Source organism: Magnolia sinica, chromosome 9 (genome assembly GCF_029962835.1).
Source record: "Magnolia sinica isolate HGM2019 chromosome 9, MsV1, whole genome shotgun sequence".
NCBI lineage: Eukaryota > Viridiplantae > Streptophyta > Magnoliopsida > Magnoliales > Magnoliaceae > Magnolia > Magnolia sinica.
The window spans coordinates 12,522,060-12,642,159 of NC_080581.1; the positions used below are offsets into that span (position 1 = coordinate 12,522,060).

General features: G+C 39.3%; 2 protein-coding genes across 2 annotated transcripts; both read left to right on the forward strand.

Annotated features, from left to right (window-relative positions):
* Positions 1 to 2,805: 2,805 nt before the first annotated feature.
* On the forward strand, positions 2,806 to 3,949 carry LOC131256136 (protein STICHEL-like 1). The gene is made up of 2 exons (XM_058257185.1): positions 2,806 to 3,424; positions 3,505 to 3,949. Exons 1-2 carry the CDS (start codon positions 3,097 to 3,099, stop codon positions 3,549 to 3,551), a joined length of 375 nt encoding a protein of 124 aa, XP_058113168.1. The 5' UTR covers positions 2,806 to 3,096; the 3' UTR covers positions 3,552 to 3,949.
* A 34,556-nt stretch (positions 3,950 to 38,505) lies between these two features.
* LOC131256919 (pre-mRNA-processing protein 40A) lies at positions 38,506 to 101,933 on the forward strand. Its single transcript, XM_058258021.1, is given in 28 exon segments — positions 38,506 to 38,748; positions 51,805 to 51,879; positions 51,984 to 52,052; positions 52,160 to 52,492; positions 52,581 to 52,781; positions 52,873 to 52,949; positions 53,164 to 53,233; positions 66,199 to 66,251; positions 66,379 to 66,436; positions 66,545 to 67,096; positions 72,213 to 72,311; positions 72,397 to 72,465; positions 72,551 to 72,628; positions 72,751 to 72,837; positions 72,918 to 72,952; positions 73,509 to 73,614; positions 80,289 to 80,369; positions 81,623 to 81,715; positions 81,785 to 81,838; positions 81,934 to 82,050; positions 82,168 to 82,266; positions 83,100 to 83,147; positions 83,224 to 83,316; positions 100,431 to 100,538; positions 100,667 to 100,731; positions 100,825 to 100,927; positions 101,181 to 101,486; positions 101,623 to 101,933. Coding segments are annotated over 27 exon segments (3,222 nt in total). The 5' UTR covers positions 38,506 to 38,748; positions 51,805 to 51,846; the 3' UTR covers positions 101,758 to 101,933.
* Positions 101,934 to 120,100: the final 18,167 nt, after the last annotated feature.

Below are 120,100 nucleotides of genomic sequence, written 5' to 3' on the forward strand. Positions count from 1 at the left end.
GGTACGGACCGGAATCTTCTAGAGGCTCTTGCACCAAAGTTCTATGGGGCCCACCATGTTATATATATTTTGAATCCACCACGTCCATCAGGTGAGAAGCACTATTTGAGCCGTACTTACAAAAGATAACCCCTATTAAGAACTCATTGGGCCACGAAAATGGGAACAAGTAAAATTTCTCCTAGAAGGCTAAGTTCACCTGGCGTGGCCCGCCTGAGTATTTTTTTCAAGCTGATTATATATATATAAGGTCGAGTGCTGGTGGCACGTTATTCTTCGGATGGTAAAATTTTTATTTCTCGCATATTTTCTGCAAAAGTCTTACACCCACTGTTGAAACCTTACTAAGGCCCACTATATGTTTACCTGAGATCTAACCAATTCATATGTTAAGACATACATGAAAGAAAGGGAAAACAAAAATTTCAGCTTGATCGAAAATTTTTGTGGCCCTTAGAAATTTTTAATGGTGGGTCACTCTATCCATTGTTTTCTATGGTGGGTACATTCCAGCTTTGGATTTAGCTCATTCTTTGTCTCATGCCTTAAATTGATATCTCCAACTGAATGGACAGTATGGATATAACACAGTATGGATATAACACATACATTTATGTTGGGTCCTAGATAACTTGGTGAGGTAACCAGTCCATAGAATCTGCGTCTAGCGAGTTCATTACGACTTTTAATAGTACACATTTTGTGTCCTACCCCCGCACAGACAATAATCCATCCGGGCAGGACTTTGTGGGGCCCACCATGATGTAAGTGTTTTATCCACGCTGTTAAAAGATTTTCTCAGATCGTTTTAAGTTATTATCCTAAAGATGAGGCAAGTCCACAGCTCTAGTGGACCACGACAAAGGAGGCTGCACTGATAATGACACTCACTGTTGAAACCTTTCTAAGTCCTAGCGTTATGTTTCTTTACCATCCAACATATTCATAAGGTCGTGTAGATGTGAGTGAAGTGAAAACACAAATATCAACTTGATCCGAAACTTCTCTGGCTCGCAAGAAGATTTTAACGGTAGATGTTCAATCCCCACCTTATGGTCCACTTAAGCCTTGGACCTGCCTATTTTTTGGTACATATGTTAAAATGATCTGAGAAAATCGTTGAACGGCATGGATAAAACACTTACATCACGTTGGCCCCACAGAGCCATTAATCTGTCCAGGCGGGGTAGGATGCAATCCGCGTTCAAGTGGATGTACGCTAATCCTGACAGGTTGAGTAGCGAGTCGGCTACTGAAGTTGCGTCACCAAGTTCTGCGGGCCCCACTATAATGTATGTGTTGTATCCACACCGTCCATCTATTTTGAGATATTATTTTAGGGCACGAGTCAAAGAATGAGGCAGATAAAAATCTGTAGTGAGCCCCACTACAGAAAATAGTGGGGAGAGTGATTTCCACTGTTGAAACTATCCCAACGCCCGCTATAATGTTTATTTGCAATCCAACCTGCTCAAAAGTTTAAAAAGACATGAAATAAGACAAAATACATATATCAGCTTGATCTAAAACTTTTGTGGCCTTTAGAAGTTTTTAATGGTAGGTGTCACTATCCTCACTGCTTTCTGTGTTGGCCCACTAGATCTTTGGATTTAACTCATTCTTTGCATATTGCCCTAAAATGATATCTCCAAATGCATGGAAGGTGTGGATATAAAACATAAATCATGGTGGGACCCATGGAACTTCCGTAGCCAGTCTAGCTACTCAACCTGTCGGTATTTAATCCGCGCACGAAGTGGATAGAAACGACCTGAATTGAACTTCCATCATTAAGAAATTCTAGGGGTGGCATAGTGTCTGGTAAAGGCCAACCTTAGTGTTTGTGAGAAATCTACCCCGTCCATCAGTTTTTAGAGATCATTTTAGGACATAGGGCCAAAAATGAGTTGGATCCAAGACTCAAGTGGGCAGCACTAAAGGAAAAGGTGGGCAGGGAAATTCTTACCATTGAAACCTCTCTGGGTTGAAACTAATGTTTCAATTGCATTCATACTATTCATAGCAATATTCCTACTAGGATGAACTTAAAACACAAATATTATCCTAATTTAAAACTTCTATCGCCCCACAAATATTTCAACTGTGGATGTTCAATCCTCGTATTTTCGGCCCATTTGAATCTTGGATCGGGCTCATTTTTTGCTTCTTGTCCTAAAATGATATGAAAAAATACAAGGACGGGGTGGATTTCACAAAAAAAAAAAAATCACAGTAGGCCTCACCTAAGTTTCTAGCACAAGGCTTTTTACATAAAATAAGCATGAGAGAGATAGAGTTGGAGGGGTATTTTAATAACAGGTTGCTTCTTCAATTTCCCTATACAATCTCCCATCCGACGAATAACGTGCCGCCAGCAGTCAACCTTATGGAAGGTATAATACGGTCGAGCGTATGGTACCTTTTCCCTATGTGTGTGTGCGCGTGTGCACGCGCTCGTGTGTGTGTGTGTGTGTGTGTGTGTGTGTGTAGTCATGCTCACTTGCGCACCTAGGCACGTGGCACCTTTTCACAAGTGTCATGGGCGTCTAATTCGAACGGTCCATGTGATGCGGAATCCCATGAAATCACAAGCATTACAAGAAAAGGGGGCTTTAGCCTCAATTTTTTAGCCTCGGTTGAAAAAATGGACGCTAAATGTATTTTTTAGGAGGATTTTTCCTTTGGGAGTCCCATTACTTGCTGCCCAAAACATCTACACTGAACACTTGACATGCCATCAACTCCCATGAAGCAAAATGTATTTTTTCTATCTGCATTTTTTGTTTTGAGAATTGATGATTTATTTTTAATTATTGTTTTATTTTTTTTCTGTTAAATATGATTTTCGAAAGCTAAGACAAAGATTTGTATATCTTTCATTTTCAAGTTTGAATTGGCCAAGTTTATGGAAAACTAATGAACTTTACAAAAGAATGGTTGGACCCATGAATTTAGATCTCTCTCTCTCTCTCTCTCTCTCTCTCTCTCTCTCTCTCTCTCTCTCTCTCTCTCCATATATTTCTCTATATTATACATAGACACATATATAATGGTGTATGTTCAAATGAGATTGGTATTCTACTGCATGCAGGTGTCATGACTGCATATATAGCATTTGGGAATAAAGATATTAAATCCAGAGCTAAGAGATTTTTGAGTAGTATCACAAATTCAATTGAGACAGTTCTGAGGCGCAATGTGGAAGTCAGAATGGGACTTATTGCAGATGGGGAAAATTCTATAAACAGGATAAAAGCAGTCAAGACACTAGATTCTATGGCAGTGGCACAGAAGCAAATGGAAATGATTAGGATGATGGGCAGGCACCGAAATGCAGATAATAGCAGATTAAGTACTTCATCATATCAGGGCCCATGTAAAGAACAACTCAATCTGACCAGAAAAAGCTTTAATGTTTATGAGTGTATGCTGCGAAGAACCCCATATTCGTGAGATTTGTTTATTTTAGAAAATTGAGATTGGGTTCTGATTGAGCATGTGCAGGTTTGGGGGCTCCCTTGTGCCCACAATTTCCATGTGGAATGCATTGACGAGTGGCTCCGGCTGAATGTGAAGTGCCACCTTTGCCGCTACTCCGTCTTCCGTAACCTCAACCTCAGCGCCCTCTCTAACCTTCAAGCTGACTCTGGGTGCCCTCTGCTAGTGTTTTGACGGCCACACGCTACGTGCACACGCAGCTAGCAGGCCAGAGCTACCTGTTGAGGTTGCAGGGCCTACTACGCACAATCCGAATGGAGAATGCTGGTGGAGGCAATGATGATGCTGGCCTAGAAGTAGCAGAAGATGGACGGGTAGTGTTATGTCAGGGTCTGCCAAGCACGATGGCACCGGTGATGACGGGTGCGACCATGACTTTGTATTATTTGTGGAACCTAATGTTATGTAACAGTTTGATTGAGTTAAACTTTAAATAGACTATTGTTAACTGCTTTATTGGTACTATGGCTTTCATGATTGATTATTTCATGAGTGGATTGAATGAATGGATTTGTAGTTTAAATAAATATTTTAAAAATAAAAAACATTTTCAGCCTCAATTTGTAATTGAGGCTTGAATTTAGCCTCGGTTGTTGAAAACCAAGGCTGAAATTTCGTGGCTAAAGGCTTTAGCCTCGGTTGTTGAGAACCGAGGTTAAAAATAGATTTAGCTTTAATTGAAGGCAACTGAGGCTAAAATTTGGATTTAGTCTCAATTGGAAACAATGGAGGCTAAAATTTTAATTTAGCCTCATTTCGAAAAAACTGAAGCTAAAAAGGTTCTTTTAGCTTCATTTCTTACAATCGAAGCTATAAAAGTCATTTTAGCCTCTATTGCTAAAACTAAGGCTAAAGCCTTTAGCCACGGGGGTTTCAACCTCAATTTGAATAACTGAGGCAAGACTGAGGCTAAAGGTTTTAGCCTCACTTTTTAACCTTTTTAGCCTCAATTTTGAACCGAGGTTAAAGCCCCCTTTTCTTGTAGTGAAGGGATAAATTTTTACCCTGATTTAAAATTCTGGTGAGCCGTTGCAAAGAGAATTGCAAATTAAGGGAGGAAAATATTTTCATTTTTCATCAAGAGTATTTGATGGCTTAATTTTATATACATTCTATAACGTATGCCTAATTGATCAACCGTTTAGATCTACTTAAATGTTGGATATTGTGATGGGGGCATACCGATAGGCCCCACTAGAGTTGATATCAATCTCAAATTTATGTAACGGTGGTGCGCTTAGACTGTAATACATGAACAATATCTTGAATGGACTTAGAATCCCAGCCTTTGAGGTAGGCTTCAAACTACTCTATTTTAAAACTATAAAAACAGGGTTGAGTCTCCTGTGAAGTTCACCCTCCCATTTAATTCTTCTCTAAGAGTATAACGTGCGGAAGACTCCAAAAATCCCACTCAACAATGACTTCTAAAGGGGATATGATTTAAATTTCAGTAGTTAAAGTCTCTATACTCGATATATAGCACGATCCTTTTTAATTGCTTAAATTACAATTTATAAATTTCTCTTCCCTATGTATTATCCTCTAAATAACTCGACAACTTTTGTAGGAAGCTAAAGTAACTCTCATTTCTTGCATCTAGTCTCTAAACTAAAGGATTTTATGTCGATTTCTAACATTTCATCACATGAAAACCTGCATGTATGATTCATGTTGTCTAGCTGAAGTGCCATGAAATGTCCATTCCTCCTCTGAAATTTTTAGTTGGAACATAGACATGAGATAGACATGGATTGAATTAACTTCCAATAAGACCCTGATAGGTACAGTCGTCCATAGGCGGTGGGAAACGGGTTGGCTACTCCCCTGCTACCAGCCAATGGCTGATGGTCGGTGTTCTGTGGGACCCACCAAGATGTATGTGTTTCATCTATGCCGTCCATCTATTTTTTCAGATCATTTTATGGTTTGTGACCAAAAGTTATATTCGAATCTCAAGTGGACTACGTTACAGGAAACAGTCTTGAATGATCGTCGACCATTAAAAACCTTTTGAGGGCCATAAAAGTTTCAGATCAACCTGATCTTTGTTTTTTCCCCTTCATCTGGGCCTGAATGACCTAATCAATACATGAGGAGTTTCTTAGTGGATATCCAATCACTATTGGTTTCCTATGGTGTGGTCCACCTGAGATTTATATCCCTCTCGGTTTTTTGATTAAGCCCTAAAATGATATGTGAAAATAGATAAATGAATGAATGAAACACATACATCATGGTGGGGCCACAAAGCACCGACCACCAGCCACCAGGGTAGTGGCAGGGGGAGTAGCCAATCCGTTTCCTAAGCGGTGGCACCTAAGTACACTTTAATAGTCACAGAGGAATATTAGAAAGTGGTGGAAAAGCCACCTAATCTTGATTCCTCTTTCCATGCCACCCAAAGATCTCAATCGTGACCGTTGATATGGTTCATGAACATGTAGCCTTAAATGTAAAGTAGTGAAAAAAAAAAAAAAAAAATACAGTACCTGAAAAGAAAGGACCACAAAGGTGTGAAAGGTCCCATTTCATGTAGGTTCCTTCCGGCTTCCACCACTCATGTGATTCACAAAAGGGCATGTGGGAACCACTTATTTGTGCATTAACAGAAGTTTAAAAGCATGAGATGCTGTATTATTTACGGTCATGGCGTGATCTGGTAACATGGGGCCCTTTAAATGGAAGCGGATTGGCTGGGGTACCGGACACCAGCTATATAGCTAGTGTACTTGTGGGTCTTATCACGAGGTATGTTATACCCAAACCGTCCACCCATTTTTTGAGCTCATCTTATGAGACGAAAAATAAAACATATCTAATCGATCAATTGGACCACGCCTAAAAAAAAATAGTGGGGGATTGAACGTCTGCTATTGAAACCCTTTTGGGGTTCACAGAAGTTTTGGATCAATATGGAATTTGTTTTTCCTCTTCATTCAGATCTTTGTGACGTTATGAACAGATTAGATGGAAAATACAAGTTATGGTGGACTCTACGAAATTTTTATAGGTGAAAATCATTATCTCGGCTGCTATTTGTGGTGTAGTCCAGTTGAACTTTGGATATGATTCATTTTTTATGGTGCTCTAAAATGATCTCAAAAAATGGATGAACAGTGTGGATATAATAAATACATCATTATGGGTCCATGTAACTTTTATCTCCTTTGAGCCGTTCCTACAACTAGGGGCTCGAGGTGCGTCAGTCCTCGCCTTCGCACAACACGTGCCTACAGCAGCTATACAGTTGGTGTGTGGTACACCAGCCAATCCGCTTCCGCTTTAAATGGATGGTCGTGATGTATGTACTGGATATCCACTTGTAGGTGTGATAAGGACAGATCACCTTCAGGCAAGGTACCGCAACTTGTGGTAGTGTACTGTCATTTATTTCGACATATCACTTGGCTGAGCATCGTTACCATGAAATAGGTGGACCCCACCATGAAGATCACCCAGCCAGAAACAAAGGATGCGAATATGGAGTCTGATTTGGTAGTCACCCCTCTAAAACGGAGTTTGGTACTGGTCAAAGGTCTGTGGGCACATCATGATGTATGTTTTTTATCCGTACCATCCATCCATTTTTTTCATTTTATTTTAGGGCATGAGCCCTAAATTGAGATAGATCCAAAGTTCAAGTGGACCACACCAGAGGAAACACTTGGGATTTAACACCCACCATTGAAACTTCTTATCAGCCGCAGAAATTTTGAATCAAGCTGATTGGATGGAAAATAAACATTACAGCCGGCATTAGGAAGGTTTCAACGGCAGACTTTCAATCTACACTACTTCTTATAGTGTGGTCAACTTGAGATTTGGATCTATCTCATTTTTGAACTCATACCCTAAAATGAGACAGCAAAATAAATGGATGGTGCAGATAAAATACATACATCATGGTAGAGCCTAACAGAGCTTTTCCAATACTAACCACTACGGAGCAAGGTTCATTGCCAAATCCAAGTCCTGCCGATATTGCTTGTAACTACTGATTACTGAATCCCTTGTAAGAATTAAGATCAGACTTCTCCAAAATGCGCATATGACCTTTTTTCATTAGACTTGAGATTTATAACTCAAATTAAAAAATTAACAAAGCCCGCTTATCTAATAAGAACTTGATGTTGTGGTCTTTCAATAGTAAAAGCATTTTTTTTTAAGTACTCTCTCTCTCTCTCTCTCGTACTAGGCTGAGAGGGAGGGGATTAGGTGTTCTTGAGGGAACATCGAACTCTATATGACCCTGACATGGTATCATTTCATTGACATACAAACACTTGTCGGATAGGGCCCACCAACTTTCAAAAGATTATAAGGTTGAGTACCTACTCAACCCTTCTCCAATAGGGAGCAGATTAGGTGAGATCCTGGACTCACCAAGAAGGTGCGGCCCTTACCACGGGGCCCACCTTGATGTATGTATATTGTATCCATGTTATTTGTACTTTTTTTTCAAATCATTTTAAGGTATATTATCCCAAAAAATGAAGCAAATTGAATTATTAAGTGGACCATACTACATGAAACAATGGTGACTGAACACGCTACTATCAAAAACTTCTTAGGGTGCTCCTTAATGTTTTGCTATTGTTAACTCGCCATTCAATTATGTCAATAAAGGTCGCATAAGCCTAGATGAAGGGAAATAACAAATATCAGCTTGATCCAAAACTTTCGTGTCCCATGAATGGTCAAGCACTATTGTTTCCTATAGCATAGTCCACCTGATAATTGGATCTGCTTCGATTTTTGGGATAATGCCTTAAAATGATTTTTTTTTTTTAAATGGATGGATGACATGGATGCATAATACATCAAGGTGGGCCCCACGACAAGGGCTGAACCTGTCTTGGGTGAGTCCGGGGCCTAACCTAATCCACTCCCTACCTTACAATTCTCTATGGACCACTGAAATAGCTCCACATAAGATCTCATAGAGTCCATTATTTCCTCCCTTTGGGTGATGTGTAAAGGCCATCCAACTCTTCCACCAAAAATGGGCAACCTCCTATTACTGCCAGGTGCCTAAAATCATCTGGATCCAACACTCAAGTGAATGACAGTACCGGAAACAACGTAACATGGGACACGCACCTTTTATTTGCAGGTGGCCCACCTGAATTTTGAAACAGCCTAATTTCCAGCCTTACTTTTCATCTATACCAGATGAAGGGTCCAAATTGTCTGAATTTTAAAGTATGGTGGAAGTTCAGCCCCTAACTTGTTCACTGTTGTGTGGCCCAACTAATGCATATAAGCCTGATTTTTATGGCCCTAAGGCCACATGTGTTGAATCATATGATGGACGGATTTGATTTTTTGCATGTATGAAATGGCCCCACATCTATGCAGTACCATCGTAGCTTACGGTGGCACCAGGACCATTGTAGTGAGAGTGAAGGTTTTTGACTAACGTTCCAAATATTCTTGATATTAATATTCCACTATAACTGTTGCTACAACCAATCCACGTGCATGTGCTGACGTGTCAAGTGTGCATGAATTTGAGCCATGGTGGGCCCCACCATTAAGATTGCCAAGTGCAACAATCGGGTGGGTCCAGTCATGGGGGCTTCAACCAGACCCATGATTTTAAGACCTTGCAACTCAGTCCAACTCATTCATTCCTGAGTCGACTCGGCCTAGTGTAATGACCCTGAAAATTTTGTGCTGATCTTTCCTTTTCAGCCTTTTGAGGTAATTAGTGCTATACTCGATTGCTTGTGAAATTTGTATCAATCACTTTAAATTGTATCTACATGACTCAAAACCTGTAGATTAGTTAGCGCTATGTTACTCTGAAATCTGGGATTCATCGCTAAAGCCAGTTGCTCTTGGGATTTTTTTGAAGTTCTGGATCGGACCTGGACCGCGCGTCGAAAGTCCGATAGCGATGATCTTAGGCTGTTGCGGTCACCATGTTGGGCTTGAACATCACCTCGAAAATCAAGTCCATGTGATGTTCTGGGTCGATTTGTTTGAGTTCGGAGTGAAGAGTATGAGAACGGTTGGAAACTTAATTAAGATTTTATGAAATCTGAGTCGTGTCGCTTGCGCGACGATTTTAAGCAACTGACCGTTGGATTCTAACCCAATTTCACCCTCTGATCAGGAAAGATGGCCCAGGCATGTCCTTGTGCTTGTGGACCTGATCGAGATTCGGTGACCGTTGAATTGAGTGTGGTCTGCCACGACTGATCTGAAGATCCGGTCGGTACGAAAACTCAGCTTGACCTAGATCCATGGTCAGTGAGCTTAAGTCCGACCTTTCGTGGTAATAGGCCCACCGGAAGTGCTTCGTTGGATCGTGAGAGGCCGGTTTTGGTTATACCTTAAGTATACCTTGGCCCTGGGGTTATTTTCATCAATATTAGGCCTATTTATAGACCTTAAAACCCTAGCTCTCTTTTCCATACAAATTTCCTAACCCTCGCTAAGAAAGAGAAAGGAAAAGAGAGAGAAGTTGGTGAATCATCTTAGATTCTTTCCTGTTCTTCTTCATCCTTAAACCTTCACTTTTGAATCGTTATTCCGGCGATTCTGAGTTCATCTTTGGGTAAGTTAACCTAACCCTAATCTGTGTTAGAGGTTAGAATAGTCTTTGGGTGTTGTAGCTCATTTCTATTCTTGCTTTAGGTTATCTTGTCGTCGTTGACGAAGACATATCGTCTGAAATCAGTTCGGTGTTCTTTTCTGGCTTAAGGTGCGGACTTAAAGTGTATAGGTTATAGTTTTCAAGGCTTTCAATGCTAGTTAATGGTTTATTCTTGCTATGGATAAGATTTCACATGCCAAATATTATGTTTATTTTGCGTTCTTGATATGCATGTGTTATATTGAGATTTGTGTATTCTATGTGTATGTATAAAGTACTGTATGCGTATAAAATATGAACCTGTGTTTGCCATGATTATTTGTCGTGTACTTATGCTAATTGTATGTGCGACAACTCCTTGGTAAAAGGAATTGTCCAAATGTGTGTATTTCAACATACGTCATGTATGTTATATTATGTATTCTAAGTGTTTGTAGAAATGTCTGAATGATCTAAAGTGTGATGTACCAACCTAGTATGGGCGTTGAGAAGCGATTCCCAACTCTCCCACTAGTGTGTATGATTTCCTTCATGTAAGTTACATTCCTTGTTGTTTAAATTCAAGTATTACTTATGCTTACATTCATGTTAAGTTGATATTCTTCAAATGCTTGTGTACCACATGATTTGAGTTGTTGTTCCTTTACTGTTCTACATTCAATACAAATATCTGTGGTAGTGTAATATGTGTGGGACTATGCATTAGTCCAGGAAATCGGTAATTGGCCTTAAGATCGTGGCCGAGGTTGCTTTCGCCACGTAGGACGTGATTAAACGAACCCGAGACGTATTAGAGTTGTCAGCAGTGGTTTGGCCACGCGGAGTGTTTGCGCACTCTATGTCGTTCAACCCAACGTGCGCTCGTGCTAGTCGAGTTCGTCAAGTAACCCGATTGTCCGATGTATGTTCACCATGTATGAACGCTAATGTTTGAATCTAGGGTACCCAACTTACCAATGAAATTCTATAAACCATGGTACCTTGATCCGCTAAGACTCATGAGCCGGACATGGTAGTATGGGACACCGTAGTCGAGCTGTCAGTCTACGCTGGGGTGACGAGCCTCCCCGTAGTGACCAGTGAGCAACCAAACTCGTGAGCCGATTATGGTGGTATGGGACACTATATTCGTGCTGTCGACCTACATTGATTGGTGACGAGCCCTTTGTAGTGACCTCGAGCATACCTGGATACCGCATTGAGGTGACGAGCCTTAATGTAGTAACGAATGTATGATGGGCGTGCATTGATTGGTGACGAGCCCTTTGCAACGACCTAAAACCATATGATCGTATGAGATGTCTAGGACTGACAACCCTATAATGGATCACTGTTTGGATGGTGATATGAGGAAGGTACCGTAGCTTCCCAATCCTGCTGTATGAAAAGGACTAATAACCACTTGGTAATCATGTTCATGCACCGCATTTGCATGTGCTTTGTAGACGCGGCGCACTTTGAGGCGATGTCATGCGTAACGTAAGATGAAGACGCTGAGGGTGTACGCGTGAGGGCACGCATCATTTTTCATACATCCTTGCGTTAACAAGAATACTTAGGACATGTTTAATTGTTCTGCTTTATCATTACTGCTTGATTGAACTGATAACATGTTAACCTGTGCTTTATTGTTCCACTGAGTTGATCACTCACTCCCACGTTCTGGGGCGGTGTTAAATACCCACCAGACTGTCTTAGTTGCTGATGCTGCAGATGTTGATGCGACTTCTAAGGCAGAGCGGGAGATCGATGATGATGAGGTTGCTTTCTCTTTTATGCAGTTTTCAGATGGGTTCTAGTGAGCCTTGTTTTGATGCGCGGGATGCTGGGATTTCTTTTGGGAATTAAATGATGTAATTTGATACTTATAATTTTGATAGCAACACTTACATTACGACCTGATATGTGTATGTATTTCGAGGATTCGCACATGTACACACATATAGTTCTTTAAGTCTTCCGCTTGCTTTCTTCACTTATCCCTGAATTATATCTGTACTTTGGCTTAATCTATTCCATGTTTTATGCACTAATACAGTCAACATACATCCATCATTAAATATGTTGCATAAGTGATGTTTTGGAACTCGAGAGCTGAGTTATGCTCGACCCCCGAATTTTAGGGCGTTACACCTAGTCAGGGGGGACTCATCTCTGTTGAGCCTATTTTGGCTACAGACTCACGGGGCTGAACCATATTGGAGTCAACCAGGTCTAAGTCTACTCAAACATGACCAAGTCTGAGTGGACTTGACGGACTCATGACCAGGCCTGTGGGGCCCACAGGGTTGTCTGTGACAAATCCACACCATCCATCTGTTTTTACAAGACCACAATAGGACAGGAACCTAAACATAAGATACATCCAAAACTCACTAGGCCATACCACATGAAACAGTGTGGATTGAATGCTGGGAATGGCAGAAGTTTTGTATCAGGATGATATGTGTGCCTACAGTTTATCTAAGTGTTAATAACCCTATGAACGGTATGGATGGCATATAAACATCATGATCAGCTCCAAGAAGGTTTCAATGGAAGGCCTTTCCATTCCCACTGTATTGTTGGATGTGGTCCACCTTAGTTTTGGATCTTACTGATTTTTAGACTCATGCTTTATTTTAGTCTTTAAAAACAGGTAGACAGAGGAGATTTGCCAGGGATGAGTCCGGATACTCTGCTTGACACAAATAAGAAATATAGGGTAGGGTGTGATTGGGCCACACCCTGCCTCATACAGCAGTGCTCTTTTTTTCTTTTTTCTTTTTCCTTTTTTTTTGTTAGCTTGTTGGTACACCCACTGTCAGATCAGACTTCACTGTTAGCCACCCTCACTAGGGAATCGATGCCAAGACCTCTGTGTTGAAACGAGGTATCTTTCACTCAGTTTACCACTTGAGCCATGGATCTGGGTGTTACAACAGTACTTACAAAGTCACTGAATATGAATCACACTGTAAAAAAATAAAAACTTCATGTTTGTGGCGAGCAGAGGATCCTAACACATCAGATATGTCTGTAGGCCTCACATAGCTCGAGAAGTAGGTACATCTATATGCCTGATCAAATTGATAATGCGTTATATATCAATGTCATCCAACCGTTTTTCTTAATGAAATGAGCTGAGAATACGGACGGATAACTAACCATGGACTCACTCATACAAATGGAAGACCTGAATGGAAGAGGTGGCAATGGGTTGGCTTCAGGTCGGGTTAACTGGTCCACTCCATTAGCAGCCTTATTTTAGACTCATGTTTTATTTTAGCCTTTAAAAACATGCAGACAGGGGATTTTTCAAAGATGAGTATGGATACTCTACTTGTCAGAAACAAGAAATATATGCCACATCATCACATACTTCATTGAATACAGCAGTGCTTACAAAGTCACCAAACACGAATGACACTGTAAAAAAAAAAAAAAATTTCATGTTTGTGGCAAGTAAAGGATCCTGACTCATTGGATTTGTCTGTAGGCCCCGCACAGCTGGATGAGTAGGTATATCTATATGCCTAGGTCAGGTGCAATTAATAGCTTAGTGGGTGTTACACTTATGACTTACCTTAGGACCCACCTTGATAATGTGTTATATATCAATGTCATCCATCCGTTTTCCAGCCCAGCCCATTTTATGATAAAGACCTAAAATTTAAGTAGATCCAAATCTCACGTTTTCCATCCAACTGTTCATAAGGTCATGAGGACCAGGTTAAAGCCCACTATATATATATATATATATATATATATATATATATATATATATATATATATATATATATATATATATATATATATATATATGAGAAAAGGTACTATGCGCTCGATCTTACGAGTCCCTCCCATGAGGTCAAGCTGTGTGGGCCCCACCGTGATGCGTTTCGAACATCTAACCCATCAGTCAGATGCACCATTCCATCGTGGGCCTAGGTCTCAAAAATCAAGTCAATTCGTGACTTTTGTGGACCACACCACATACAGAAGTGCGGAAGGGCCGTGCACCATTAAAACATTCATAATCAGTTTTTTGGGTCCACTGAGATGTGGTTTGCAAATCCAGCCCATCCATTATGTGTGTCCCACTTGCACGAGGGTTCAAACCAAGTTTCAGCAGCATTCAAAACTCAGGTGGGCCCCACCAAGTGCTTTTATATGTTTTAACGGTGTTTCACATGATTTTAGATGGTATGGCCCACCTTTGTTCCGTATACGGCTGATTTTGGGATATCCCATAATTTAGAGGGTACCCATCAAATGCACAGTGTTGATGGTCGACACGCATCATGGTGGGGCCCACACAGCTCGACCTCACGGGAGCTAATAGTGAGGTCGAGCGCATAGTACCTTTTCCCATATATATATATATATATATATATATATATATATATATATATATATATATATATATATATATATATATATATATATATATATATATATATATATATATATATCTGTAATTTTTATTTGCCATCCAACTTGTTGATAAGGTCAAATAGACAAATATAAGCTTGATCCAAAATTTCTGAGGCCTACAAAAAACTTTTATTAATTATTTATCACATTTTACACTGGTGTGGTCCATAGAGATTCAAATATGCTTAAGTTTTGGGATAACTTAATGAAATGAGTTGAGAAAACGGATGGATATGGTGGATATACAAGATATTCATCAAGGTGAGCCTCATGCTAACAGCCACTAAGGCGTTAACCTCCCCTCATTCCCTCCTTTTGTCATATGTGATAAGCATGGGGGATAGGTTGTAGGTTAGGCTAACCTACAACCAGTTGGAGGTGATCATTCCCCATTTTGTCTCTTACCCACATTCCAAAAACATCTATATATTGTGAAGCACATGCATGCTACGCATATATGATAAAAAATGAACAGAGGGTCCACATTCTCTCATTCATTATCTCTTTATTTCATGTCATTGCTTGTTAACATACACTCTTTTCTTAACAAGCATTTCACCCTTGAATTTTTAAGAAAAGATTGTTGCATTGTAATCAACATCAATCAAATTGCATATCATTTTCATGACTGAATTTTCAAAATGAGATTTGATAAATTGGGCCATGTAAACGGATTTTAAGTTCCAACCGTTGATATGGGGTCACTAGATGGATGGGTCATAACATAATAATCACAGTGATTTTAAGTTCCAACCGTTGATATGGAGTCACTAGATGGATGGGTCATAATATAATAATCACAGTGATTTTAAGTTCCAATCATTGATATGGGGTCACTAGATGGCTGGGTCATAACATAATAATCACAGTGATTGAACGATTCAAGATCTAAAATTGATCGAGATTTCTCTCATTGAGTGTAGAACATTGTGTTGGTTCTAAAATACAGAGATATATTTAAAAATCCAGAATAATAAACCAAAAATATGAATAGAAAATTTTGGAGAACTAAGGCACGTTACCGTTTCTGTCTTAATGACATATTTGGCCCCACAAGAAGACGATCCCTAATGCACTAGGTCTCAACAAGTCAACCCCCAGGATACAATAGCTCTCCTCCAAGATGAATGATGTAGATCTGGTGCACTCTCGATCAGAGCGACACTAACTCAATAAAGCTTAAATTGACTTGTCCAGAGAAATTTGATAAAGAACATAGATATTTTGAATTCATTTTCAAATGAGAGGAGATGCCTTTATAAATGAAAAGTAGGTGACTTTTGGAACTCGAGGCGTAATGAATGCATGTTAGCGCATGTCTGCTCATTAATTATTTGGTAGGTATGCAACAACTCTTTGTATTCTCATACACGAGCAAGACAAAACATATACAGAGAGAATCAAAAGTGTTTGATCAAAGACAGCTACACCATACCCCACCACAATGTAACGCGCCGCTGATCAAACTCAAGGATTGATAATCCCAAGTGCAGGGCTGCAATACAGTAATAACTTGGTAAGACTGAGGTCAAATCCTCAAGAAAAATAGAAACACAGCCAGAACTAATCTAAAGATAACGGTTGTCTGGGTTTTTATCCAGTGAAGTAAAAAATGATTTTAAAAACAAAAAATAAAGACCAAGAATTCAGAAATCTACTTATACCAATCACAATATCTCATTCACTGATTCAACTTATGATTGAATCGAAATTGCAGTCCTATCTTAACCAATTGAAAAATAAATTTATTAAATCAATCATAAACACAAACAAAAATATGGTTTCAATTGAACAATTCTCTTATTAAGCACTCGGACATCCATCGCAGGCAATCAAGAGCGTCTAAAGTATTCATAGGCTACAATAAATCAATCAATTATACAGATTAATTCCTTCTATAATTCAGACTAATCAATTGCTAAATCAAAGCATTCATTGTAACCATAGTTCACAACAAATCTAAAAATCAACAACTCAAAGACTTTCAAGTAAAATTTGAATCAATTTCAATATAATATTATTATCCAAACTATTGTTATTGAATCAAATAAACTAAATATTGTAATTAATTACAAGCTTCATCTCTTAGCCCCAGCTAAGAGAATAGCTTTGTATAAATAATATCCTAAAATTAAAAAAAATAAAAATAAAAATAAATAAAAAGATAAACTAGAATTGAGGGATTGAAGAGGAAGGACGAATCTGTGGAAGCTCCGCTACCACTAGGTCTTAAAACAAAAACAACTTTTCAATGTATGACTAAACCAAATACAATTAAGGTAAGTTATTTAACAAAGATAAAAAATATTTTTTAAAAGTTTTTTCAAATATATTTTTAAAAATCTTTTTAATCCACCACATTGCACTAATGCAATGGGACACTTTAGCATACTATTACAATGGGCAATATAGACAATCCATAAATTTTGTGTCACGAGAGTAGATGCCATGACCTGCTAGATGAACAATTGTGGTTGCCTTGCACATTTAGTCTTTGTGAAAGGGTAATGCTAAAGTTGGATTCGTTGATGTTAGAGTACAAGACGCTTAAAATAGATAGATGGATGGATTCATGTGTACGTAGATATCCATGTATCCACCGAGGTGGGTGGGATCCTTGACTGTGGGGCCTACCGTGATGTACGTGACTACATCCACGCCGTTCATCCGTATTGAAAGCTCAGGGCATGATTTAAAAAAAAAAGGAAGTGGATCCAAATCTCAGAGAGACCATAGTTAATGAAACAATGGTAATTAATCATTAAAAACTTCTTATGAGCCACAAAAAGCTTTGGATCAAGGTGATATTTTTGTAGTCTCTTCATCTAGGATTTGTGATTTTATCATCAGGTTGGATGGCAAATAAGCATTTGGAATCCATGAAGTTTCTAATGGTGGGGATTCAATCATGACTATTTCTTGTGGTGTGGTCCACCTAAGATTTGGGTCAGCTTCATTTTTGAAATCATGCCCTAAAATGTATTGTCAAAATGGTTGGACATTGCGGATTTAAGGCACATACATCCCTGTGAGCCCCATAATCAGGGGTGCCTAGCTATTTATAGTACACATTTTATAGTTCAAAAGCCTGTTTGGCATCTCTTACCTAATCTATTGAGAGCTAGTCTAATAAAAGCTACAAATTAAGGGCGCTTGTTTTGTAAAAGGCTTGTTTGGTAAAACTATTTTTTCAGAACTAAAAAAAGCTCTTATCTAAAATAAGAAAATTATACAAGGAACCACCTAACTAATATAGAATTTGCATTCTAGTCCCTTTTCCAAAAAGTTGTTCCAACTGCCTCATTCACGGTGTTTGGGTGGGCGTGTCAGCAAATGGATCAGTTTCTTGTATGGGTCGTACATGATGTTTATGTAAAATCCATCCCGACTACTAGGTGCGTCACCTCATGTTAAGTTAAGGGCCCAAAAATCACTTACATTTGTGATTCAAGTGGACCACATTATTAGAAATAGTGTGTAGCACAATGATTACCCTCCAAACTATTTCCTTGGTATGGCCCATCTGAATTACGGATGGGCATGACTTGTAAGCCCAAGAAGCCCCAGGCTAGAAAAAAAAAATTGTGACATCTAATGATTGGAATGGATTTCATATAATCTCTCCCAATAATTTTCTTTGGTGTAGCCACCTAAATCACAAGTCATCCAATGTTTTCTTTGGTGCACCATAATGTTTGTACGTAACACAAACTTTTATTTGGGAAAAAAAAAAAACTTGTACCTAACACAACTTTTATTTTTAATAGGGCCCACCATAATGTTTACATAAGATCCGCTCCATCCATTAGATATTTAGTACCATACAAGGCATAGATGTTAAGGAAATGGTTGTGATAATTATGCGAAAACCACTCCATTCATCATATTCCACATAAACATTTAAGCATGTGTCTCAAAAACCATACCTACCTGTGATTCACACAGGACACATTAATGGTAGCAATGTGAGGCAAGGTTGCCCTGTACACCGTTTCCAATCATGTGGTCCACCTAAATCACTGATGGGGTAGGATTTTGAGCTATTGGCCTAACTTGGAATGACACCTGGTGGACGATAAGATTTTACATTGACACCATGGTGGATTCGCTTTCATTAGAGAATAAGATGCTTAATTAAAATAGATAGATGGATGGATTCATATGTATGTAGATATACATGAATTCATATAAATAACCATATATGGTAAGTATTTTATAGTTTAAGGGCTCGTTTGGCATCTCTTATTTAATTTAATAAGAGCTACTTTTACTCTCTTTTTTTATCTGAGCATTTGTTTTGTAGTAAGCTTGTTTGGTAAAACTGCATTTTTCTAAAAGGAAAAAAAAAAAGTTCTTTTTAAAATGTCGAACATTGGGTGTGGATAGTCTATTGTGTGGTGCCCACCTTTGATGTGGACCATCCATCGTGTGGGTCAAACCTTTGATGCATACCATCCATCATGCAAGGCCTGACTTGGATGTGGACCATTTATCATTAGGGGCCAACCTTTGATGTGGACCATCCATCATGTGGGGCCACCATCAATGTTACTTGTCATTCACCTAAGGCCCTTCAATGTCCACTGCCCATCACATGGAGCCCACATTTAATGCCTCTATCATGTGAGCCCCACCTTCGAAGTGGGTTGAAGTGGGTTGTCCATCATGTGGAGCCCGCCTTTGATGTCGGCCATTCATCACTAGGGGCTAACATTTGATGTGCGTTGTCCACTATGTGGAGTGTACCTTGATGTGGATCATCCATTATGTGGGGCCTAATTGACGTGGGTCATTCATCATGCGGGACCATACTTTAATGTGGATCATTCATCATGTGGAGCCCACCTTTGATGTGTGCCATCCATCATGCAAGGCCCACTTTTAATGTTCGTCATCCATCTTTTGGAGTGCACTTTCTATGTAGATCATCCATCATGTTGGGCCACTTTGCATATGTGCATCATGTAAGGCCCACTTTTAATGTCCACAATCCATCATCTGGGTCACACTTTCTATGTGGATCATCCATCTTGTTGTGCCACTTTGGATATGTGTTGTCCATCATGTGAGACCTTGAACGTGGACGTCCATTAGGCGGGGGCCACTTTATCTAAACCGTCCATCATACACGGTCACGCTTTGATGTGGGTCATCCATCATGTGAGGCCCACTTTGTCCATTATATACACCTATCTTGATGTGGACCATTTATCATATGGGGCCAACCTTTAATATAGCCCGTTTATCATGCGGGCCCACTTGATGTTGATAGTCCATCGTGTGAAGCTATACTTTGATGTGGATCATTCTTCATGCGGGGCATTCATCATGTGCACTCACCTTTGAGAGAGAAAGAGAGATTGTCAGATATTTTTCTTTTTTAAGACAGGCACACACCCCACCACACACTCATGTAGTGGGATTTCACCATCTATGGATGCTCGAGCCTTTGATCGGGTGTTGCAACTCCTGAGAGTCTACCACCATAGCAAGAGTATACTCTACTTAAATTATAAACAATTAAAAGTTAAATCTTTTCTTCAGAAATTCCGTAGATCATATAAAATTAAATTATTGCCAAACAATTTCTATTTGAAAAATAATATAAATAAGTAAATAAGCTCTTATTAGTAGAGATGTCAAATAGTCATCTATAACCCATGCATTTTAAGCTTATTATAATGTCCGCCAAATATTTGTAGAAGACGACAAATTATCTATTATAAACATCATATACTTTAATAACTTTAATAACTCATGCTTTTAAGCCTATCTAGAATATAGGCCAAATATTAAAGGAAGATCACCCAAAGTCCAAACATTGGAAGTGAAATATAATTCATATACTCATTTTCTTATTGATTATGACTAAAGAAACATCCATGAAACTCAATGTTGAGAGTCGCTGTCGTAGTCAACCTAATCAAACCATCTACACAGCTGTTTGATGTGCACCAAACAAACCCTAAAAAATTCCAATACCAAGTTGAAATATAAATTCTTAAAAAAGGGTAGTGGGCGTTAGCCGTGCCTTGACCATTTCAAGTGCATGAAGACACGGTCTGGGAAGAATGGGAAAAAAATTGTCATTTTCTTCCTTTTGCGTCCACAATTGGTACATTGCATGATTTTTTGGTTGGAGAAAAGGCTTTGATACTCTCGCCGAAGGCGTGCATGACTCATGGGCACATTAAAATAAAAAAAACTTTATTTGTTGCATGAAGGTAACTCAAATTAAATCATATAAATTTTGGACCTTAGATGGACAACTATCCGAATTGCCCATGTGCCCCGCATATAAGAAGTTATGTTATATGGGGCCTGCTGCAATATTCATGTGACATAAACTCGGTCCATCTGTTTTACCGGTTCATGTTACAACTTGACCATAGATGAGTTACATTCAAAACTCAAGTAAACCACACCATTGGAAAAAGTAGGAATGGAAGTGGCTACCATTCAAACCATTGGTGGGCCCATCGTAATCCATATCCAAAACTCTTGTCTATAAAAATACCAACCCACAAGATATATGTGGCATCCATACTATCCATTTATTTTTTTTTTGCCACTTATGGTAGAACATGAACCAAAATGAGGCATATCGAAAACTAAAGTGGGCCACACTACAAGAAATAATGGGGATGAAAATTGTAAGTGTTATGGCTGAAAGCCCCTTTATGTTGTCAAATTTATGGTGCTAAAAACACTGTTTGTACTTTGTGAAATTACATAAATGCAAATGTTCGAGACACGGTATGGATGAAGCATGTATGGATGAAGCGAGTCTCAGTGTATGGATGTTGACTACATTAGTGAAGCATAATGCTCAACTCAAGATATGTCAAGCCACAACAATGTCTCGCAAGATCGACTTCGAAAGACAAAATATGTTTACAAGTCAAGATTCGAGAATGTTCAACTGAATTTATAAGTTACAAGTTAAGATTCAAGATTGCGTAATTGAAGCTTTTAAAGAAAAGTTATATCAAGATTTCAAGCTTCACTTTCTTTAAAGGTTACATATCTTAAGGGTTCAATGTCCTTACTTCACTATTAAGGTATGTTTGACCTTAGGTTGACCTTTAGAGTAGGTCATTTCGGATACATAATGCAAATGTTTTATATTTGGGAATCTGATTTGCTCTAAGATTAGTCTTGGATCTTTCTCGACTAGTCTTAGCACTGCTTCGACCTGTCTAAGATTTTTCTGGACCAGTCGTAAGTTTGTTGCAAAAATTCAAAATTTTTTGTTAAGCTTCGACCAGTCCTGGGGTCTGTTCGACCAGTCGTATGAACAGTGTCGACTGTTCCTTCGACCAGTCGTGAACCTACGACTCAAACTACAGCGATATATTTTGCTTGGCTTCGACTAGTCGTGATCAACCTAAGACTGGTCGAATGACACCTTCAAATAGTCGTAGATTACCTACGACCAGTCGTGAAACTGCCTTATCTTATCGCGCTCAAATTTTCAAATATCCGTTAGTTCTAAGACTAGTCGTAGCAATCTCTGGACCAGTCAAAGATGCGATTTGCCCACCTATAAATAGAGCATGAATCTCTGAATATTGAGGACATCTGAAGTAATTGTAATCTGGCCTTCTAAGAGATAAGTATGTGCTTCATTTTAAGCTAAGTGTGCATATTTAATATTCTTTTTCTTTAGCTTTTTAAATTGATTTTGTTTCTTGTATTCCAATCTGATCTGAAAAGAGGAAGTGTTATTTTCCTTTTTCTGGAATCAAAATCAATTAAAGCTAGTCCATTTTGGTTTAATTTAAAATCTATTAGAACCTAGAACCATTATAAAGTGAGTATTGGATATTGAACTTTGACATTCGAACCTCTACTTTGACTTGGTTCTTCCGGACTGTTACAAAGGAGAAATCTAGGTATTTTACATTATTGTAATTTACATTCTGTTTTTGATTTCTTTTGAGATTAAGCAGAAAAATCTCATTGTGTTTGATTATCTGAGGAGAGCTAGAAAACTCAGAAAGTGTGGGTTTTTGGATTGTGTAAGCCGAAGTTAAAAAGACACAACTGTGAAGGTTTTAGGTGAACCTGTGAAACCTATTTTGATAGTGAACGCTAATATCCCCTGTGTGAGGATATTAGGAGTGGAGTAGCATTCTGTGTAGCTGTTGTTTAAAAGTTGGTGAACACACAAGCGAACCACTACAACTCCTTATGTATTGTAGTTTGAATGTTTACTTAATTTCTTATCTTTATCATTTAAGTTGTAGAATGTATATATGGATGTAAATGTTGTAATATGTACATTTCAAACATAGTGAGGAAAATTGTAATAATTTAGATTTAAATTCTTGCAAATTTTCAATTCTTTACTATTTATTTATTCCTTTTTAGTTTGAGTTTTTTATATAAAGAACGTTCTAGAAATAAGGTTGTCCTACCATAAACCCTTAGTTTTTATGGTGTAAGGTTGTCCTTAGAACTGCATTTGTTTCAATCTCTCAATACTTGATTATTGAGGCTGCTTTTCATTTTAAGCATTGTAAATTGATTTATTTTATTTGATTATCATTTTTCCGCTGTTATAGTATAAATTTGGCATAAATTTAGTTGAAGTGCAATTTCTAACTACATGTGTGTCAAGTATTAATACTCTGGCAATGTCTCAAATAACTTCCTTTTGACGTTCTAATAAGATAATAAATTCAAAATTCACAAAATTTTCTTTTCCCAGCCTAGTTAAAGTAGGTTGGCAATGGGTTAGGTCCAGGTTCTTTTGAGGTTAGCTTGAACCCGACCTATAAACGAGTCAAGAATTCTGAACTGAAATGAACCATTGACTCATTATCTACCGGCCCACCTCACTTAAAACTCAAACGTTAACCTGACCCAACTCATCATGGTCCACCTCAGGCTTAATCACAGCCTTAAGTTATGGACTCGAGGAATTTCCAGCCTGACTTAATTAGCAAATACAAACATAACCATATGTGTGCATGTATACTTTTTCGCTTCATAGGTTCGGTTGGGTCATTTGGCTGAGTCCATTGGCTAACCCACATGCATGAGCCAAGTTGACAACCCATATACTTAAATGGGCCACATTTCTAGCCTGTGCCTGAGCCAAACCTAGATAGACCCACTACCCATTTAGCATGGGTCTGCCGAGTTGACCCATGGGCCCACGGAACCCCACTGCTACCCCTGACTAAAGGCTAGCTGTACATGTGGTTAAATGACTCGGTGACTCAGTTCAACTCATTGCCTGAGCCCACCTTAATTTATGTTTTCTATATCCACATGCCAATCCAGATTATTATAGGGCATGAGCCAAAAAATGAAGAAGATCCAAATCTCAGGTAAACTATAGTATAGGAAACAGTGCTGATTGAATACCCTATTAATAAAAACTTCCTAGGGCCCACCTTAATACTTCCCGTAATGATTATTTCCCATCCAATCTATTGATAAGGTCATGTAAAATTGGATGAAGGAAAAAAAATATCAGCTTGATCCAAAACTTATATAGTTTATTAATGATAAATCACTGTTATTTTTCATGGTACGGTATACTTCAGCATTAAATCTCTTTTTTTTTCCTTTTTTTTTTTTTTAATTTACACACGCACACACCCCCACACACTCATGCCGTAGTGGGATTTCACCCCCTATGGATGCTCGTACCCTTGACCGGGTGTTAAATCTGCTTGATTCTTAGGCTCATGTTATAAAATGATCTTTAAAAAAACGAATGAACGACGCTGATATATAATACATACGTAAAGGTGGGCCCAACGCTCTTGGGTGAGGCAGGGGTCGCATCGTAATCGTATCCGCTTTTTACTTTTCACAGAGTGGATCTTCCCTTTTACCAAAAGTAGAATAAAAGAGGTGCATTTCTAAAAAATTATTGCAGGCGTTGATATCACTTTCCTAGCTTTCGCTGCCAGATTGTAAACTGTATTCGTTGCCTGAGGAGCGGATTAGGTGAGACCCCGGACCAACCGAGGTGGGTGGGACCCATGACTGTGGGGCTCATTGTGATGTATGTGACTGCATCCACGCCGTCCATCCTTATTAAAAGCTCATTTTAGGGGATGATTTAAAAAAGAAGCAATTCCAAATCTAAGATGGACCGTAGTACAGGAAACAGTGGTGACTGACCATTAAAAACTTCTTATATGCCACAAAAGCTTTGGATAAAGATGATAATTGCGTGGTCTCTTCATCTATGTGTTTGTGACGTTATCAACGGGTTGGATGGCAAATAAACATTCCGGTGGAATCCATGAAGTTTTCAACGGTGATGTGGTCCACGTAAGATTTGAGTCAGCTTCATTTTTGGGATCATGCCTTAAAATGAGCTTTCAAAATGGTTGGACGGTGTGGATTTAAGGCACATATATCACTATGAGCCCAGAGTCAGGGGTCCCACCCACCTCGGTGGATCCGGGGTCTCACCTAATCCGCTCCTCTTCCCCTGGCCCGTAGATTTGCTAAAAACGTGCCAACGCAGAACACGTGTGTGAGATCCAAACCATTCTGTTCCAGGCTGCATTGCCTACAGCGCGACCCACCAGCTGAACGCCCCAGATCGCCCACAAACGCATCCCACATCAGCATGTGGGGCCCGCCCAGTCGTCCATCTCACACGAGCGGATCCACTTAGCAATCCTCAATCTCCCTATGACATCTACAGGTGGGGCCCACCCATCTTATTGAAGAAAAAGGAGTGCATAAAAGTGCAGACAAAGATATTAAAAGGTGGGGCCCAGCTGGATTGACGGATAGCTTTGAATCAGTGGCTAAGGAAGGTTGGGTTGTATTCTATTGTTTGAAAAGGCAGTACGTGTTTACACTGTGGCCGTGACTGATGTTTGGCCGTAGCTTCCAACCATAGACTAATCAGCCTCTTGTCCTTTTCTTCTATTCTAATGTAGACAACTGACAACATGTGCAACATGCGGACCCATCTCTGTCAGTGGGCCCCACTTAAGTAGTCAGCATATCATCATTGGATTGTGATCTAATAACATGCCTGGTGCTATAAATAGGCCGGTTGGGCTTTTTTCTTTGGGTGGGCCCCACCCGAATTTTATTTACGGGTCCGATTTTGTTTGTAACGGCTTAATAATCGGGTCGGGGTTGGGTCTACCATTTCAAACCCGAATTGTAGTGCAGTTTGAGTTGAGTCCGTTGTCTAATTAAATGAGTTGGTAGAGACAATGTAGTGTATGCGAGTGATTCAGGTGTTATTCTTAGTAAGAGTATCTTTTCAAAATAAAATTAAAAAAGAGTCGTATGTATAAAACTCAATTTTTAGATGTGGGGCTCATCGCATGTCTAATCATCACACTCATTAATCTAACAACCATTGTCATAGGTGGATCATTTCTATGAAAAAAAAATTCTCCTAAATGTAGACAACTGACAACATGTGCAACAAGCGGCCCCATATCTGTCAGTGGGCCCCACTTAAGTAGTCAGCGTATCATCATTGGATTGTGATCTAATAAGATGCCTGGTGCTGTAAATGGGCCCGTTGGGCTTTTTTCTTTGGGTGGGCCCCACCTGAATTTTATTTATGGGTCCTTTTTTTTTTCGTAATGGCTTACCAATCGGGTCGGGTCAGGCTTGGGTCTACCATTTCGAACCCAAATTAGGGTTCGGGTCTACCATTTCGAACCCGAATTATAATGCAGTTTGAGTTGAGTCCATTGCCTTATTAAATGAGTTGGTAGAGACAATGTAGTGTATGCGAGTGATTCATGATATTATTTCTAATAATATTATCTTTGCAAAAATAACATTAAAAATATCCCACACGAGAGCCCTCTAAATGGAACTCAATTTTTAGATGTGGGGTTCATTGCATGATTAATCGTCCTACTCATTAATCTTACAACCATTGTCATAGGTGGATCATTTCTTTAAAAAATCTCCTAAATCAGAATACCCTAGCCATTTAATCTTTAATCCTTTCAATGACCCAATGCGACTTTATCATGTATTTCTTTTTAATATTGTATTTGCATACTATTAATAAATAACTTATTGAAATGAAATTCTGAATTAATTATTAGATAGTGGTTGATAGTTATTAACTTATATAAAATCTGTTATATTTTGCTTGTGGGAGTTTTATATTTTTATTATCAGTCCCAAATCTTTTTAAAGGAGGACTGTATTATGTTGGTAGCCAACTGCAAACTTATGATTATGACTTCTTGTGTGAGTTAAACCAATGAAATATTCTAAACTCATGCCCATGCATGCCATCAAGAGGAAGGTTAGAGGTGACGATTGAGGGGTTGTTTAGGAATGGCCAACTCATGGGTGTTTGTGTGTGAGGATGGCTAGTTAGTTATATGGGCAACTAGTTGGTGTGTGGGGCCACCATAGTGTTTGCATGACATCTTGCCAATCTAGTAGGTTTGTCCAAAAAAAAGGGATGCCCAAAAAACTCAAGTTGATCCAACCATTAGGCGAGGCACATTGTAGAGAGCAATACACAACCACTCAAAAAAAAAAATCTATGTTCAAATGAAGCATGCACATCTAATGGTTTGATCAACCTTATTCTTGAAGTCATCCCATTTTCATGATGAGACAGTTGGGATGTCATATAAACACTACAGTGGCCCCACAAACCAATTAGTTGGACACATAACTATCGTGTCTGCATTTCTCCCTCCCTACACATAGGGGTGTACACGAACCAAGCTAGCTTGGTTAGCACGCTGGACTCGACTCGAAAAAGCTCGATTCGACTCGGTTCAAAGCTGAGTTCGAGCCAAGTCGAGCTGATTGTTTGAGCTCGAAAATGAGTTCGAGCAGGCCCCAGCTCGACTTGACTCGGATCGAACCCAACTCGATTCGAACTCGGATCGAACCAGTTCGGTGACTTGGTTACTTTGCCATTGATATTGCTCACCAAATGTTTAATAAAATGACTCAACAAAGTTGAAAATTCGATCCTGAAGCACATCATACCAGAAAACCAAGATAACTATAATAGTTGAAGATGGTAATAGTTCCAGCAATATATAGGAAGTATGATGTGAAAGAGATCTGGTATTTTGGAGATCTTAGATAAGATCTCTAGATCTAAGGTTTTAGATTGTTACAGCAGAAAACCTTTAAACCATTCGTAAGCCTAGATAACAAAATGTCAGCTTACACTGAAGCTTGAGAAGTAGGCAGCCTCCAGAAAATTCAGTACCATCAGATCCATCAATCTCTCCATCTATGGCCGCAATTAGGAATTGCAGCAGACAAAGAACAAAGTCATACCTTCCTCACCCCTGGCAACTGCCTGCATTGCCACCACAACATACATACAACATTAGAGCCATGGAAATTTATTAAAAGAAAAAAGGCAGGCAAGCAAATACGAGAGATCAACCAACATATCAGAATTACAAGAACCAGAATGTTGAGGGGACAAACAACTCAATAGCATAGTTAACAAACTGCTCAAGAACCCCACCACACGATACAACATTAAGATAGGAACTTCTAACCACTTCATCGAGGTTGCTAGTACAAAGCACCTTTATATACATAGCAATTTTAAGGTGCAATACAGTTGTTTGTGGAAATGACTCAATGGCGAACTCGGATCGGTCTTGGCTTGAACTCGGCCTGAACTAGCCGGAGCTGCTGACCAAACCGAGCCAAGCTGGCCAGTTAGGATCAAGGACTGAGCCAAGCTGAGTTCGAGCTAAGGTCAGCTAGTGGCCAAGCCGAGCTGAGCTAAGGCTAGCTCGACTCGGTTCGACTCGATGTACTGCACATACATATATATGTGTGTACACAAAAATATTCTCATGGAACTAGTTCTCATTAGAACTTTGTGAGAACTAGATGTGTCACCTTATAAAATCTCCTGAGCTAACCTTTTGGCTTGATCAAAAAATCTAGTGTGCCATAACCAGGCGAGAGGCAAATCAAGGGTTTAAAGTTTTCCGCTTTGGTATGGCCCACTAAATTTGTAGATCAGACAAAAAAGTTAGTCTGGACTACTTTCAAATGTGACTCATCTAATAGATTGTGTAGATTTTGTGTCCACATCATGTGCCAAAAGTTCTCATGAGAACCGGTTCTCATGAGAGCACCTCTCTTTTTATATATATGTGTGTGTATATATGTACACATATGAAAGCTCACATGTGCACCAGTTTTTGTGAGAACTCGTGAGAACATGTTCAGAACTCAGCATAATGATGTGGGCGCAAAATCTGAATGTTCCATGTAATATTGCACTCCATTATCCTTATCACTTTGGTCGGTCAGGGCAAAAGAGAGAGATATATCAAGGAAGAAAATTGTTTCCTTATTCTATGGCCAACCAAATTCTTGCATTAGAGTGAAAGTCGAGCATTGGAAGTTTCATGGGGTGCTACATCACATGAATAGTTCAAATTTTGGGCCCACATCATGTGTGATGAGTTTTAAAAAAGTTCTCACGAGTTCATAGGTAAGGTTTCACACACACACACTGTTGTACTATGAGGTCGACCTCATGGGAACTTCCCATGAGGTCGAGCTGTGTGGGCCCCACCGTGATGTGTGTCGAAAATCAACAACATGTATTTGATGGGTCCCCTTTAGGGTATGAGATATCCAAAAAAATAACCATATACAGAACTCAGGTTGGCCATACCATCTAAAACTATGTGAAGACATGACTAGAACATATAAAAACACTTGGTGGGGCCCACCTAAGTTTTGGATGCGGCTGAAACTTGGTCCAACCCCTCATCCAAGTGGGACACACAATGGATGGGCTGGATTTGTGAACCACATCTCAGTGGGCTCAATAAATGATTATGAATGTTTTAGTGGGAGGGTACCGATCTCAACTGTTGTATGTGGTGTGGCCCACTCGAGTCATGGATTAACTTGATTTTTAAGCCCGTGGCCCACCATGAAATAGTGCATCTGGCTGATGGGGTAGATGTTCAACACACATTACGGTGGGGCCCACACAGCTCAACCTCATGGGAAGTTCCCATAAAGTTGACCTCATAGTACCATTTCCATATATGTGTGTGTGTGTCCGTGCATGCTTGCGTGCGTAGAATAATGCTCACCTGCATGCTAGTTCTCACGAGAATTCATGAAAAGTTATGGAGAGCTCATCTCATGTGATATGAGCCAAAAATCTAAATCATTCATGTGATTTACCACCCTCTGAAACCCTCGAGGCCCAACTTTTATCATAATTTAAAACTTTGATATGCCATGAAAAAAGAGAGGCAAATCAAGGGAGGAAACTGTTTCATTTTGCCATGACCCCCCGAAGTTTTGAATCAAAGTAAAAGTTGGGCTCTAAGGGTTTCATAGGGTACTACATCATATGGACAGTTCAGATTTTTCACTCATATCACCAGTGAAGAGTTCTCAAAAAGTTCTCACGACACGATAACTCGTGAGAACTTTTCGAAAACTCATCTTATGATATGACCCTAAAATCTGAATGATCCATATGATGTAATACCTTAAGAAACCTCCGGAGCCCAACTTTTACCCTAATCCAAAACTTTAGTAGGTCATTGAAAAATAAAATAGTTTCTCCCTTGATTTACCTCTCTCTTTGCTATGTCTCACCAAAGTTTTGAATCAAGTTGAAAGTTCGAGTAGTGCATCACATGGACCATTGTATATTTGGTCCCATGACACATATACAAAGGTGCGTAAGTGAGGATGACTCTCTCTATATATATAAAGGCATACTCACTTGTGCCTGTGTGTACCATTAAACTATTATGGGCCTAAAATATGAACAATCCATGTGATGCAGCACCTCATGAACCCTCAAGGACTAATTTTCACCCTCATACAAAACTCTAATGAGGCATAACAAAGAGAGATGCAAATCAAGGGAGGAAAATGTTCTCTTTTTCTATTGCTCACAAAAGTTTTGAATCAAAGTAAAAGTTAAACCTTGAGGTTTGAGGAGGCACCGTTGCATCACATGGACCTTCTAAATTTTGGGCTGACATCATATGTGATGAGTTCTCAAAAAGCTATCACCAAAACTCATTAGAACTTAGAAGTGGGATATATATATATACATGCTCAGCAGTCCTCTTCTCAGGGAACTAGTAAGAACTTTTTTGAGAACGCATCTGACGTGATATGACTCCAAAATCTGAACGGTCCACATGAAGCAGCACATCATGAAACCTCCCAAGCCCAATTTTACTTCCATCCAGAACTTTGGTGGGCCAGGAAAAATGAAAATAGTTTCATCCCTTGAATTGCATTTTTCTTTGCTATGGCCCACCAAATTTTTAGATAATGGTGAAATTTGTTCCTTTGGGATATCATGGGATTCCGCATCACATGAACCTGTTCAGATTAGACGCCCATGACAAGTGTGCAAAGGTGCGCATGTGCCTAGGTGTGCACATGAATCAATGCTCTTGGGAGAATCTGAGCAGTGTTTATTTGAGAAAATCCATGCTTGGTTAGGGTTTCACATTGTTAGATGAGACTGACCATACAAGATCCAAATTCCATCGTATCAGGTTGGGTCCTCCAGGACTTGAACCCAACCAGAGCCGTTGTGGCCCAACCTTGGACTTGAATTATAGGCCCATGGGTTAGCCCAGTATAAATTGTCCAGGCTGATTAATTCATGGACCATAGGTCTTACACCAGTCTAGAGTGGGATGGCAATGGGTCTTACGCCAGTCTAGCTGTACAAGCTCGATACCAAGCCCAAGCCAAAGCCATTTATTAAATGGTCCAAGAATTCCAGTCACCTACTCAAAATTCATCAAACCCAAGTCTGTCCTGACCAGACCCGTTACATTTTAATTGGGTCGGGCTGTACTGAGCCGAACTGATGCATGTTTAAGATATTGGATTTCGGTCTGGGTTGGGTCTTGTCCGGTGGGGTTCTGTTCAACCCAAAGCCTAGCCGGTCTAAGTAAATGGGTACATTCTCCAACCTGATCCGAACCCCCTATCCATTTCGCTTGGCCCGAACCCGTCTCAGAAGTGGGTTAGGCCAGTCATTCAATAGGCCGACCCGAACATTGCCAAACCTAGACCCGCGATTCATCCGGGCCGTGCTGGATCACTATTGTTAAGTTGGTGTCCCTGCACTAATAAATTTCAGGTGGTGGTCCCCACGTTGGACGACCATCAGATTTTGATGGGCTCTCCACCGCATATTCCGCCAGGCAAGATCTAGAACGCACATTTGATGGGCCTCACCATATTGATTGCCTGGCCTGGATTTTATGTACCTTTTCTCATCTAGTCCACACAAAAGTATGTACAAATCTGGATCGTTTTCCGGGCATGACCAGTTTGTATGTGTGGCCCACCAGATGGTGAACTGGCTGACGGCTGGTCCACTACAGAGCTATGTAGGTTAAGCTTAATGTGCGATTGGATGTGTGGAGCCCACCATGATGTGTGCATGACATTCAATCCGGCCATTGGGTGTAGGCCTGAAAGTCAGGCAGGTTCAACCCGACTAACCCATGACTAACCCGACATTTAGTTGGGATCCGCAGGATGTATCGGGTTCAATCTCAGGCTTGGGCTATACAAACACCAACCCCGATAAAACTTGGGTCGGGTCGGGTTCTCGATCCAATCCGAGCTCGATCGATATACAAATTACTTATAAATTATAATTAAGTGTTAATCATCTATGCTGAAGAGACAAGAAATTCTAGTGCCGTTGGGTTTCATTAGCCTACGTTGTTTCCGATAACTCAACCAAACAAGATATGATGGGTTTTCTCTCCCTAATTGATCGGTGCTACACAATAGGGCTTTTAAAAGAGTAATTGTCTAATATTTTAGGTTGTTTGTTTATTTTATTTTTTTAAAATGAAGTTCTTTATAATAAATAACTACATATATATTTAATAAAATCATAAGTACAGTAAAAAATAAGACATGTATGAAAAATATAATAGACTAATATAATAACGATAATATTAGCATGTATCAATCTAGTTGAACTCGGCCAATCCGACTGAGCCTGGTTGAGTTGGGCTTGGGTTGAGAATTCTCAACTTGAGGTTGGGTTGGGTTAGGATTGAGGTACAGGTTCTTTGGGTTGAGCTTGAGTTGTGCACCAACCCAACCTAACTCAACCTGCCCAACTTTCAGCACTAATTAGCAAGACATGAGCCTAAAAATGAGATAGGTCTGTACCTCAAGTGGTCCACACCATTGGGAAATAGTGAGAGTTTAATATTCAAATATTTATAAGCTTATAAAATTTTTAAATCTGGCTAACGTGTTTTGTGTTTTCTATTCTTCCAATGAGAATGACCTTATGAACAGTTTAAATTGCATATAAATATCATGGTGGACCCAAAAAAAGTTTCAACGGTAGGCATTTCTCTCCCCACTTTATCCCATCATTTGGCCTACTTAAGTTTCGTATCTGCCTTATTTTTTTGGCTGATTTCCTAACATAAGCTGGCAAAATAGACGGATGGGGTGGATTTCTCACAAACCTCACTGTGGGCCCCATCTATTTTCCGACCGCAGGAACCAGGTGCGGCGGAGGTCACAGGTGGATGATGGGGACATCCATCATTGAAAACTTCCAAGATCGTGAGGCCACCATGTTTTGTATATGCCATCCAATCCACTTGGAAGATTTACCCCATCAAGATGATTGGAAATCCAAAAAAATCAGGCCATTTCAAGATATTGTGGGCCACACCACTTGATTTTAGAGGTTTTAGACATGGTGCTATATGGTGTGGCCCACCTGAGTTTTATATCAGCCTATTTGCGGGAGATGGGTAGAACGTGATGGATTTCACACATGATGGACAAATTGGATATCATGCATACATCGCTATGGGGCCCACACATGAGTTTTGTAGTGGATCTGGCCTCATGTTGCAATTGGACTGTGTTGGGCTGGAGTGAAGTGTGTCCAGGCCCACCTCATATCGTAAGCTGAGAAACCTAATTCGAACCAGGCAATACGTAGAGACATCTATCAACTGAACCTGGTGATCGAGGCCGTTCATATAGTGGGCCCTATCCTGGATGGCTTCTATTCCGAAAATAACACCTATTAGATAATCCTTACCATCACTTTCCTTCAAAATTCCACCTCCAATGATCAAATGGCTAGGATCATCCAATACATGTTTACTGTGAATCATTTTTCATCCATGGTAGTGGAAACCAGATCGACGGTTCAACGTGATCGGACGGTACAACTAACGTCCTCTGCCACGCTTTGTAGACCATCGTCTACGGATGATTAGCTTACCCTACAGATATTGCAAGTGTGGACACCGTCTATGTATTGAATCCAAACCGTCCATCACGAGGGGTCCTCCATAAATGTGAGATTCTCCAAAAATCAGGCTGATCCAACCACCATGTGGTCCACTGCCTGAATTTAGAGGTTTTTAAGTTATCAATGTCGTGGCCCACCTAGATAGACCTGATTTTTGGGGTATCGTTCACTTAATATGTGTGGACAGCCATAACAATGGATGACGGGCCATCGAATGGATGATTGAAAGTTAAAATTAGTGAGGGATCCAAATTCGGAGGGAAAATTAGATGGTTAGTGATATCTTCTTCGCATGAATTTACACTTGTGATCCATCAACAGTTGGGTCCGAAATTTGCACGGTCTAGATTGCTGGATAACCATGCTACGTGTGAGGTTCAAGTGCCACCGCTGTTTATTAAACGATGCTAAACTAACACTAGAGTTTTAGTCAGAGAAGAAGATGACTGAAACCGGATGTGTTTGATGTTGATTGGTTAGCGGTCACATCAGAGCTTTCATGGACCGAGCACAACTTTGCTGCGACACCGGAATTCATCAATGTCGGTTGGACCCTGACCGTAGGGCCAACCTTGTATTCATTTTATATCCACACACGTCCATCTGTTTTGATGCTTATTTTAAGGATATGAACCATAAAATAAAGCATATACAAATTTCAGGTAGACCACACCACATGAAAGAACGGTCATTGATAGCTCACCATTAAAATTTTCCTATCGTTTATCAACCCAATATTAAGGTAACATACCTTTATTAAAGGATATCAGCTTGATCCAAAGCTTTGATGGCCATTTACAAAGTTTTTAATGGCTAATAACAATTATTATTTCTTTTTGTGTGGTCCACTTAAAATTTATATCAATGTTATAGTTGAGAATATTTCTTACATTAAGCTGAAAATGATTGATAATGAGAATGAATATACAACACGTGTTAAGGTGGCTCCCGGACGTCATAATCTCACTCACATAGTTCTGTAATTGCAATCAAATAATATAAATAATTAGAGGCCTTTATTATGATGTTAGTTGAGCAGAAAAGCTCCTTCTGTGATTATTATTATGCTCGCGTGATATTCATTGCTTTGGAAACCTGTTGTACTTAAGATGTTATTTAAGGAAAGTAAATTCGATTTCAAGCCAAGTCACGTCACACCTCAACTCAAATATATAAGTTTTTTATCTTTAAAGTTTTTAATTTTTTTGTTTCCGAATTTTTAATAATTTATTTAATTCAACTAAATATTTTAACAAATTTTAATTTTATAAGGTTTACATAAAATTCAAGTCCAACTTAACAGAAGAGTTGTAACATTCATATAACATCAAACCTACTCATAAGGTGATTTCAATGGGATGTAGGCAAAAAATATATAAGGCTGATCTAAGATTTCTCAAGCATGAAGTGTTTTGGTATTCTCTTGTATTCTTGATGTGGCCCACCTGGGTTTTTTTATTTGCCTTATTTTTTAATAATACCCTAGCATTAGTTAGAGAAATTAATATAATAGATGTCATAGTAAGTCCCTTAGAAATTTATGTTGGAGAGGCTATATATGGTTCATCACTTCATGGTTCAATGGTCCTGTACGCCGGTCAGTGCAATATGATAATTCTGTGAAATACCTGTGATGGTTTCAACCGAGTGGAGAACATTATCTCTTGACCATTGGATCATAAAGGGCAAACATGATCTCATTTGTGATTAAGGCCTCGAATTAGAATTGTTCTTTTCGGGTTAGCTTGTTAGTACACACACTCCATGTTAACCACCCCGCAAGGGATCGATACCAAGGCCTCAAGTGTTGAAACGAGTATCTCCACTCATTCTACCAGTTGAGCTATGGATCTGGGTATAATTAGAATTGCTTCAACATTGGATTCTCTGTGATGAGTAGAGTGATTTAGTGTCATTTAAATAGCATAACGGTTCTAAGACTGTTGATTTTGGTAACCGCATGCACTAACAATCAACGGTGGCTTTATTTTTCCCATTTTGTTTTCTTTGCTTGAAGGAATTCCCTTGTACAAATAGAAAGTTGACGAGCCGTTCTTAGTCCATACATACATAACTAGATGATTGCACATGCTCGCAACTGCTGGACCCCACATGTGACTTGATTCAAAGTGGCCCCAATGCATGGCAATCACTGGATCATGTGGATGCCTGCTAAATGGGACACGATTTGGCTAGTGACCCAAATACCAGCTCAATTGTTGGTGTCAAATTTCTATGGGGCCCACCACATTGTCTGCATTTTTTTCATGCTGTCCATTCACTCTTTCCAACTCTTTTTATGGCATGAACCCAAAAATGAGGTAGATTCATATTTTAAATGGATCACACTATAAGAAATAGTGAAAATTGAATACTCAATGTTGAAAATTTTTTTAGGCCATGAAAGTTTTGGATTTAACTGATATTTGTTTTTCCACTTCATATAGGTTTATGTGTCCTTAACAGGAAGTTTGATGGCAAAGGTTTGCGTTCAGTATCTTTTTTTCTGGTGGCGCAAGTCCATAGAGATTCAGATTTGTCTTATTTTTAGGATCAGGCGCTGGAATAAGATGGCAAGATGGATAAACAATGTAGATAAAATGCATATATCATGGCCTAACCGACAGAGCTTTGACTCCCATCTGGCGTTCAAGTCACTAGCTAAGCTAGTGCTTTCCTATATTGAATGACCTATCACTAGCTAAGCTAGTGCTTCCCAATAATGAATGACACAACATGTATATCAAGTGGGCCCATCATACAAAGAGAATGGGTAGTTTAAAGAGGAAGCGGATTTGTTGGTGTACCTCACACCAGTTGTATAGTTGGTGTATTGATGTCAGCAAGTTCTGTAAGTCTGATCATAAGGTATATGTAATATCCAAATTGTTTATCCATTTGGCGAGCTCTTCTTAAGGCTTGAGAAGAAAAATAAGATGGATCTAACCATCAAGTGGACCACACTGCAAAAGGTAATGGGGGATTGAACATCTCCCATTGAGATACTTTTTGGGGTCATAGAAGTTTTGGATCAATATTGAAAATTTTTTTCCTCTTCACTAAGGTCTTTGTAGCCTTATGAACAAATTGGATGGAAAATAAAAGTTATGGTGGGCCTTATGAATTTTTTAACTGTGAAAATCATTATCTTTGCTGCTATTTGTGGTGTGGTCCATATGATATTTGGATAATGCTCTAAAATGATCTCTAAAAATAAATAAACAATGTAGATATAATAAATACATCACAGTGGGGCCATGTAACTTTGATCTCCTTTGAATGTCAGTGCTCATCGTCGCAAGACCCATACCTACAGCAGTTTTATAGCTGGTGTGTGGTAGGCCAGCCAATCCGCTTCCGTTTAGAGACATGTGAGCGATGCAAGGTGGACAAGGCATTAATGCAGGGTGGATAGAGCGTGAAGGGAATTATAATTCATACTTGTCACACAGTCCTGATCATAGGTAGGATTTATTGTGGTGTTTTTTTAGAAATCTACCCCATCTATTTATTCCGTGAGCTCATCTCAGGACATGCAATAAAAAATGAATTAAATAAAAACTAAGTGAGCTGCACAAGTAAAAAGAGTGGGGATTTGGTGACCACATTTGAAACATTTTTATGAATATAAAAGTTTTCCATCAGGCTAAGTTTTGCACGTTTCCACTTCATTCCAATGGAAATGATCTTATAAACTATTCAGATGATAGATAAACATTAAGGTGGAGCCCAGGAAGGCTACAACAATAGGAAAATCTTTCCCTAATTTTTCCTCCTATGTGGCCCACTTGAGTATTGGATTCTCCTCATTTTCACTAACATGTTTTAAATTGAGATCACAAAATGGATAGACATGGTGGGGCTTATGAATTGTGAAAATCATGATCTCGGCTGCTATTTGTGGTGTAGTCTAGATGATCTTTGGATATTTTTTATTTTTGATATAATAAATACATCACGGTGGGGCCATGTAACTTTGATCTCCTTTGAACCGTTCGTACAACTCGTTGATCGAGGAGCGTCAGTCCTCGTCTTTGCACGACACGTACCTACAGCAGCTATATAGCTGCTGTGTGGTCCGCTTCCCTTCTGCAGTGCCTATGGCTGGAAATCCGCGTCCAAGCGTGACTCTGCATCCACATGCTTACACCGATGCGGGGTGGAACTTTCATGAGATCTAACCCGTTCATTGGGGACACTGCTTCTTAATCACTAGCTTGACTGGAATGGATATGACGGAGCATAACTACACCCATGTGGGTGGGACTTTCATGAGATCCAACCCGTTGTTCACCGGGTCCGCTGTCCCTCGGTCATTCTGGAACGTTGAAATCATAATGATCCAAACCTCAGGGGGAACACCCACCGTTAGATTTGTGCAGGGTCGAGCATGGTGTCTACAATCCCTCCAATCCACTCATTTAACTTGCCTTAACAGGATCAAAGCATTCCTATGGTGTGGCCCACTTTAGTTTTGAATTAGTATGATATTCCTCCCTATGTTGTGGCCCAATTGAGTGCTGAATCACCCAGAATTTTGGAAAAAAGCCAAATAATGGGTGATGTAGCTGATGGACGGGTTGGATCTGTGTAAAGCCATTTCCCTCGCCGAAGTGACCGGTATGCAACAATCTTCCTTATTAAATGGTGTAAAACTAACCCTGAAAGCCCCGAACCCAACAAAATCCCCCTCGGAGTGCATTCGAAAGCCCTAGCATTCCACCGCACATCACCTCCCGCACTCCTGAAAAAAAGAAAAGAAAAATCGCCCCCGTCGATTCTCTCAATCCACACAATCATCGTAGGCGAAAATCCTGTGCATCAATCGGCCATTGGTGAAGATTATCTGTGGAGATTTTCACGGGCATTGGAGCCCAAACGAAGGGGAAGATCAAGATTTCCCCCTTTTCAAGATCTTTTTTGTTTTTAATTGATTTAAAGCTAATTAGAGGTATTTTCTCACTCTCAATCTCAGTTAATGAGTTATATTCCTTCTTTGGATGTTGATTTAGGGCATTATCGGCCTTTCTTTCGAATTTTATTCTTTTTTGGTAGGTTTGTTCCTATGAAACGTTTTAGAATAAGCTTGTTCTAAAACCCTCTTCCTTATAGTGTATGGCATGGCATCTACACTTCCAGTCCATCCATGTGGGTGGGCCACTAACATAGTGAATGCATGGAAAAATGGAAGAAGATCTGCTTCTTCCTGTTCATTATACTCGAATCCACAAGGAGAGAAAAATCTCTAAAAACGAGAACAAAACTGATATTATTGAATGAATTGTGCTTATAATGCACTTGGCATGGCTTATGTAAGAAAATACTCCCACCACTCCTAATTCAACTCAAATTAGTAAACCTAGTAAAAAGTGTCTCAACTTACCCCGTTACCCGAGTCGTAAAAAACCCTTATATAACCCAAACAAAGAATTTGGACAAGAGCTGGACTGTTAAATTACTAAAAACAACAAAATTGTAACTTACTAAAAATAATAAATTTTGACTTCAGACTCAAATTTGACCCATGAAATAATTGAATTTTCCATAGCTGTTTGGGGGTTAATTGGCCAGGACGTAGAGCTTGTTGATAGCTTTCCAAGGGCATACAACATACTAGACATGCAAATGTAACAACTTGTTGCAAAGTTATGGCTATCGTAAGCTTTAGTGTGCTGTAGGCTGTTTTTGTTATAGACTTTCCAGCCTGATTTCTTTCAATATTGGCCGTCCATGAAATCCTCAGCAACCTGTTCTACCTCAGCCTCCATTGTATAATGGTGGTTTTTGAATGGCTGTGCTTTTATATATATATATATATATATATATTGTGTGGCCCACGTGATGATTAGATAGGCTGGTTTTCTTTATTGCAATTCGGATGTCGAGATCTCATTGACTCGACAACCGGGTTGCCGTAGGTAACCCGATTAATGCATGAACATTTTCACACCGGGCTTGAGTGGGGTGGCCTGCGGGATGCGGGGGCACACTCGGGGTGGGTGGCCCGTGTGAGGTGGGTGGCTCGTGTGAGGCGGAACCCATGTGATTTGGGGCCCATGAGGACGGTTCGGCCGAGGACTTGACCCATGGATGTGGGGCTTGGGCTATGAGATAAATAGATTAATTCGCCATGCTTTATCAGTTCGAGCTTTTTGAGCAAGTGGTTAATTGTCCTGCATCAAATTGGTATCAGAGCGGGAGGTCTCGTGTTCAAGACTTCTCACCGGAGGTGATTAATGCAGGGACATTTTCACACCGGGCTTGAGTGGGATGGCCTGTGGGATGCAGGGGCATACACGGGATGGGTGGCCCGTGTGAGTCGGAACCCATGTGATTTGGGGCTCACGAGGGGATGGAATCCATATGATTTAGGGTCCACAGGGAGGGTTCGGCCAATGACCTAACCCTTGGATGTGGAGCCTGGGCTATGAGAAAGGATTAATTCGCCATGCTCTATCAGTTCTAGCTTTTAGAGCAAGCGGTTAATTGTCCTTGCATCACCGATTGATCTACGTAGTTATAGATCAAGCAGATATACTCACAAATACGGTAGGTAATCTCAATAATCAAGTGGGAGAACTCCGGCGTGGAAGGAATCCATAAAGCAAAGTTGGAGTGTGGACATGTAGGTGGAGGAAGGTCCTCATCAAGTTCTTAACAAATAACGGGCACGCCTGTTTGTGAAGACCCCAATGGTTGAATCCGTCAATTGTTGGAATGTAACAAAAAGCTCAGAATTTCCATGGCCGATTGCATGTTGACGACTTCCTCGATTGGCTAAGTAAGGTGTAAAAGGTGTTCAAGTACAAGTAAATTGCCGTCAAGTGGAGGTTAAGTTAGAAGTTATAAAGTTTTGTGATCACACATTAGCATGTCAGGACGATCTCGAAGCTGAATGAATTTGTCAAGGTAAGGAGAGTAAATTCTTAGGAAAAGATGAAAAAGAAGTTAGAAAGAAAGTTCCTACTTGCGACTTATGTCTCTAAGTCTGTAACTTTTATCAAAGATGTCACAATCTACATCAAGGGAATAAATCAATAAATAAATATGTAGACACCATGGACGATGTTTTGGGAGTATGAAGACTAAACGATTTAAAGATATTTTAATTGTTTTAACCTTGATATTAAAGATGAATTGGCTTTTGAATATGTATTTAAGATGTCTAATGTATACACTCTTGCATTAAAAGCCGAGGAGACTAGTAATTGGGGATTTGGTAGACAATTTGGTGCCTCACAAGGATCATCATCAATGATGGGAAATCATGCTAACTTTCTGCATAAGGTAACCACAGGGCCTCCCATGGGTCGAGGGATAATGGGCTAACGTCCTACTATGAAGCCAAGCTCCAATCCGGTGGGAGGTGGTTATGGATGAGGAGCCAATGCACCAATGACAGAGCAACATAGCACTCATTTTATATGTTTAAAGTGTGGCAATTGGGAAATTTTTTTCCACTATCCTGAACATCAATCCACAATTAAAGTATATTTTGGGAAAGATGATACATAATATGAAGAACATGCATATGAGGATGGGGCACATATTGGGGAAGATTTATCATTTGCATATGGTGATTTAAGCGAGTCATTGGTTGTCCACCGAACTATGCTATCGACAACTCGGATGATGGGCGATGGTTGTCACATAATATCTTCCGCACGACATGCACTTCTGGTAGGAAGAGATATGCACGACTATGGTTTTTTTTTTTGGGGGGGGGGGGGGGGGGGAGGATTCGTTGTCTCACAAATAATGGTAGATAAATTAAATGTGAAAGAATATAACAACCATGCCTATACCAGATTCGTTGGTTCAAAAAAAGGGGAGAAGTTTCTGTTAACTCGAGGTGCTTGGTTTCCTTCTCTATTGGCTCTAAGTACAAGGATATGGTGTGGTGTGAAGTGGTTCTCATGGATACATGCCACGTTTTGTTAGGGAGTCTATGGTTGTCGGTCTGAGATATGGTGCATTTGACTTGGGCAAACACCTGTTCATTCGTCAAGCATGATGTTAATATCACATTGCACCCAATGAAACATCTTCCAATATCTAAGTATGATAAAGAGGGTCAGAAATTGTTCAGCGTACAAAAGTCTGAAGAAGAAAGGAAGGAGACCGACATCATCTATGTCTTAAATGTTCCACCATTCATGCAGAAGCACTTTTGTGAATATCAAGATTTGGTCCTCAAAGAACTTTTAGCTGGACTCTCATACGAGGAACATTCAATATCATATTGACTTGCCGTTAGGCTCGAACCTGTTGAATCTTGCATGTTATTGAATGAGTCTAGCCAAACAAATGAATTCTTGCCGATTGAATGGTCTGACAAAACGAAGTTCAAAAGAATAAAGAGAAAAAAGAAAAAGAAGTGAGAAAAGGATATCAAAGAGGGTAGAACCAAGTACCGAGAAACTGCAACCAAAATTATAGCGAGAAGATATATAAAGAAGGTGACTTAATTATGGTTTATTTTCACCATGAGGTTTCCAATGTGAACTTCTAGTGGATAACCTTCATAAGAGAGGATTGGCCCTTACCAACGATCGTCTTTTACGCTTATGAGATGCCAAATCTATGGATCATTTGTTCCTACACTGTCCATTTGCATGGAATATTTGGTCTATTTTGTTAGATTGTACGTGTGTGTGTGGGTGTTGGGTGATGCCGTCATCCATTGAAGATCTTTTTCAAACCTAGCATGACAGTGAAGGTGAAAGGCTTGGTAAGAAAAGGTGGAGGTTGAGTATGCTTGGGGTTCTATGGGCAATCTATCTTGAAAGAAACAATCGGGTCTTCAGGAACCATCGGGTTGCTTCGGCGGGAATTTTTAGTAGAGTTCTGAGTTTGTTCAGGGATTAACTCCCACAATTTGGGTGTTAGGGTTCTAGCCTTGGGGCTGGCTTGCTATATTTTAGTTTTTAGTTCTTTTTTATTTTCTCTTGTTTTCCTTTACTTTTTGTAGTGCCTTTTGGCATTGCCTAATAATTTCATTCACCTTTAAAAATAAAGAAAATTGGTCCATGGCGTGTTAAGAGGAAGTTGCGTGACAATGCCCATGAGATCAAGTTGCTAGATGACTTAGATATCTTGTCGACTTTCAATGTAATGGATTTGTTCAAGTACAACATGGCGAAGTGTTTGACATGTAAGATGAAGTAATTAACATCGATATAGATAAATTGCTTCCAAAGAAAAAGAAAGAAGTTGAACAAGTGTTGTGCATAAAGACTATTGAGACTCAATGTGTCAGTTAGAGCAATACTTGTGAAATGGAAGCAAAGGCCCTATTCTGAATGCTTATGGATCATGGATTACTAATTGAAAGGATTTGATCCAGACTTATATTGCCTATATGAAGCTTCCAACTTGCTGGAATCGAGTTCTTTCTAACCCAAGGGGAATGATGTAGGCTCATGTTCCACCATAGTGACCGACATGTGTTGATGTTGGACTTGTTGATAGATTTAGAGCTCTAAATGTCAAGAGTTGCCATTTACTATTTATGGAAAATATGGGGGTTGATTTAAAGATGTGATTGAAGATTTTGAGGATTATTTCCTAGATTTTTTTTTTTTTTTTACTAATGAATTAAATTGATTTGAAATCAATCTAGTAGTTGGGGAATTATTAAAGATTCATAGATAGTCTTTAAGATCTATAAAAAGGGGTGGTGGTGTGGGAGGTAGGCATTCTACATTTTGTGATTTGTGAGTTTTCTCAAGTATTGTAACTTGTAAGAGAACTTTGTTATGAATGAAATTATTTCTCACTTTCTACTCATGGATGGAACACGCCATCATGCGGGTGGGTCCCACCGTCCCAACTGGACGGTGAGGATACAACATATACATTATGATGGGGCCATGTGTACGTGCTGGACGTCATGGATAAAAAAATACATCATGGTGGGCCACAAGATGAGAGAGAGAGAGAGAGAGAGAGAGAGAGAGAGAGAGAGGAGCTCCGCCACTATGAGCTCCATGTACATGCATGCATACATCAAGATGGGTCCCAAATCATGTGGGCCCTATATCAAAAATCAAGATCTAGTACTAAGAACACCCACCAATTTTACTCCTTGGCTCCTTAGAATGCTAAGCTCCTAAGCCCTCTCTTTGATGGAGGCTGATGAAGTATGGATGACTAGGATGGGAGATTGGGTGGTACGGAGTGGGCCACACCCAGATTCTCTTGTAGCTTAGACGGTCACCTCCTTTGGTTGCTTGAGAAAAATGCTTAGGGAAGAGAGAGAGTGGTTGTAAGGGAGATGAATGGGTGAGTGATGGATGTACTTGACTTGAGAGTTGACTTAGGTGGGTTGCTTGTCTTGGGGAGAAAGAAAGCATGGGCTAGGGATGGGATGTGTACTTGACTTGATTAATTGATGTGACGAGTTGTAGAGATTCTCTCGGGATTTGAAAATGTGCGGTGTTTTTCTCGATATAAACGCGGGCCCACAACTCTTGGCCTGTATATCGCATCGGTGCGCAAGACGCTGCGTTGGAATCGCGGCAACGGCGCGGTCGCAAGGGTACAAGTCTCTGGTCGAGTCGACTCAGATATATGGAATATGACTTAGGGTCGCGCGCAAACGTCGGTTACATATCGCAGGTCGCCGGAATTCGACGGGGAGGATTACGGGAGTCTACGGAATGGTACGAACTAGGATACGGATTTTACAGCTAACTTCTGTCACGCCCCAAACTCGGAAACCAGGTTCACACAATTCTCAATTGCCGACAGCCTCCGTAGTACCCCATTCTCGACTTCCACAAGCCACCTCGAGTTCGAATAACTTAAAGATTTTCTAATATAGCTCCCTACCGTTGAGACTGTGAGGCTGCATAGTATCCCAGTTTCGATTGTTTCTGACCGGGATCCAAGGTTCAGTAGGGGTCATCATAGTGTAGATGAAGCGCCTTGGGAGCGTGAGACTGAGTTTCGCGAGCGTTATCCCCATCTCTTCGATGTTTGATTGTATTTAGTATTTCTGATTATATATATAATGCTACGATTTCCCCTCCCTTATGAGTTATGTCTAGTTGTGTAATAGTGTAAATTTTGATGATGAAATTTTATTAGGAGGGGAGAGCTGTAAGGCCCGTATCCTAGTCCATACCATTTCGTAGACTCTCGCGATCCTCCCCGTCGAATTCCGGTGACCTGCGATATGTAACCGGCGTTTGCGTGCGACCTTAAGTCGCATCTCGTATATCTCAGTCCACTCGACTTGAGACATGTACCCTTACGACTGCGCCATTGCTGCGGTTCCAACGTCGCGTCTTACGCACCGATGTGATACCTAGGCGAGGAGTTGTGGGCCCGCGTTTATTTCGAGAAAAATACCGCGTATTTTTAAATCCTGAGAGAATCTTTACAACCCATCACATCAATCAATCAAGTCAAGTACACAGCCATCCCTAGCTCATGATTGCTTTCTTCCCAAGACAAGCAACCCACCTAAGTTAACTCTCAAGTCAAGTACATCCATCACTCACATCTATCACACACCCATCCCTCTCCCTTACAACCACTCTATCTCTCTCTTCCCTAAGCATTTTTCTCAAGCAATCAAAGGAGGTGACCGTCCAAGCTACAAGAGAACGTAGGTGTGGCCCACTCCCTACCACCCAATCTCCCATCCTAGCCATCCATACTTCATCAACCTCCATCAAAGAGAGAGCTTATGAGCTTAGCATTCCAAGGAGCCAAGGAGCGAAATTGGTAGGTGTTCTTAGCACTAGATCTTGATTTTTGATATAGGATCCACATGATTTGGGACCCATCTTGATGTATGCATGTACATGGAGGAGCTCATAGTGGCGGAGCTCCTCCTTTCTCCGCCGTCTCTCTCTATCTCTCTTTCCCTTCTTGTGGCCCACCATGATGTATTTTTTTATCCATGCCGTCCACCACGTACATGTGGCCCCATCATGATGTATATGTTGTATCCTCACCGTCCAGCTGGGATGGTGGGACCCACCCGCATGATGGCGTGTTCCATCCATGCTGTCCAGACCCTGGATGCTGGATGGAAGGAATGCACATATCAACTTAATTCAAGCTTTGGTGGGCCACACGTTTGGACCCACTTGATGCATGTCTTTCATCCATGCCATCCACCGTCCACGGACGGTGGAGCCTAGGTGATGTTTATGCGCTGTCCGCATCGTCCAACCTGCTGGACGGTGGGACGCACCATGACGTATGGGTTTTCTCCTAACCGTCCATTTGTGTGGACCCCACGTGATGATCATGCGTCATCTACACCGTCCAGATCATGGACTGTGGGGCCACGTGACATGCTTTTTATCCCTGCCGTCCAAGACGGTGGGGCCTGCTATGATGGTGTGTCTGTCCAGGCCGTCCGAGGGCTGGCTTGCTATATTTTAGTTTTCAGTTCTTTTCAGTTTTCTCTTGTTTTCCTTTATTTTTTGTAGTGCCTTTTGGCATTGCCCAATAATTTCATTCACTTTTAAAAATAAAGAAAATTGGTCCATGGCATGTTAAGAGGAAGTTGCGTGACAATGCTCATGAGATCAAGTTGCTAGATGACTTAGATATCTTGTCGACTTTCAATGTAACGGATTTGTTCAAGTACACCATGGCGAAGTGTCTGACATGCAAGATGAAGTAATTATCATCGATTTAGATAAATTGCTTCCAAAGAAAAAGGAAGAAGTTGAACAAGTGTTGTGCATAAAGACTATTGAGACTCAATGTGTCAGTTAGAGCAATACCTATGAAATGGAAGCAAAAGCCCTAAATGCTTATGGATCATGGGTTACTAATTGAAAGGATTTGATCCAGACTTATATTGCTTATATGAAGCTTCCAACTTGCTGGAATCGAGTTCTTTCTAACCCAGGGGGAATGATGTAGGCTCATGTTCCACCATAGTGACCAACATGTGTTGATGTTGGACTTGTTGATAGATTTAGAGCTCTAAATGTCAAGAATTGCCATTTACTATTTATGGAAAATATGGGGGTTGATTTAAAGATGTGATTGAAGATTTTGAGGATTATTTCCTAGATTTTTTTAATACTAATGAATTAAATTGATTTGAAATCAATCTAGTAGTTGGGGAATTATTAAAGATTCATAGATAGTCTTTAAGATCTATAAAAGGGGGTGGTGGTGTGGGAGGTAGGCATTCCAAATTTTTTGAGTTGTGAGTTTTCTCAAGTATTGTAAGAGAAGAAGTTTGTTATGAATGAAATTATTTCTCACTTTCTACTCAAATATGCTTGTGGGTGTACTCTTGTCCATTTATTTGTGATTTAGATGTCTAGATCTCATTGACTTGATGATTGGGTTGCACCATTTTGGTATCAGAGTGGAGGATTGTTGAGGTGTTAGAAAAATTCTTATGATTTATGATGTGATTTGATATTATTCAAGCCTTATTGCGATTTACGATACGATAACATTTCTCGTGGTCCATTACAACTCTCATCTTATGGGAGAGTGGTGTAGACGTTAGCCCTATTCGCATTCATTTGGGCCACTTGATGGGAGAGGAACAATCGGAGTTTCAGGAACAAATGCGTGTCAGAGCAGGATGTCTATTGAAGAGCATGGCTAGATGTAATAAGTTGGGTCTCTTGTCTTAGGGACTTTGGCCATAGCAATTGGTCGTTGGCTCATTGCTATCCAGGCTTTAGTTATTGTATTTTTTGAGCTTTTGGTGCTCTTCTTTAATAATGCTTCGTCATCTTAAAAAAGAAGAAGATAACATTGCGTCTCTTTATCATTATTATTGCATTAATATATCCTAGTAATGTAATGAGTGAATGCCACATCATTACCATTTGTGTGTGGGAAATGTTTCAGTGCTCCTACAACTCTATAACTTATGCTCCTAGATTGGGGAATATGAATAGAACAATCGAATGATCTGGAAGCGTCTGTTAGGTCCAGCCCATGCCTTAGGGCCACCATGCAAAAGTTACGCTAATTGGATGATTCTATCCATCCTATAGTTCTTATTTTTCATATCCATCCATTTTCCAAGCGATGGAGGGTATGGCTAGGATCATTTGATCGCTTTTTAGTAGCCCAAGTAACCTATGATGTCCCCTACCAAATTGATGCTTGAAAATTGTCATTAGACTTATTTTTCACAAGTAATCTTAATTCTCATTTTAGAGTCTACTGTTTGGATGGTTAGAATTGTCCGATGGTTGTGATTTTTGCGTGATGGTCGAAAGAAACATGGCCTGCACCTAATATGCACAGCCTAGATCAATTTATTGGATTGTTCACGTGTCCCTATGCAATTAGAAGCGTTATTGTGCTATGAGGGAATGGACCACCACCACCATCATCCTCATCATTTGAGCTTTATACCTACTAATTGAGGTGAGCAGAGACTGGACTATCTCTCTCTCACTCGCTCATATATACATGTAACTTACGTATTCTAGCATTATTTTATACCATTGTTACCTAAATCACCAACCAATCGATTTTTCCATTCCTAATGGCATGTTCCGGATTCACGTATAAGGGTGTATTGTATTGTATTCGGCTACTGTTCATGTATATGTTCGATTAGTTTCAGAATACATCCAAATCAACATGCCATTAACCAATGTTTGGATAGGAGGTATTGTTTGGGCAAGTATACAAATTCATGTACAGATCAATGTTTGGAAACGACGTATTAGGGCTGCGTATTGTATATATCTATAATATTGATAACACTTGTACGACTATGGCTATTTTTAAGTTCTCATACATTGTATCCCAAATGGTGCCCACTGTTTTGTTTGTGATTAATCCTACCCGTCCATCATGTTCTGATTGAATAATCCTACCTGTCCACCCATTGTCACCAAGTTGGATTGACGTTATTAACGGTATGGAAATGCACGGAGTCCTAAAATGGTCTCACGGAACAGATGGACGAGGAGGATCATTCACAAACATGAAAGTGGGCCCCACCTGGGTTACCAGCGCAGGAACTTCCTGCGAAAGGCGTCCACTGGAAATGCACGTGCCCTATCCGAAGAGGCGATTTGATTCGACGTAATCTGTGTGGGTCCCACGATGAGGTTCGCACTCATCCACGACGTCCATCTAGTAAGAATACAGGGGGGGAAAATGTTAAAAAAAAGACTGAAAAAATCCCAACGTCGTTCACGCAAATGTGATTAGATTTTCCACCCGATCTGAAAGTCACTCGAAAACTCCATGAGAAAGTATGTCCCCCCCCCCCAAAGAAAAAAAAAGAAAAAGGAGAAGAACCGGAGAAGGTTAACGTGCGCATGCAAGGCCTTGGAGATGATACAGGGCGATGCTGGTGTAGGATATTTCCATTCTCCATAGATATCAAACGTTCAAAGCCATAGCTACGTCATCCGGCGAAAATACAGAACAATGACACTGCATTGCATGATGCAGTGCCGTCTGAAGTTACTCTACCGCCTTTTCAAGATTTTGAGATAATTTTGTATTCGTGCGCATGTATACGATCGGACTCCAAGTCCTATTCAAACATTGTATGAAGTAAAAATCCTCCATTAATACGATACTATACACACTTATACGCAAATCCAAACAGGCCCTAATAGAACAAGAGGCCCACTCCACTACAAGGGGTCTGGCCTTATAGAAAGTCTCTCTCACTCTTGTGGATTCATTTCGAAAACACTTGCTTTAGAGAAAATCTCTCCCACTCTTGTGGATTCATTTTGAAAACATCTTCCTCGATGTTGCTGGCAGAGCCATTCTCCATAAAGATTTCTTGTGTCTACCAAGCTTGACCTCGTGCCATGCTGAAAGCAAAGCTTCCATTGAAGCTAGCATAATAACCCGCATTAGATCAAATAGCTTAAGAAAGCTACTCCACACCTATCCAACAAACAAACAATGGATGAAGAGGTGGTCAACAGACTTGGCATTTGCCATGCACATAACGCACACACGGGGAAGCACCATAGCTCTTCTTTATAGATTATCTATGTTCAGGACTATTTCTTCCAATGAACCATCGGAAAGCTCTAACTTAAAGGTGCCCATAATGCCACACATGAGCCTTGTGCCCACTTGAAGCGACCCCAAGCAAAAACCGGAGAGTCATAAAAAGATTAGATTGAGGAACGACTTGATTTATCCTCAAGCCAGCCAAATCATCTCATCTCGATATCCACACACTGGAGAGCACTAGTGGAGACGATCAATAAGCCTCACGAATTGCTCCACTTCCTCATCCAACATATTTCTTCGGCAAGGTGGGGTCCGCACCACAACGTCACCACTCCACGAAAAGCATTTAGAGACCAAGATGTTACTCTCCGAGAGATGAGCAATTTTTGGGAAAGCGAGGGAATCCCCAATCCACACATCGTCCCAGAAGTGGATTCTTTCTCCATTGCCAAGGGAGAAGTCAACCCTCCTTTTTAAACCCTTCATTCAAGCTTAAAATCCCCTTCCATAAACCAATCCAAATTTATACTTGCAATGTAGAGACTTGTACCTCAATCTATTTAGTATCATGCATATATAATACTTTGCATGAGGGGTTGATAATGATCAATAACAACATTCATCATTTCATATAAAAATTGGGATATGAATTCTGTTATAAAACAATAACTCTTAAACTTACTGCTTGTATTGGAGCAACGCACATAATCCCACCCCTAGCATACCATGTACTGGAGATGGTAGCATGCTTTTTACCTGTTCAAACAATCCGTGATCCACATAACCTTGGTTTATACCAAATAATTTGTAAAAACAATAGGATATGACTAAGACCATTTCCATGTCAAGTTAACCCTCATCTTGTGCCTGAATTTGTTGTTTCCCCTGGATTGTAAAGTGCCTATACTTGTGGTTGGGTATCATAGCTTACTGTTCTCCCTAGTATGAACCCAAAATTGTCAGCCCACCACAAAATTATGACCAGAGGTGTTCATCTATTCCTATATACATGTCCCTTACTAACTGTAACCTAATCTTCTTACCTATGGTGTTCCAATTGCCAACCCCTGAGCGTTGTTGCTAGGATCTTATCTAACCTCAGGATAGCCCTCATGGGATCCATGCTTTGCCATGTGTAACCCTTATCACATCTCTAGAGCTGCTTCCACAAACTCATGGCTTTTTCAAATTGTCAGTCCAAAGAAAATCTCATCGAGTGTGCTGCAAGTTTTGCTCTAGCAGACAATAAAAAAGAAATTGACATTCAGGATAGATTTGACCTGTGGACACAATTTACAGGCCAATCTTCCATTGAAACTTCAATGATTTCACTAACATGCGCGTGCGTGCAGTACGCCCATAATTGATTCACAATACTTGCTATGCAATTGTAGATCTCTTCATTATGGGATGAAACATGGGTTTTTAGCTTTTATGGCTTTGTTGCCTAACATGCCTATTACTTCTAACAATTTGGGCTTTACATTAAATTGGTCAAATTGAGTAAAAACATAAGTTTAATTTTTTAGAAGAAGGGAAAAAAACCAATCAGCTACACAGTTGTAGGGGTCCCAAATATTAGATGAATTTATTATAAGCGAAAAACCATGCGCTTCTTGAAAAGTTGTGGTTGCTTTAAAAATTGTGTACATGATTAGGTCAATTCTGTCTTTATTATCCGTGGGTATTACTGAACTCTCAGTTATTGTATCAAACAAAAAAGAAAAGAAAACTTGGCCGAGCTGTACCCGTTTCACCTATATCGGTTTCAGTATCTTGATGATGGTCGAGTCAGGGGTTACTACTTGTCTTAACTTTGCTTATTAGTGTTTCCTAGCTTATTAAACAATCCTGGGAGAATCTCAATTTGATTCAAGTGAGTCCAAAGTGTTTTTTTTTTTTTTTTGATTTTAACATATAGGTTATGTGGTTTATTTATTGCAATTGGCAATTGGATGCAATCTCTTTGCTTCTTTATCCTATAATATTTGTGCCGGCCTTTCACTTCCATGATTGCCCGTGTTTGTAAAACCTGTAATTGGCAACTGAGATGTTGGTGGTGCAGCTTTGTTGTGAGTTTTGCAGACTCTTTGCCTCTTTTGGAGAAATGGCTAGTAACCCGCAATCATCTGGGGCACAGGTAGCACAACCCTATTGTTGTTTCTCTTGCATTGAACTGTTACCATTTGGTATAATTTTTATGACATGGTTGTGACGGTTACCCTTTGTTGTTAATGCCCAAAGCCCCTTAGGCCCCCGCTGGTGGGATCTGCAGGTCCACCTCAAAACTTTGGTCCTCCCATGTCTATGCAAGTACGCATTCTTTCTCAAAGTTTCTCTTTAGAAGGCGTTTAAGCTATTCTTCTGTGCGTGGTTACCTCATGCATTTTTAACACTTGTTTTTGGAAACTCAATTGCAGTTCAGACCTGTGGTTCCAGCACAGCAACAGTTCTTCTCAGCAGCTTCTCAACAATTCCGACCTATGGGGCAAGGTATTTCTGCACCAAATGTTGGAATATCATCCGGTCAAGCACAACACCCCCAATTTTCTCAATCGACACAGCAGTTACTCTCAAGACCAGGCCAGCCAGGGCAAGGCCCACCTTCATCACAAGGGATTCCAGTACCTTACAGTCAGCCAAACAGGCCTGTGACATCTGGGTCCCTACAACATCAGCAAGGTAGTCAGCCTTTGAACAATCATATTCCTGGCTTAGGTGGTGTGGGAATGCCTCTATCTTCATCATATACGGTAAGATTTTGCATCAGTATCTTCATGTTTGATGTGATTATATGAATAGGTTTGATGTTATTAACTTTATATGATTGTGTCGTTGCAGTTCGCTCCGTCTTCTTATGGGCAGCCGCAAAATAGCATTAATGCCACATCCCAGCATCAACCAATGTCTCAGATGCATGCACCAATTATGTCAATGGGAGCACAACCTTGGATGTCATCTGGAGGTCATAATGCACCTCTTGTCACACCTGTGCCACAGACCAGCCAACAACAGTCTTCGGTTACTGCTGCTGCTGTTCCAGTGAGCATCCTGCTTATCTAAGATGTTCTTAGTCTACCCTTGCTTCTTTGCATAATTGTAATCTTTTAATATTTTATTTTGTTAATTACAGCCAACAAATTCACCAGCCACCCCTACTGTACATGCTTCATCTGATTGGCAGGAGCACACTTCAGCTGATGGGAGAAGGTATATGATTTTATATATTTCCATAATGGGTTTTCTTTTGTTATGCGTTGGTTTGAATTTGGTCCTACAGTTTGGCATTGGCCTTTCTTCTAATATTTGGTTCACATGCATGTTCCTTTCGTAGTAGCTTTGATTAGTCAGTGGTTGCATATTCGCTTATGATCCAGAGCGTTTTCTCTTCCCTAACCGTGTTTCTTGCTTATGCTGTTTCCAGATACTATTACAATAAGAAAACAAGACAATCCAGTTGGGAGAAGCCCTTAGAGCTAATGACACCTATGGAGGTGAGTCTTGTCATTGTATGGTTGCTTTTTTGTATTACTTGGTAGCTTCATCTCCTCTGGCTTGTCAATCATACCAGTGAATGGCTTTGGAATTTGTATAAAAATGCAGTACCTTTGTGGTTGTTGACAATTGTATCTGTACTTGAATTGATCAAAATCGTTTTATGCGTATCCTCTGTTTCTTTGCATGTTCGTCCACTGGTTTGTAGATGTCTTTTGGCACGTCAGGAGAAAAATACGACTGCTCTATATGCTCTCACTTATGAAGGCGGGATTTCTCTTTTCTCAAGGCAGGCAATCATTGCTATTTTCCTTTTATTTTATCATGAAGGGGCATTTTCTCTATGACTTTGCTGGCTGGATACAGTATATCTTGGTCAAGGGTTAATAAGGGCTGCTATCTTTTCTTTGTATGAGCTACTGCTTCCTTCTTTTATCCTTTTGTTGCTGGTTGTCTGATTTTGTTTGCTCAGGAGAAGCTTGCTTGACTGTTCTGACTTATTGCAGTACTCTTATCAACATCAATATGATCACATGTTTTCTGGACAGATTTGTTAATATGCACCTCTCTGTTATGTATTGCACCATGGTGTTGATCATGATTGCATCTCTCCTTTTAGGGCAAAATGCATCAGACGTTGCTGGCAACAATCTATGTTGTGCAATTCAAAAGTTGCTGGCAACAATTTTAGATCTCTGACAAAAAAGTTTTTGTAATTTTAGCCTCTAGAACCAGTGAAATTTCAAAAAAATCAGTTTTTTATTTTATTTTATTTTATTTTATTTAAATTTATTTATTTATTTTTCAGTTGGCTTATGGAGTTAAAAGCGGTCAATTTTCTAAGATTAACTCTCTCTCTCTCTCTCTCTCTCTCTTTTATTTTTTATTTTTTTATTTTTATACTAAGATTGCCATACACAGAATCCTACATTTGACCTTATTTTATTTTGTTTCTGGTTTCATTCTCAATAACAAACTTAGTTGTGTTTATCAAGAACTCAGTCATTTATATTTGGTTGTATCTTGAACTATTTTGTGTTTATGCTATTATTGAGGCCAGGCTGTTTGTAACTTCTCTATTCCAAATCTGGTCATTCTATATACTCGTTTTGATGAATTTGTTGAATTACAGCCAATCTGGTCGTTCTGTATACTCTTTTGCCTTCAATTCTGTCATATTTAACTTTTGGAGTTTTTGTTGACCCATTTATTGTACTGATATTGGCCTGATTAAGTTTACTGCATATGATCTATTTGACTTGTATATAGCTTTTAAAAGCTGTTGACAGGTACAAGATGTGCTTACTCGCTTGAGAGGTATGAAATGCTATGGATGTATCTACTTGGCCTGCCCTATTATTTTAATGAACTTTGTTATGGATTTATGTGTAGCTGGTTGCAAAAATTAATCTGCACAAATCTCATTTGTAAGCATGGAACATGGTCAGATACTTTTAGTGGTTGAGCTTGCATGCATGCTTTTTTCCCCCAAATTAAAGTGAGATCTACTATAGAAGAGGAAAAAGCTACAAATTACAACATGGGATAATTATCTACATATTGCCAGGAAAATCTATTAACCTCCTCATCAGTCAGGGCATCCTCCCCCCACGAGCTTGCAAAAACACTTCTCTAAGCATATCGTGCTGTTACTTTCTTTCATAGCATACTTTGATTATTCTTGATCATCTATCTGTCAATCAGAAAGAAAAAAGAACCACCCCATTCTTTGTAGTAGTTTTTCTTATCGACTTTTTTTGATAGATATGCATCTCTGTCTTCGTATAAATCTCTTACCTATCAATTTTTTTTCCGGGTATTTGTGACCCTGAGAAAAGAAACAATAAGCAGAGTCTTAGTTGTAAAACTTAATTCACTGAGGCACATGCTTGTACGCACATATTGTGTATTATGGTTTTTGAGTCTGGTTTTGTATATCATTGCTAGAAAGGAAGCCCTTTTATTGCTTGCTACTACATTTCATTGATTTGGTTGAAAGATGTGAAACCTGGGCACATCTCTATTGTCAGATTGTGTGTGTTGCCAGTGCTGAAATTTAGTGGTTTGGTGCAAATTGTTAGCTAAGGCTCTAGAAACACATTTTGGGGTTGTAAGAATTGTATGGAACCTTGGTGGTTTACCTTCTTTGTAAATGAAATTAGTTTTAGTTTCTCGTTAGAGGTTACTTTTGTTTTATTCCTTGAGAGGCGAGTGAGTTTGTCAATATTCTTGACAAAGTAGATTGACATGGTCAGTGTTTGCTTGTCTTATCCACTAGCATGATGGATATTGGACACTCCTTGGTGCTGAATAAATTCTAATCTATAAACAGATACTTAATTCTCTATTATTATTTTTTGTTAACATGGTCATCTCATATTTGATGAAGTCAAAAGCGATTAATATGCCATGAGCCATGGCAAGCTGTAAAAGATAAATGCTTGCATTAGTGGTTTTGAAGCTTCATTTATTTCCAGTCATTGGCATTTAATATTGCAGTTTAGTTCAAATCTGCTCGACCATAATGTAATCTTTTTTGCAATCTTAAATGTACTTGCCCTTAGGATGCCTGATTGGGGAATTGAGTCCTCGGGTAGACATGTGGTCGACTATATAACATGATTAAAGGCCACTTTTCTTAATTGCAGTGCCGAGTGCCAACACATGTTCCTGTCCACTTGGCTGACAATCTTGGACAATTGAAATGAAAAACTAATATTTCATGTTTAATTCTTATTACGTTTTTTTGGGGATCTTCTGTACATATAAATAATTGATATTGACTCTTAAAATGCTGTTTAGGTTTACTATTGCCATTCTTTATTTTTGTGTTTTTTTGCATAAAAATAATTACAATAACCATTAAAATATAATATTTTATTATTTAAACATTTCTATAGATTGTCCACCAATCTGACTTTCAAACCCTTCGTGTTACCATATCTATGTTGAAAGTGACTGACGTATTTTGCAACGGTATTGGCTGATATGGCCCTGCAACGGCCAATTTTTTGTTTTTGGAAAAAAATCTAAAATTTACTGGCAAAATTCTAAAATGTGAGGATATCAGTTATGTTTTCTCTTTTGGTTTTGGACATGTATTTGATATTGTAACAGGCCATTCTTTGGTTGGAATGATGTTTGTCGAGTAGTATTGGCTTGACTTGCAGAAAGTTCACCAAATAGGCCCTAATCGAACAGAAATAAAGTATGATTGGTTGATTAGGGTCCGTTATGTGAGCGAAAATGAAAAAAGTGATGGTTTACCCCTTCTTCCGATATTTCCCAAAAAGGTGCACTTCACTCGTGTTCATTGAATCCCTCTCAAAATTTGTGTTTTGATCCTCAAAATAGGCCTAGATCTAGCTTAGAATTAGTTTCTAACCTTCCTTGATGGTTGAAATGAATAAAGAAGTGGAAAAAATAAGAGAGCAATTGAAAGTAAAAACTTTCATAATGGACCTTTTATGGCTATATTGACCACATCAGCTCCGTAACAGTGCCAATTCGGGGCATGTCAGCCCATATTGGCTTATACAGGCTGATAAAATCCCTTTTTTTTTTTTTTCATAACGGGTTGATTTGCCTCCATATCGCTAACGCGGCTGACCATTTACTTCACGTAACAGCTGATTTGGCTGTAATATAACTGTTTTCTTTTTTCTTTTTTTTTCGTTTTAAAAAAAAATACCATGACTCTGGTACACACCCCTTTGTTCCAATTTACACTGATGCTCAACTTGATGTTGAAGCTGGCGTGCTTATCTTGGCAGACTAGAGCAGATAGTGAGCTCGGAAGACATGAACATGATAAACTTTCACAGTTCCCATCAATGTTGTCAAATCGCATATGCGATTGCATGCGATCAGCATATGTGATCACACAATCGCATATGCCATGGCATATTTTTTTTTTTCAAAAAGAAAAAAAAAGAAGAAAAAAAAGAGGGAAAAACTCCTCTAATTAGTACACATGATTGGATTGGGTTATTTTACTTATTTCATTATAGTTTGAGTGTTTCATTAAGTGATATATTTAATTACTTATATTATATTATATAAATTTTAACAAAACAATCAACAAGCTACATTAAAAGATATCGAACAAAGAAATTTTAATGATAAATGGATAACTTGAAACAACTTACAAGTTATAACTTACAACTTAATTTACAAAAAGTAAGCACAATTTATAAAATACAAAAAATAAACATAATTGAAATAATTGTAGAGAGATTAGAGTAAGAAAGAAAGAGGTGTAAGAGAGAGAGAGAGTAAGAGATTTAGAGCTATTGAGTAAAGAATAGTGAAAATGGAGGGGATATGAGTGCCTATTTATAGGCAAAAGTTCTCCAATTTGAAAAAATAAAAAATATAAATATAAATCTTCTGCTCTTGGCTACTGGGAAATATGTGATCGCACATGCAGTATGCGATCGCATACCCGCATATGCGATTGCATATTTATCGCATATAAAAGTATGCCATGGCATACTTGCCACGATCGCATATGCCATCATGGCATATGCGATTTGATCAACAGTATGGGCATATGCGATCGCATATGCGCATATGCGATGGCATTTGATAACAATGGTTCCCATTCTAAACCCTTGGTTATTCTTGATTCCTTGACAAAACAATTGCGTTGGAATTATTTTGGATCAAGAACATATGGCAAGTTTCACTGCATGAGCTTTCAGTATTCTGGTTGAGTGAGTAGTTAAAAAATTTGCACTAATCCCTTGAAATTTGACACAATTTGCCAAAACCAACTTGAAAGTTTTTCTTTATACGTTGATGTGTGTGGCTAACCAGAAGGAACCTGGTTCATATATTTTACTGCATTTGCCTCTTGTGTGTTCTCTATGTACGGCAATTCAAGTTTCATTTGTTACTTTGCATGTTCTTGATTGTAGATCTATTGTCCTCGTTTAATGTGTTTCAGTTTTTTGTTCACTGTTGTTTTCCAAGTAATTTCTTTGATTTTTGGTCAGCAACAATTCTTGTATTAGTTAATGCCACACCTTTTTGCTAAATAATATCTTCGTTGTCTTCTTTGGTACCTGTCCTGAACAGTTTTTCACATTGTGTTTTGGGATTTGGGGGGCAAACATTCTGTTTTCGTGGTTAATAGAGACACTAATGTTGAAGTCTGGTTAACAAGGGTCCTGTAGGCTGTCCCTGTGTGTTGGGAATTCTTTACTTTTATTGTGACTGTTTCTTGTTTTTAGTAACTTTTCTGTTACTCGTTAAAAAACAGAATGGTTCCTCGTGATACTTTGAACCCATGCAAGATATATTTACTTACATAAACACATAGCGAACTGATTTATGTAAATTTATCATGTAATATCACAAACTTTTTATCTTGTAACTAACCTAACAACAACAATGGTACGTAAGGATGACAAATGAAAAATTAATGCTAGATTGGTTGTTGTTTTAGGAGCCTCTAGTAGACAAAGCATGCAACTATAACAGACTGCCACTTTCAGTTGATGACTTCATAATATTACTGAAGCAAGAGCATCATCTCACATGCTTCCAAGGACATACTTATGATTCAACAAATGAATACTCCATGAAGATAGGGAGGACGTGATGTTTCCCTTGTCTGCCAAGTTATTCCCTGATATCTCCTTTTACTTTGGGTACTATCATAGTTCTAACACTTGACGACTCAATTTGAAACTTGGCCCAGCCAACTTGACATGACGAGATTTCCAGCCAAGTCACTAGGAAGCTTGATTAATATATTATTACCAATAGGCAAGTATTTTAAACTTTAAAACCTTATATCGATGCAACCAAATGGCCACACAAGCTGGTTGACCAATGTTTTGACCAATCCAAACCATTCAGATTGTCTTGATTGGTGATCTTGACTTGATCTGTAGTCTAATGATAAATTTGATGAGATCAATGGCCAGCTTGCACTATGGGGCCCATGTGATCAATCAAATGGCTATTAAATTTATAGGATTTGTTTTTTCGAATTAGTTTTATGGTTATATTGAGTATTTAATAAGTCTCCTTTTGTATTCTTGTCACTACTTTGTTGGGCCACTTTTTGGGCATCAAACAATGTAAGAGACTTAGAATGAACTCCATACTCATAATAGAGGATTATGATATCATGGAACAAAATGATCAGATCTGGGGTTTTCCTTTTCGGTTGTAGTCAAGACATGTTTGGATACATGGGATCCAAGGGAAAAGAAAGGAAATGGAGAAGGTTTTCCATTGATGTGACATTTTATATGTTTGGATGACAAAGATGGAGGATTCCACATTGCAATCATTGTAATTTCCCATAGTTGCACAAGAAACTATGTGACCGTTGTCTCGCATATATGAGATTTTCACTTGCCATCCAAACAAGACTTCCAATATTGGAATCCAGGGGAAAATAGTGCTTATGGAAATAATGATTAATCGTTTTCCTTTCCATTTCCAGTGTAATCCAAATATGCCCTTAGTACAAGATTTGAGAGGGGGTTTTCGTGATCACTAAGAGTTGGCTAGTAGTTTTCTGTGTTCTTTTCCACGATCTTGTTTTCTTTTCCTTGATCTATTTGTAAATTGGCATCAAAGTAAGTTCCTTCTATTGGATCTCTGGGAAATTTCCTTTATGCCATTTTTGCATACATTTATTCCAAAGGAAAAGAAAAGGAATTGATTAAGCAATGATTGTCTCCATCAACACCATTGATGCATGGATTATATTTTTAGGGGTCTTGTTAGGATAGCAAGTGAAAATCTTATATTTGTGAGACAATGGTCATTTAGTTTCTTGTGACATAGTATCTAAACTATGGAAAGATGTAATGATAGTTTTGTAGAATCCTTCCTTTTTTCTGGCTATACAAAAATTTTAAGCTATCATGTCAATGGAAAACCTTTTCAATTTCCATTGTTTTTTTTTTTTTTTTAACCTACCTACCCCCTTCTTCAATCCATTTTGTTTATCCCCCTCTCCCTATTTTCTGTCAAAACCCTTTTCCCTTCCCCCCCAAACCCATTCTAAACCCATCAAACCCCTTTCCCTTTCATCCTATTCCCTCCCAAATCCTTGAAAAACCATAAATCTCCCCATTCCCAAATCTGTCAAAAACCCATTTCACAAAAATTGCAAAAACCACAACCCAAATCTATAAAAATAACCAAACCATTCTCACCCCTAAGACCTTTAGATCTAAAACCCAAGCTTAAAATTTCTACCCTTGATTTGGCTTAGAGATATTGATGATGGGAAGATATTCATATGCCTTGTACGATTAATCCCATCTGGACTCCCATATTTGTTATGACCATCCTTATTCGTTGTCCGATTCTTATATGCATTATCTTGACTATCATGATTATTGACCATTCTTCATATCACTCAAAGTCTTACCTATCTTCTTGTGTGTCTTATGGAGATCCCTATCAATACCCGTCTGATTGTCACCTAGAAATATCAGCAGAAGCCAAGAAGGTACAAAAGACATGGGAAGAAAATTGAAGAGAATTCAGGATGGAGATGAGAGCAATGAAGGAAGAGATTGCAAATGGTTTCAAGGAAATCTTGGAGAATATCAAAACTTCAAATCCTTGATTGAATGAGAAATATGTAATGGTTGTCACTCCATTGTATCTAAAGATCCCAAGAAAAATATGTTTGCACATAATGTAGCGATTTCAGAGGAACCCACCATTGGATTGCTTGATGGAGCCGTGGATGGATTTGCTAATGGATCAATGGTTATATTCGGAGGAAGTTCCAATCACTTCAGAAGATCAAATGGCGGACAACCTGGCAGGCTTTCCTTACAACATCTATCTTAGATAAAGATGGAAAAAACAACTCAACAAGAGGAAAGGGAATTCCACAAGGCAGCTCCTTATCACCCGTGCTCATGAACATCTTTATCCAGAAAGAGACAGTTGGATTGACCGATTTGGATGACTCCAAGGTTAGATTGGTTGAGAATGATATGAACATCTTGATGATGGAGTTGGATGCGTTGGTTCCATCACACCTCTAATCAGAGGGCACATGTCATAGGCCAGTGATGATGAAGGCAACTTCATGACAGATGCTGATTAGAGACAAGGGAAGATGCCAAGATCCATAGTTTGACATCCTTGCTATTGATTCCATATTAGAAAAGAGGTGGAATCGATGCCTGGAATCTGGAAGATAGCTATGAAGCGAAAAAATGGTGATGTGTTTTTTAACACTGTATTTTGCGCGGTCTGCCAATCAGACATGTAGGCCTTAATCAATTTTCATCGAAGCTGAAGAAGACATGATACAAATGGGGATCTCGGTACAAGACTGATGCTACCCTCTTTAGATAGAGGGTGTGTTCTTTTTAAAGCCAGGTGGAATTGATGCAACAGAACGGCCATACAAGCTGTTTGATCAAAGATCTGCCCATTCCAATTGTTTAAGTTGTCTTTGACTGATGATCTGGACCAGATCTAATAACAAATCTGAAGAGATCAACAATCAGCTTGCGCCGTAGGGCTGATGGGATCAACCAAATGGTTGTTTTATTTTGCTTTTGGGTTAGTTTGAGTATTTAATAAGTTTCGTTTAAAATTTTGGTCACTGTTTTGGTGGGCCACTTTTTGAACATCAAACGATGTCAAGGTGACACAAATTTGGTCCTGTTTGATAACCTATTGAGTTAGCTTTTAAATGAGCCAAAGATCATGCAATGCCGATGCTATTTGAGTGAGTTATGGCCAATTTACTTAGGCCCTTGATGAGTTATGATGCTGAGTGGATTCAAGGACATTTTAGTCATTCTGTATTACATTAGGGTTTTCTTTAGTTGTCAACATCTATATTTCGTACTTGTAATAGAGGATTATGGTATTATGAGTTAAAAAAGATTATGTTTGGGTTTTTCTTTTTGGTTACATTTGGTAGAAGATTTGAGAGGGAGTTTTTCATGACCACACAAACTTGGCTAGTGGATTGTTGGTTTTTTCCTCACAAATCACAATCTTGTTTTTCTTTTCTTTGATCCATTTGCATCCTCCCCTGTAATTACAATTTATATACAATTTAATTGAATTATTAAATATGATGATGAATTAGTTGGGATAAGGCTTAGATGGTGATGATGATGAATTATTAAATATGAGTTAAGTAAGACTTGTCTGAGTCTTCAAGTCTACCGATCCAGCTGGATATTGAGCCGAGTTGATTTCGAACTTGGGTATCAGTTTTGACATGGTATGATAGTAGTATTGATACTACTATCAATACTACATTTAACAAGAAATGATAGCTGTATTAATACATGATATATATATATATATCTCAAAAGTCACGGGTTATATTAAAAGAAAAAAGGAAAACAGAAGGGTGGCTGCACCGCCGAGGGAGCGACGCAGCCAGCTACACTCCTAAGAAGAATAGATTACATCCCCTTTAATTTATCTACATTAACCGCCCACTCAACTACTAACAGCCTAGCTCTAGTAGCTACGGATTTTGGCGAGTTTGAAGTCCCGTTGAAGCATCTACCATTTCTTTCTTCCCACACTGCCCACCATACGGCAAGAAGAGACATTCTCCATAACTTTGTCCTCCTCTTCCCCAATGTAGTACCATGCCAAGCCTTTAGGAGATTTCCCGTCGAATTAGGGACAGACTAGGCCATATCAAAACGAGATAAGATATCTGACTAGATACGACAGATGAAGGGGCAATGGATGAATAGGTGATCCACCGATTCCTAGTTAGACATACAACGCAAGCATACATTTGTGATAATCATTCCTCTTCTTCTCAAATTGTCTACAGTGAGAACTCTTCTCTTACCCCCCAGCCAATTGGACCCCACAATCTTTGGAGGGGCTTGATAATTCCAAACCTTGTTGGTGAAGATCTCTTCTCCCTTTTCGGATGCGTTGTCGATACTCCTGTAGAACGATTTAACTGAGTAATCCCTTGATTTGTGTTTGTTCCACACTAACTTATCTGCACTTTCCAGATCTATCTTGACAGATTGAATACAATTCAGCAGGGCAATGTAATCTTCAACCTCGTGATCGAGAAGATTCCTTCTACACTGCGCATTCCACACCCCCACACCCCCGAGCACTGCATAACTACCAGCTACTGTGATGTCCTGATTAGAAGCGATGCGAAACATACGTGGGAACTCATCTTCAACGCTCTGTCCCCCACCCATGTATCAAACCAGAACCTAGTTCTATCACCTTTCCCTATTGCAATTCCAATCCCTTTAAGAACCTCCTCCTTCATGGATAGCCACCCCCTCCATACTGCTGATACTCTGTAGTTGGATGAGTCTTTGGTCCACCAACCTCCCTTTGAAGGCTCATACTTGCTCTTTACTAATGAATTCCAGAGCTTACCATCCTCCGTTCCTAGCCTCCATGTCCACTTTCCTAACAGTGCCCGATTCATACTTTTAATGTCTTTTATTCCCACCCCTCCGTCTTGAACATGCTTGCATACCTTCTTCAACTCCATTAGATGAAATTTCTTTTTTCTCTTCCTTACCATGCCATAAATTTCTTTTATGGATATTTACACGATACCGTCACAATATTGTTTAGTGTATCATGCTGTATAAAGCTATGAGCTTAAGGTCAGAACATTAAGTGAAAACTTCATGTGCGAAGACATCCAGATGCTTTTATCAGCTTGTTTCTGGTGTTAGGCTATGATTATGATACTGGTTCAGGATAGTTTATGGGTAGTTGGAGCATGCGCCTACCATGTAAGGCATTGGTATTTGGATATGGCATGGGTATGGAATTTATAGTTAAATTTAAGTGTGGGTCACAGGTACATCATCCATTTGGATTGGGTCAGACAAGTGTGCGAGACCCATTTACACAGGGTACTTTACAGGCACTTGCAGCATGTAATGTGGCTCTATCCTTGTTGTATTTGGCTGTTATTTTCTGAATTCCTAACAATTAAATTATTTTATTGTCATCGAGATAATAGTCAAAGGAATGCCATTAAGAGTTATTGCATAAACTTTTTCTAACACTAATTATTCCATTAAACTCAGCAATGGTGTAAAGACTAACTATGTATAACAGTGTTTATTAAACTAAGATCAGTAGCATGATTGAAAATGTTTCTAGCAAAATTGTAAAACTAGAAGTTGGTAATCCTGCGTACACATCTTGCAAACCACCCATTCATACCTCTATGCTGTTATTTCTGAACTCTTAACAATTGCATCATTTTACTGTCATAGAGAAAATATAGTAGGAATTCCATAAAAAGTAGTATAAATTTATTCTGACATTAATAATTCCACTAAATTTAGCAATGCTGTGAAGACTAATGAAGTGATAACACTTGGTTTAACAAACTAAGATTAATAGCATGATTAAAATGTTTCTAGCAAAATCATAAAACTAGAGGTTTGCTATTGCCACTCATATGTGTAGCATGGCCACCTCATGCCGCTGCATGTGCTAACATGGCATGCGTGTAAGGTCCCAAGTGGGCTGCAGCATTTAGATGTCGTGGCCTGAGAATGAGACTGGTCCGCTCGCCAGGTGGGCCAACACGAAACAGATGGATGGTTAAGAGTAAGTTGGTATGTGGTTCGCATTCAACTTAAATGTGTGCCCCATCTAATGAGTGGACTGACCTAATTCTTAGGCCAAGTGCCAAGGCATCTAAATGTTGTCTCCCCTGAATGGGACTTGGATCTTGCCATATGTTGCATTGTCACATGTGATGCGTGCACGGGGGATGCGCTATACAAGGTTGTGGGATTTGCCAAATCTCCAAAAAATGTTAAATACGAATAACATACTACAGATTAGACTAGCCTTTATATATATCCATGAGTGAATCACGGCAATCAAGGAAATGCAGACCCAGATCTATGCTTGTATCTGTGCCCATATCCGGCCATGTGAATCAACCAAGAGTTAGAGAGACATGTAAATCTTCAATGTGGTGACATATTTGGCCATGTTGGATATCACTAGTAATGACTGGATGAATGCAGGACAGCCGTCGCTGGTATGGAATGTGATATACAGTTTCTTGATCGAGCATAAAATTTATTGTACAATTCCTGTGCTATGCCTTTTTCTGCATTACCGGAGGTGGTTTCCTCTATAGTATTGTCATTTATTCTTTTTTATTTTTTATTTTTTATTATATGGGTATATTGTTTATATATTCTTGCAGTGCAAATTCTATAGAATAGTTTGTTAAAGCCTTTTGCTGACTACTCTGAAGTGTGGTATATACTATCTACTCTATTGATTGAACATAAAAGATCTATGGTTTCCACATTTGCTTGTTCTGCACGTTTAGTGTTTTTGTATATTTATCCAATCTAAAAGATGGTAATACATGCAGATGAAGCTGTAGATAAATTTGGCATGTTCATTAGAATAGCCTTGTCCTGGCTATTGGTGTTGGCTTTATGCGTACTCTTTGGAATATATGTGTACATTATCGGCCTGTTTTTTCCCAAAAGAAATATTTTATCCATGTGGTTGAAACTCCTGATTGGTTGCATCATGGCAGCCACATCAGATGAATGGCTGTCGTCTTGTGGCAAAATGTCAGTGACAAAATATTCTGGAAAATGTTGAAAGTTTTCTCATTTAAAAAGAATGTGTGAAGAAGCCACACGATGACAGTGTCTCTACAAGACTGCCCATCAGCTGTCTTCTGGCACCATCATATATGTTTGTTTCGGCAACCAAATAGGTCCCAACATTTATGTCATAGGAAAACTGTCTTTGCTGGATAGCCGAGTTTGTCCCACCATTCTATCTAGCATCCAATACAAGCTGCTTCACTGTCTTACTGCAGTTTGGTTATTTTTACTTTGCTATGTCCTTTTGCCTATTTGTTCTGATGATCCTTTATTTTGGCTTGCTTTCATAAAGAGTTAATGGTATTCATTTTGACTTTCCAGCTCATTAATTTCTCTCATTTTCACAGAGGGCAGATGCATCAACTGTCTGGAAGGAATTCACTACTCCCGAGGGACGGAAGTGAGTGCTGATTTCCCCCCCTTTATTTCTACCTACAACGGCATCATAATATTCTTTGTTTCTACATATTGCCTTTCTAAGCTTATAGAAAATCTTGATCAGTTTACATATGGGAAAATTTTTATAGGTATTACTACAACAAGCTCACTAAACAATCTAAATGGATAATCCCCGACGAACTCAAGGTTTATCTGCATGTCTTTTTCTCCGTATTTATTTTATACTTCTTCTGTACTTTTCTCTTGATTGACATTTATTTTTCTAATCCTACATTTCACATTCTTCTTTTTCAGTTGGCTCGTGAACAAGCAGATAAGGCAGCCAGTCAGCCGGTACACTCAGAATCTGATGCAATGCCTGCGGCCCCAGCTTCAATCACTGCCCCTCCAAGTGAAGCACCATCGACAGAAGCTAGCCCGGCTCAGGTTACTCCTGTTGTTAGTGTTGCCAGTGCATCCTCTGTGATGGCTACTGGAACACCATCCACTATTGCTCCGCCTACGTCTGCTACCCCTCCTAGTTTGCCCTCGGGAACACCAAATGTGGTTGGTTTGTCAATCCTTAACTCTTCTGCGGCACCTGCCACTTCCTTGCTCACTTCTGTGTCTGCAAGTGCTGGAGCTCCTGCTAATTCATTGGACACTACCACTATAACGAAGTATGGGTAATGGGAGTTATTTTATTTTATGGATAGTGATTGGGTTCCTAATTATGGATTATACTTTCTGTGCCTTTATCTGTTCTCTCTCTCTCTCTCTCTCTCTCTCTCTCTTGTTTATTTTGAGAATACATCGCTTCTAGATGTTGCAAATACTGCAGATGAAGCTTCTGCTCAGGATCTGGAGGTATGTTCTAATTGGAGTCCATCTTTTGTTGTGCAAGTTTGAATTGATGATTTTTGTTATGGCATTCTGGTTTTTTACTTCGCATGTCATCTAGATGGTATTGTCTAAATTCTAAAACAGTTTGGGACCAATCAAACAAATTAGAAAATGTAGTAGTTTATTCTTTCAGTCAAAGTTTTTCAAAAGTCTAAATAGAATTTTGGAGTGTCCAAATAGGACTTTAACATTTTTGTTGTTGTTGATATTAGGTAAGTTCTCTGTTATAACAGAAGGCAGACTACCTATGCTCCTGTCGGGGTTTGCATCCAGATAGCCTCTGCTTCTTAGATATTATGCATATAAGTTCTCTAAGAAGTGGCCATGCTTTTCTTCTTTCTTTGAAAAGGGAAGCAGCTGCTATCGGATTCCCCTTGTTAGGGTTACTGTTCGAAGTATACTTACAGGGACCCAAGTTTCTGTTGTTGCAGGGATTTGATCATGAACTCCTAACCAACATTTGTTTATGTATGTTATAGGATCAGTTCATAGTAAGTTATTAAATTGCTGTGATGCTTATGATGCTTCTGTATCATTTGGAGAAGTTGTATGCCATTATCTCTAGGGTTATTCATTTGCTTGCTGTGGATATGAAAGTCCTCAAGAAAATGATGCAAGCAGGTTAGATCCGCATTCAGAGCTTTTATCGAAGTTAAAGTGTTAACTGAGATCAACAGCCTTTTATAGGTAATTGATTTATTGTGGATTTTCACCTCAATGGAACTTCTGCCAAAGAAGATCAACAATTTTATTGATGAGGTCTGTGTAGTTATAATGTTGGCTAATGAAGTCTTGATGCTGATTTGTGTCAAAAAAGAGGTGATCTCTGCATAGGTAATGCATCCAAGTTTGTTCAAACAAGGTGTAGTACCCACAAATCTGGAATTAGGTGTTATCATTCGAGGAAACTGCCTTGTCATGAAGTGGTTGCTTAAAGATGGTTTCATTCTCATTATTGTGACTCGAGCATGGGCATAGAAGGTTGCCTAGGTTGTGGTAATTGAAAGTTTGGGAGCAGGGTTGCATCCATTTTACAATGACCACGTATATATACTCTTTTATTAAATGGCTGGAGCCTTTGGTTATTAATAAGTGGCTCAACATTTTTACGTGTTTCCTAAATTTTGGTAGTGTAACAACTGTGTTTGGGAAGTGAGCAGCCATGCAAGGTGCCTTGTGTTGAAAGCCCTCCTATCTGGGTGTCACTCCCATTGCGTTGATGAGGCAGTACCCACAATAGGTGAGGAACCTGACAGGGTAGACCCAGTGTTGAGGGTAAATTCGATAAATTAACCTAAATGGACATGGAGTTTTGGGTTATCCCTTTTCTAGTTAGGATCCTTCAATGTTCGATCCTTCTACAAGTCCATTGCTGTGGCTTCCTCCTCTCCAGTCTCCATTTCCCTCACTGCTCCTTTGTGGCCTTACGGAATCCTTCCTAACGTAGCAGCGTTCGGATGACTAGTAGGCAGAAATAGGATCCTCACGATTGACAACCTGCAAAAACACGGAATGTCACTCCCAAACATCTGCCATCTCTGCTACAAATCTGACAAGTCAGTGGACCATATCTTTATCCACTGCCTCTTCGTGTCTGACCTCTGGTGGAGTGTCTTCAGAATGGCTGGTTTAGTGTGGGTGATGCCCAAATCTATGGACCAGGTGCTCTGCGGCTGGCATGAGGATTCTGGAGGGGTGTTGGGAAGAAGAAAATGGAGAGTTCTTCTCATGGCTTTCTTATGTGCGATTTGGGCGGAAAGGAATAATCACTGTTTCAGGAACTCTATTGTCACTTCGCCTGGGGTCTTCTCTCGCTTCTTGTTTTTGTGTAGGGATTGGGCTCCCTGACTGTCTTCCTATGTAGGGCAGGGTGCTGCTGTCGGGGGATAGCTTGTGTACAATTTTTTTTTTTTGCCTTTTGTTTTCTTTCTCTGTGTATTTTGTTTTCTGTTTTGTTTCCTTTTCCCTGTTTTTTTCTTTCTTAATAAAATTCTCACCTTTCAAGAAACAAAAAAAAAGAAAAAAGAATAAGGCTTGATGGTCTAAGTTGAGAATAGATTAGACTAGAGAATTTGGATATTATTATTGATACTTTGTGCCTGAACATTTTAGAAAATTGGTTTACATGGTTGCTATTGAGTTGGGATTATACGGGCGTCCACTCAGTACATAATTTATGGGGATTGTTTCATTTTTGGGATGATGGGCCCAATTGATGATACAGAAAGAATGAGGATTGTTTCCTTTCTGGGATGTGGGCCCATTTGATGGCTGCTCAATTGAATGATCGATCAATGGTTATATCATCACGATTCTAGGAGCAGTTGTAGAGAGAAAATGTCTTTACCTGCCTGCCTGTGATCCTAGAGTGCTGTTGTCATCTTAAAAAAGCTTTAGGTTTGAGATTGGGATCCAACGTGGGTGAGAGTGAAATTGTTTTAAAACACTGGTTGTTCCTCTCACCCCCTATTCTCCATAGGGCAGCCATCAGCTGCCAACCGCCACACCACCTTCCCTCTCTTTGCCCTTTTTGCCCTCATGTCACGCTGCCAGGAAGTCTGGCATTGATCCTGGCATCACCCATTGGATGTTAAGGATTAAAAAGAGGCTTTCCTGAATCTTCCTCGCAAATGGACAATGAAGGAACACATGATCCACCAATTTAGCATCCCTCATACACTCAATGCGTTTGGGAGATAGTTCTCTTAATGAGATTATCAACGGTGAGCGTCTTCTTTCTTCCCGCTAGCCAAACAGAAGCTGCAGCCTTTGAGGGGGGCTCCATATTTCCAAAACCGATAGTTGTGGCGATTGACCCTTGAAGGCGCTCCTATCTGTCATTGAGGTCACATTGTTTCACTCTCTCCGTAATGAGCATGGGATGGATATTAGAGACGCCACAAACTTCTTTCTTTTTCCTTGAATACCCCAATTCCAGGCTTGAATGAAGAATAGTACCAGACATGACCTTGTGTTTCATAAAGGGCCAGGATGAAGTGTTGTCCATCATGTAGGCAAATTTAGAAAATTCTTCTGAGTAGAGTGTTTATTTGATGTTTTAGCATGCTTCTTTTGCAATTGCACATACACACACAAAATGTGTGTTTGTCACACTTGTATGTAAGTGCTTGTCATATAGGTGCATTTGGATGTGCACAACAGTTGCATTGAAATTGATACTTCAACTCCACATGCATATTTCCTGTAATATCTTGCTGAAGGCTTTTACACTATTGCTGATAAGAAGTTACGTGGGTGTCTTACTTCTTTCAGTTCATGGGTGGTAAGATGATCTGGGTTCCTTAATTTACGCTTGTTGCTGAAGGATAATGAGGTTGAAAGCTTGGTGAAGTTGCTGGCCATTTTGCAAGAGGTGTAAATTCTGTGGGAAGTGATGAGTCTGGTGTCTTGAGGCGAACAGTTGCTTCTCAGCCAGATCATTAGGTAGTGCCTTGTGGTTGTTTGCACAGAGGTAGAGTGTCGACATTATAAAAAAATTGGGCTGCTTAGATTCCCCTGAAAACCAGCCCCTTTTCATGGTTGGTTGTCCTGTCATGAGAAAATTCTTACTCTTGACAAATTGAAATGCCTAGGTATGTATTTCGAGAATAGGTGTTATATGTGCCGGTGCCAAGAAGCGATTGTTAGCCGCCTCTTGCAGTGGTGGTATGCCACAGAATTCTGGAATGCAAATTTTTTCAAGTTCGGAATTGCTTGGTCAATCCCCAGTTCCATTCAGGTGATGATAGGGGGATAGTCAATTACTGTGTGGGGTGCAAATGATCATAGGTTGTGGAATATGGTCTTAATTGCAATCCAGTGGTCATTTTGGTCTCTTTGAAGATAAAGTGGCTTAGCAAGGTGCTGTGGTTAAAAACAAAAAAAAAAATCAGATCTCTTGTTGTGTGGGTTAGAGTGCAGCCTAGTTTTAAAGGTTTCTCTTTGGATATCTTTCTTACTGACTTGGAAAATGTTCTATTAAGCGATGTCAACTGCTTCCACAATCACTTTCATCATTCATCATCATTAGTGGAAACTGCATCTGAAGGGGTCTTTTAAAATGAATTTCGATAGATGTTCTTGGAGCAATCCTTATTTGTGATTATAGGGGATAGGTTATGGTTGAATTTTTGGGCCAGTTGGAGTCAGAGATGAATTTTGTGGAAGCTGCCGCGCTTCAAGAGGATTGTAAAATAGCGTCAGTGGTGGGAACGACCAGATTATTTCTTATGGTGATTCACGAATGCAATTCTGTGGGCCCAGGGGTGGTCTTTATCAGTGGAAATTTGTGGACATCTTGAAGGAGCTAGGGATTTGCAAAGGTAGCGAGTTTCGTCCATCCATGTCCGCCAGAAGTCGAATGCACTAGCGGATAATCTCCCATGGAAGGGGCTTCCAGGGCTAAATCTTACCATTATCAGACATTAGTTGTTTCACACTAATATCTGTATGGGTGCAACATCTTGTTGTTTTATCCTCTTTATGTTCTCTTGTTGTCTTTCTTTCTCTGTGTCCTTAGTCTTGGGCTGCTTGTTTGGATTGTGTATTATCCTCTTTTGAGTATATCCATTTTGATTGCTCATTAAAAAAAGAAAAAAGAAAAAAAGAAAATAACAAGAAACTTGACATGCATGCCTACAGTTCCACACCCCGCTGGGTTTGAAATTTGAATGTTCATGTGCACACAACCCTTATTTACTTGCGTGAGCATACATGCATATACGTAAGCTTGTTGCCACATGCACAACTGGACTGCACAGGGATGTGCATATGCTGAAAATTTACACTCGGCACTCGTACATGCAGTTATGTGAGAATGTATCCAAGATCAAATTCTCGGCACTATCTACACTTATCCAGATAAGTAATGTCACTACCAAAGAAGATATCTCCATTATCCTCACAAATTTAATTAACAGAAAATAATTGTATTCTGTCAACACTATCCACAGCTGTATGGCATGAGCAGATGGACCCTAGGATGATTAGTTGCATCATAATTCGTTCCTGATTTGTAATGGTATATAAGTTGTTATATTTTATGATATACTGTCATTTATACATGGCACACCCCTTTCAGGAAGCAAAAAGGGCCATGCCAGTTGCTGGTAAGATCAATGTTACTCCGTTGGAGGAGAAACCGGTTGATGAAGAGCCTTTGGTCTATGCTAATAAGCTGGTACTGGCTTTTCTTTTCCCCATTCAATTGATTTTAGTGTTGAATAAAGTGGAAAATTACAAAACCCAGTTCATTCCCTTTTCAGGAGGCAAAGAATGCATTTAAAGCACTCTTGGAATCTGCGAATGTTGAGTCTGATTGGACTTGGGAGCAGGTGAGCTTTTGAAAGTTCTTCTGATCTTCTTAGTACCTATTAGTTGAACCAATGTTCTTGACTTTGACACAAAGAAAAATCTCAGGCAATGAGAGTAATAATTAATGACAAGAGATACGGTGCTCTGAAAACACTCGGAGAGCGGAAGCAAGCATTCAATGAGGTATGCCTCAACATGGATAAGCATTGTCGTTTAGAACTCTGTTGCATTATTTACTTGGCTGGTACTCCTTTTCTACGTCTGATTGGCTTAGTTTTATTATCTGCCTTTTGTTTGGTTTTCAGTATTTGGGTCAAAGGAAAAAGCAGGAGGTTGAGGAGAGGCGCATTAGGCAGAAAAAAGCGCGTGAGGAGTTCACCAAAATGTTAGAAGTAAGTTTTGTTGCATTCCAGGAAGCTCTTTGCTGTCTGATTTAGAAGTAACTTATTGTTGTTCCTTGACTTCTAACCAGGAATCAGAAGAACTCACTTCCTTGACTCGGTGGAGGTTTGTGTCCTTTCTTTATGTTAGCATAAATACAAATATTTGAACCAGTAAAATGCTGAAGATTTATTTCTTTAGGTTCTACATCGGTAGTTACTTCTGTGAAGTTAAGTTTTTCTCCTCCTATTCCATTCACATATGGAACTTCGTAGCTAGCAATAGTTTCATAATTTATGATCTATTCATTCGATATTTCCCTTTTTTAAGGACAAATTATCACATTTAAATCATGTGTCAAATATGCTAATACCATCCATCTGGAAATCTTGGTTCAAACCCTTCACTGCTGGATGCATGATGTCCCCTCCTTGCATTTATTGCCATTCTTTCTCCACGAGCATCGTTATTCAAATAGTCTCATTACTCTAAAGAAATCCATTTCTGTTTTCTTTTTTTCCAAAAGAGAATCGAAGATTATTTTTGTTCCTATATAATTCTCATGTATATGAATTTGAATCTGCATTAGTGTCTCTGTAAACAATCTTTTCATTTACGATCCAGAATTATTGTTTGTTTCTTTGTGTAATCTGTGTTTTAAAATTTGTGCACTATCATTCAGCAAAGCTGTAACTATGTTCGAGGATGATGAGCGTTTCAGTGCCGTTGAGCGGGCAAGAGACCGAGAGGATCTTTTTGAAAGCTATCTGGTTGAGCTTCAAAAAAAGGTGAAAGTCAAATGTACTTATTTACATGGTTGCGTGCATATATTGTTTGCTTTTTTTTTTTTTTCTCTGCATTACTTCTGAATCTTGAATGCATTTGTCACAGTTGTTCAATCATCATGAGTAGTGAATACATGCATAGAGAATGACCTTCAAAGAAACTGCTAAACAAACAGAAATTCTGAAAACTTTAGTTCTTTTATGGGTTTTAGGTGTGCTTATTAGATGAGTCATTTGTCATTTTTGTGCTGTTTCTGAAAACGTTATAAACTCCATTTTATATCCTTAGATGATTTTATTTATATATTCTGTCTGCCTGTATAAATTCTAAATCAATACATTTGTTAAATCATCATGAATAGAGTACGTTACCTCTGAAAAAAAGAGGAAAAATGCATATAGAATGATTTAAATGAATTCTGCTAAAATAGCATAAATTCTGAAAATTGGAGTCCTAAAATTCTAAAGAAGGTGCAAAGTCCCACACATTTAATTCTTTAGTCTTGACATGATTATGTTTATATGTTCCTGGTTACGTGATGACTACGTTCATAGAGAATGACCTTCAATATTTCCTAAACAAGCTGAAGAAAATTGTGTTCATGTGCAAATTCATTGTCATCTTAGTGTTATGCCAATTAATTGGGTCCAGCGCTCGTGTGCTATTTCATTGCAAGTTTTCATGGAAAGTGTGGTCTGCCATATTGAGCAAATTTTGGACAGGTGGGTTTTTCTAGTGACGGTGGGAGAGCTATGCTTGAGTTTGTCAGGAAAGAGTTTGAATGCAGTGGGAAATATGCTGTGGGTTTTTGCACTCAAAGCTACCCTGTGGATGATGTGGTGAAAACGAAATGATCGTATATTCAGAATGAAAGAAAATAGTCCTGGGATGGTAGTTAATAAGATTATTGGGATGATTATCAATCGGTGTTGCACTGAGAGGATAGCTAGCAAAAATCAAAGCATCAAATTTATTCCGTTTGGACGTGATCATTTTAAATTGAGTGGGAAATCCCTCTGTTAAAAGGAGCTGTGTATGGTGTTAGCTCTGTGTCATATGCCTGGCAGCGGCTTCTCTTTCTTTGGCTGTTTCTGTGCTGGTGAATTTGTAATGTTTTGTTTCTTGGTTTTCTTGTGCTTTTAATAAAATATCACTATTCATAAAGTGGAATTGTGGAATAGGATTCATGTAGCTGACCCTAATTAATTGGGATAAGGGCTGTAAGGCTTAGGTGGCGCTGATGATGAAGATGATATATATATATATATATATATATATATTTATATATATATAACAAGCATAAATTCTGAAATCAGAGTACTTCAATGGGATTTTAGATGTGCTATTTGTTGGAACTTGAAAGAATGATTATAACCTAGTTTGATTATAACCTAGTTTTTTTGTGCTGTTTCAATGGTTTATTTATTATTTTTAATTGTTCTATCATTCTTCTTTTCTATTGTGAACCTCAAAAAGAAGTTTCCCTAGTATCTGCTGTCCTTTTTGAGTATGCCCTGCTATACGCCTTTCATTAGCATGCTCTGGAGTATTAGGGGCAAGGCTACTACTTGGGTTTGATTGACCCAGGCGGAGTTCGGGTTGGGTTGGGTGAGGTTGTCAAGGTCCTCGGATTAGGTTCATGTTGGAAAATGCCTACTTGCTTTGAATTTAGCTTGGATTTGGGTTGTGCAAATTCAGGTCGGTTTGATCAGGTTGGGAATTATCACATGTATTTGGGTTGGGTTGGATCAATTAGTCGTGTTGGGTTGAGTATAGAGGACCGGGTGGGGTCGGATGGTGGGATGGGTTTTCTTGAGGTTGTGTTTAGTTTGGTTTGACCCTCAACCCCACCCAACCTCCCCGAGTTGCATTCCTAATGAGGGGAGCGTAAATGACCATAAATTCTGAAAACCAGAGTTCTTTGATGGGATTTTAGATGTGAAAGAATGAATTATAACTTGGTAATTTGCTGTTTTTTCAATGGTTTGTTTATTGATATTTGTATTACGAGGCAATATCATTCTTCTTTTCCTTTAAAATAAAAAAAAAAAAAAAAAAAAAACCTAAAAAGGAGTTTCCCTGGTTTCTGCTGTCTGTTTCCCAGAAGGCCCTACTCTCTGCTTCTCAATAGCACGCTGTCGAGTATTAGGGAGAAAGTGGCAGGTTTGATATACCTATATCTATTCTCTTAATGTCCAAAGACATCAGACTTGTCACATAACTGTTGGATTGACCATTCAAAGATCTTCAAGCTTTGAATTTTTGTGATCAATCACAAAATAATATGGTGACAATGACATATACACTTAAAGAAGTATTCCTTTGTAATGTTTTGTGACCTTTTTTCAACTATTGGAATGAGGTGGAGACATCAACATTTGCTACCTATGGTGCAAAGTTGACTAGGATTGTCAGTGTAGTATATTTTATCTTGAAAGTAAATGTTTTTCTCCGATACCTAATCTGGCAGATCCATCTGAAATCAGCAATTGCCAAGTTGACCGCATTGCTGGCTTTCTTGTGAGCATGTCTAGTTGAACCTCCCAAAGCCATCTGAAAATTGACAATTGCTATGTTAACCATTGCTTGCTTATCAGCATGTGTAGTTGAACTTCCCAAATGAACTAAGAGAGCCAACTGAGATCTACAATTGCTAAGTTGACCACGTTGCTGGCTATCTTATGAGCTTATCTAGTTGAACTTCCTAAGTTAAATGAGAGGATGCCAAGAAAGCTATCACGGGTAAAGGTGACACTCTATTTCCAGTGCTATCCTTGCTCCCTTATCATCTTATGATAATGACTTGGTGGCCCAATCATGACTCAAAATCTCCACATCTATTGTTGTGAGGAATTTTGCATAAGAAACAGTACTTTTTATTCTTGAGTTTATGACAAGGCTTACCATGACCAGGACATTTCGAAGAGCCCTTTTCAATGTTAATACTCTTCAGAAGCAGATTAGCTACAAACTTGACCTTGGGGCCTGCCTCGATGTGTGTGTTGTATATCCACGCCGTCCATCCATTTTGCTAGCTTGTTCAAGCCATGACCCCAAAAAATGAAGCAGATACAAATCTCAGGCGGACTACATCACAGGAAACAGTGGTTATTAAACGCCCAACATTAGAAACTTCCCAGGGTCCATCGTAATGTTTATTTGCCATCCAACCTGTTGATAAGGTCACACAGACCTGGATGATGGGAAAACACAAATTGCTTCTTAATCCAAAACTTTTATGGCCCCTTGAAGCTTTTAATGTTGGGAATTCAATCTCTACTTTGTGGTCCGCTTGAGATTTATATGTGCTTCATTTTTTGAACCATGTCCTAAAATAAGCTGGCAAAACGGATGGATGGAGTGGATATACAACGCATACGTTAAGGTCAGTCCCACAGTCAGGGTTGCACCCACCTTGCTGGATCTGGGGTCGCAGCTAATCCATGTTCATATGCTTCGTGATTGTTCCTATTGCACAAAATCTTTTGGTTTTCTTAGATCTAGGTTTCCTTTTTTATCTTCTTTCTTTATCGTTTTCCAATGGCAATAGTAAATTTATCATTAGCAATCAATGTTTTAAATAGCGGTAGCGTGTGACACTACCATAGTAAACAATGCACATCCACCCATATGTACACCACAAGTGGGTTGCTGAAATAATGACATAAATATATCGGCATACGGGAGAGATGCTTTAACAAGTGTAATGCAGCCCCTAGAGATAGGTATTTACTTTTCAATGCTGAGAGTTTTGTTTCTACTCTTTTGATCAATGAATCCCATAGTGGATTGGGAAGCTTACATGCTTACAGCTGGAGGCCAAGATAAGAAGGAACGATACTAGTCTTGCATCTGCATAGATTCCGTCTAGAATTTGAATACCAATTTCTCTTTTCCTTGTATTAATTTTTTGCCCTGAAGCTTTTTCAAATCGCCTAATCATCTTACGGAGATTGGCCACTTGGCCACCTTCCCATCATAGAACAAAAGGGTGTCATTTAGATACTGAACATGAGACACTCGGGGGCTAAGACTACTAACCAAAAATCCACTGATCTAACCTTCCTCTTAGGCTTTTCCTATCATCCTGCTAAGAGCTTCCACTATCACAATAAACAGAAGAGCGAACTGTACCCCCTTACTGAATCCCTAGTGTGCCTCTATGTTCAGCAGCCACCCTTTGATGTTGACGTGATGTTGGCGGGAAGCTTGTTTGAAAAGCTTTTGCAGTTGAAACGGGTAAAGGAAGCTTTTTTTTTTTGGTTAAAATCTGTGGGCCCCACTGTTATTTATGTGTTTGATCCATGCCGTCCATTCGTTTTTCCCACTTATTTTATGACATGAGACCAAGAGTGAGGTAGATCCAAAACTCTAGTGTACGGTGTACCACACCATAGGAGGCAGGAGGAATTGAATGTTTATAGTTCATTTCTTCTTTGGGGCCACATAAGTTTTGGATCAAGTTGATATTTGTGTTTTCTCTTAATCCGTGTCTGTGTGACGTCATGAATAGGTTGGATGACAGGTACACATCCTTGTGGGCCCTTGGCTCAATTTTACTTTCAATGATAGGCTTTCAATTCTCTCCATTTCCTGTGGTGTGGTCCACTTGAACGTTGCATCTGCCTCATTTTTTGGCTCATGCCCTAAAATGGGCATGTAGAACAGATGGACGGCGTGGATCAGGCACATGCATAACAATGGCCCCCACAAATTATACCGCCACAATTTCAGTCCATTTACCCATGATTTCCGCGAAGATTTTCGAGGCCAAATTAAACCGTAAATCACTTTTTATCAAACAAGTGTAAAAAGCAATAATGACTCATTTACACTTCATTTACCATGGAATTAAGAAAACGAACAGGTCCTTAGGGAACCTGTTGAAAATGATGGAATGATGTCTTGACAAAAACTATGATGCTATCCGCCGCCAACATTTGAAATGGAATCCCAACTTATGAAGCATGTACTGCAGAAAATTCCAATTCACGTAATCATAAGCGCTCTCCATATCCAGCTTACATACACGCCATGGCTTAGCCCCTCTATTTCTTGAGTTGCTGCATCGGTGCTCAATCAACGCTTCCTTTTCATCATCATCGTATTGTTCTTCTTTTGGTAGCAAAAATCTCTGCCAACTCCTATGAATTTCTCATAATGATAGTTGTGTAGATTGGCATGTTGGGTTCTTCACTATCTGTATTCCTGCGTAAGCTGTAATTTGTAATTGGTTTATGCAACTATCAAAATTTTAGTTTTTTGTTATTGTCACTTACTGTTTGTGAGAAAAAAGGAATCAGGATTCCCACATGGTTTTTAGCAAAACCCGTCTCAGATGGGTATTCTCATCATCTCTTCCTTTTTGATGTTTTGCTTTGTGTGTTCTCTTTGTTTCTTGATTGTTTGCTTTAATTGAATGACTTCCCATCGAAAATATGGGAAATGTTTCTATTAAGGTGGTTAGAGATGGTGGGCTTTTTGGTTCTTTTGCCTTGTGTTTATTCATTGTATCTGGATCATTTTCTCTAAAAAATTACTCCATAGAAAAGAAGGGGGGAAATGGCTGTAACAGTGTGGGTTAGAAAGATGAGCCTATGGGTTTGGATTTTGTTGAGAGGCTTTGTAAATAGAAAAGCTCTGTAGTCTAGTTCGAGGATGCTTCAGACTAGCATTTAATGTCTTGTGAGGTATTAAGCTGGTAAATTCTCATATGGGATCCTATATGAGATTGTTTTCTGTTTCATGAGTTACCTAGTGAGATGTAGCTTCACTTATATGCTCAACAGCTACTCACCGCCGATGAGCACTTGGAAAATACTCTAGAAAATCCTTGATAAAAGCAAATATACATGCTCGCTTGGCTGAAACTTGAAAGATACCTAATGAATGGACCAAATCCTGAACCATGCCTAGTCATAAAAATAGTTCTTTGACAGGTCTAGTGGTTTAATTGGCGTTCCATTAAAAATTTCAACAAAATCGAAACTTGTGTGCCAGGCTACACAAATATTCTGAAGTAGTGCACTCTTTGGTTCATGTTTCTCATGTTCTTCTGTAACTATTTGGTCGTAGTTAACAGGTAACTATTTCTGTAGATTGTATAGTAGGTTATGACCACTTGCAATTCTCTTACTGAATTGCAACTGGTCTAAAGTTTTTTTATTTTTATTTTCCGTCCATTGGTTGTGGGCTGTGGCCAATGTATATGGTTTCCTCTTTTATTTAGGTATAGCATGCGATTTTTTGTCCAATTGTTACTTGTGCCCAACTGCGATATTTATAGGGCACAACATTTGTTTTAGATGTGTTTTCTGCTGTTGTTAACTTTGGTCATTAAGTTGTTAAGTATTTTCATGTTTTAAGACTGTAGGGCATTTTTCTGTGTGCATACTGTTCTTCTCATTTGGATGACTGTTCTGTGTTTCTATTTTGGTTTTTATGTGCTTACCCGTTTTTCTCCTCTGGATGCCAGTTTCTGGCGTCTAATTTGGATGGAAAATTCTCATAGAATCTGAGTTTTTCTCATTCTGCTTTCAGCATTTATGCACATGTTTTCTCCACTGTTATTTTACCATGTTCTTGTAAGTTGTAACTTGTAAGGCACTTTGAAGTTTGAATCCATAGAGTATGTTTCTATTCGCTCATCTTTCTGGCTATATGGATCCTGATACAGGAAAGGGCAAAGGCATTGGAGGAACATAAGCGTAATATAATGGAATACAGAGAATTTCTCAAGTCTTGTGATTTTATTAAGGTATGCGCAGAATAACCTGGTTCTTTTATTTCCTGAATTTTGAAAATGGTTTTTTTTTCCTGGAAAACATAGTTTTCTTTTTGGTCAAAGGTGGATGATAGCGTCAAAATGTATGTAAGAAAAAAGCGAAGGATTTACCCCTCAGAAAATGCTCTAAACCAATGCACCAAATTGAGGAGAGAGAAAAAAAAACTATATATCATTTAGCTCTAAAATTTACAATGCTGACCTGATCAATGCCCCCCCCCCCCCTTCTTACCTCTCTAAGAAGCTCCTCTACTCTAGAGAAAACATTTGCAAATTGGAACTTGCCATCTTTGCCTGACTGTTGGCTACTGACATTACTCTCCCTCTGTATATGAGTTATTTGGAAATCTATATTCCTCAACATGGGCTTTATTTGTTTTCACCAATCCCACACAGCCCATGTAGATATCTGATATCTTCAAAAATAGACCATCGACAACTACCTTAGAATAACTTTCTATTATGGCAGACTTTCTATCCAACTTCTTACAATGTCTCTGCTTGTCTAATATTGCTTCAACTTCAGCCACTATGTTTGATACCACTCCATGATGGTCATGGCATGTGGATGTCTGCAAAAATAGACCATCCACAACTACAGAATAACTTTCAATTATGACAGTCTTGATACCCAACTTCTTACAATGTCTCAGCTTGTCTAGTATTGCTCCAACTTCAGCGACTATGTTTGATACCACTCCCTGATGGTCGTGATATGCAAAGATCAATCTCCCCCTGTTCCTCCACCACCACCAAAACCCGGATTTCCTTCGAAGAGTCATCCACATTAAGCTTTAATCCATCCATATTTGGGACTTGAGCCATTTAGTTACAACCACCTTCTTTGCCTTCACCCGATTCAATGAAATTTCCAATGTTGATAGAGTGAGATATTTCATGTAGGAGCATTCCGGGTTGGAAATAGTCATATTTCTCGCTTCTGTAATCCAACTGTTGATTTTAGAAACAACTCTTTCCGGATCAGCCTGCCTCCCCTCATTCTTGCAAGCATTTCTCTCCAACCAAATCTCCCGTATGATGATATCGTAAAACTGGACATAACCTCCCGAATGATCATAAATTGGCTGCCACCTTTATCTAAATGAAACCACTGACCAAGCCTCTGTTGGGTTGATTGAAAATAAAAGAGGACAGAGAAAATGCTTTACTAAAAATATTCCCATATTTCAGTAATATGGTTCTTATGATTTACCTCCTCTTTGTAGGCAAATAGCCAGTGGCGAAAAGTTCAAGATCGCTTGGAGGATGATGAAAGATGTTCGCGCCTAGAAAAAATTGATCGCTTGGAAATTTTTCAGGTAAAATTTCTTTTGTTATTATTTGACCATATTGACTAGGTCCTTTTCTCACATTTGAATGTTGCTCAGGAGCATATCCGTGATTTAGAGAAGGAAGAGGAGGAGCAAAAGAAGATACAAAAGGTGTATTAAAATATCCTTATTTTTTGTGATGGACATTTGTGGCCTTTTGGGGTTTATGTTCCGATTCTCATTTAGGTCCTCTACAAAATGTACAGGAACAATTAAGGCGAGCAGAACGTAAAAACCGGGATGAGTTCCGCAAGTTGATGGAAGGACATATTGCTTCTGGAATTCTTACAGCGAAAACTCACTGGCGTGACTATTGTATGAAGGTAACACAACCTATTTGGGTTATATTATGGATATAGCAAAATAGGATAAGATTTTCATCTTCTTAGTTTGCTAACATCTTTTTCTCAACAATCCACCTCTTTATTTTTGGTTTGCAGGTTAAGGAATTACCAGCATATATAGCAGTATCATCAAACACCTCTGGGTCAACACCAAAAGATTTGTTTGAAGATGTTGCCGAGGAACTAGAGAAACAGGTTTTTCATCTTTTGCTTTATCTTTGTGGTTCGTGTTGTTGTGGTTATCTGCTTAAGTTTGCTTCTGGAGTACAAAGCTTTAAGAGCATATGGTACATCACTAAAAAGGTTTTTGAACGGTGACCATGATCTTATTAAAAGAAGTGGAAAAGAGAGGAGCAACAGGGTTTCAGAATGCCAAATAAAAATATAGATGATGAGGGATCATCTAGGCAGGACAAGGCCGAGGCCACCCTCAAATCTCGTAAAGAGCCTTCACACTACACCGATGAAAAACATTATAGTCCATTGAAAAACCCTATCTTCAGCCCTTAGGGGCACTCTTTCCTTCAATTCTTCCATTTTATGGAACGACCTATCGTTACAATCATTTCAAATTGACTAGAGACCCACTGTCATAGAAAGGCACTGTGACAAGCTTCCTCTTTTGACCAATGTGAAACCCTAGCCCTTGAAGAATCTTGGATATGCTCTGGCATCCCTGTGAAGGGATTAAAAATCTCCTCTATAAGGCACCCTAAATGTCAACAGTGCGTAAAAAGATGATCCACAGACTTGTTTTGATACACGTGGTTAGTAGTTAGGATGACCATGTTCCTACCAAACTTTTTGATGGTAAGAGCCTTGTCCCTCCAAACTAGCCACCCAAAAGCAAGAACCTTAGACAGCGTGGATACCTGTTGATTCCTTAGGGCTTCCCAGCAAGCATAGCTGTATTTTTAGTTATGCATTGGGTAATATGAATTGGTTTCAGAGGATACTTTAAACCTTGCTCCAAAATCTTTTCAGTCTGCTTTATGCTTATTTAGTACTTCTGTTTGTTTTCCCGACAGTATCATGATGACAAGGCACGAATAAAAGATGCACTGAAGATGGGGAAGGTAATGCCCTGTAATTGTTCTTGGTTTTACCCATTTCTAACTTGCATGGATGTCTAATCTCATGATTCTTTTTCAGATTACTATGGTTTCATCATGGACATTTGAAAACTTTAAAATGGCTATTTCAGAAGATGAAAGTTTCCCATCAACATCAGAGACAAACTTAAAGGTAATTATTTTTTTGGTTCTTTTATTTGGTAAATTTGCGTTATGTGTTGGTGTTTTTTCTGCACATCAGTTTTGGGCTTTAGTTCTTCTAGGAGCATTCAGTTTATTTCTTGGAGTTTGGTTTGATTAACAAAGAAAGCAAAGTTTGGTAGTCTGTTGCAACCAACTATTTACAGTGGACTCCAGATTTGGCCAACGGGGAAACAGGAGAGGTGTGGGCTTTCAGTCTTTACAGTATGGTTATTAATAATGTTCTATTTTTATCACATCATAAGAATTTTGTTAGGACTTGGGAGTAAAAATATCACAAACCTAGGGGCTGGAGTCAGAGATCTCAAAAGTATGAATCGGGCTCTTTTAGGCAAATGGACTTGGAGGCTAGGAACCGAGAATGGTACTCTTTGGAACAATATGATTAAAAGCAAGTATGGTCGTTCAGAAGGGGGGTGGTGGACAAAAAACTCCTCCACAAACAAAGCCTCGACTCTTTGGAAAGGAATTCTGGACAATAAGGCAGAGGTTCTTATAGGATATGGAATGGCAATTGGGAAAGGCAACCGCACTCGATTATGGGAAGACATTTGGGTGGGTGATGTCACTCTAGCGTCAGCATTTCTGTGTATTTTCTGTCTCTCTCCAAATCAGTCTATCTCAGAAGGTATCCCGTATCGGTATCGGTTGGCGTAACGGTGTCCTCCAAAACCGATACGGATACGGGGGCGTAACGGCGCAAAATTTTTTTTTTTGCCAAAAAAATATGAAAAAATATGGATTAAATCCAGAATATTCTAAGCATTCCAAATATGCATTCATTTATAAATTGGAACATGTTTATGGTGGTGTAACGGTCCACTCTTTGGTGAGAAGTTGTATCGGACTGTCTGATGAATTTATGAACCAGATAACCTGAATTTGATCATATATTTAATTTTCTAACTATCTACTATCAATGATAGATATATTAGAATGAATGTAAAATGAAAATATCTTACATTAGGTGTTTGCAATTATTTTTGAGGAATTTCTCGAACATACCTGTGGTCCTGTGCAGTGTGGTGCACGTGACTGTGATAGTGTGATTCCTTTCTATGACCTAACATAATATTAAAAAATAAAAAATAAAAAATTAGTAGTGTCTGATATACTCCCTGCAACTTGATTAAGGATTACTTGATTGGTTGTCGGGGGAGCTATTTTAAATACAAGTTCGGCGGTGTCAAGTGTGTGCATGGCTTCTTGCAATAAGACTGTCGGGAGCTGTCTGCTGCAACAAATACTTACCTTAACACAAATATATACTCACAAGTCACAATCACAAGTCACCACCAAAATGAAAATCTGCTTTTTTGTGGTTGCTCGACCTCCACATCATCGTCATCGTCACCATCAGGCTGAGGCTGTCCGATAGGTGTAGGTGCTACATATCCATAATATCCAGTGCCAGAAGGAAATACTAGATCAACGAAACTAGAGGATGACTGATCCTGACTAGGCAACGACTCTGACCCGGAATAAGGATATCCACCAGTGCCCGTCAAATAGCCATACTGGTGCCCATACTCAGGCTGTTGAGAATCTTGAGATTGAGAGTGCGTCTGCTGTGATGAGTAACTTGGATTTGGATCTGGATATCTATAATCATATGGATATTGATCAGGAGGGCTACTCCAACATGAATGTGATGGAACAGGCTCAGTATAACCATCATAATTCAATTCACCATAAGAATATCCATCATAATAACCAAGACCATGAGCTTGCTGATGTTCCGAACCTCTCGGACCCGGTGCACCACTAGATGTACCCACCTCCTGCTGGCTGTATCGTGACTCGGTACACTCATAAGTCCGACCTCGTGTACCACCTCGTCGCTGTTCATCGACATCGTGATCTGTAGACGGCTGTATAGGGCACGTGCCAGCACCAGGGGCAGGGGGGTCATCGTCTTCATCCGACACGGTCACGCTACCACTGCTCGTACTCTTTTGTTGATCTTGAGCCGTATCTGTACGTGGCATAAACGCTGCCCCTCTTACTGGGTCCAACACATCTGCACGACTCTCTTGTTGCGCTCTGCGTATTTCTGGGTCATCAATTTTCAATTCTTCACTATCCTCTTCAATTTGTTTTTCCCTTGTTTCCAACCAAGGTAGAAGTGGGTCATCCTCATCATAAATATTATCCAAGTTTATTGGACAGTAGTCTCCGTCATCAGTAGCTGTAATGCTCCTATGATGTCGTCGCATTCTTAGTTTTATATTGTAGTGCATGAAGACAAGTCTATCTAATGTTCTAGTCTGCAATCTATTCCTATTCTTTGAATGAATGAGCGCAAAACAACTCCAATTCCTTTCGCAGCTAGAGGAAGATGTTGTCTAGCTCAAAACTTTTACCGCAATTTTTTGGAGAGCCTTCGTACTCTCTCCGAAATTAATCCACCATTCGGCCGGTTGCAATCTAGATACTGCATGCTGTGCAAGAGCATCTCCAAAGCTACCAAGGCGATTTCCAAATGTATCTAATTCATTTAATGCCTTTATTTGCAGATCTAAGTCAAGCTCTAATCTCTTTATCACATTTTTTAGCCCGACACGAACTTCATCATCCGCAACAAATGATTGGACATATCTATACCTAGGATTTAGGTAGTAACCTGCTGCATGAAGATCGTGATGGAGTTGGTTTGTCCATCTCTTGTCGATCATCTTCCAATAAGTCTGCCAACTTCTACAATCACGTTGAATTGCAAGCTTTACCTTATCCATGGCATCATATATGAAGCCCATGGTAGGTGCTTCATCGGATTCAACAAGACGGAGTACCCTCATTAGTGGCTCCATCACCTTTAGGATCGCCTTGACCTTCTTCCAATATTTGTTGTCCCGTATGGTGTTCACAACTTCGACCGGTATTCCCTGATGTCTTCTTCCCATGTTTTGTGTTGAGCCATTCTCTGGAAGCGAACATCTCACTCAACTCTTCTCTCTATGTTGGAATAAACTCTCTAATGCTATAAAGTTTGTTGCGAATCTAGTCGCCGCAGGCCTCAACAACTCTCGTCCTTTCGTAAACTTTCTCATTATTGCAACTACTTGATTATGGTTGTAAATAAACGTCGTCACTTCCCTTGCCCTTTCGACCATTTCCTTAACATTCTTCTTCTTCCCAATATCTTCCAATATAAGATCAATACAATGGGCAATACATGACCAAAAAAGATGTTTTCTCTTATCCATCAACATATGTCCTGCAAGCTTATATGTTGCTTCATTATCTGTCATAATCTGCACTATATTCTCCTCTCCAATCTCGTCCACAACTTTATCCATTAGTCCATTAATATAAGTAGAATTTTTTGTTGCCTCTGAGGCATCAATTGACTTGTGGTATATAGTTCCTAAGTGGCAGTATACCATGAAGTTGATCATGCTGCGTCTGGTTGGGCCAGTCCAACCATCACACATGATTGTGCATCCTCTGGCTTGCCATACAGGTTTAAAGGTAGCCACGTATGCTTTCACATCCGCATACTCTGCATCTGTCCATTTCCCCCTAATCTCCTTAGCCGTGGGAGCTTTTATTCCTTCACCTGCTTCTGCTGCTGCATCAATTACCACCTGCCAATATGGAGAATTGGTTGCGTTAGGAGGTATGTTGGCATGTATAAATAACTTTGCTGCTGCTCTACCTAATTTCTCAACGGAAGTTCTACTCCACATTTGTTTTATCTTCTTTTGTTTAGTTGATTCTTTCCTAAATAGGATTGGATCAATAGAGGGTCTCCTAGGCTCATTTACTTCTTCATCCAAACGTATAGGGGCATCACGTGAAGATGTCTGTCGTCGGCTCCCAAACATACGTCGTAACCCACCAAACCTACCCCCCCTCCCCCACCCCCACCTGTAGAAGCAGTTGCACTTCCAGTTGCACTCTCACTCCCATTGCCCCCTTGTATCACGCACTGACTCATGCGTGTCAAACATGCGGCGACGTTCTTCCTCTTCACAAGCTAGACGCAAGCTCTCTCTCCTAGCTATAGTAAATTCTCGATCTGAATCTTAGTCAGAATCAATAATATCTTCATCACGAATGCCCATATATTCAGGACCAAACTCCCTGTCGAGCTGCATCCAAAATATCATCTTTCTTCTTTTGTACAGCAGCACGTTTACCCTTCGACTCATCCAGACTAGCTTGCATTAAAAGCATTATCTCTTTCGGTACTCTACTACATGGCGCAACTTGACCCTTTCGATGTGCCAAATGTTGTTTGAGACGGTAATTCCACCATCACTAGTCTATCACAATACTTGCACTTCATTTGGTGCCTAGTACCACCAACCCTCTCACAATGTTGCCATCCAATATCATCACTTGTTGTTGGTCAGATCCAGACATTTCTTTAGGCTTAGGTAGACACTAGATAATTAGATTTGAGTATGAGTGTATGACCTATGTTAATAAAGATGATTTTATATTCTAACTAAACCCTAAGAAGCTCCAAGGCAAAACCTGTCCAATATAAGCAAATAAAAACATAAAGTCACTAATTCGAAAATAGAAAAAAATTATAAAATGACACTCCAAATCTGTAAAATACACATTAACATGTTCTACTATGATTAACATATCACATGGCATGATTAAAACATTAAAACAATCATTAAAAAATTATTTTTTAAATTTAAAAAAGAAGGGCCATAATTAATGCGTAAATAGAAAAAAATATTAAAAAATTATAAAATGGCACCCCAAATCTGTAAAATGCACATTAACATATTCTAATATGATTAACACATCATATGGCATGATTAAAACAGTAATACAACCATTAAAAATTGATTTTTCGAATTTTTAAAAAAAGGGGCAAAATTCATGCGTAAATAGAAAAAAATATTTAAAAAATATAAAATGGTACCCCAAATCTGTAAAATTCACATTAACATGTTCTACTATGATTAACACATCATATGGAGTGATTAAAACAGCAAAACAATCATTAAAAATTGATTTTTCGAATTTTAAAAAAAGGTGCAAAATTCATGCGTAAATAGAAAAAAATATTTAAAAAATATAAAATGGGACCCCAAATCTGTAAAATGCACATTAACATGTTCTACTATGATTAACACATCATATGGAGTGATTAAAACAGCAAAACAATCATTAAAAATTGATTTTTTGAATTTTAAAAAAAAAGGGGCAAAATAAATGCGTAAATAGAAAAAAATATTTAAAAATATAAAATGGGTCCCCAAATCTGTAAAAGGCACATTAACATGTTCTACTATGATTAACACATCATATGGAGTGATTAAAACAGCAAAACAATCATTAAAAATTGATTTTTTGAATTTTAAAAAAAGGGGCAAAATTCATGCGTAAATAGAAAAAAATATTAAAAAAATATTAAATGGCACCCCAAATCTGTAAAATGGATATTAACATGTTCTACTATGATTAACACATCATATGAGATAATTAAAACAGCAAAACATATTAAAAAAAGTATAAATACCTATTTTTGACAAATTTATGAAAAATGGCCCACCAAGCTTTGATTCAACAAAATCCGCCAATATAATGTGTTTTTTCCTCAAATATCCAGCCAAGGTTGGTCGAAATTAGCAGTAGAAGGAGTGAGAAGGAGTTTGGAAGCAAGAAGTTTCGAAAAAACATAAAAAACGGACCTTAAAATGCAAAAAAAAATGGCCGTTTTTCGACCGTTACGGCGCTGACCGTTACGGGTGACCGTTACGCCCGTATCGGCCGTTACGCCCGTATCGGGCCCGTATCGGCCGATACGGGTACAAAAATTGGTATCGGCCGATACGGCCCCGAATCGGGTAACGGTGCGTACCGTTACCGTTACGTATCGGCCGTATCGGCCGATACGTAACCGATTTGGCATTCCTTTCTCAGTGGATTCTTGCTATTCGATCCTAGGGGGAGTAGTCGTTTGGAGTCTGGTGTGTAGAAGAAATCTCCGTGCTCAAGAGGTCAAAGAATATGTTGCTTTGCTTAGCTGTATTCAGAGCAGCAATCCGGACTAGTCCACCGAAGATAAATTAGTTTGGCATTTTGAGAAAGAAGGGCAATTTTCAGTCAAATCCCTATACAAGTATATTGTTAAGAGCTCTCATCCAATTGAAGAGGATTCATCACCCGATTCACACCATGTATGGAAATATCAAGTGCCTCCAAAGATAGCTACTTTTGGGTGGTTGATTGCAAAGAAAAAGGTTCTGACAGTGGACAATTTGAGAAAAAGAGGCATGTTCATTACAAATATTTGCCTATGTTGTATGGAAATGAAGAAACCATGGACCATCTGTGCGTGCTCTGTCCGTTCACATATCGTATTTGGTCTGAAATTCTGTCTCGATTTCAACTTCTATGGGTCTTTCCGACTCGGTTTGCAGCTTGCTAAAGGCCTGGTGGGGAGTTAGGTGTGGTAATCAAAAGGCTAAACTCTGGAAAATGTCCATCTTAGCTGTTTGGTGGGCTGTGTTGGAAGAAAGAAACGGGAGGTGTTTTAATGACACTTCCCAGTCGATAGAGGATACGATCAAAAGGGTTATTCACTTTATAGTTGAATGGGCTTTTGCTGTTGATAAGCTAAAGGGTTGTAATTTGCTTTTCTTAGGGTGCAGCTGATCGGCTATCTCAGCTGGTCAGTCCCCTTGTGTTATTCGGTTCTTCTCTTTTTATAAAACTTTTCGTTATCTATCACAAAAAATAAAAATAAAATATAAATCACAAACGTAATACATCAAAACATGATTATACTGCATCCAAGTACCACGAAGTATCAGTATTAACTGAGTGGTTTTCATGAGGCCTCTTTCATCTGAAACTATAGAAATACCCCTTCATTTTATATACATGCGGGTGATAAGGAAAGTTTTATGTGAATGTGCTATTGCAATTCATGTCAAATCTTAATAGGACTGCTAGCTGAAAACCTGTGATTCCTGGTTGTGGAATTTGAGACTGATATTGGGAGTTTGGATGCAACTGGGCGTTTGTAAAAATCTGGGACATGTTATCAATGAGTGTATCCTGTCCGCAACATGGTACCTGCATTTAATTTTCTGGCCTTTATTCAAACAATTCTACACCATGGTATGATATTTAGTTTATCGCTATTCTGTAGTCTTACGACTCGTAATTGTTATGAAACTATTTGTATTTACAAATTCTTTATGGTAAGATTCTTACTCCATGGTTTATTTGTTTCTTCTTCTTCTTCTTTCTTATTGGCAGCAAAGATGAACTTTTAGTTAGGTTACCATTATCTATTTATAATGGTTAATGCTGGCTAACTAAGCACATGCAAGTATGCAGGTATCCTGTTTGGAAACTTACTAGTGGCGAGAAGTCACTGTTCAGAGTATCCCTGATATTATCGAAATATCCCTTATATTATCTGCAGCTCCAGCTGTTGACCATATCGATAACAATGGTAGTCTCAGAAATTCTAGGTATCAGCGATGTATTGCTAAAGCATTGCCATTGTATAAATATCACCAATGTATTGTTATCGCCAATATTTTTGATTTTGCAAATTCCAGGCGTCGCTTGTATCGCCAATGTATCGATGTCACCAATATTTTCGACTGTGTAAATTCTAGGTGTCGCTTTTGTCGCCAATGTATCGACGATATATCGATAATATCACCAATGTATCAATACCACACAAAAAACAATTTCCATTTCAAAATTTTTAACGGGCGCATGGTTGTATGCAGTGTTCAAATTGTCGATGATAATATCAATCATGTCATGATATTATCATTATTGCAACATGGGCAAGATCAAGACCACAATCTTTCCTTTCCTTTACAGTTGTCAATGATATCTCGATGAAATATCGTGTGTTGTCGATATTTTGAAATATTGATGGATGTTTGGATGGTTAGATTGGTTTCTTATGAAAACACATGCTTTAAGGCCCCCATTAAATGGAAACTTATTATGTATGCATTCTTTTTACAAATTTTTAATTCCTAAATAAGCAAATGTGAATTTTAGCATCTCCTCAAATTTCATTAAAAAATTCCACCATTTTCCCCATGTTTCCCCATTGTTTCCCCACATTTCTGGTTGTTAGCAATATTATCAATCATATCAATATTGTTTCTGTATCCCTGGTTAGCAAAACTTGTAGCGATATCGATACTTTGAGCACTAGCGAGAAATTGAGTCTCTAGTAAGCTAGTAACTCCATTGTTGCTTTCTAGTAGAGTTGTACATGAACCGAGTTAGCTCGGTTAGCTCGCTTGACTCGACTCAAAAAGGCTCGATTCAACTCGATTCGAAGCCGAGTTCGAGCTAATTTTTTGAGCTCGAAAAAATTTCGAGCCGAGTTCGAGCTTGCTCGAGCTCGACTCGACTAGGATCGAACCCCAACTTGAATTGAACTCGGATCGAACCAATTTGGTGACTCGGTTATTTTGATATTGATGTTGCTCAGTAAGTGTTTGATGAAATGACTCAACGAAGTGTCGGCTGGTGGCGAGGAAGGTATGGATATGAAACAAATACCCTTGTATCTTGATTTTTATGTTGCTTACGGAGTGTTTGATGAAATACCTGTAAACCGATGTTGCTGTTTTACATTGCGTGAGAAATTGAAGGTGCACTCCATGTGGTTGAGAAAATGCCACAGAGGCTCGAATTGGCCCGAGCTGCTGACCGAACTGAGCCGAGCTGGCCAGTCAGGCTCGAGGATCGAGCCGAGCCAAGTTCGAGCTGGGGTCAGCTAGTGGCCGAGCCGAGTTGAGCTATGCCAAGCTCGACTCGGTTCGACTTGTGTACACCTCTACTTTCTGAAAATATGCTCACTTATGGTGGGAAGCCAATCTCTATTAATTCATGGATCCATTCCTTTGAGGATGTAATCTATGGTTCTGAGACTTCTAAGCTGCCTATTGCTTTGTTGTAACTCGTAATATTTTGTCTCCTTTTGGGGTCTTTGCGTTAGGAACAATTAGATCAGGTACTTCGTAATGGAATATATGCTACCACATATATTTGTAATTTGAAATGATGGTTTTTATTGGTTTTGAAAGTTGATGTAGGCCGACAGCCTACCTAGGCCCATGACCCACCGTAGGGCCCAAAATATGCTGATTTTGGATTGTTTATTTATGGTTTTGGAGTCTAAATATCAAGTGCTACAATTTAGTATTTGTTGGAGATGGGGGGATGTGATTGATGATATGGGGGCTGATGTAAAGATGTGATTAAAGATTTTGAGGATTATTTCTTAAAATTTCTTTTACACTATTGTTAGGCTTTTACCATCTTAGGTAGATTAGATTGATTTAAAATCAATCTCTTAGTTGGGGGGATTTGTATTAAAGATTCATTTAGGTTCTATGTAGGGTGGGGGGAAGCATTCCAAAATTTTCTAAAGTCAGTTTTGTGAGTATTGTAAGTAGAAGTTTGATATCAATAAAGTTGCTTCTCCCTCTCTGCTCAACTATTCTTGTGGGTGCACTTTTGTACACTTCTTTGAGATTCGTGTGTTAAGATCTCGTTAACTCGATAACTTGGTTGCACCAAAACTTTAACCTCATAAATTTTCATTGTCCTCATCATAGACAATGGATTTTCTATTGCCGACTCTGGTTGTTGACTGCATTTTCTCCCCTTCTTGCCTGCCATATTGCATGCCAAACTCGAAATAGAAAATACCAAAAAATATGATATTCGAGATATAGATGTTTATAAAAGAAATTGTTGGGTGCCTTCGTTTGGCTTCTTGGAAGGCGGAGAGTCTTAACTATCGACAATTTGCAGCGAAGAGCGATGACTCTTACTAACATATGCCTATCGTGCGTGGATAATGTGGGGCCGATAAACCATCTCTTTATACATTGCCCTTTTGCTCATGGAGTGTGGTATTACAGCCTTGCTCAATTCAATACCTGTAGCCTAATTCCATTAGGATCTCCCTTTTGCTTGGCATGGGGGAGGTGTCGAGAAAGATTTCAAAGCTATTTGGCAACTAGTCATTATGGCAATCCTTTGGGCTATTTGGAAAGAGCAGAATAATTGTTGCTTCCGGAATTCTTCCTCTCCCATCTCTCGTGTTGTCTGGTCAATGAGGTGGCGGACTGGTCGTCTTGCCTCCCAATCATCGATTCCTATATATATATATATATATTTTTTATTATTTTTTTTTTGGGGGGGGTGGGGGGGGGGTTGTAGCAGGCTTTGCCTGTCTTCTTTTCTTCCTTTGGTGGCTTTCTAATAAATTGATGTTGTAAAAAAAAAAAGAAGAAAAAAGAAAAGAAATTGTTGGGAATTTTGTGGTCATACTTAATGAAATTAATATGGAGTTTTGATGCGGTGTAGTGTATGTGAACATATATGTTGTTGTTTATTATGCTAATGTATTCTATTAAAATAGTTTATGAGGGAAAAACTATTAATTTTCATTTATGGAAAATAATTGCTTCATATTGTAAACAAATATGTCAATTTCGGCAAGGGTGCTTCACCTATCTCATTTACTTATTGGTAATGTCATTTCCATCTAGTGCCTTGGTTGTTGCTGACAATCTAGGGGTTGGGAGACATGTATTGGATAACGCTCTTATCGCCCACGAACGTATTGAATCCAGATATAGGGAGCGAGGGAGCGGCATAATAAGTTAGATATAAAAAAGGCCTATGATGATGTTGATTGGGTGTTTTAAATTACATGTTGGATAAGTTGGGGTGTGGTTCAAAATGAAGGGGTTGAATTGGGCTTACATCCAATCTGCTTGTCTATTTTGGTTAATTGATCCCTCAAAGGTTTCTTTAAGGCGTCAAGGGGTTTCATACAAGGGGATCCTTTCTCTCATTTTCTTTGTAATAGGCAGTGTTGTCAAAATCCTACGATTCACGATTTGAGTCGAATATTAAGCAAAACAATTTGAATCCTACCTTTGAATCCCTTGTCCTATGAATCCTAGGATTTTATGATTTGAATCTTATGATTTATGATTCAAATCCCGATTTTCCATTCAAATTATACTCCTTTTTTTATTTTTTTTATTTTTTTTAAAAAAATAAAATTTTAAGCTTCACTCGGCTTATGTTTTTAAATTGGTGGGGGCTTTGAGAATCATTTAGAAAAAAACTTCAGAAAATAGAATCATTTAGAAAAGGTAAATTGTTTTATTTTGTTCTTTATAAGAGATTAAATGATATATATATATATATATATATATATATATATCCTCTTCAATGTTAAATCCTTGAGCTTTTATTTATTTATGATTTCGTACTTCTTAACTGGTCGAAACACCGGATTGATGAATGACTTGTCTAGAATGTTTTTTTGGATGGTTACAATCCTGTTGACTTATGTATTGTGGAATGATGGATAAAAATCTAAATATCTTCTTTCGTCGGTATGCGGAATCAAATGCCAGTTTTCCAATGCGATTCTAGATTCAAGAAAGGTATTAAGAACATAAATTATTAAAGGATCCTTGTATATTTTTCAAGGAAAATTTCTTGAAAAATAAAAAGGAAAGATAACAATCATTTAATTTTTAAGTAACACCATGTCATGATAGTGTTAAAGTTTTATATTTTTTCTGATTTATTTATATTTTTCATATTTTTAAGAAAAAAACATAACAAATCTTACAGTTTACGATACGATTTGTGATTTGATACAATTTAATCCCTATTACGATTTGCGATACGATAACAATTTTGACAACATTGGTAATGGGAGAGGCGCTTAGCAAGATGATTCATAGGCAAGAGGAGAATTGTTTGATTAGTGGGTTCTAGATTGCGACTAGGGGTATTCATGTTAGTTATCTTTAATATGCAGATGACACTATTATTTTGAGATGTGGATGCGTTGTCCATGGACAACCTTTGGAAAATTACAGTGTGCTTTGAAGTAGTCTTGGGCCTTAAGATTAATCTGGCAAAATGCGAAATGCTGGGAGCAATGTTTGAAATATCCATGATATTATATCCCACGATATATCTTGTATCCCACCTGTGCGAAACGAAACGCAAAGGTAGTGCTGATATATTACACATGTTTGATCTGATATATCTTTTTTAACAATTCCTGAAGTTTCATTGAAAAATTCAACCATTTTTCGAATGTTTGTCCATGTTTCCCAAAAAGTGCGATCAAACAATATATCCCATGCGATAACCGATACATATTTATATCCCAAAGGTGCGATATGTAACACGATATCGATATTTCGAACACTAGCTGGGAGTTCATGTGAATGACGACAATTTATCTCACATCGCTTGTGTTTTTGGATGTAGGAAGGGGGGTTTCCTTCGATATATATTGGTTTGCCCCTTTGCATTGGGAAGCCTGCAAATCGCCTTTGGGACCTGGTAATTAAAAGAATTGAAAGAAAGCTATCGAGTTGGAAATGTTGTTATTTGTCCCTGGGAGGTCGGTTGACTCTTATCAAGGCTGCCTTATCTAGTATGCCAATGTATTTCTTGTTTATTTTCAAATGCCCTAAGGCGATGTTAGTTAGGCCAGAAAAGCTAAGAAATGACTTCTATAAGGGAGTCTCAGATGGATGAAAGTTACATCTTCTCGGATGGGTTGGGGTTCGCAAGCTGATTGATGCAGGGGCTATCGGGTTAAAAAGTTTGGAGTCCATGAATTTAGTTCTTCTCTGGAGATTTAGATCTAATCGGGAAGATTATGGATGGAGATTATCGCGAGCAAGTATGGTTGTCAGGATGGAGGTTGGTATGTGAAGAGATACTCCTTATATCATGCCTCTAGTCTTTAGAAGGCGATTGCATTGGTTGAACACTTGTTTAATAAAGGGGTGGCTTATGCTCTTGGGGATGATCATCATCTTCACTATTGAGTTGATGTTTGGTGTGGGGATTGGTTGTTTCGAGATCTTTTTCTTGTAAGTGCACTTGTTTGTCAATCACGTGTGTCAGTGTTTCAATGAGTCGGCAGAGCTGTTGGAAGCTAAAGATCAAAGACACATGCATTGTTTTAAATATCGACGATATCGACCGATATATCCCACGATATATCTTGTATCCCACCTGTGCGATACGAAACACACAACTAGTAGGATATATGCCACATGTTCGATTTGGTGAGCTTTTTTTAAATTATTTTTTCTGTAAATCATGTTAAATCAGTGTCAAATTGTTACAAATCCATGATTTTTCATGTTTTGCATGGCTTGAAAAATCATGGATTGGGAGCTTCGATTTCGAGATTTGGAGGAGAAGGGCCAAGATGCGGAAAATTGAAAAAAAAATCAAAATCAAACATGTAACGTAATCTAGTGATTCTTCTTTTGCTTTTAAATGTATTGCTTGTGATTCCACACATCTTCTTACATTTATAAATTAGATGAATATACTTTGAATATATTTGCATCAATTCAGTTAGACAACGCATATATTAGGACCCCATACAAAGAAAACTTATTATGTGCACTTGTTTTTTGTAATGTTTTGATTTGTAAGTGTGTATTGATGTCTTTTTTAATAATCACTGAAATTTCATTGGAAAATTCAAGCAATTTCCAATGTTTCCCCATGTTTCCAACAACATCGATATATTACGCGATACAACCGATATATCCCATGCGATAATCGATACGTATCCGTATCCCAAGGGTGCAATACGTAACGCGATACCGATATTTCGAACATTGGACACATGAAGGCTTGGAGCATCAAAGAGTGAAGAAACATGTAAATTGAGGTGCCTTGGTGACTCTAACCTTAAACTCCTTTAGGTCTGAAACAACCTTAGCCTCTAGATGATCTATTCCTTAATAGGTAAACCTTTGTTTGATCATCCTAAAGCCTTAGGTAAAGCTATTGATAAACAAACAACGCAATTCATTAGTTTTGAGTGGATCTCGATTGGATTGACAGTCCGTCGATAGGACTCGATTCGATCGAAGTTGGACAAAACAGTTCAACAAGCAAACTATCTAAATTCAGATTTTCTCAATCGAATCGAAGGATCATTTGATCTTATCGAATGTGCCGTTGAACTAGCCGTTTTATAGCTGTTGTATACCTTTTTATATAAAATGGGCATTCGGACCTTGGGCAAATTGATTTGTTTTTGGTGCAATCAGAGCCTAGCTGATTCCCCACTCATTATTCCTCCCCTAGACTCCAAACCAAAGAGATTCATGACACCCTTGTGATTAATCACTCTAATGAGCGTTCCAAGCTCCATTATGAAGGTGTTCATGTTCACTCCCATTTTCTAGACATTAGACACAATCTTGTTGGTAAATCTTTGTATGAATCTCTAGAATACCTATCTAGGTGAATCTCCTTATTGGAATCAACTTCCCATAATTGTAGGAGATTCAACCATCCTCCCATGACCTTGGTAGCCTCATTTGTGCATCAAGTGCAAGGTAGCCGATTCAAGGAAGCTTTCAAGAAGGTGCTACAAGTAAGGGTCAATTTTAGAGTCCTTGTATATGCCTCTAATGGGAGTGTTCGTGTGTAAGTCCTTGTGTAGGCCTCTGATGGGAGTGTTCATGTGTAAGATCTTGCGTAGGCCTCCAGCGGGAGTCTATGTATGTAAAGGTTAGAGGTAAACCCATTGGAAACCTCCAAGATAGTGAAATCTGGTACACTCAAGGAGAGTGCTTCCGCCAGGAATCGAGTAGGTATTTAACCGAACCAGTATACATCATTGTGCTTGTGATTGTCATGTGGTTGCAATTCTATTTGTACTTGTGGATGATTTACTTATATGAATGCATGAAATAGATTCTATGCTAGGTACTTAATTTGTAGCACACACGCAATTGATATTTCACATCTCTTTCCATAGACTAGTTGCTATGTACTTGGACCCACTTGGCTTGGAAGCCCAAGTGTTATTTGATTTTAATTGGCACATATTTTGAAGTGGTCCTATTTACCCCCATAATTCTAAGCTCCGCAAGCTTCCACGTAGCGTGGTGTCATGTTAGACAACCGACACAATTTCATTTCCTAGGCTGGATCTCCTCGCTCCGGATCAGTTTATTTTGGTAGCTAGGTGTTACTCTATCAGTGGCAGTATGGTTGTTTGGAGTCCTCCTTGTCGCAAGAATATGGTGGATGAAGAGATCACAAAATCTACTGCTTTATTGGATTGTTTGAAAGTATGTTGCTGTTCCTCAACACGGGGAGTAAATGATTTGGTCCGCTCATAGCTTTGGTAGATTTTTGTTTCGATCTTTGTATGGTTTGATTAATGTGATGCCTTGCAACCCTAGTTCTCCTTATCCTTTTCGTCATTGGTTTTACGGAGCTCCTCCTAGAGTAGTGGTCTTTGTTTGGTTAGTTGGGAGAGAGTTGTCACAACGGGCAATCTTTGAAGGAGATCTTTGATCATTCCAAATATATCTTATGCGTATGAAGAGTGTGGAGTCGATTGATCATCTTTTCATTCATTACCCTTTTGCTTGCTTGGAAGTTTTTTCTTGTTATGCTTCATACCGATTGGGTGATGCTGGAGTCAGTTGAAGCTTTGTTGTGGGTTGGCATGTGGGAGTTGTTGGGAGCTTAGGAAGGCCATGTGGAGGCTCATTATCCTTACATTGGTTTGGTTCATATGGAGGTAGCGGAATAATTGTTGCTTTCAGAATGAAGTTCCTTGGTGGAAGAGGTCATTCGCAAGCAAGTCAAGGGTCTTTTACTCTTGTTTTGGATTGGCTCCTTATGTTAGTGTAGTAAAGGCTGCTAATCTTTTGTCTTTCTTTTCATTTTTGTTTTGGTTTGTATTCTTTTCCCGGTTTTTGGTGGATGTCTCAATAAAATTTTAGTTCTCTCTCTCAAAAAAAAAAGAAGAAAAAAGAAAAAAAAAAAGAGTCATTTCCATCTCTTTGTTGCTCTATCTACCATGGTTTTCTGAATACAACTTGGGTGAGTTGCCCCCTACTTTGGTAGTGAATTTATTTATTTTTAAAAAATAGATGAATTGGAAAAAAAGCATACTAAGCTTGTTTCTAGCTAAATAGGAGCTTGTGTATGACCTATATAATAATTTCTAAAGTTTAACTATTAATTTATGAAAATTATTAATGTAAAAATATTGTAAGATTGGAGGAGGAAACTTCTTTGATCTCATACTTGAAACCATTGTTGTCATGCATATGCGATCGCATATGTGCATATCCATATGCAAATTGCATGTGCGATCATGGCATATCCGATCTGGCACATATGCGATGTATGCATCGCATACAACATATGCGATCGCATATTGGCGATGGCACATTGAATTTTTATTTTTTTTATTTTTTTCGCAAAAAAAACAACATTTTGCTTATAGAAAGGCTTCCACATCTCTCTCTCTCTCTCTCTCTCTCTCTCTCTCTCTTACATTCCCTCTCTCTTGGAAGTTGGAAGATCAAGATTCAAGCACTTTTAAGTTTCAAGGAAGATAGCTTGTTGATTTTGTTGTTACTTCTTGTTAACTATATTGTTAAATGTGGATGACTTTATTTTTAATTCATTGTTTAATTGATTATATCTCTCACAAATGTATTTTAAATATGTAAAATTAGTTATCTATTAACTTCGAAAAGTTCTCCTCAGTTTCTTATATTTTTTTGATTTTTTTTTTTTTTGAAAATTTCCCATATATATATATATATAAATTTTTTTTAAAATAAAAAAATAAAATATGCGATCGCACATGATCGCATATGTGATTCGACTGCAATGCTTGAAACTATTGAAGAAAAAACCTATTAACAATAATTTAAATGAATTTAAAAATGTTGGAAAATAAAAAATTTACATTTTCCCGGCTTTATTCTTCAAATAGAATTTAAAAAAAAAAAGCTTTTGATGTGGAATCCATAAATCTACACTTAGGTAACAATTTCTAAGAAAAAATCGAAATAAATAAAGCCTTTAACCTGAGCCAACCCTGGCCGCTTTGTGGAACAGAGACTTGTGGTACTGACCATGCCTGTTCATGACCGAAACTGGGTCACTCAGTGAGTCTGATAGAACTCAGATGAGTTGTCAAACCATGCTACTCACCGGTTAGTGGTGAGGACTTCGAATGTCATATATATCAAAACCTGAAATGTTGTTTGACCATTTTTGCAGCTTGTATTTGAGGAACTGGTCGAAAGGCTCAAAGAGAAGGAGGAGAAAGAAGCTAAGAAGCGCCAACGTCTGGCAGATGACTTCTTTGATCTTTTATACTCCATCAAGGTAATCCATGTTCGAACTGCAGCATCTACACATTCTTACGCTCTACATTGCTTTGCTGGTGGAATAGCAATTTATTGTTTCTGTTTGCAATCAGACTACTCATTCTTTTTCTTTTTTCCTTGTTGCAGGAAATAACTGCATCTTCAGGGTGGGAGGAGTGCAAACACCTGTTTGAAGATAGCCAAGAATATAGGTATTTTGTATTAATTATACTAGTTTCAGCTAGTCCAAACTGGTAGAACTCTTGGTTTAAATTAATGATCGTTGGTTGCATACACTTGTATAGATCCATTGCTGAAGATAGCTTCAGGAGAGAGGTTTTTGAAGAATATATTGCACATTTGCAAGAAAAGATGAAAGAGAAGGAACGGAAGAGAGATGAGGAAAAGGTATTGAGTAATATACTATCTTCTAATTATGTTCATTGATTTGTTATTATTATTATTTTTTGTCTAGCTAAAGCTTTTTGAAATTTTCCATGGAAACCTTAAAAGGGTCTTGTCAGTCATTTCTTTGCTTTCGGTAGCAGAGCTTTGTTGCAAGCTCGGTGTAATCTGAACTATGTTTTTTTTTCCTGTAGTCTGGGCAACTTCCCTTAACTAGGAAGGGTTCTCTATCCTCTTTAACTTATTTTAACCGCAGGCAAAGAAAGAAAAGGAGAGAGAGGAGAAAGAGAAGAGGAAGGAGAAAGAGAGAAAGGAAAAGGAGAGAGAACGGGAAAGAGAAAAGGGGAAGGAACGATCTAGAAAGGAAGAGGCAGAGAGCGACAATGTTGACGTAACTGACAGTTACGGTACAAAGGAGGATAGGAAGAAGGATAAGGACAAGGATAGAAAACATCGAAAGCGTCATCAAAGTGCAGCTGATGATGTTAGTTCTGGAAAAGATGAAAAAGATGAGTCTAAGAAGTCCCGCAGACATACCAGTGACCGCAAAAAATCAAGAAAGGTACTTGCACCCATTAGTTCTTGTTTATTCAAGTCTTCTTGGGATAATAATAGACTTGAGTTTTTCACCTTTTTGGTTTTTAATTTGGGCAATAAGAGAAATGAAATATAACTTTTCACTCTCGTATTTGGAGCAGCATGGTTACACAACCGAATCAGATAGTGAAGACAGGCACAAGAGGCATAAGAGAGATCGAGATGGATCCCGCAGAAATGGTGCTCATGAGGAGCTTGAAGATGGCGAAGTTGGAGAAGATGGGGAAATCCGTTAGTCCTCTTAATCCTTGCTGTTTTGCTAATTGCTGCTTTATATTTTCTGTTTTTAGTCTTTTCACATTGACTAGATGATGGCTGCGATAGCATCTTTACCTTTGTATGTTTGTTAGATATTATGTTCTGGTATCATTTTAGTATTCTTTTGAAGTAATCAGCTTCCATTTCTCTTGCAGTGGTTCATGCATATATGTCAGTCAGTGTTTTAAATAGCATATAGCATGTAGCACAACGTTAACCCCTCTAAAGCGTGAGGCATAAGCTACATAGCGTGTAATGTAAGCTGTATGCTACTTCTAGTTTTTAATTAAGGTTGTGCGTAGTTGCTTCAAATGTCACGATATTGTAGGATATTTTTGCACCAAATTGTCAATGATAAAATTCCATGATATTTGGTGCAACAAACACAGCCTAAAATAATAGGAAATAGGGCAAAGAGTACGTATAAGATGAAGAAAGAGCAATTAAACTGATTTAATACTGTTACTTATATTATTTTACTAAAATCATAAAAAGATTTTATTTTATTGAAAATAGAAAATGTGACAAACCATTGAAAATATTAACTGATTTTAATGTTTAAGTGAAATAACTTTTAATGTAAGCTACGTACTTTGTACCGTAGCCTATGTAGCATGTAGTGTATGCAAATTAGTGTGTAGCGTAGGCTACATGTTAGTTGAGCTATTTTCATGAGCTACGTAGCGTTGAGGCCAAGCTACGCTATGTAGTGTAAGCTACATGCTAGGTATCATAAGCTATTTAAAACACTGATGTCAGTCAACAGAGGTTTCCTTGCTGAAATATGAAATATGGCTTTTGACTGTTGACATTGTCTCTTTTGATCAGCATCGAAAATTTTATCAAAAGGTCCCATAGGAAGGAGAAACAAAGAAAACAAATCCATCAATGAGTCATGCATCCTACCAGAAGTCCATTCAGCCTCCAAAAGCTATCCATGATTATTCCGAATATCTGCCTTCTCTGTATGTCCAACGCAGAGTCAGTGAACCACCACCTCCATTGTCCCTTTGCTACTCGAGTTTGGGACTCTATTATTGCTAGATTCAGCCTAGTGTGGTCGATGCCTCTTGAGATTGGCGATGTTCTTCTTGCCTGCCACAGGGTGTCCCTCGCAATGTTATGGAGACTGTCCTTTTGAGAGTCTCTGGGCAATTTGGGCTGAATGGAATGGGAGAATCTTCTGTAACATGTGCTGCAGTGTGGACTGGGTTGCCATTCATGTGTGGGAGATTGTGTTGGAGTGGGCTGCAGCCATGGGTCGCTTGTAGTTGCTTTTTTTCTTCTTCTTCTTCTTCTTCTTGCTGTATCATTTTTTTGGGCGCTACCTAAGTGCTTTTTAATGAATTTCCCAGTTATATTTCAGAAAAAAAAACAGCCCAACAGAGTCCAGAAAGATCTGTGGGATTTTTTTTTTTTTTTTTTTTTTTAAATTTTTTAATCCTGATAATTCACCTGAATTTGGTTCTACATTCCAGGCTGAGCTGGAGAACGGCAATCTATTTGTTCCTTATTCATCCGACCACCCGACTGATCGGATCTAGGATTGCATGTAGAACCATTGGCAACAATTGGCTTCCACCTAATTGGGATGTTGACCCAAATCTCGACCCTTTTTTTTTTTTTTTGTTGGGAGGCTTATGTTTATAATATTAACCCCACACCAATTACTCGAGATTGGAAGTAGACACCCCACTGAAGGACCTTTTGATTTGAGACCCCAACTCATAAGAACCACATATTTCTTTTTATCTTGGAACAAATTCAAGGAATGATTGATGATGTCACACTCCAAAGCATTTCTCATTCTTTGGGGGCCCTTTGGCCACCCTTGACAAGGGTAAAAAATCGACTCCAGAAAGGACCTAGTTAATCTTGAACAAGCGAAAGAAGAAACACTAAATCTCCCAAGCCACCTTCATAATGGAGGAAAATATCACGCACCGACTCTTCTCCGATTTGACACATGAGATAGATGTTCAGTATAGCCTTCTTTCTCTGGTGGGTTATCCAATGTAAGAATCTTGGTAATTGATGTGGCCTAATCAAACTCAAAATGTGATTCATCACCATATCCTCTTTCCTCATACCCCAAGCACCAAATAACATTGCTCCCCCATTATCATCATCATCATCATCATCATCATCATTATGGTCACATCCTAGTTATCTGGGGTTGATTGTTATGATTGCTTGGCAAAAGTTCTATGACCAGATGCCTACATGACATCAAGCATCCTTGATCCAGGCTCGGGACTGATCAGATGCATTGCCTCTTTGTGGAGTCATTAAATTTGTTGAACTCAAGTAATCATGATCATCAACATTGCCTTATCTAAATAATTCAGGGTTTGTTTTAAATGGTAGACTGGCAAAAATTTTACAATTGGCTGCCCACTTGACATCAACCTTCCTCTTTTAGCTAGCCTCTTGGAGGCAGCCATGGAATATGTTTGAGGAAAACATGGCTTAAGGAAGATGGGAGCTGGGTGTCTTCATTTGTCTTGAAGTACTTGATGACGATAATCTCCATGTCATCCAGGTACCACCAAATTATGCGTCCTCTTCCTCTTGGTTGTTGTGCACGCTTGTGCAAACACCGTGTCCTGGAATGCTTACCTTTTCTTCAACATTGGCTTCATGGGTTGCGTGATTGCATGGTTAGATCTTTCATTTTTCTCATTGTGGGTCCTTCCTCATTGGCTTGAAGGTGATCTGTTTCTCCTCATGCATAAATCCACGTGTTGCTGAACCTCCAATGTTGCACAGGATCGTACTATTAGGAACGTCCTAATAACACATGGCAAGCTCGCATTGGAATAACTTCACACCACAATACTTTCTATATATTGTGTGCCCAATGTATGAATTGTCAAACTTAGCAATCTGATCAACATGGCTTCCCCATTCAACCAGGTAACCTATGAAGATTGTGCTACTTTTCTCTTTGAAGCTTCAGTTGATCGAGCATTCTCTGGGACTCAATATTTATGTCGCAGCCATTCTGGATGATAATCTTGATAGTGTCTCCTTCACAAGAGACCCGTGTATGGAAAACATTCGGTACACTTCCAATTGTTGTCTGCTTCGTTGGTAATCTCATCTTTTTGCTCATAGTCGTAATTTTCAAGAGCTCTATCACAGTGATTAAGGAACTTAGATAGACTTACAACTGAGACATATCCTTTACCTTCACCCTTAAAACTTGTAACAATTTGTGCTCTTTCTGATGCTCGTTTCTCATGCTGCCTTGGGACTTAGAGTTGATATGGCCTTTTGGTTCTCGCCATTGGTGATATACAAATTCTTCTCAAGACATTTTACTGTTGTTAATGGTAGTGTGTACTAGTAGTAGTATGGGATGACTGATATATCCTGGTATTGTGTTTGGTAGCACCATCTATTATACTTCTGTGTTCTAAGTGCAATCTGATAAGCTTGGTCAATGCTTTTCAGGTGTATGGCCACCATCTTCCTCTGAGCAACTCATTGCAATGTGTGGAAAACCCCCATCGAATCGTTAAATCATAGTATTTCTGTGTATATTCTTCAGCAATCAGGTTGTGTTACTTTAATAAAAGGAGATCTTCAAACATGCCAGTCTCGTAATCAAGGCATGATCTGTCTTTGCAGCCTGACCTTCCTATCCTTCCAAGATGAAACAAGTGGAAATCCACTAAGTTTCTATCTGGCTTCAACAGAAGTCTACCAATTCCATGTGGACTCGTTAAGCTCCAAGTCATAGCTTGACTTTGTTGGTCATCTGGTACTACTAAGAACAAATTTCCAATGATTATAGCCAGTCATGGAAAGCATGCAGATCAAGGTTACTAGCATAATCCTCAACTTCAACCTTAACATGCTTTTCCAGGTCTTTTGCATGAGGAAATTGATCATTGTCAAGATAATCATGGCAGGGGCTGTGGGTGCCCTTGGTCTTTGCTAAGGATTCAAGGCTGCCGATATACTTGGTAGATCTCATACACATCTGTAATTGTCATCATCTCACCTTGGTTCTTGCAACCCATGTTGCTTAGGTCAATTATTCCCTGATTCCACATATTCTTCAACACTTCTTCTAGGTACTTGAGTGTTGGAATTATTCCTCCTACTTTTTCTCATATCATCACTCTGGTTCTCACTGGCCATCTTAGGATTACTATGAGAAGTCCTGCTTCTTGTGGGCATAAGAACTTGGTATCTAGGTGGGTAAAATATTGGTACATTTGGATTTGAAACATCGGGTAGGTTTTAGGGAGAAGGGAAAAATGGGTCTCTCTCTCTCTCTCTCTCTCTCTCTCTCCTGTTTTTTATTTTTTATTTTTAATGGGGATTTGGTGTTGGGGACGGTTAAGGTGTTTTTGCATTTCGTGGGAGGGGATGGTTATGGTTTTGTTTGGTTAGTGTCATTTCAGATAACCATTGTGCTTTTGTGCCAGGTAGACATCCTAAATTGTGCCCTTATGGCCTATGAGTGCATTGATAATAGATTAAAGGAGGGCTCCAAAGGCTTGGTGTGTAAGCTAGACATTGAAAGGAATATGATCACGTCGACTGGACCTTTTTGGACTACAGGTTGGGTAGGGTTGGGTGTGGCGAGAAATGGAGGTGGATGGGGGAGTATCCGATCCACAAGATTCTCAATTCATGTCAATAGTCGGCTAAAGGATTTTCCCAGGAGAGTTGTGCAGCAAGGGGACCCCTTGTCCATGTTCCTATTCTTGGTAGTGGTAGAAGCTTTGGGCAGAATGTTGATAAAAGGACGGCAGCTGGGTCTTCTCAATGGTTTCAAGGTTGCTGGGAACAATCCCTTAATCTCTCATTTACAAAATTACAGTTTGCTGATGGCACTATAATGTTTTGCGATGCGCACCCATATATGATGGACATGCTTCGTATGGTGATCACTAGCTATGAAGCGGTATCGGGATCGAAGGTAAACATTGCCAAGAGTGAAATGTTGGGGATTACGACAGAGGAAGGGGATATGAAGCTTCTAGTAGGTGTATTCGAGTGCAATGTGGGATCATTTCCTTACCTCGTGTATTGGGAAGCCTTCTAAGCATTTGTGGGACAATTGTGTGGAGAGGAAGCTATCAAAATGAAAAGGTAGCTATTTGTTATTGGGATTCTATCCAATATGCCACTCTACTTTATGTCCCCATTCAAATGCCTAAAGATAGTGTTGATGTGGCTGGAGAAGGGTTGGAAGAAAAGAACAAGTTTGACCTTTTATCTTGTGAGGAGGTTTGTAAGCCATAGAGACTTGGAGACTGAACTTCGCGCTTCTTGGGAAGTAGTGGTGATGATTTGGGTTGGAGGAATATTCTATATGGAGAAAATTGGTTGCTTTTAAATATGTCTGCAAGGATGGGGTTGTTGGACAAGATACTTGAACAGTGTGTCTGGTTTGTGGAGGGGTGTCTTTGGTATGAAAGAAAAATTTGAGGGGATAGGCTTCTTGGTTGGAAATGGTGATCAAATTAGGTTCTGGAAGGATGATTGGGAACAGTGTGTCTGGTTTGTGGAGGTGTGTCTTTGGTATGAAAGAAAAATTTGAGGGGATAGGCTTCTTGGTTGGAAATGGTGATCAAATTAGGTTCTGGAAGGATGATTGGGAACAGTGTGTCTGGTTTGTGGAGGTGTGTCTTTGGTATGAAAGAAAAATTTGAGGGGATAGGCTTCTTGGTTGGAAATGGTGATCAAATTAGGTTCTGGAAGGATGATTGGGCAATGGAGTCCCCCTCAATGAATGAGTTTCCAAGTTTGGCGTGGTTAGCAATGGATGGTGATATCTTGGTTGCAAACTGCTAGTCGGTTATTGGATACTTGGGGTGGTGGTTGCCCCCGTCTTGTCAGAATTTGTTAGATGAAAAAGCATAAGACCTTGTCTTAGTCCTTCAAAGAATCCATTTTGTTAGGTCGTCGTGAGGAGAGCAAGATAGATTGACGTAGTGAAAGGAAAGCTTGGGTCATTTTTCAGCTAATTCCTTCTACAAGAAGCTTTGCCTCCACTCGTTCGAGCCCCGTCATCTATGTTATGGCAGTATGGGGCTCCTCCAAAAGTGGTGGCTTTCGCATGGCTAGTTGGTAGGAATAGGGTCTTTGCCATCGAGAACCTTCATAAAAGAGGAATGGTGATCTTGACATTTGTGCTTTTTTTTATGGGCAACACAGTCAATAAATCTTATGTTCATTCATTGTTCCTTTACTTGGGGGATTTAGGATAGTATTTTCTCTTCGTTCAAGGTGCAGTAGACCATGACCGTCTCGGTGGAGAGTTTATTAGAGGCAGGACATGGGGTGTCTTGGAAAGCAAGCTTGTTCAGAGTGGAGGTTGGCACTCTTAGCAGCTCTTTAGTCTCTATGGGGGGAAAGGAGCGGGAGATGCTTCAACAGCATTGAGAATGATGTTTGTTTTGCAATTGTTGGATCAAATCTTAAATAGCTGAATGGGCTTCTTGTAGTGCTATTTCGAAAGATCGTATCTTGCTTTTTAGTTGATAGGGTTGTAAACTTTTGGGTGCCACCTCGGCACCTTTCTAATAATACTTCATCTTTTCAAAAAAAAAAAAAAGGGTTAAGGTTTTGTTTGGATTTGGCGAGGGGGGATGATTAGGGTTTTGTTGGATTTGGCGAGTGGGGATGATTAGGGTTTTGTTGGATTTGGGGGTGTGGGATAGGTCAGGGTTTACGAGTTTGGGAAGGGAATGGGAGGAATGGGATTTGGATGGGTTTGGGGTTAAGGGAATATAAACAAGAAATTGTGTTGTTCAATTTCCCAAGGACAAAACTTGCCCTGATATGAAATAATCCAAGCTAGTATTGACGGGTAACTTTTTGTTGGAGAGACGTACAAAAAAAATAATTGCAAGGCAGTATTTAAGGGTAACTCGTTGAAGCGACACGTAACAGATTTTGATGCTCGAGTTAAGCAGGAAAGCCACGCAAAGAAGTGACACCTTTTGTTAGTAGAACTTCAATTCGAAATTGTCATAAAAAAAGGTCTCCCTTATGTATTGCCATAAAGCCTTTTTTTTTTCTTTTTTTTCTTTTCTTTGAAACGATGATAACATATTAACATAGGTCTCTTTTTACAACTCATAGTCCAGGCTTGCTAAAATAGATCCTATAAACAGGAAATGGCCCAACTGTGTAGAAAATACTATGCATGTGTCTTTACTTCTATTAGTAACCTATGGCCAAGAGCTGTATGATTGGTGTACTGCTACAATACCACATGTATATGCATGTATAGCGCACATGACGATAGAGGGACCTGCCTCAGGGACGATTCATGCATATGGTTGGACTTTGGCTGTATCACTATTTAGTTAGTTTTCAAACATCTAAGATTACGTAATTTCTATTATAGTTGCATGAAGCGAAGTGGGACCAAATTTAGGTTTGGAAGTGGAGAAGCATATTTTTCAAAAATGTTGGCCAAGTATAAACAACTGGGGTAGCTGGAGCGGGAGCGAGTGTTGGGTGCGTAATTCGAAACTGGAGTGGTGCCTGGGTACACAAGGGTTTAGTTTCATGTTTAGGAGTATAATAAGTCAATTTGTGTTCTTTAACACCAGCTTTGAATCCAACACTAGCTTTACTCTCTTTATTTGTGACACAAGTCCCTCCCAGGAATCTTTCACAAAATTATTAACTATCAACTAATTAGAATGGTTCACTATTAAACCAGCAACTAAGATTTTGATATCATTTGAGTGGGTTATGGCCAATTTACATTGAGATGCCTATATGGTTGTGGCAGGGTTCATGGGCATTTTGGTCTCTTCCGATTGCATTAGGGTTTTCTTTTGTTTCTCAAAGCTATGTAAGGTCTCTTTGGATGTGCAACTCCTTTCTTTATGTTCTGTATAGTAACTGAAGTAGACAATATATGAGGGTTCAGTATATCAGACCTCAACGCCCCTAATTTGATCAGCATACTAGCTGGTTGGTGGACATTTGAAATGAAAGATATCTAATGGTGAATATTCAGTAAACCTGTTTACACTAATCAGAGCTTAGAGTTTCAGTATTATGATTTTTGGAAGACGATTCATTCACCGTGGTTCCCCTAATGTGGACGGTTCAATTCGAGTTAGAAGAATGACGCATGGACAATGTCCAAGTGCCTGCCTTTGAAGTCTCATACTGGAAGTTTACTCCCCTTTTGAAATTCTAAAATTCACAGATGTTTCTTTTCCCGGTCCAGCTAAATGTAGGGGTGGCAACGGCTTGGGTTCAGGTCAGGTCAGCGTTTGCCCGGGCCTGACTGATTTACTAAACAAATTAAGAATTCTGAACTGAAACCCAACCTGTGACCCGTTATCTTGAAGCTTTAAAATTAATAAAGCCCAAACTCAACATGACTCAACGCATCATGGTTCCAACTCATGTTTGATCATAAACTCTATCATGTGTATACATGTCTACTTGTCTTCTATATCTTGTTTTGGGTTATGAGTCAGGTCGGGTTGGGTCATCTAGCCAAGCCACACATCGGTGGTTCAAGTTGGTAGAGTTCAACATGAGCCCAACCAATATACTTAGTTTCTAGCCCAAGCTTGACCCGTTTCGCTTGGCATGAACTCGTCATGGAATTGGATCTTTCTAATGGACCTGTGGGCTGATCGTACTCTTGGCTAAAGGCCAGTCACGATTTACCATGGTTGAAAGACTTAGCGACTTGGACTTACTTGTCGGTCTCAAGTTGAGTCAGGACTGCCCTGATTGAGGGTGAATTGATCCAACTTGGTCGAGTTGGGGGTGACTTGGCTAGTGACTTGTGGTGTTAAACCTGAAAGCCAAGAGAAAACGATTGAAAGCAAAGAGAAAACGATTCTCCTTTGGTTTTGTGTATTTGAGACAACCCTAAAAGGTTGAATATATAAAGATGTACAGTCATCTATACGAGGTAAATTTTAAAAACAGAATCATCTATCTATGAAAATTAGCTATACATCATCTATCTAAGGAAATCAACTATACAAGGCATGTGGCCTGTCTAACATCCCCACTCAAACTAATGCTGGTCATCGACAGGTAATAGTTTGCCAACTAGAAATGAGTGACGTGCAGAAGTGAGGGACTTCGTGAGAATGTCTGCAATCTGATCATGGGATGCGACATGTGGAAGAGAAATGAGCCGAGATTGAAACTTCTCTCGGATGAAGTGATAGTCAACTTCAATATGCTTTGTCCGTTCATGGAAAACAGGGTTAGATGCAATCTGAATGATGCTCAGATTATCTACATGAAGTAGAGTATGATTTTGTAGATGAACTCCCAAGTTGGAAAGAAGTCCACGTAACCTGATAAGCTCACTGCAAGCAACTGACATCGTTCGATACTCAGCTTCAGTGGCCTGTTTCTTACACTTCCAAGAGATGAGAGAAGTGCCGAGAAAAACATAGTAGCCAGTAGTAGATCTGCGTGTGAGAGTACAACCGGCCCAGTCAGCATTCGAATAAGCACGAAGCTCCAGAGTTGCCGTGGAGGAGAAGAATAATGATCGATCCAGAGTTCCACGTAGGTACCGTAGGATGCGCAACACCGCAGTCATATGAAGAATTCGAAGAACAGAAACAAAGTGGCTGACAATTTGGACAGCGTAGGCAATATCAGGGCTAGTCATTGTTAAGTAAACTAGACTCCCAACCAAACGGCAGTATAATGTGGCCCCGCAAGGAGATTTTCCTTGTCATGGCCATATTGAACGTTAAGTTCTAAGGGAGTCTAAACTATCTTTGATCCGTCAATGAGGCCAAGGCGAGAAGATCCTTGGTATATTTACGCTGGTTGACCAGGATCCCACGTTTAGAACGTGAGAATTCAATTCCAAGAAAGTATGTCAGATATCCAAGGTCCTTCATCTTGAAGGATGATTTCAGAACTTCCTTTAATGCCCAGATGCCAGTAGCATCGCTACCAGTCAGAAGTAGGTCGTCAACATAGACGAGAACAATAATAATTCCATGATCAGTGGTGCGCAAGAATAAGGATGGATTATGACCACTTTGAGTAAAGCCAACACCTATAACTACATCATGAAAGCGTTGGAACCATGCCTGAGGGGCCTGTTTGAGGCCGTATAGAGTTTTCTTTAGGCGACAGACCTTATTGGCAGGGATTAAAAACCCAGGAGGAGGTTTCAAATATACTGTTTCTTAGAGGTCGCCATGAAGAAGAGCATTTTTCACATCCCCATCTGAGTGAGTGGCCAAGAACGAACAGATGATATTGCCAGAAGAGTGCGAACAGTTTTCATCTTGGTCACAGGAGCGAATGTCTCATCATAATCAATTCCGTGTTCCTGTTTATATCCTTGAGCGACAAGGCGAACTTTGTATCGATCCAATGATCTGTCAGACTTGAGCTTTACAACATAAATCCATTTACTCCCAATTAATTGGTGGTCAGTGGGAGATTTATTGTTCAGAACTGTGATTGGCATCTGGTTAATCAAGTAGACAAAATGCATTATAGCTTTCGCCTAGAAAAAATGAGGAACACTCGTAGCTGTCATCAGGGGCGTTTGTAGCACGTGCGGACAGGGGCTTTGGGATCCTGGAGATGATCGGACGGTCCTGGGAATGATCGGATGTTCATGGGGATGGTCGGATGGAGTTGGGGATGATCGGACAGGGGTTGGGGATGGTCGGACGAGGCTGTTGACACAGCAGGAGCGCAGAAGGGGCGTAGGGGTGGTTCGGAACAGGGTTTTTTGACGTGTGAGGGGCCGGATCTGTTAGGATATGGTACCGCAGGGGTTTGTTGATGCAGGAGAGGCCGAATCTGTCGGGAGGTGGTGCCGGTGATGAAGGAGGTGCCGGATCAGGATCGGTATAGCTCTGATACCATGAAAGCCAAGAGAAAACGATTGAAAGTAAAGAGAAAATGATTCTCCTTTTGTTTTCTGTGTATTTGAGACAACCCTAAAGGGTTGAGATGTACAGTCATTTATACAAGGTAAATGTTAAAAGCAGAATCATCTATTTATGAAAATTAGCTATACATCATCTATCTATGAAAATCAACTATACAAGGCATGGGGCTTGTCTAACAAAACTCGATCGTGTAGTTGATTCTTAAAGCCATGCTATTTACACTCATCCTAGTTTATAGGTACACCTCTCTATACTCTGGGGTTTATGCAAATGTGTACATCAATTGTGATATTTGCAAATACCTATGTCAAAAAGTTTACTAATAACTACTATTATATTATTATCTTATTGTTCAAACACTCATATTTGTTAACGACAATTAACTTTTGAGGCATCTTTCTTGAAAATGATGAAAATATCATTCCTAAAACATCTCTCTTAAGGCATTCCGTAATGGTAATGGTGTCCGTAACGGCCAGCACCTTAACCTTTACAATATGGGCTCTCTCTCTCTCTCTCTGAAAAAACCCGAAAAACTTGTATTGGCCCTGTAATGCTATGGGGCCTTTAATGGGGGCGTAACAAGCCGTGACCCAACGTGTAATGGTTGCTGCCATTACTTTTACGCAATGGCCTTTATGACCCCATAACTGCCGTCACGGCACCATACTCTCTCTAACAAAAAAACTTCCTTTCTCCCTTCCCGTCCCTCCCAACCATTGACCTGGCATCTCTCACTGACGTTCACGAAGAACAATCAAGAATGAAGAAGAAGAGGAAGAAAAAAGTCTATCAAGGGCGTAGTAGAAAAAGAAGAAAACTAGGAAGAAGAAACCAGGTTTTAAATACTTTCTCCGCCTCAAGATCTGGGAGAATTGTTTGTGGGCTGATATTAAAAAATAAATAAATCTTTATTTGCTAATGATGTTTGTTATTGTTTGTAACACTTGATACTAGAGCGCATTTCATGATTTCAATTTCAAACGGAATATGGGTATTTGCAATAACGATGAATTAATGATGTCATTATTTGCAAAGTAAATCATTTTACTTGGCGGTGTATGCAAATACCTTACTATTGATATGGGAATATGCAAAAATCCCTTCTACTTTTTAAAGCCTTATCCTGTCGTTTTGCGTTGAGTAGAAGAAAGGGCTGAATCTCTGTATAATCATTTGATGGCAAATGCTAGTGTACTCCTTGCGAAGCCTTTGGAAATGCCAAAAACGTGCCAACAGGGAGCATGTGTGTGAGATGCTGGCCATTCATCATGGCAGATCAACATTGATGATGCAGTATTCCCAATTCAAGACTGGTCGGGTCACTTAGGTGGCCCACTCATGTATTGGGATGGGCAGTAAGAAGGAAATGGACAGCAGTCCATGGTCAATGTTTACTCGTGGACTACCCGATGAGCGGATTGTCTTATGGCTTGTTTGTTAATGCTAAATTTTTGTACTTAACGTGGAATTTGGAAAATGTTCCATGTTTAGTAGTGTTTATTAATGCGACAAAGATTTTCTCCCTTGCATTGTACACATCCCAACTTTTAACATGGGGCACTTCTCTGAGCCCACCATGATTTGTGTTAGATCCACATTGTCTATTAACTTTTCTATATCAATCTAAAGCGTGATCCGAAAAAAAATGCACATCCAAAACTCAAGTCAACCACACCACATAAAGTAGTGGGACAGGAGCGGCCATCGTTAAAGCCTTCCTGATGTCCATCGTGAAGCTTATTTGCCATCAGATCACTTTATAAGGTCACACACATCAGGATGAAGGAAAAACACAAAAATCAGCTTGATCAGAACCTTATGTGGCCTCGAGAAGTTTTCAATGATAGGCACCCAATTCCCACAGTTTCTTGTACTGTGGCCCACTTAAGCCTTAGATTTGCCTTGTTTTTTTTTAATTTTAATTTCTAAAATAATATGAAAAAAATGAATGGAAAGTATGGATAAAACATATATATCATGGTAGAACCATAAAGCCATTTAGGTAGATCTTGGTGGGGGTAGTATGCAATTCCCTCGTAGATTTGGGGTGTGAATTATGTGCAAATGCCTTTCGCAGGAAGTTCTTGCGTTGGAATCTTAGGTGGAGCCCACCGTTATGTTTGTGATAACATCCGTATTTTGAGGTAATTTTAGACAAAAAAATGTGGAGGATACAAGATATAAAGTGGGCCGCACTAAAGGAAAAGGTGGGTAGGAAAATTCTTATCGTGGAAACCTCCTCAAGGTCAACAATGATGTTTACATGCCATCAATATCGTTTATACTGTCATTCCTAGTGAGATGAACTCAAACCACAAATATTAGTATGACTGAAAACTTCTGTGGCCCCACAAATATTTTCATTATGGGTGTCCAATACTCACATTTTCAGTCCATTTGAGTATTGGATACGGCTCATTTTTAGCACAATGTCCTAAAATGATCTCACAAAACGGATGGACGAGGTGGATTTCACACAAACATCATGGGCCCCACCTAGATTTCCAACAGTGGACTTCTTGGGAAAGGCTTTCCCATGAAATCCGGCTCACAGCCAGGGCGTGGTTTGGCCAGTGACGGTGCCACTAGCCGGGTGGATAGTGGTCGGTGCTCTGTGGGCCCACCATGATGTATGTGTTTCATCTACCCCATTCATCCATTTTTCAAGATCATTGATACAAAAAATGAGGCATATATAAATCTTAGGTGGACCATAGCAAAGGAAAACAATAGTGATTAAGCGCCCATCTTCAAAAATCTCTCAATGACCACTGTAATGTTTACTTGACCTCAAACCTGTTGATTAGGTCATATAGACGTGGATTGAAGGGAAAATCAAATATCAACTTGATCCAAAACTTTTGTGGCACAATATGTTTTTAATGGTGGGCAATCAATCAACACTGTTTGTGCCAGAAAAGCTTTGGATAATTTAAAAATTATTCTGGGCCACAAAAGCTTTGGATCATGTTGATATTTGTGTCATCTTTTCATCTAGCTGTTTGTGACCTTTTCAATAGGTTGGATGAGAAATAAACATTTAAGTGAAATTACGGAGTTTTTAAAGGTAAGGATTCAATCACAATTGTTTCATATGGGTAAATGTGTCAAATTAATATATTTCAAACATTTCACAAGTTAGTTAACAAACAAGTTATTCTAGATTCACTATTAGTTTTCTGACTTCCGATTCAGACTTTGGATTTCAGATTTAACAAACAGGCCCTTAATTTTTGGTCAAGAGCAGTGTGGCCCACTAAATGAACGTCCCAGGTTGCCTTGGTCGCATGTCAGTGTGTGAGCCGACCCTGTCTTCCATGTCTCTCATGATCGTATACATTTGGCATTTCGCAAGACTCTTAATGAAATTTATAAGTGGGGCCCACTCATTGAACAGAATAGTCGGCCCTATTTGTATTGATCGAAAAGCTACGAGGCGTCTGCGACTATCATTCAACTTGCAGCACACCGCGGATAGGGACTGATTCTACTGCACACATCGCCGATGGAGCGTCCGTCCAAACGTGACCAATCAGCATTTTCTCCCTTGTCTTTTTTTTTAAATTTTATTTTAATTTTTTAATTTTTAATTTTTTTTTTAAATGTTATGGTGACATCTGATAACAGGCTCTTTGTTTTTTTAATTTTTAATTTTTATAAATGTTATGGTGACATCTGATAACATGCCGTTTTTAAAAAAAATGTTATGGTGACATCTGATAACATGCCGCTGCTGCCCCCTGCCCTGCCCCCCCATCCTTTTCATTGTGCCTCATTTAATTAGTCAACTGATGGTCAGTGGATGCTGCCGAAAATGGGTGGGGTTCTTGTTTGGGTCTGTGCTGGCCTGAGCTTTGAGCTTTGTATTTTGACCGACCCGTGGGCTAGCAACAGGTCTGTTTGATTTACGGGCCTTGAATCGCCCCCAGATTTAGTGTTGGCCACATGGATTGATTACTGGTCTTCATCGTATGTGACTTTTGAACTGGGTCGACTGTGGCAGCTAATACACCTGAGACTCCCAAACCATTGTACTTTTATCTTTTACCCATCTGGTCTGTTCATTAGGTCTTCCACACCTTTCACAGGCAACCATGGAAAAACTTCACCAATACGCTTGATTCTAACCATTGGATTAACAGCCTATAATTTAGATGGTCAGGATCATTAATGTCAAACTCAGTTTTGTTCCTTTTCTTTGCTGGTGTCATTGATGGATTGCTTATCTTTCTAAAGAACAATATTTGTAGGAGAATCTTAACCAGCCAGTCTATGGCTTGGGATATTTATGACAATGAAAAAGAAGGGCAAGTTATGAATGAGTTGGATCATCTGATCAGTGTAATTTCCACGTGGCTCCATGAACGGTTGCTGAACTTAATGGACGGTTTAGATCGATCAAATGGACTACCAAAGTGTTCGATGCTACTTAGAGTTGTACTCGAGTCGAACTGAGTGGAGCTTGCCATAGCATGGCTTGGCTCGGCCAGTAGCTAACCCTAGCTCGAACTCAGCTCGGCTCAATCTTCGAGCCTGTCTTGCTAGCTCGGCTCGGTTTGGTCAGTACCTCTGGTCAGTTCGAGCTCGGTTCGGTTCTAGGGTGCTAATGGTCCTGTTTCGGTTCCGGTTCCGAAAATCCTAGAACAGTAAGGAACGGTTCGGTTCCGGTTTCACCCCAGAACCGAACCGAACCGAACTGTGTGCACCCCTAGGTGTTACACTGACCGTAGGGCCCACCTTGATCATATTTTGTATATCCACTCCGTCCATTCACTTTTTCATCCCATTTTAGGACGTGGTCCTAAAAAGTAAGCATATCAAAATCTCATGGAATATTTTAGAAAATGAAAGAAATAGAAATGATGTTTAAAAAAAGAAAATACAAAATCAATGATGGAAGCATGAAAATGACATTTTATCAACCTATATTTTATATTTTAGGGAATCCAAGCATGCCTTAAAAGTAAATATAATCTATAACATCGCATCAATGCTGAGTCACTAGAGTTCATGACATAAGTTACAAATAAATGTGGCCAACATAGCTGTTGATAGGGTGGGCCACCCTTTTATTGCCAGTATCCCAAAAATACACTAACATTTTTGTGGTATCTATTTGATTGGTGGCCTGCAAAAGGAACGGTCTACATTCTTAGATCAATGGCCATGAAGCTTTCTTGATATTTACGGTTGATGCAAGAATATGGACGGCCCTCCTGCGACCTCCAAGCACCTACATAACAAGAAGACAAAAGATATCCTGGCTAGAGCAGGGGACCTTCGATGCCAAAGTCAGGCTAGGAATATGTGTCTGGTCGTGTTGAAGGGTTTAGTGCAAGAGATTCAGTATACCTTTTCATGTCGGTGGGTCCCTTATTTATAGTGTTCGTGGGGCAGAATGACCCATAATCTTAAGCACGATCTCAGCCATTAGGCAAAACGTGCACGAGTGATGAATGTTGGCAGTTATACTGGAATTACGAGGTGGACAGTTACATGCAAGTGGTGGGAGTTGACGGTTAGTTTTGAATAGTGTATAACCGAGGAGGTAGGTCAGCACAATTCTAGTTGAGAAGTCATAGGTTGAGGTGGTATGGATCTCACTTCGTTTGACCGGAGATAATCTGAGCTGAGCTAATCCAAGCCGAGCTCTGCCGATCAACCGGAGATGATCCGAGCCGAGCTCTATCGGTTGACCGGGGACAATCTAAGTTGAACCGTTAGGAGCCGAGCTTTGAGAGGGCTCGGGAGTTCTGCTTTGGTCGTCTGAGTCGTTATTTTTCCGGACTAAGGGTCGGACTGATCTCCTTGTCGATGAGCCACCTTAAAGAGCATGCTAGGCAGCCCGAGCCAACCTTGAGAGTGGTCAGGTCATAATTTCCCATGACATTTACCATTCCTAGTAGAGCCTCAGGCAATCCCCACAATGTTGTCAAATCAAGATTCATTAAAAAATAATATTTATTTTCTAAAATCAATTTTCAATCGTTCAAATGAGACCACCTGATGATATGCCCAGATATAGCAGATGTGGGCCATGCTGGGACGTTTCTCATTGACTGATCTACTCTTGAATCTGCCGGCCTGTGAAGTAATGTACCTCTTCTCGTTGCATTTTCACGTGTGTATGGGTCGATTGCGACAATTGAAGTTGCTTTGCAAGCATGACTTTTTAAGCGGGAGGTTTTTATTTTTTTTCTTTTTTTAAATACTCTGGCAGTGTATGAAGGTTGATACGCAGGCTCTCAGAAATTGTACATGATGCATGCACTAACTGGGGATCCCACTATCGCTAAATCGCAATTGGATTAGCGGTCGTGATCTATGATTTGGGGATGCTTGTTTGTTGAAATAGGACCATCTAATTATTTTCATTTTCAACTGTCCAATCAATATCCATCAATTGGATAGATAATCAAATAAGCATTATTTTAGGTTATTGACATGGATAAACAAGGGCCCATAATTTGGACGGTTTAATTTGAATTAATTATTTTCCACACATGCAATTTCTAAGTGCATGCGTATCATCCATCGCACGCCGCCAGAGTATCAAGGTTTCTACCTTTTCTAAGAGGCCGGCTCTGATCTATCATCTATTCATCGCAACAAATCCTGTTCCATTGGCTGTCCACTGTACACGTGGCTGTACAGCTTGTCAATCCAGACCGTCCATCTGGAGGACCTTACCATGGCCCATCGTATCAGAAACCAACTGATCAATCGCTCTAGCTGTGTCCTGTCCATCAAAATCATGGGTCATCTGATATACGGTCCAGATTCACTAAGCACGCATTCACGTTTCCTGAGGCAACCAGCAATAATTCAACCTGACGAACGTTTCAAGCTCCCAATAGGGCTGTCAATGGGCCGGGCTTGGGGTAGGTCCGGGTCCTGATTTCGAACTGTTTCGGGTCGGGCCGTCGGGCGGGCTCCATTCAAAATTCACATTCCTCAGGCCCAAACCATTTTCAAAAGATAACAAAGACACTCATTATACTGTCGACAACCCAACGGACGCGGATTAGCTACTGACAAGTTGAGTAGCGAGTCTCGCTACTGAAGTGACGTCAGCAAGTTCTGTGGGCCCCACCATGATGTATATGTTGTATCCACACCGTCCATCCATTTTTAGAGATCATTTTAAGACATGAGCTAAAGAATGAGGCAGATCAAAAGTCGGAGTGGACCCCACCACAGAAAACAGTAGGGAGAGTGACGCTCACCGTTGAAACCTTCCTAAGGTCCACCATGATGTTTATTTGAGATCCAACCGTTCATAAGTTAACAAAGACATTAAATAAGGGAAAACACTAATATCAGTTTCATCAAAAACTTTTGTGGCCCTTACACAAATTTTTTTCATGGTGGGAGTCACTCTCTCCATTGTTTTTCGTGGTGGGGTCCACTCGAGATTCGGATCCGATTC

What these genes read in the sequence shown, in the direction of transcription:
- LOC131256136 (XM_058257185.1), top strand. Translation starts at nt 3,097, where the DNA reads ATGACTGCATATATAGCATTTGGGAATAAAGATATTAAATCCAGAGCT. An exon ending in AAGCTTTAATGTTTATGAGT is followed by an intron (nt 3,425 to 3,504) that starts GTATGCTGCGAA and finishes GAGCATGTGCAG; the next exon opens with GTTTGGGGGCTCCCTTGTGC.